Source organism: Cibotium barometz, chromosome 6, assembly GCF_041138505.1.
Source record: "Cibotium barometz isolate CiBa-2024 chromosome 6, ASM4113850v1, whole genome shotgun sequence".
Lineage (NCBI taxonomy): Eukaryota > Viridiplantae > Streptophyta > Polypodiopsida > Cyatheales > Cibotiaceae > Cibotium > Cibotium barometz.
Genome location: NC_141051.1, coordinates 45,488,022 through 45,632,200, shown reverse-complemented (window position 1 = coordinate 45,632,200; position 144,179 = coordinate 45,488,022). Strand labels below are relative to the sequence as shown.

General features: G+C 40.1%; 2 protein-coding genes across 2 annotated transcripts; both read left to right on the top strand.

Annotated features, from left to right (window-relative positions):
* Nucleotides 1-92,512: 92,512 nt before the first annotated feature.
* Nucleotides 92,513-95,290, top strand: LOC147637794 (actin-1-like). Its single transcript, XM_086799048.1, has 2 exons — nt 92,513-92,570; nt 94,977-95,290. The coding sequence occupies exons 1-2, from the start codon at nt 92,513-92,515 to the stop codon at nt 95,288-95,290; spliced, it is 372 nt and encodes a 123-aa protein (XP_086655174.1).
* Nucleotides 95,291-136,358: 41,068 nt separating this feature from the next.
* Nucleotides 136,359-137,969, top strand: LOC147637793 (uncharacterized). The gene is made up of 3 exons (XM_086798944.1): nt 136,359-137,052; nt 137,291-137,431; nt 137,549-137,969. The coding sequence occupies exons 1-3, from the start codon at nt 136,409-136,411 to the stop codon at nt 137,754-137,756; spliced, it is 993 nt and encodes a 330-aa protein (XP_086655070.1). The 5' UTR covers nt 136,359-136,408; the 3' UTR covers nt 137,757-137,969.
* Nucleotides 137,970-144,179: the final 6,210 nt, after the last annotated feature.

The following is a 144,179-nucleotide window of genomic DNA, read 5'->3' as shown; positions in this document are numbered from 1 at the left end:
CAAGTTCGTATGGCCGTTCTCCGATGAGGTTGCGGATCCTCAACTTCAAACTATTCGAATCTGGGTTCTCGAAAAAGATGCACGAGCATGCCAAATGGCAGAAATTTCTAACCGTGGCCCAACCGCGCCGAAGAGGCATGAAATTCGAATTGCGCATGGACAAATGTGTGGCAAGCAACCCGGATCTTTCTTGTTGTGCTTAGATGGGATTCAGACTCATTTCGGATCCGAAACTCTGTTATGTCGATTTTGCACTATCTTCGCCACCGCCGGGACCCAACTTTGATGCACTGGGAGAATTGATTGTGATGTCCAAATCCATGCACGGAGTGATGTGGACATATTGCAACTTCCCTAGCACAAGTCCGTGTGGTCCATTCTCTAATGGGATCCCGGATCCTCAACTTCTAACCGTCCGAATCCGGGTTCTCAAAAAAGATGCACGAGCGTGCCAAATGGTGGAAATTTCCAACCGTGGCCCAAACGACGCTGAAGAGGCATGAAAATCAAATCATGCATGGAAAAATGTGTGGCAAGCAACCCGAATCTTTCTTGTTGTGTTCAGATGCGATTCGGACTCATTTCGGATCCGAAACTCTGTTATGGTGATTTTGCACTATCTTCGCCGGGACCCAACTTTGAAGCGCTGGGAGAAGTGATTGCGATGCCCAAATCCATGCACGGAGTGATGTGGACATAGAGAAACTTCCCTAGCACAAGTCCATGTGGGCTGTTCTCTGATGGGGTCCCGGATCCTCAACTTCTAACCGTCCGAATCCGGGTTCTCGAAAACCAAGGAGATAAACAAGTGTGTTGAATGGTGCTGGGACCCAACTTTGACGTGCTGGGAGAACTGATTGCGATGCCCAAATCCGTGCACGGAGTGATGTGGACATTGACGAGACCGGCACCCTTCACGTACCTTGGGCCAACATCTACCTTGGAACTTTTTGTGTGAGCCTTTATGTATCATTTTGAGAATCATGGATTTTGACTAAGCAGCAATGGAGACTCTTTCTCTCTTTGTTTTTTTCTTTGTGTTTTGTTCCTTTTTCTTGTTTCTTTTTTTTGGTTTCTCTGTTAGGTCATTTCCCCATTAACACCTTGGCGACCCACGATAGAGAAACCCATAACCCCTTTGGGAGATGAAGCTCTACTTTCTCCAAAATCTTAAGTAGATTATCCTCCCCATAGCTTCCTTCTCCATTGCTTCTTGCACCGGTAGCTCTGCTTCTGCATCCAATGTGTTTGTGGCCTCATTTAGTAGAAATTACTTGAGATCGCTCTCTCTGGCTATTGCTATCCTTGCTTTTGGCCACCTGATAAATACACCCTCTCACCCACTATACTCTCATTGCCTGACAGATTTGATATGAACCTATGACCATTTGCTAGCTCTATAAATTGGTTGTACTTTACCAAAATCATAGGCTGGCCGGCTGGACGGAAGGTACTACCCAATAAGATGGTTAGTCGGGTTCAGTGCGCTCTGTTCTTGGTGGTGTCCTTGATGCATTCCTTAGTATTAGTGAAGGCAACATAAGTGGGGATAGTGCAGCTGGCCCATGATACCACACTCTGACATAGGAGTAGGTAGTCCTCATGGCATTACCAAGATGAGGAGGTGCTACACCAGTGCTTGACCACCTCACATGCTCGTGAATCGGCTATGTCTACAAAGCCTTCCCGACCAACGAGTAAGCACCACTTCTCAATCCTAGATCACCCAAGGTCAACCATACCAAGGGCAAAGTTTGTTGATGCTATCTACAAACCATATGATAGGAAAAGTTTCAAAGATGATGTGGCTGCCATGTTCATATTCACTTGAGAAAATCTTTTCCTTGAGAGTATTAAGGCTTTGAGAGACATAGCCTAGCCTTTTTCATCAAGTGCCAGTCTCTATTCATGCCTCTTCATTGAAAACTCATGATGTTCCAGATGCATTCCTTCACAAGGACTAAGCATACCATGCAAGACCTGATCCTCACAAATCTTCTTGAAGCATAGAAGGATGTTCTAATCGGCAATTGGATTAACGAGCACAAGGAGTGTCCCATCACAACTATTTTCATCCGCTTCCTTGCAAGGTCGTTCATTTGGCACTATGAGGAGTTCATCATAGCAGGAATCCTACCACTGGGAACATTCTGGCAAATCCACACTGGGCACTAATTACCAATCCAAACATGCTTTGATTTTTATGACCAAACTCTGCACAAACACGTGAAGATGGGCCCCTCCCACATGCTTGCAAAGTTTCGTTCCCATGGGAGCATGTTTGGGTACGATGGTATGGGGAAGGCCCGGATTTTCCATGGCCTCTTAAGCACCAAGAGACTTGAAAAATCCACACTGGCTGATTATTACCAATTCAAACATGCTCTGATTGTGACCAAACTTTTCAAGCATGTGGGGGTGGGTCTCCCCACATGCTTGCAAAGTTTGGTCCCCATCCGAGCATGTTTGGATTGGTAATTAGTGGCTAGTGTGGATTTTTCAAGTCTCTTGATGCTTAAGAGGCCATGGAAAATCCGGGCCTTCCCCATACCATCATACCCAAACATGCTCCAATAGGGACCAAACTTTGCAAACATGTGGGGGGGTCCTACCCCCACATGCTTGCAAAGTTTGGTCACAAAATTAGAGCATGTTTGAATTGGTAATTAGTGACCAGTGTGGATTTTCAAGTCTCCTGGTGCTTAAGAGGCCATGCAAAATCCAAGCCTTCCCCATACTATCGTACCCAAACTTGCTCCGATGCGAACCAAACTTTACAAGCATGTGTGAGGGGCCCACCCCCACATGTTTGCAGAGTTTGGTCAAAATTGGAGCATGTTTGAATTGGTAATTAGCGCCCAGTGGGGATTTTTCAAGTCTCTTGGTGCTTAAGAGGCCATGGAAAATCTGGGCCTTCCCTATACCATCGTACCCAAACATGCTCGGATGGGGACCAAACTTTGCAAGCATGTGGGGGAGACCCACCCCCACATGCTTGCAAAGTTTGGTCATAATTGGAGCATGTTTGGAGTGGTAACTAAGTGTCTCCTCACCCTTCTCATGCTTCATTCTTTCAATATTATTATCATTTTTCTATTGATACCATATTTCAAGACAATACTTCAACAATCGATGTAATTATAGTGTCCCATTACTTACCATTCAAGTTCATAAGGGCGTCCACCCCCCGTTTCCCCACAAAGGTGAAGGATAAGTTCCATGTACTCCATGTGGTAGGCATTCACCTTTACATCTCAAAAGTTGGAAGGAGGAATCTTATAAAAAGAGATGTTCTTCTTCTTTCATGGCTGGGGCCATGACTTGACCTTCAGCTCTCTTGCTCCATGTGAGCAACATATTTTAATGTATTGTTGACAAATCTTTTGTGCTTTTGATGTTTATCTTGTGTAAATTGTGTCATTTTTTAAATTATGCAATGCAAATCTATGCGGGAGGTATTGTAGGATCCCATATTTACAATGATGTAATCACCCATGTGTGCCCAATACATAATGCATATAGCATGCAGTTCTTATGCACATTCCCAAATGCAATAGTGGCTATGAATAACTTGAATTTGAGTGTGATTTGCAGGCATTAACGAAAGGGAAAGTGCAAGATGATGATTTTTAGAGTTATATAAACACCCAAATATAATTTTTAAACTCTGTATGATCCAAAATGATGAGATTTTTAACTAATTAATGACCAAATTACTTGGATCAATTTTTTGCTCACAATGCACAAAATAGAGCGACTTGATGAAGCTCAATTGGGCTCCGAATGAGGGATCTTTTGTGATTTTATGGTACACAAGGCTGTAGCAAGTCCCCAACGGCACTAATGAACCACCAATGCTTCCAATTGATGGAGATTAGACCCAATTAATTTATGTATCTCTACTCACTGTGTAGAAAATTAGTGTGCTTGGAGCACTCAATTGATCAATTTGCACTTATCCAACTTCAAGGGGCTCTTGGGGAAAGATTTAGAAGTGAGTTAGCATTACCTTAAGCACCATAAACTCAAGATTAGGAATAATAATTAGTGCTTAATCTCAAATTTATCACAACTACTTTTTGTGAGTACCAAGAACTGACCACATAGGCATGTTTGCAGCATTGGAAAACCCTCGGGAACTCTCTTGAGGTCTAATTTGGTTACAACAACATGTATTTGATGTTTGAAGTGATTTTCACAAGCTTTGGGGAAAACTCAAAATGCGTCGACCTGGGCGTGATGCAAACTTCGTGAGCTGGAGATGGAGGTTGCCCTGACCTGATGATGAGCCCCCTCAAAGGACTTGATGAATGGCGAAGGGGTTTAAGAGCATTGATTGCTTCTTCAAAGGGGTTTACAAGCAACTATGGTGAAATGAAGGCAATAGTGATTAAATCACTAAATGATGGATTAAGATATGCTAAAGCAAGGATGGGCATGGATATTTGGCTCTGATACCAAGTTAAAATTTACATGGATACCATCACTAATGCAATCAAATGAGCTATGGTGGGTCAAATATTAACCACTTGATAATGGCATAAGTGAGGATTCATACGAGATTAAAGAGCAATTAAAGATGGTGATTAGAAGCACAATGTGGACAAGAGATTGACACAATAACCAACTAGATCTTCATTAGCACAAGCTCAATTTATACAATTTTGTCCATGATCTGCTCCTTGATTTGTGCCACCTCCCCTGGGGGGAAACCTCATCCTTGATTCTCTCCACCTCTTCACTTTTCTCAGAATATCTCCACACATCCTAGATCTTCTCATGCTACCCTTTATTCTCTCCTAGTAGATTCCATTCACCCTTTTCACTGCTACCCACACATTTACAGACTCTCTTTTATAGCTTCAAGTGCTAAGGGCTTGTTCCCGCGCCATTCACTTGTATATTTCAACACCAATACCCCTCATCTCTCGGAGTAACCCTAACATACAACCCCCCTGCCTATGCAAGTACCATATCAAGCAGGCACTCTCCCAACCTATCTGTTGTACCTCCCACCCGTGTTGGTTCCACAAACACCCCAAGTCTATTAATACCCACCCTCGGTAGTTTTTGGGCAACTCCTCCAGTATCTCTGGCCATTAACAACACGTATGGGGTTCAGCCTAACCAAAGGTTTGTCAATCAATGTCCTCTCCTGAAAACCCTACCCAGCCTCTTATATGCTAGCGTTGTGGGGGGAGTGGCCACATGCAAGCTCAATACACTATACCACAGGGCTTGCCCCCATCCCTCCATTGCCTAGAGAGCAGAGACCACTACACCCAGGATTGTCCTAGAACCCCACTGGGTAACATGGTGGACACAGTGATATCATCGCCCAAGGCTGATACTCAAATAGTCGCATTACCAAGGTTGACACTCCAATAGTGGCGATCACCACCCTGTCGTCCCAAGGAGCCCCAAAGTCACAAACTCCTCTTCCTCTACTGCAGTCTACCCATCCATTCTGGACCAAGCTTATAAGGAGGCCATGGAGGAATTCATTCAAACACCACCCAGAAGAAGGAAGTGGCACCTACCTTGGTCATTCCCCAACCACCACACCTTCAAAGGCGGATGAGGAGTCTACCCAAGGTTAGTAATTTAAGTTGGGAGGAAAAGCTGGCAAGAGAAAAGGTGGAAATCACCCTTCCTCAATTATGTGGTTTGAGCCAGGAAGTAGGAGAGTAACTGATAGGCTAAGTCCTGGATCTGAAGGCAACTAGGGGTGAAGCCACATTTAGTAGTAGTGGGCGCAACAGCCTAGGAGGCAACAAGCAAGGGTATGCCTTTCTATCCCAGGAGTGTCCAATCATCGAAGCCCAAGGGTAATAGTCTTCGTGGGAGGAACTCAAATTACAGGGGCCATTGTGAATGGTAGTTTTGGTGTTAACATCATGCCTGAAGCTACTAGGAAAGTCTTGGGTCTTTGAATTACCGAGCCATCTCCCTTCGTCATTCCAGTGGAAGACGAGAGAGAAGTGATGCCCATGGGACTAGTCAGGCAAGTTCTAATCAATTTTAAGGGATTAGTATGTGAAATGATTTTTGTGATGTTTTACCTCCCACCATCTCATGAGGCCTACAACTTTCTCACTAGAAGGCCTTGGTTGAGGGCAAATCAGGTGATCCATGATTGGGGTCGACACAACTTGCATATCCCTAGCCTGGAGGGGATAGTGACCTTGCCCTTGTAAAAAGGCCCCTACGAGAATGCAAGAGGCACTACCCTGCATGACATTATTCCCATTCGTGAGAGGAGAAAAGAACCCAATGACAAGGTAGAGCAGGAGAAATGGCAAGGATTACGAGTGGATGAGGCCTGGGATCCATTTAGCTCAGAGGGAGAGGCGACATAACTTTTATGGAATTGGTTAAGTTTCAATGAGGGGTTCTAGTGCAATATGGTGCACATATTGGAGTTGGACCCAAACCCCATTCAAGAGGTGTCCCAAGAAAAAGAGCTCTCAAAAGAAGCAGCAGTATGGGATTGGATAGAATCTTTGCTCACTCTAGCCTCCTCCTCTACAAACAACAGTGTCTCAAAAGAAGAGATAGAGGTCATAGGTCTAGGGGAACCTAAGTTTTCTTGACAACCTCGCAAGAAGGTCTCTCAAGAAGAGTCATGAGAGGCACCTATAACCCCTCCTAGACACACCCACAATGAGAGGCGGTCATAGCACCTCAAGACTATTAGGGAGGAAGCCTTGCCAATAGAAGAGATACCCGTCGGCTGGATGGAGGAACACATTGGTGATTTCCCTCTGGAAATCACCCCAGCCCATGACCCCTTATCTCTCCATCAAGCAACAGTCTGCACCGCTCCTCTTCCACCCACCACTTACCAGGAGGAGGTGAGAGAGCTGAAAGTGGGCACATCAGAGGAGCCATCACTACAAGACAATGCTGCCATACACGCGTTTCATACACGTGATAAATTACGAGCGCGTGTATGGTCGCGCATGTATTTGAATAGAATCGGGCACGTGTATTTTGGCATTTAAATTCGCGTGTATATCTGCGTTTATCAGCGCGTGTATAAGTGCATTTATATACACGCAATAATACACGCATCAATACACGCTGCCATACACGCATCAATACACGGTTGGTAAAAAAACTGAATTCCTTTACAAAATTAAAAACTATTTTCTTTAAACCATCTCATAGTACATTACAGTATATATCATTACACAATCCCACTACATGCATTTACAACAATGAAATATATTCAAAAATAAATCATGAGATGATAATTAAAAGACAACACATAGTACATTACAGTATATATCATTACACAATCCCACTACATGCATTTACAACAATGAAATATATTCAAAAATAAATCATGAGATGATAATTAAAAGACAACACATACAATAGAAATGTCATCAATTTAGAACGATGCAGTGACGGATTGGTTAGGGTTCGATCTCATCTTCAATAAGATCCATCCTTGCCAAACGATCAACATCAATATCCATTTGATCAATTTGTAAGGCTACGATTAAATTTATTCCACTATCGATATTCTGTACTCCATTGATAATGGTATCGATGTCCTGATCATCCTCAACAACATCACCATCATCCTCAATGATGGTAGGGTCATTCTCATGATCATGAGAAATGGCACGCTCATCCTCATTATCATGATCATTTCTTATTTCTTGATCATCGATCACAACATCTTCATTGGCATGTTTGACATCATCTTCACTGCGGCTTGTTACATCCTCCATATGCTCCATATCAGTGAATGTATTATACATCACTTTGGAACGTGGTGCAATAGGGATGACATACCACCATTTAATGTCATGCACCATTGGTAGATAGATAACTTACTCAAATACACATACTACAGTAATTAATTAGCATATCAAAAGTCAAGGGGTACGCGAGCTTAGATATATATGTACATGAAACACATTAGTAAAAAAATGCATACCTGCTCACATTGTTGTGGCAATACGAACCTATCTTTCTTTGTTTGCCAAAACTTTGTAGAGTCAATAGTTACATAGCCACTTGCATGGCGTTTTATCGTTGCATCAGGCCCTTTTTCCACCACGTTCATTTGCCATTTGACATCCAAAACATACACAAAGAAGCGACAAAAGTCAAGCCTAAATATGTCTTGGATTGTGCCACAATAATCATCCATTTTTCCATTAGCTCCCTCAAAGCTACTAATGACATCGCAATCTTGTGTATTCCTCTTTTCATCAATTCTTTGTGTTCGAAAATGCTTGCCTTCACACCATATAGCATTGAACATAGTGCACTGGACCATATCATCCTTAAAAAGATTCCGCACCATATCATCAAACACTTCCTCTTCCACAACTTCGTGGGGTGCAGGGCTATTGTCATCCCTTTCCCACTCATCTTTGACAATAGATCCCGAAGCTCTAGCATCATCTTGTCAACGCTTTGCGTGCTCTCGTCGCGCGTAGGGCACCATGTTAGGGTGTGGTACTGCATCCTGCTTCAATTAGAGTTTTTATATTACAACTCTATTAATTTAATTTGGATACCATGAGTCATTTGAATACCATCAATTTACATCTACTCACCTCTAAACCTGTTTGATTCCATTCTCCATACATGGAGATGTGATTCAAGGTAATTCGACGTGCTCGTACAATGCATCCTTGACATCGATTACACATACATTTGATCCATTGTCCCAACCACACATCGCGACGATTACGATGCCACATTATCTCATCTTCCCCAGAACTGCTTGAGGAGGTTGATGACATCCTATGTACAAACCAGAAAACACAAAATCATAATATGTTTTTAATGAAAGTATAAAAATCGCGCGTATTAACGCGGCTATTTCCTAAAAATTGTGTGTATTAACGCGGCTATTTCCTAAAAATCACGTGTATTAATGTGGGTAATTCCTGCAAAACGCGTGTATAAACGCAGCTAAATTATCATACACGTGTTTATAAACACGACAATCTGTTTAAACTAAAAATAGCCCGCCTTTCCCAAATAAAGATTTTGAACTAACATATCTGTTCTCTTTCGTTTTCGCCTCTTCCAACAGAAACGAAACCTAAGTGCAAGGAGGGAGTAGAGAAGGAGCACACACGGGAGGAAATCGAGCAAGAAAGAAGACTCGCTTTTTCAGAGGTGAGTCAGTTTGTCCTTTGCCTTGTCTCTTTCCTCAGATTTGTTTATGCTATTTTCTCTTTGCTTTTTGGGTTTGTCTCCGTCCTTTTGCTTTTGTGGTTGCGATTTTGGGTGAACGATTCTGAGAGGGGCGACAGTGGGCCTTTTATAAGGACACATTGTCGGAGGTCGGTCGTTTTCAAAATTTTTTCTCACGCACACCCTCCCAACAAGCACCATCACGTCAGGGCTCACAGCCACCATCACGTGCTCCCTCAGAGCCACCGTCACGTCAGGGCTCACAGCCACCGTCACGTAGACAATCCCCTAGTCGTGATTCCACCCGCAGCAGTAGGAAGAGTGGGAGTGGAGTATGCGGCAGGTGCTTTGGTGGGGGAGGTGGGGGAGGTGGGGGAGGTAGTAGGGCACGCGGTGAGAGAGGAGATAGAGGGAGAAGAGTTAGAGGAGAAAGTTCGGAAGAGGAGGAGATGAGAGAGGTGGAGGGAGTGATCTGCTATGATGTGACAGCAGATAGGGGCGGGATAGTGATGGATGCGAGGGGGAGGGAGGTAATGGAGTACATGCGTGGGGTAGTATCAAACTTGTATAGAAATTATTTTATTAAATTTAAAGATCAAAATAGCCAATTAGTTGGGGAGGTGATAGAGGCTGTACATAGTCGGTACCCCAATCTCCCACATGCTACATTCTCGGATGTATGGGGAAGGACGCGAATAAGGGAGATCTTAAGTAATAAAAGATCTCACCTTAAAAAACTCACGTACGATCATGGGCTAAATGTAGCTGCGACGGCGGGTGGCTATCCTGCTGAGAAACCTGCCACCACTGCCCACAAACGCGAGTGGAAGGAGGCAAAGAAACGAGCAGAGGGTGGCGTGAAGAGCAGGCAGCATGTGGAGGCATGACGGATCCAGACGGAGACCATTGGATCTTCGCATTTCGGATCTGGCGGCATCGAGTCATGGGAGGCAGAGTTCGTAAGTATCTTGCCACTTTATTTGATTGTTTACTTAATTCATTGATTCTATGATTTTTTTAATCTTACAAATTGTGTTGATTATGATACAACGATCGGTACGGGGAGGAAGCCCACAACCCACGATACTGCGTATGCTCGCCGGCATAGCAGACGTGACACGTGGGCCATCTTCAGAGCCGAGGGACGTATTACGGACGCACAGTTTGAGATGGCCATGAGACCATACGGTTGACAGGTACTTGAAAACTCTAAACGAATGATTTTGGTTTATTGAATTACATATATATATACTTATATACTATATATTACTTGAACAGGCACAAGTTGGTGATGATTCACCTGCCGCCACTGCTCTGCAGAGGGTGGACGTGAGCACTACTCATCGGACATTCCGACCGATGTGAGCTCATCTGAGCATGGAGGGAGCACCGAGTCATCATCTGGGTCTGAGTAGTACTCAGACTTATAGTATCACATTCCATATTGAGGATGTGGTTGTATATAGTTTTTTGTAAACTGAAGCCATGGGCTACTTCGAGATATGTACTCCCTTGTATATATGTGTGAAATTTTGATAGTAATATTGAATCGTGAATCGATAGTATTACCGATTTTACACGCATGTCTCTGGCCGCGATGATACACGCGCTGATACACGAGCCCGCTACTTTTTTTCACAAGTCATTTTAGCGGCTAGGAGCGCGGGTATGAGCCCGATCCCTTGTAGTGCATGCCCCATCTTAGTGGCAACATGGGTCTAGGAGGACCCTTCCACTCTTTAGAGAATCATCAACTTTTTCAAAAAACACCAAGAGGTGTTTACATGGACTTACAAGGATCTTCTAGGGATAGACCCAGCCATTTGCACTCATAGAATTCCACTACAAGAAGGAAGTCAGCCAGTTAGGAAGGGCATCTACCACATGAATAAAAAATATTCTGAAGTAGTGAAGAAAGAGATGGACAAGATGGAAGAGGCATGTATCATCGTTCCCATTGAGCACTCCGAGTGGCTATAACCTATAGTGGTGATTCCAAAAAAGAAGACCAACAAGATCAAGATCTGTGTAGACTTCAAATCCCTCAATCAGTGCACAAGCAAGGATGGGTTTCCCTTGCCCTTCATATAGAAGGTTTTGGAAGATGTGGCTAGCAAGGTGCTCTATTCCTTCATGGATGGGTTCAATGGCTACAACCTGGTAGTGATCGATGAGAAGAATCAACTCAAGACAGTAGGTTTTGGAAGATGTGGCTGGCCAGGTGCTCTATTCCTTCAATGGCTATAACTAGGTAGTGATCGATGACAAGAATCAACTCAAGACAGTAGGTTTTGGAAGATGTGGCTGGCCAGGTGCTCTATTCCTTCAATGGCTACAACTAGGTAGTGATCGATGACAAGAATCAACTCAAGACTGCATTTGTCACATAGTGGGGAACATATGCCTACAAGATGATGCCCTTTGGTCTCTGCAATGCCCCAGCCTCCTTCCAGAGGACCTCCACCAAGATTTTCCAAGAATATTTGAATGATTTCGTACGCATCATTTTGGATGACTTCTCTAACTTCAATGGGGAAAAAGTCATGCTTAAGGTGGTGGTTCTCGAGAAACACATGTCTCAACTCACTTTGGTGTTCATAAAGTGCAAGGTATCCAGTCTTTTCCCTTAACCCCTTTCGAGTGCCACTTCCTTATGGGTCATGGTGCCTTGCTGGGTCACATTATCTCAATCGATGGTCTTTCTCTAGATCCCAACAAGATTATTGTTATTCCCAAACTAGGTCCTATGTACAATCCTAAAGGTGTGTAGGAATTTCTCATGCATATAGGCTACCAATGCCGGTTCATCTGCATGTATGCAAATATTTGTTTTCCACTCAACCGCTTGCTCCACTTGGATGTTCCCTTCAATTTGGGCCCTAATCAAGAGAGATCCTTCACTTTTCTCAGGCACATGCTGGTGCATGCTTCAGTACTCATCACCCCAAATTGGGAATTGATCTTCCATGTGCACATGGATGCCAGTGCAATAGCAGTAGGAGTAGTGCTAGCGTAGCCAGAAGTATAACTAAAGATGGATAGGACTATTCACTATGTAAGGCATGAACCTCAATTGGGCCAAGAGATACTACTCCACCACAGAGTGGGAGGGTTTAGCCATAGTATACTCGTTTCAAAAATTCATGCATTATTTATTAGGGAATACTTTTGTGTTGATCATCAAGGACCATCAAGCCCTGAAATATTTGTTGAATAAATCCCAGGTGGCCGGCAAGATCTGGATATGGATCCTTATCTTTCAAGAATTTGAGTTTGAGATTATGGTCCCTGCCCAGGGAAGGACCATGTCATGTCCGATCATCTATCCAGAATCCCAACTGGGGAGCCAACCTCTGAAGATGGGATTTGTGATGATCTCCTAGATAGCATGTTGTTTTTCCGAGATGGATACCACTCCTACTTGAGCACAGCTAGGTTTCCCCAGAATGTCGATGCCAGGGCAAAGAGAAGGCTACTACTTAAGAGTAGGCCTTATCACCTCATTGCAGGACATTTGTACAAGAGGGGAACTCTGATTTTATATTCACGTGATCACAAATTTTTTTTTGTTAATAACATGTGTTAACATGTTATTAACATGTTCACATGTTAACATGTTCTCAAAAAAGCCGGTGGCAAGCAACCTGGTAACCGGAAAAAATCCCACCGGGCTTTTGCTCTACCCGGCGGGCCCGCCGGGATAAAGCAAAACCCGGCGGGTCCCTGCGGGGTCGTCATATAGCCCGGCGGGGTACAATTTCCTATATATATGGGCCCGGGGGGCCCTTTGGGATTTCATTGTTGACAGCATACACAGGTAATGAAACTTGTGTGTGTGTGTGTATGTGGGTGTGTTCGTGCGGGCAGCCGCCCACTATCGCAATGCGCGGCAGGATATGGGTGGTCCGCCACACGAGGGATGTGTGTGTGGGTGAGTTCGTGCGGGCAGTCGTCCATTGTCGCAATGCGCGGCAGGATTTGGGTGGCCCGCCACACGACTGGTGTGTGTGTAAGGCCATTCTTCGGAATGGTGCTTACCTTGGGGCACTTAGTCGGTAACGCGGCTAGTCTGTGTCCTATGGTAAGTATGGCACGCCGTAGCGGTACTAGTCGGTAATGCGGCAAGCATAGTATCGTTATGGCGATGTCACCTTCCCTTCCCTTCCCTTTGTCAAATGCGGACATATGGTCGGTAACGTGGCCAGTGTATGTTCGTATCCTATTGGTATTCCCATAGAATCGGGCGGCATTTTGTCGTTAACGCCGCAAGTTGGTGTCGTCCGCTAGTGCATAAATTATTTTTTGCATATTGCGTCATTTGATCGTTAACGCGGTCGAAAAAGTGTCGTAAATTTGCTTGCGTATTTTGGCATATGATCGTTAAGGCGGTCGAATAAATGTCGTAAATTTGTTTGATTTGACTTGTATTGTTTTTATTGTGTTTGATCCATGCGATACTTGGTTGCTAACGCGGCATGAGTATTTCATGGATCAAAGTTTACATCATATTGTCTAAATGTTTTATTTTATAATATCGTGATTCGTAACTCGAAAAATATGAATATCTCTCTCTTCTTATCCCCCTCTCTCTCTCATGATACACTTCACAACTCTTTCTCTATCTCTCTCATGATTCACTTCACAACACGATAGATGTGTAGATAATGATTTTTTTTTATTTCTCTTAAAATATACATAATTCTTAATAATTTCTTTTTTCTCCCTCTATTTACTTAAAAATTAAAACAATACATTATTTTCCTCTTTAGGAACTCACAAAAACATTAAAAATGTCATCTAATGTTTCTTCTCTCTATCTGTCACAACTCTCTCTTCCTCTCCTCTCTCTCTCTCTCTCTCTCTCTCTTGATACACTTCACAATTCTCTCTCTCTCTCTCGCAATGATACACTTCACAACTCTCTCTCTCTCTCTCTCATGATACACTTCACATCTCTCTCTCTCTATCACGATAGGTGTGTAGATGAGGAGTGCTTTGGGATTACAAAACATTATTTTTCCCTCTTTTCCCAAGGTAGGGAGAGATCCTCTTGAGCACCACCCAAGGAGGAGGACACCCAAGCAGCAGATAAGGGGAGCACTGAGCAGGAGAGGGGGTGCGCTTTGGTAGGAAACACTCTCTCGCACATATACATTCTCTTGTAGGACATACATTGTATTACATTCTCTGTTGAAGCAAGTTCTCTCTTGTATCATTCTTGTCTAGAGTTGGTATATAGTGTTACGCTCTTGTGGTATTTGGTCTATCTCTATGTGTGAGCAAGGTGAGTCGTCAGTGGTGTGTGTGGTGTGAGTTAGAGGCCTATAGGGATATTGCAGTGCTAGGTGGTGGTCGGAGAGCACGGTAGACAATGTAGAGCATAGATCTTGCATGTCTAGCTATTGAGGTCGACTCATCCTTGTTGGTAGGTATACTTACCTGAGAGGATCCACGCTCCCTTTTCCCAAACCCTAGTGTTTGTGTCAATGGTTCTCGAGTAGCGAGTACTGGCGAAGTCATCCACAAGGCTTGTATGTGTTGAAAACCTACAAAATCAACCCAAATCATGAAATAAAAGTATTAATAGCAAACCCTAATCTTAAAAGCCCTAAAACTTATAAACCCTATAAACATGTAAAAGCATAAAAGAAGAAGCATACAAGAAAGAGATCTCTTATGAGGCTTGTATGTGTGAAAACCTAGAAAATCAAACCAAGTTAAGAAAAAAAGTATTAAGAAAAATCAGGTTCTCTTACCTTAGGAGGATTTAATGGAGAGCTATTAATTAGGGAAAAAGAAGAAGGGAAAATACTCGTAATGGTTAAGTTTAAATAAAGGGAAAAAGAAGAAAAGAAAAACTTAAAAGACAGGAAAGAGAAGGGAAACACTCACAAGAAATCTTTCATGGAAAGCTTGTTTGCATAGGAGATAAAGGAGAAGAGTAGACATGCCTTGCTTGAGATTGAGGAAGATAGGGTAGGAGAGGTAGAAGTGATAGATTAGACATAGAGTACCAAGTTTATTGCATTCAAAAGATAAAAACTACGCGGTGGCAAAAGAAGCGGCAAAAGCAAGATATTTTTACACTATAGCAATGTTTCTTCGCTACTATAAATGCTAGTGAGTAGCATTCTTTTGTTACTAAGCAAGGAAATTTCGCTATAAAAAGTGTTGTTTAGCAGAGAAAGCGCTCCTCAATAGCAGAAAATTACTCCTCAGCAACGTTAAAACCCCTTCCCTTCCAAAAATGGTGTACAAATATGCTGCTAAAAAATGCTGATGTGCTCTCGATGTGTTGTAGTGAGTGGCAAAGGAAAAGAGGTGGTTGTGGAAGAGCCATCACAAAAGAAGATTCATTCTAAATGCAATTAAGCTCGACGTCTTGATTTTCTTTAATGATCTTATCACTTTATATATGCATAAATGTCTATGTATTTCATTTTTAATGATAAGGAGTATTCTATTTTTTAATGTCATTGATTTTATTTCTTTATGCATGCACATCAATAAACTACGCATCCATATACTTGCATATGCCTATGTATTCACATACGATTATGAGCTTACGCATATACATACATAGCCTCAAAAGTGCATATATACATAAGCATACACTTTTGCACATTTAGCATATATATGCATAGCCTTAAAAGTTCACATATACCTAAGCGTAAGCTTTGCACATTTAGCATATATATGCATAGCCTTAAAAGTTCACATATACCTAAGCTTACGCTTTGTACATTTAGCATATATATGCATAACATTATGTACATATGCACATATTAAGGTATGTATCATAGTTTCTAAGAATGAAAAGGAAAATGTTAGAAGTTGAAGGAATGAAAAGAAGGATCCTTAGGAAGAAGCAGGAGGGAATGGCATCTCTACATGTTTTAATATACACACCATGTTAAAACATCCTAGTAAACAAGAGATATGTCTAAACAAATAGTAAGAATTAAGAGAGTTTATATAAATATGTACATAAGATTATGCTTATGCATATGCATAAGATTTTGTACATATGCACATATGAGGGTATGTATCATATTTGGTAGGAACATGAACAGAAACATAGATAGTTGAAGGAACCAGAAGGAATATCATTGGGAAGAAACAATAGCAAGGAATGGCATGCCTACATGTTTGGATATACGAACTATGCTAAAAAAATCCTAGAAAACAAGAGATATACAAACTATGCTAAAAAAGCCTAGAAAACAAGAGATATACAAACTATGCTAAAAAAAGCCTAGAAAACAAGAGATATACAAACTATGTTTGGATATACAAACTATGCCTTAAAAGCCTAGAAAACAAGACATATGTCTAAGAAAATGGTAAATATTAAGAGAGTTTATGTAAAAGATAATAATTTTTTGGTCACATGCATTGAAAACCTATTCCACAAAGGGGAATATTGAGGAAAAAAGTAATGGAGAAATTTAAATAATGTGAGCATGGAACAAAGTTTCACCATTTCATGGATAATAATACTTTAATTTTTCGAGAAAGATCCCACTTTTTTCTTGGATACACATGTACAAGTCATACACCTGAATGCATGCACACACACACACACATAGATTGATTGATATATACCAATTTTTTTGTCATCTAGGAGTACATTGAATGGATGCATAGAGATGATTGGGATATTTGTGGATGGAAGAAATGATAGTCATGAAATTTATATAGTATTGGTACATGGGTTTAGATGAGTAGGTCAAAAAGAAGCATCATTATGTTAAAGTTATATACATATTGACACCCTTATAGTTAATTCTTGGGGATACATGTAAGATACATAGTACACCATGGCATGGGACTACTAGAAAGACAAGAAAACATCCTCCTCAACTCGCGGGGGGGGGGGGGGGGGGGAGAGGGAGGGAGGGAGGGTTCACCTAAAAATATGTAAGTAGAGCACATGAGTTCAATTGATGGGGTTTTTGAATTCAAACTTTTAAGGTAATTTTATACAAATACATTTCCAAAAGGGGTTTTTTTAATTGATGTTAAAAAAAAAAATCATAAGTCCGTAAAGAAAAAGGGGTCATTTTATTCATGAAAAAATCACGTAAGGGGTTTTCTTAATACCCCTTGAATGCATGCAATACATAGGTCTTTTTATTTAGTAGTGCACCCCCTGAGCTCCTTAACTTTAGTAACTCCATATATAATATGTAGAAAAGCATGGAGCATAGGTGAAACTAAGCATGATGAGGATATTATTCCATAAGGAGAGATTCAAGGGCATAAGAATTAATTGAGTGCACATTAGAACTGTAACATGCCCATCTTCAATAATAATATACGACCATTTGGTAGATGAATTTATGGTCTTTTTTTAGATGTAAAAATCATTAATTTTGTTAACAGCGCTATTTTCACTTTAAATCTTAAAATTTTGAGTCCAAATTTAGAATCTGGGTGAAATTTTATCCTAATATATGATTTTACAGCACTTAAAACAGACACCGGATCAAGCCTCTATGTAAAATTTTAGTTATTTTCAATTTGAATACAGTAAACTTTAGACCTTAGTAAATGCATGACCGGGTGTCTGATTGACGATGGTCTACACCCCCATGACCAAGGAAACACCTTAGACATTTTGGTCAAAAAAACAATTTCACAGCTGTTGTGTGCACCGAAAAGATGTCGTTCCCATACCTAGGCACTCGTTCAATGACCGTGTAGGGAACGAAAGGCCGACTTCCCTAATGTACGGTCCCCATTGGCCGTCACGTGGACACCCGTGCGGTCACTGACCTAGAAGGTACATGCATACCTCATCTTTTGCCCATGTATAGGCACCATCCCTTTCCCCAAACTCATGCAGCCACATACTAGCATACTTTCACCGTACACCGTCCTTTGCACCCCGCTTTGCTCTCCCTTTCCCTACACCCATACCCCATATGAATCCCTATATAAACCCCCCAGCAACCCCATGGTCGACACCCCAAGACCGTGTGCTACCCGTCCCAACATTCTGTGTAGAAACTACACCTGACAGTCCATACCCAACACTTTGTGTGGGACTGTACCCGACAACCACTTCATAATGGCATAACTGAGGATTAATACGAGATTAAAGAGCAATTAAAGATGGTGATTAGAAGCACAATGTGGACAAGAGATTGACATAATACCCAACTAGATCTTCATTAGCACAAGCTCAATTTATACAATTTTGTCCATGATCTGCTCCTTAATTTGTGCCACCTCCCCTACATCTGGGGGGGACACCTCATCCTTGATTCTCTCCACCTCTTCACTTTTCCCAGAATATCTCCACACATCCTAGATCTTCTCATGCTACCCTTTATTCTCTCCCAGTAGATTCTGTTCACCCTTTTCACTGCTACTACCCACTCATTTATAGACTCTCTTTTACAGCCTCTTGCTAAGGGCTTGTTCTCGCACACACACCCATTCACTTGTATATTTCAACACCTCCCCTCAAGTTAATAATCCTAGCACACTTGGACCCTATACCAAGTTTCCCACTTACTTGGTAGCTCGCGAGATGAGTGCCTCAAGTCCCTAACTCATAGTCCTTGACACACTCTCTCTCTATGTGTCCAAGGCTTCTACAAGTGCCCGTGACCTTGACTTAAAGGGTTCACACATACATGTACCACATGGCCTACATCAGCGGTGGCTCATAGGTGGTTTTACTTTGTTGGGACAGGTTACATTGGGTTGTAGGGTTTCTATCTCTCTTCCTTACACATTTTCACATAGCTCCTCACTTCTTGGAGCCTCACATCTTCTCTTGTCTTCAGTCTTCTTGTTGTGCCAGCTTCTCGTCACACATCCATGTCTTCCTAATGCTTTGTCTAGCTCTTCTTCCTGGTGTTGATCCTCCTCTTGAAAAGTGAAAGATCCTTGTCCCCTCTGTGCAATCCCTCTACGCAATGAATTCACGGGTGCTAGCAGCGGAAGTAGCACTTCTTGCACAAAGTAGAGCCTCTCACTCAGGGCCTTGCCCCCACAGATATCCGGACAAGAGACTAATCCCTTGGTTTATTCTAAAACCAAACCCGAAAAAACTTCCCTCGCCTAGAAAGCACAGGCGATTCCTCCAGGATATTTTTATTCTAACGTAGTCAAGAGCCTTAACTAACCAAACTGATCCAACCAAACTAGTAAGTCACATAAGTCAATATTAGATAAAATGGGAAAAATCCCTCAAAATGGGAATGTATTTAAAAGATTTGTTTTGGCCATAACTTGAACATGCAAACTCCAAATTTGTTGGACAAAGTAGATCTAGATTCTACTTTTCAATCTCAAATCAAGGAAAAGACTTGCACTTCGATAATAGATACCAAGGCTTTTTTCCTCGTCAAGAGGAACAGCTGTTGATTCTTTTCCATAGAACAAGGACTATCCGGGATTTACTTCATCTATCGAAACATAACAGAATTGAGTCTCATTTTAGGGATCCATCAGTCCAGTCTAACCCCATCTAGTCCCGTGGGTTAGCCAACTGCCTAACCACTGTAGTGATAGGATCCATCAGTCTAGTCTAACCCCATCCAGCCCCATGGGTTAGTAGCCAACCGCCCAACCACTGTAGTGATAGGATCCATTTAGGAATTTGGTTATGTTTTGTCCCAGGTACTAGGGAAAATAGTTCCTAGGCTCCCTAGCCGGTGCTTCAAGCAAACTTCAAGATAGTCACACCACTTACACACCCAATATGAAATTGCCTGTTTCACATATTTAGCTATCTTTGTAAATAATCTTTTAATGAAACCATAGTATCATTTATCATCATAATCCTCCAAAATATCCAGGTTGAGTTCTAATTTCCAATCATTCTTTCATCCGTGTACCTATGGCATCATTTGTAACCAGAACGCTCCCACCTTTTCACTCAGGGGCCTTTTTCAATAGTTCCTAGCTCATAGTGCTCGAAAATATATTCACTTATAAAAATCCAGATGGACTCTCCACCAAAGATCAGCAAGATCAACCAACAGATCCATATAAAAGAGCCATGGACTCATCCGTTGAGGACCAGCAAGGACAATCAACCAGATCCATGGCCGAGTTTAGAAAACAACTCTATCTCCTTGTTCCATTTTCTTCCTTGACGCACGTGTGGGTATCTTCGGCGACCCAAAGCTCAAGCATCGTATGGTCAGCACCCCTGTAGGCTCCTTTTCGCAGAGATCACCTAGCGTTTCACTCATAGGCCGCTTCCTTGGTCCCTCATCCACCGTACTAGAAGCTTACCATTTAAATCAAACCAAGGCTGGTCAAGACCTCGATCGGCCTTGCTACTACATGAGACGTCCTCCCTTGACTCTCCGCCATCAACTATTGCAACTTTATCACTTAGGTCTCCCCCCACGACCTCATTTACAAGATGGTCTAAATGCTTTCCCAACGTTCTTGACATAAAACAGTCATTTAAAAAGACATCATAAATATAGTTTCTAACTAACTCTCATCTTTCCACATTGTTCCACATCATTTCTCATTATTCCACATTCTTCTACATCAATTCACATTGCTTAATCAACATCCAATCATATGTATTCCCATCGTCCTTCATCCATTCTCATCCAGTCACATCATATTTCATCTCATCCAGTCACATCATATTTCATCTCATCACATCTATCCTCATCACATCTCATCCATTCTCATCTAGTCACATCATATTTCATCTCATCACATCTATCCTCATCACATCTCATCCATTCTCATCTAGTCACATCATATTTCATCTCATCACATCTATCCTCATCACATCTCATCCATTCTCATTTAGTCACATCATATTTCATCTCATCATATCTATCCTCATCACATCTCATCCATTCACATCTACCCATATCCATATCACATCACATCACATCCATTCACATTTCATCTCATCCATTCACATCTATCCCGATTCACATCACATCCATTCACATCACATCTCATCCATTCACATCACATCACATCCATTCACAACACATCTCATCCATTCACATCACATCCATTCACATCACATCTCATCCATTCACATCTATCCCGATTCACATCACATCTCATTCATTCACATCTATCCCGATTCACATATCATCACATCTCAATATCATATCATCACATTCACATCCACATCCTTTTACATCACATCGCATCCCATCCACGTCTCACATTAGGAAAAAACGGAGCTCATTTTGGGGCCCTGTAAGAAATTCACTATTTTTCGATTTATTTCTCTCCTAAAAGACCTCAAAAACAATAAAATATGGAAACGTGGCTCAGAACTGACAGTAAGGACTACCGAACTGTCAGTTCAGAAAAGAATAAGATAATCTTTTGTCTAACTAACACGATTTTGCATTACATATCTCCTTAGTTTCTTTTTGTTTCCCGAAGATTCTGCATCTCTTTTGACGACGTGTGCAGGCCTCTCATAAAGAATCCATCACTGAACTTAATGATTGTATGGATACTGCCACACTCCCACGATTCATGTTACAAAAAGACTATGAGATTGACAAGCAAACTTTTCAACCTCAGAAGCACAAAAAATGGCCGATACTAGTGAGTCACAATCTCAGAAGAAGCGATTACACCATCTTCACATCGACTTAGAAGAACAATATGCTCCAGCAGCACAAAAAAGACGAAAGGATACGGTGCTGAATGCTTAACAACGGGAAAATATGAGAAGAGAAGGGCTCCAACATATTGACTTATGGTGTGATGGAAGCATATATCCAAAATGTCTAGTAAAAAACTCTACACCTCCATTTGTCAATCCAACCACACTACTGAGGTTTGCGGGCGATGAACAAAATGGACTTCTTGGTTATATTTCAATACAGTCTGCATTTGCAGAAACATATAAAACAATGTATCTACAAGAAAAGGGGGCCAAGATTCAAGAGATAGCTATTCGTGCAAAATTGGAGTAGCAGTTGCAGAATGAAATTGAGAAGCACTCAAAGAGTAAAAAAGAGTTGACAAGATCAAGAAGGAAGAGAACCGTGCTTAGAGATAGACAACGAAGTAGTAAGATTAAAAACATTACAAATTTGAAGGCTGGGACTGGTGGATGCCAGCGAAGAATTCAGGAAGCAAGGCTAGTTTGTAATTTTTTATTTTTTATACTCAAAAATGCTCTCAAATGACTATATCTATTTTGTCCATTAACATAAAACAGGATTGGAAGTGTTGAATAATATAGGCATATTGTGTTGTTACTATAGGAAACTATTGGAGCCTGCAAAAGAAAATATGGATCCCAACCTTCTTCTAATTAAACAAATGAAAGGATTGCTTTCTTGTGGTGTAGCAAAAGGTTTGATTGAAGAAAAAAAATACAAAACAATCAAACGCAATGTTGTAGAGGACTTTATATCCAATAATCAAGTTGATGGTACTACAATCCAAGAGGCTCTTGATGTTAGTGGAGTTAGCAGGAAGGGATATAGTTCAATTTTCCATGCGATATCCTCAACTTTGAGGGATCAAAGGATTAAACGAGTTTTACTGCCAAATCTAGCAACCGTGTGGAAGATAAGAGGTCATTTGAATGAAAGTATAGATGAGTTTATTGGACAATATATCCATATTGAAGAAATATTTCATGGTGGTAAAGGAACCACTATGTATGACCCTTGGAACAATATATTTGTAGATTTACAACAACTTCAAAGAAGAATGATCGAGTTTTATGGAATAACATTTGAAGAGTGCAAAGGCATTTTGAAATTTGTTATCAAACTAGATGAGTGTGAGGTTGTAAAGGAAAAGAAAATGGAAAGGATTACTATTACATTGATGAATGGAGCACTTGATACATCATTGACTGAAGCGAGTTCGAAGTATTTTAGTGTACAGTCAGAGAAACACATATGGTGGTTAGACTCGTTCCAGGTATGATCATTTTTTGTTTTGTACTTGATTTTAGTCAATGTTTTCAAATCTTTTATAGTAAGACTTTTGTTTTGTAGAATCACAGGTGAAGACAGAAGACCATGAAACACTAGATTGGGTGTTCCACCACACGGAAATACCAAGAATAATTAAAAGACAAGTGCAAGGAGAGAATCTCCATGTTGCAGGAAAAGGTGATTTTCAAGTAGAGTGGCACATGGCGGGGGATCTTAAAACACTTAAGTGCATGTATAACATTAGTAAAGGAGGTAACTCAAAGTCTCCTTGTCTTTACTGCAAAGAATCAGCTCAAGTAATGGATTCCAAATGGTGGAAGAGAGCACCTAATAGAGATAAAGTTGACCCTGACTTCAAGGCCATTCTTGACATTCCACTATATAATGTTCACATATGCACATTGCATGCTCTATGTCGAATTATTGAGAAATTGGTATTTTTGTATATTGGATTTGCTTGGAAACTCCGTCCTGAAAGAAATAGAAAGGATGCTCTTCATGCATTGGAAAAAGTGTTATCCGATATAGGTCTGCATGGAGGTGATATTCATATCACAAAGGATTTTAAAAATTCTACCAATGGCAAGGAGGTACCAATCAAGCCCTCTATTGGTGGTGCTAAGGCAAGAAGATTCTTGTCTCGACCCAAACACAGTAGTAGTAAGCAAGTAAGGCAAGGTAGAACAGTTTCAAGGATTAATTATGGATTGTGGAAGCAAGTCCATAATGCCGTGAAAGATCATGGGGCAGATGGGGAAGCACGAAATGTGAAGGCAGAGGTGTGGAGGTCTCTTGATCAACTCTTCATGTTCTGTGACAATGTAACATGGACAAAGAGTGATTACAAGAACTTTGAAGAGGCAATTAAACATTTTGGGAAGTCAATGAAAGACGCGTGGACAGCCTGCAATATAACTCACTACATGGTAAAGTGATGTCTTCTTCTTTTACTTAAGTGTGATCCTCTTTTCTTTTATAACTTACTATGCATTCTTATGTCTCTGTGAAAATAGCATATCATCTACAACCACCTTCCCTATTTTGTCAAAAAGTATGGATGCCCCCAGCAATTTGGTCTACCCAAGGCATGGAGAAGTCTCACTACATGGCACGTAATGCATTTTTCAGACACACACAACACTATGGAGGGAGTCAAAAGGCAAATAGTCTGAAGGAAGTCTTCCAATGGTTTTACCGAGGCATTCTACAAAGGCTGCATGCTAAAAGAAAAGTTGCTAGTTCCAAAGTCAAGCTTGCTTTTATCCTAGCCCAAAAGCAAAGACGAAGACAAACTTTGGACAATTCAATGGCAGCAGAGAGACATAGACAATGGAGGGATTCGAGGATATTTAGAAACCATAAATGGACAAGTAAACATGAATAGTAGTTTGTAACTTATTGGTGTTATGTCCACATGTTTTCAAACTCAATCAATAGATTTTTATTCTATGGAACAAGTGACTTGGTGTTATGCCTATATGTTTTGAGACTCCATCAAAAGTATTTCTTTTGTGAAACATGTGATCTATATTAACAAGCATCAATACATCCATGAGCTACACATAAAAAATTCAATCAATACTACTTAATTATGCTACACACTATTGATCCTTACTAATAAGGTATTGAATGAGTGTCAAACGCTTTTAGAAGCTACTGAGTGTGGGAAGAGTACTGAAGTGTCGTATGGTGATGGGACAAATACAAAAGGGTACTAATCGTCCGTAGTACAGACAAGGAACTAATGAGGATCAAAGACTTTGTACAAATCAGTTCAACTTCTGCTTTGCCATGCTCCAGCCAAACTGTTCCGAAACCTATTTTTTAGGCAGTCTTTAATGCCAAAATCTGCTTGCCTATTCCTATTTATTAAGGCGCAAATTCCCTCCACTTGGTCCTGCTTAGGCCCCCATGACACCATGAAGACCCTCACAATGGCTTTGTTTCCTAACTTTGCACCATCACCTTGAACCTTCATGTTCAGAATGTGTCTTGCTGAACTGCGAAGAGCCAGTCTTCTTAGACATCATCCCAACAAGCTCTGCTTGGATGGCTAGGTCCCAAGTTTTACCTGCTTGAACTTCGTCTCAGGCCGAACCTTTTGTTTTGCACCCACTTTGCCCTTTGGCTAGATTTGAGTGCTTTCCACATCCAAGTTGCCTTCGAACTTTAGTGAGCCAGCTGCCACTGCCCCACCCAATTGCATGCACACTGCCACTTGCACATCCAGCTGTTTCCATATTCTGGTAACCTGGTCCAAGACTCCTTCGAACTTTAGTGGTAACCTGGTCCAAGACTCCTTCGAACTTTAGTGAGCTAGCTGCCACTCTGCCCCACCCCACTGCATGCACACTGCCACTTGCACATCTAGCTGTTTCCATCTTCTGATGACCTTGGAGAGCCAAATGACTCAGGTCCACTTGCCCAATTCCAATTGTACAAGTTCACGCCCTCACCCAGAGTGCTATGTGTGCGGCACTACGGTTCCATGTCCTGTGCTTGAGTGCTCGCAAGTAGTCACCTTCATCAAACTTGCTTTCCAAAGCCATTCAACTCGTGAGCCGTACAACTCGAGTCCACTTATTTGAGTCCAGTTATACTCGTTTGCTCCTTCATACTTTATAGAGGGCTATCTGCCTGGCACCACGGTCCTTAGGCTACAATCAAGAGCTCCCAACCAAGTAGTCCCCTTCTTCAAACAACTTGTTTTCCCAAGTCACACAACTTTGTGCCCTTGCAGCCCTTGTCGTCCTAATTTGGCACGTTCTCGCAAGCTTCGCCCTCCCCGGATTGCTCCAATTTGGGCTGTCATGAGCCCCAAAGTTCTTGTGGCACCTTAGAACCCATGGGAGAAGTTGGTGGTGAATCTGACATGTGCCGCTTGACGGCCTGCACGTTGGACCATTGAACGGCCCTCTTCTCTTTATTGGAGTCAAAGAACCCAAGGATCTTGGTGCCGTTGCGGACTTACCCTCACCCAGGTTTGGTTTTATTGTGTTTCTTTATTCGGACAGCGCGTGCACCACTTCCGGCTACACCGCCACATGGGGACCCTTCTAGGCTCGGAATTGCTTCGGTTGCCTAGGGCTCTTGGTGCCGTCGCGCGGCCTTACCTCCACCTAGGCAAGTCTTCAGAGTCGCGCGTGACACGTGCACCTCGACGGGATACACAGCCACAAGGGGGACCACTCTCGATCGGAAGCCCACGGCTCGGGTGCCTCTTCTTAGGACTTACCCTCACCCAGACGGATCTTCGGTGTTACGGTTGGGGTCATGGGTCTATTGGTGCCGTCATGTGGCCTTACCCTCACTCGCATGCCTGATGTGTGCCACCGTCATTAGATCTTCCAGGTTGGTTACCGTACGGTGGTCTTTGTGAAGGTTCATTGTTTGGCTCTTGGAAACCAGAAAGGGGTATTGATGCCTTCTTTCTCACCCTGCTTTGGCACTGCGAAGGAGTGCAAGCTTGGCTTTGTTGCCTCGCCCGAGTTGATCCTGGGTTGATCTGGAAAAGGCTTTGGCTCCTTCGGCCTAACCCTCGCTCTCTATGCTTCGGAGAAGTTGGGGCTTCTGCTTTGCTGCATCTGCCCAAGACATAATCCTTTTTGATCTAGAAGGGCATCGGCTCCTCCTGCCTAGCTTGCTTGCATCATGATGAGAGGGGAGTGGCTCCATTGCCACAAGGCACGCCATGGCCTTAGCGGACGCCTTTGCCGCTTGCGTTTTTCCTAAAAGATTGGGTTGGTGGCTTGCTTTCTGTTCTGCCTTCCTGGGCACCACACCAACACGACATCCCATTCCGCTACATCTAGTTTCTTAGCATAAGCAGACCCGCTACATCTAGTTTCTTAGCATAAGCAGACCCGATCCCATTCCCGGCACTGTCTCTACATGTGTGGTCCCTTTGCTTTCTTTCTTTGCTTGACCCTTGAGTGGCTACCAGCCCGCGGTTGCCATCTGAAGGCATTGTCGGTCCGTGAAGTGCCACCCTGACCTATTGCCAGCCTCGCCATTTTCTTCAAAGCATCACCTTCCCTTGGTGTGGTAACTCTTAAAGATCTCCAAGCCCATTGTTCTTTGTTTCGGAAGTGCTGATGGCCCCACAAGGATCCAGTTTGCTTGCTTTTATGCTTAGCTCATGTGCCAACATCTTCTATTGGTGGCCAGGACCACACCTCGCTTCGAACCCAATTATCCACTTGCCCCTAGGCATGTCAGCCAACTTTGGAATTTCTTCGACCGGACCGCACGGTTGCGATCCCCTCAAAAAACTGATCATTTTTCATATATAGCACGTCCCCAAATTCCATCGTCCAGGCCCCCGTCGAGAGCTGCATTGTTTCGGGGCACCCCGCGCGGCGGCAGCTCGGGGTCCCGGTGGGTTCGGCTGACCACGCCATCCTCTGCCTCTTGCATCTTGCCGCTCAAGATCGGTAATGGTCACCATGGGAAAATTCCTTCATCTTGAGGCTCAAATCTCAGTCGGCAACTTTTGTGTCGTTTTCAGCTCGTGGCCGTCACTTGGACTCAACCCGACTTGCTGTTTTTGCCGTTTTTGACATTTTTGCCATTTTTTTCCAACCTGGAATCACACGCCCCTCATAGGCTTCCAAAACGAACTTTGCTTTGATACCAAGTGTCACCAGACCGACGGAAACGGTCCCACGATGCCTTTGCCGCATGCGGCTTTCCACGGTTCATGCTTCATGACTCGGCTCCATCAGCCCGTCTCGCGCGTTTTCCTTGCGGGTCTCACCGATCACTTGCGTACATGCCCGGTTTGGCTCCCTCGGCCTCGTCTTGGGTCTTGCCTTCCATCCATGATCCGTTGGCCCAACGGTCGCGTCGGCACCATCGGCTCGTCAGCACGGCACGGCTCGCCGGTCCGCCGTTTTTCCATCATTTTTGGTCCCATCGGCGTTTTCAATCCAATCACCGCCAAGGTGGGGAGGGCAACCCCCGGGGCACTCGGCACCCATGGAACCTCGCTGGCACCCGAGAAGGCCTAATGTGCCTACCCGATCCGTGTGAGTGCGTTCCTAGAGGGTGCCTACCATGGGTCCGTGCTTTGCCTTTCCTTGCACCTCCTCCCCATATAGATGCAATATATTCGGGGCGGTGGGCTAGCATACCCCCTGGGCACCAAGTCCCTTTGGATAGAAATCCCACCTCACAGTGGTGGGGTCGTGAGGGGGCGCTAGTGGTGTCGGTCGCGCAGGTGAGAGGGTTCATAGGGCTGAAGCAATGAGGGGAGTGAAGGGTGTAAGCTAGGGGGGGTTGGTCGTTGGGGTGGGCTTGGTCACGGAGGGGTAAAAAGTAGAGCTAGGGGAAAAAAGCGGAGCTGGGGGGTGGTCGGTGGGGTGAGGGAGAGAGAGAGAGGGGGGGGTGGTGGGGGAGTGTGTGGTCGGTGAGGTGAGGGAGAGAGAGAGTTATCGATGGGGAGTGAAGGGAGGGGGTGGTCGTTGGAGAGTGAAGGGAGGGCGTGGTTAATGAGGCGGGAGGGGGGCTTGGTCGGTGAGGGAAAAAAAGGGGGTGGTTGGTGGGGTGAGAGAGAGAGAGAGAGAGAGAGAGAGAGAGAGGTGTAGCAGGTTTTTTTAAAGGTTGGTTTTTTTTAATAATAGAAAAAATAAAACTGAGAGTTTTTGTTTTGGAAAGGAAAAAACACGATTGTTTGGGAAAAATAAAATAGAATACATACTAAGGGAGGGTTTTTTTGTTTGTTTGTTTTTTGTTTTTTTTGGGTGTGATCGGGGAGAAGGGGAGGTTGGGTTGGTTAGTGAAGAAGGCCAAGGGGAGAAATGAGAGGGAAGGGGGTTGGGTGATCTGCGGAGATTGAGACCACCCTCTAACCAACTAGAGAAAAAGAAAAATGCAAAGAAAACCAATAAAGTGGTAAAAGAAAAAAAAATATATAATATGTACAACCCGTGTCATCCCCACGAGCACATTTTGGCCTGTCACACCTGAAGGAGGCCAATACTTCTTCACCCTAGAGTCGTTTGCCAATGGAAGGGAGGCACCTTGGAAAGTTTCTAATTCACTCCACCCATGGGCAAGATCTCCACCACCCGAAAGGGACCCTACCAAGCATACACCAACTTTTGAGCCTTTTTTAAATATTTATAATTGTAGACCAGAGCCAAGTCACATTCACAAAATTGAGGAAGTCTCAAGTGTCAATCATGCCACACTTTACGTCGAAGTTGCTCCACCTATGTGGCCATCCGAGCAAGTTGACAGGTCTCTTCCAAGACTTGGAGCTGCTCCTATTGGTGGGCAAGACATGCGGGGTGATAGGTAGGAGAACTAGGTTGCCCCACTCTCTCGATGAGCTTGCATAAAATTTAAAAAGTAATATGGCCTCAAGCCCAAAAGCAAGTTAAAATGGAGTGTGCAAGGTGGTTGCCTTGTAATTAAGCTTGTAATTAAGCTGTGCGATAGGCCCACAATACACCCAAAAGGGCTTGATCCCATTGGTGAGAGTGCTCCTTGTTGCTACCCATAACAGGGAATTGCACAAGACCTTGTTGGTGCTCTCCACTTACCCACCATTAGCCTTGGAGTAGGATTCACAAGACCTTCGGTGGAAGATTTGATAACATGCCAGCAGGGTATCTTTTATTTCATTCACAAAATGTTTTCTTTTAACACTGATGATTTCTGTGGGACACCCAAATTTGGTGATGATGCTCTCATACAGGAACGTGGCCACTGTGAGAGCGGTGTTATCCTGAGTGGCTTTGGCCTCGGCTCATTTTGGTTGCATAGTCAGTGGCCACCAAAATGTACTCGCACTTGGTGGGGTCGGACTTTGGGGTGATGGGGCCCACAAAATCAATGCCCCACTTCTTGAAGGGCTCCTAGGGTGGGGAAACATGGAGAGGCGAGTAGTCCCTACTATCGGGTTTGGTTCCAAACCTTTGACATATGTCGCATTGTTGCACCCACTTTTGGCACTCAGAGAACATGGAGTGTCACCATAGACCAGACTACATGATCTTCCGAGTGGTGACATGGCCAGGCCAGTAACCTTCACTTGGTCTCTAGAATGCACATCCTCCATGATGATGAGGGGAACCTCATGAGGGTTGACACATCTCCTCAACACTTCATCCTTTCCCCTCTTGTACAAATGTCCTGCAATGAGGTGATAAGGCCTACTCTTAAGTAGTAGCCTCCTCTTTGCCCTGGCATCGACATTCGTCGGGGCAAACCTAACTATGCTTAACAACATCACAATGTCCTTATACCAAGTAGGGGTGGTATCCATTGGAGAAACATGCTATCTAGGAGATCATCATCACAAATCCCATCTTCAAAGGTTGGCTCCCTAGTTGGGATTCTGGATAGATGATCGGGCATGACATGGTCCTTCCTTGGACCATAATCTCAAACTCAAATTCTTGAAAGAGAAGGATCCATATCCAGATCTTGTCAGCCACCTAAAATTTATTCAACAAATCTTTCAGGGCTTGATGGTCCTTGATCACCACCACAAAAGTATTCCCTAATAAATTATGCATGAATTTTTGAAACGAGTATACTATGGTCAAACCCTCCCACTCTGTGGTGGAGTAGTATCTCTTGGCCCAAGTGAGTTCATGCCTTGCATAGTGAATAGGCCTATCCATCTTTAGTTATACATCTGGCTACACTAGCACTGCTCCTACTGCTAATGCACTGGCATCCGTGTGCACATGGAAGATCAATTCCCAATTTGGGGTGATGAATACTAGAGCATGCACCAGCATGTGCTTGAGAAAAGTGAAGGATCTCTCTTGATTAGGGCCCAAATTGAAGGGAACATCCAAGTGGGGAGCAAGTGGTTGAGTGGAAAACAAATATTTGCATACATGCAGAGATGAACTAGCATTGGTAGCCTGTATGCCTGAGAAATTCCTACACACCTTTAGGATTGTACAGAGGGCCTAGTCTAAGAATAACAATAATCTTGTTGGGATCTAGAGAAAGACCATCGACTGAGATGATGTGACCCAGCAAGGCACCATGACCCACAAGGAAGTGGAACTCGAACGGGTTAAGGGCGGAGACCGAATACCTTGCACTTCATGAACACCAAAGTGAGTTGAGACATGTGTTCCTCTAGAACCACCACCTTAAGCATGCATTTTTCCCCACTGAAGTTAGAGAAGTCATCCAAAACGATGCGTAAGAAATCATTCAAATATTCTTGGAAAATCTTGGTGGGGGTCCTCTGGAAGGAGCCTAGGGCATTGCAAAGACCAAAGGGCATCATCTTGTAGGCATATGTTCCCCACTATGTGACAAATGCTGTCTTGAGTTGATTCTTGTCATCGATCACTACCTAGTTGTAGCCATTAAACCCATCCATGAAGGAATAGAGCACCTGGCCAGCCACATCTTCCAAAACCTACTATCTTGAGTTGATTCTTCTCATTGATCACTACATGGTTGTAGCCATTGAACCCATCCATGAAGGAATAGAGCACCTGGCCAGCCACATCTTCCAAAACTTTCTATATGAAGGGCAAGGGAAACCCATCCTTACTTGTGCACTGATTAAGGGGTCTGAAGTCTACACAGATCGTGATTTTGTTGGTCTTCTTTTTTGGAATCACCACTATAGGTTACAACCACTCGAAGTGCTCAAAGGGAACGATGATACATGCCTCTTCCATCTTGTCCATCTCTTTCTTTACTACTTCAGAATAATTTCGATTCATGCGATAGCCGTTCCCAACTGGCCGACTGCCTTCTTGTAGTGGAATTCTATGAGTGCAAATGGCTAGGTCTATCCTTAGAAGATCCTTGTAAGTCCATGTAAACACCTCTTGGTGTTTTTTGAAAAAGTTCATGATTCTTTGAAGAGTGGAAGGGTCCTCCTAGACCCACGTTGCCACTAAGATGGGGCATGGCTCCTCTGATGTGCCCAATTTCAGCTCTCTCACCTCCTTCTGGTAAGTGGTGGGTGGAAGAGGAGCGGCACGGAGTGTTGCTTGATGGAGAGATAAGGGGTCATGGGATGGGTTGATTTCCAGAGGGAAATCACCAATGTGTTCCTCGGTCCCAGCCGGCAGGTATCTCTTCTATTGGCAAGGCTTCCTCCCTAGTAGTCCTGAGGTGCTATGACCGCCTCTCATTGTGGGTGTCTAGGAGGGGTTATAGGTGCCTCTCATGACTCCTCTTGAGAGACCTTCTTGTGAGGTTGTCGAGAAAACTTAGGTTCCCCTAGACCTATGACCTCTATCTCTTCTTGTTGAGACACTGTTGTGTAGAGGAGGAGCCTAGAGTGAGCAAAGATTCTATCCAATCCCATACTGCTGCTTCTTTTGAGAGCTCTTTTTCTTGGGACACCTCTTGAATGGGGTTTGGGTCCAACTCCATTATGTCCACCATATTGCACTAGAACCCCTCATTGAAACTTAACCAATTCCATAAAGGTTTTGTCGCGTCTCCCTCTTAGCTAAATGGATCCCATGCCTCATCCACTGGTAATACTTGCCATTTCTCCTTCTCTTCCTTGTCATTGGGTCCTTCCTCCCAAATGGGAATAATGTCATGTAGGGTAGTCCCTCTTGCATTCTCATAGGGGCCTTTTTACAAGGGCAAGGTCACTGTCCCCTCCGGGCTAGGGATATGCTAGTTGTCTCGACCCCAATCATGGATCACCTAATCTGCCCTCAACCAAGGCCTTCTAGTGAGAAAGTTGTAGGCCTCGTTGTAAAAATTACAGCAATGTGATGAGCTATGGTGGATCAAATCCTAGAATCAACATCATTAACAAAGGATGATAATTAAGACGTGATTAGTGAGTACTTAACTAATAGCTTAATGTATTTATAAGTCACTTGGAAATCTACTTAACCACAGTAGGAATAATTACGTTAATTCAGCCAGTTTTACAGGTGAGTCTACATCTTGTTGGCTGGCCACTTGTGGTGGTAGTCAAGAAGCTTGCAGGATACAAGAACCAAATCATTGATAAATGGGCCAATGAATACCGAACCTTAGATTGGAAGGAGATTCGTGAGCTCACGTGGAGAGGACAACCAGGAGAGATAGCCTTTCTTGGTGAAACTGTTGCTCCTCCACTACGAGAGTTCACTAGAGAAGGACCATCAACATCAAAGTGGACCACTGCAAGTAGTCCAACTCTAGCACCAAGATATTATTCTACACCAAAAGTACGACCACAGATCGCACCACAACAACATTTCTCTCACTATGACAATCGGAGGGTAGGGGAGCCAACTCGGCCTCGAGTCCCATAAATGCACCTCCTGAAATGCGGGTAACAAGATCTTTGGAGGGGGTTGGTGAGGCAGGTAATAGGGGACCCACACCAATTTGGGATGCAAGTGGACCATCTTACCAAAGAGAGGAACAGTTCCCACTGAAAGTGAGAGGCCGTAGGCCCGATGATGAGTATTCATCAAGACGAGTAAGGCCATCAACTCTTCAGAAACTAGTAAAGAAGTACGAAGGGTCGAGAGATCCATATGACCATGTAGCAACATTTAGGCAAGCAGTTCGAGCTGAAGTGACTGACAAGCATACGCAAATTGAAGGATTTGGGCTCACTCTTGAGGGAAAGGCCCTTGCTTGGTTTCAAGCACTAGAGGCTTCAGACAAATCTTCTTGGAAGAGAGATTCATTGCTGCTTTTTCCTTGATGGGGATTCAGCATGACATAGTAGCAAACATCTACTCTTTCAAGCAAGGCGAGACTGAGATTGTTAGAGACTGTGTAAATAGGATGAAGCAGTACATTAATCGTTGCCCAAAAGATGAGAAGCCCACCTAGAGTTAATTAATTTCTCTCTTCTTAAAAGGACTCAAAAATTCAACATTGCACACACATCTCTATGCAAAGAAGCATACAAATTTCAATGAGTGTTTCCATGATGCTATGGATTTCACAAATAACTTCAAATTCCAAGATGGTACTGGCCCTGAGGTGCAACCTAGAGATCAGTGGGGTGATGACCAAAGTTCAGGGTCTAGCACTAGTAAATCTAGACCACATAGCTAACCTAGTACTAAGGAGATTGGGACAAACCTATCGCCCACCCATGCAGCCACAACAACAACAGCGAATGAGGAGTGTACTACCTATAGGTCCTCATCTTTGTGGAGCATGTGGTGGTAACCTTAAAACCGAAGAATGTAATACCTTTTCTCCTCTAGTCACAAACCAACCCACAAAGAAGTGGTGCCAGGCCTGTGCTTGAAATTTTACCCACACCACACAGGAATGTACTCGCATTGCAAGAATGAGCAGCAAAGGGGTGCAGTGGCTCCACAAATGCATCAACACTATACTAATTTTGAACGTAAGCCACCAATGGCACAAGAGCAAGCACGACCTGTACTTGGAGCTCAACCTCCTGCTCCTAGGACTTCTCCTGTGAGGTTTGTTGACTACGACAATTCAACTATGTGTAGAGACTTGGTAAACCCAAGCTATATGGAGGAGGAATATTCATCATATTCATCCAAGGAAAATCTCTTTGAAAGTCCTGCATATCCAAGCCAAGCACTGGAGCCTCAACCGGGGGAACAAAATTCTTCGATGTTGCTAGGCGGCTACCAACCTAGGACTCCAGGCCCCTCAGGTCAATGGCAGCAAAGGAAAGTAGAAGCCAAACTAATGGGCCCCTGTTTATGAGTGCGGAGAACCCCATTGGGCTCGTGATTGTCCACATCGCCCAAGGCAAGCAGCTCGATCCAATACAACAATACCACAGTTTCCACCAATTGAAAGATATTGTCTAGGGTGTTGTGTAGAACAATTTTCAAAGGATTGTTTGCACATGAGGAAGGTACCTCTCAACCAAAGGTCTCACTCAACTTTGTAGGGGTAGTTCCATCACCACCTTCATTAGAGAATGAGGATGTCGTGCCACTTAGAGTCATGACTAGATCACAGACACAAAATGCCGAAATGCAGACTGATGAGACACCTCAAACTAGGGATACAAAGGCAAATCTAGTGGAAAAGACCCTATATTCCAATAGAAAAAGGACCTTTAGGAGGAAAAAGGACCGCAACAAGGAAACTAAGAGTGCATCCACTAGTTCTCAAGAAGTCTCTAAACAAAACATGAAGGATCAAGCTTTTACATCCCAAGAAGTGCATGAGGAGAATCAACCTCAACGTGGGCCTAGTGCTAAACAAGATGCTAGTACAACCGAGGATAGTTCAGGGGGTTCTGTTTTTGTGGATAAGGTGAACGAGACTCTAGATGCCATCATTGATGCTCATAGAAGTCACATTGCAGCTTTATGTGAGCTACCCACCAAGAAGCTTCAAGAATACCCAAACCCTCGTGAGAGGAGAAGACCAATCTAGCTGTACATCAGCAACTCATTGGGGAAGCTCAATCAATACTTGAGGGCCCACCTCTACCTATCCCTCGGGGCCCCAACTCTCTTAAGCCAACGTTAGAAACCATACCAAAAGTGTCATCAAGCTGGGAAATGAAAAGTGAGATGATCTCACAAGCTCATAGCGAGAAGTCTGCACCAATTGACACCCCATTGAAAGAAGGCATTCTACCACCACCTAGTCTTGCCTTCCAATGCAATGATGAAGTTATTGATGCTAACGAGGACATGGCAAATGAGATGTGGGAAGCAGTTCATGAGAAAGTTAATGAGAATATATCCTCTATTATTTCACCTCCATTCTCTGAAGTGGATTTTACCAGGGGCACAGAAAACAACTTTAGACGCCCAAGCACCCAGGAGGAAGTTCAAACAATTGTTTCTCCTAGAAGTAAGCATACAATGAAAACCTTACCATCTTATTTGGGAGAATATGAGAAATGTTCTCAAACCTTGAGGATACCCTCCATGCATAGAAGGTTGACAAAGGAGATGGATATGGGTATCATGCAAGCTATTTTGTCAGCACTAGTGGCTTGTACCTTACCTTTGCTTGATTTGATAAAGCTTCAACCTGAGTTGTGGAATGATATTGCCACATGTTTGTCAGAGCAAGTATTGCTACAAAAGGGTCACCATCAATGTACTATACACCCTGAGACAAAGCATGTTATGCCAGTTCCTATCAACAAAGTAGGAAAATTTTGTGACGACGATCAAGGAAATGCTACCCTCCCATTAGAAGTGTGAAAAGTAGCTTCAACTGCAATACTTGATAGTGGTGCAGGAGTGGGCATTGTGACAAGGTCCATTTGGGAAAAGTGGGGCAAACCAGCTATTAGGAGTACAAGGATGCGCTTGCAGCAGGCAGCTAGCAGATGGAAGCTTAGAACATCCCATTGGGCTGCTAGAGAACATATTGGTCACCACATGTGGGATTGAATATGAGCACACATTTGCAGTAGTGGATTTTGGAAAGCATGCAAACTATGAAGTGATATTGGGTAGACCATTCATGCGACAATTTCAAATGATTCAAGATTGGGGATACAATTATTTGTACCTTCGACATGATTCTGTCATCACAAGGGTCAACCTAAAGAATCACTCATATCGTGATGTAACACGGTCTCCAATAGATGAGTTTGATTCTCCTTCATCTGAGGGCTCAAGAGTTACATTGTCAGATGGGTGAGAAGATCTGTGGATGTGTGGAGCCTCATGTAAGGATTTCAACATTGAGAGACTTAAGGGTAATCGAAGTGTATCAGATGAGGCATACATTCCACAACCCTTCCCTGAGCACTTAATTGATCCCCTAGAATGGAGTCATGTCCTTGCAACATTATCGACATGTGCTTTACCTAAGCCAATTCAATTTTGTGACTCAGATGGATATGACATTATTCCTATACGAATGGTACAACCACGTGACCTTCTAGATGATTTGTACTATGGGGATGCATCCACAATAGCAATACATGTAGAGGAAGTCTCAGTGGAGGATTTAACACTCGAATCTGCTAATGATGCTGATAAGGAAGACGGATGGGGCTCTGATTTTGATGATGATGTGATAATCCTCGAGGAAGAGTTAGGAAAGGCACGCCTACTCTTGAGAGGAAGGGAGGTTCAAATAGAGATCCCTCGAAGCCAACCCAAACATAAATGTTGTAAGAGCCATAAGAGAATCCGTAAACAAGATGAGAGGGAATGACGTGAGAGAATACAAAAAGAAAACGAGGAATTTAAGAATGAACACTCTCGATCACCACCTCACTTCTCAGGAAAGAATGGATATCTATACTATGTCCAAGCACAAGATAGTATCAAAGACCAAGTAAAACGATCAGATCGATTCCAACCAAGAGAAAAGCTAAAAACTGTTAGCAAAAATCACAAAAAAACAAAGAGACCAAAACAAAAACTCAAGTCTCAAACCGATTCCAAAAGAGAGTGTCGGAAGTGCAAAGATAACGGTTGAACAAAAAACTCTGATGCAAGATTGCAAAAGAGAGCTCAAAACCGCATGGTCTTCGATTAGTGATGACTCAAGTGGACAAGAACAAGGTCTCAATGTTCACCCCAACTTCACACAGTACACTCTTCAAGATCGGAAGATTGTTCTTCAACAGCCCATGCAATTGCTATCCTTCCCACCTCTTAAGAAGGACATACCCAAAACCAAAGGTAAGGCATTAACACTACAATTAAAGCTCTTTGGTAGATCAGTGTTTGAATAGTCTCACTTTTACTAATGTGGTTCCTTCTGCCATTACAGGATTGTGTTCTTTTTAAGATGATCTTATCTACATTGTTTTTTATAGGGATTGTAATGATGGATATGAGTGTATAAAGTTTGAAGTCTCTAAATTTCATTGTTCTGTGCCCAGATACCTCCTGATGGATACTTGGCGAGATACATGTCCACCATGCATTGACCCTGATAGTACTCAACCTAAACATCGCGGGGGTTATAGTGCTCCTTCTTTTCAAACTCATTCTAGGTACTTTTATGCTCCCTTAGGTGAAAATTGCTGTGGGCATCACTTTGTCACTTTATTCTATCTCAACAGCATCATCCATTTCCACATTGTCAAGAGTGTGCACGACTCGTATTAGGCGAAGCTTCACACATTTGCTGGCTATGCCGCTCTTACTTTTGACGATATGGCATGGGCTTACTGAAACAAATTGTGGGAATTACACCCCAATGCCATAACCTTCTTGATGTGAGAGTACCAGAACGAGGACCAAATCAACGTAGATTATCTGAGCACAACAATGGAGGGATACATGCATTAATGACTTGCAACCACCTATCTTGCAAGCCCTTCTTCCCCCAGCCTCAACATGTCAATTTTGGATCACTATGAGCACCTATATTGAGCAATTCGGAATTGTTTGCTTAACCTTCCCATAGAACCAATGCCATATTTTAGCGAGGGAAGCACTCCTTCCTCTACCACCTTCTCCAGAGGCCGGCTTTTGTACAGGGTTGTCCTTGCATCCTGAAGTGATTGATACCATCTTTCCAGTAGAAGTAGACACGGATCCACCGCCAGTGCAAGGGTAAGCTCATCAACTCCACAATAAGATTAACAAGCCACAGCACTTTTCTCCCACTGGGTTTTTTCCCTCGGCTATATTCGGTGATTGGCACCAATAACAAATTTTATTCTTTTCTTTTCTTCTTTGTTAATAAGACATTTTGCAGAGATCTCAGCTAAACAAGAGCATACACACACGCCCCAATAGTCCACCTATAGTGCACACAAATTAGAAAGGGGGGAGACATGCAATGCCTACAAAGAGCAACGAGAAGCAATCTGCACAACATCAGCAATGCATCAATGCAAACGCACAACATCAACAAGCACTACAACAGGTGTATTCAAATCATAATCTTTTGTTCTTTATGTGCTTTTCACTTTTGCATATATTGTTTGCATGTTCGCACACAATTGGCTGGTTTAAGTTTTAAATTAGTTGTTACTATGTGGCGAGTGATTTCTAGATTCTTAGAGGACTTAGTAGAAGGTATTTCTATTTGAAGACAGTGTAAGATATATGCCAACAGAGTATGCCAAGTTCTTATGCTCTAGAAGTATATTAGTTATCCCTAGTGGTAGCTATCTCTTAGGTATGGACTAGGTGCTACGATTAATAAAAAATTTACGAAACACAAATGCCCTAAAAAATATATAGAAGTGACTTGAGACATGACGTGTCTACGGCCATGTGAGATGCTTGGTAGGACCTTGGGTTGTTTTAGCACCTTGGGGCCGATGCCTTGGTTTCCATGGGGTGAACACGGTCATCTAAAAGATTAAGAAGAAGACCTACAAGGACTCTATCGCCTTGATAGATGCTGGTAGGAATCTTGGGTACATTATGGGCCCTCGAGACCGATGCCCTCATCTTCATGGGATACTCCTTATGACAAAAAGAAAGAAAAGGGTCTGTCACCCTTGAGATACTTAGCGGCCTTTAGATTCTCTTGGCAGAGGTCTCGGCCATTGCTTAGGTCTCATTGGGATGGAATCTTCCTCTTTATCAAGCTAAAAATAATAATTCTCTTTAATCTTCTGCTCTTTACTCTCTCTTTTTTTAAAGAAAAAAGAAAAAAAGAAAGAAAGGTCCAATCACCATGGCTTATATTTAGGAGTAGGGTTGCCACTTAGGAATAACTTAAACACTTTGGGACATTGAGACTGTGGTTATAACCTGCGGTGTACAAACACACTTGCCTTTGCATAGCACTATCTACACTTAATCTCACTTTGACTAGTCTTTACTCGCTTCTTTTAGCACTCTTTAAAACTCTAATCGGCCTTTCACTTGCATGCTCACGTGTGAGATTGTCATTTCTGGTTTTTTTTCAATAAAAGGCTTTACTTGTCTTCCATTGTTTTTTGCAGCTTTTGTTTCTACCGCGCCCGAGGACGTGCGCGATTTAGGAAGGGGGGAATGTTCCACGGGAACACTCACGGGAACATGGATAATGGAAGGAGGCCGGAAGTAATTAATGCAAGAGAGCGGGATTGTAGCCATGGGAACATAAAGACGCACATAATTTTTCCATATTTTTGTGCCAAAGTGCAATGTAAATCATTTTAGGCCAATGTGGGTTCTAAATGAGAGTTCTAAGTGTCTTAAGCAAGGCTCACTTATGGGGTTGTCTGCCCATGTGTGAAAGGGGCCTAGGATTAGAGTTAGTTACATCTTTATAAAAGAGATGTTAGCTAAAGAAAGGGGACATTTTTGCCATTCTCATAAGCTATTGAGTGAAGCTCTTGAGCTCTCAAGCTATGGAAACTCTCTAACTCTCTCTCTGTTGTACTCTAATGAGCATCAAGCTCCCATGAGTATAGCTCCACTTCATTCTCTTAATCTATTTTAGCATCATTGAAGTAGATTAATCTATGACTAGTTGAATGCTTCTTTCTTTCTCTTGAGTATGCTGCATGCCTGTAGTGTGTGTGTGTGTAGTCTCCATTGATGCAAGCTCTTGCCCACTTCACTGGCAATGAGTTATTTATGGATAGACTCTCTTCTATGAGCTTGTGGGTTTGTGAATGTTACATTCTATGCTTGCTTAAGCTTTTGGGTTAGTAGATGCACGCTTATGGATTTGTAGGCATTAGGGAAAGCTAAGATTTAATCAATGTTTGAATGAGATTAAGATATTGCCATGCATTGCTTGTTCTCTTGATTAGTGTAGTGGATTTAAGGGATTGAGAGATTGATTGAGGTGTTGAATGGTTGAATCGTCAAGTGGTGGTTTGTGTATGTGAGCTCTCCCTCATGGGATAAGCCTTCATGCACTAATCGGGTCGAGTCCTCGGATTGACATTGTGTTTCTTAACACATTTGTTGATCGGTAGTACCCTATGTATTGCACGGTAGAGAGAACCGCTCTACACTCCATGGGATTCTAGTCCTTCATGTGTTGATAGGATACATCTTAGTGATCGTGGGTGTATGTGTGATTTGGTCACAAATAATTCTCTCTTATCATTAAGTGGTATTTTTGGTGAGAGACGCATTATTGCATTTGTTGCATTTGGGGTTGATTCATCACTTCATTAGGGTGGCACATTGGAGTGAAGAAGAAGGTATCAAATCTATCCACACGTGTGTGTAAGTCTCTATTTGAGCACAACATTCTATGTGAGTCTTGATTTGTGAAAAACCGTAATCATTACCTTAATTATCGCTCTCATCCTCCTAATGAGTGTCACATTGAGATATTAAGCAGGGATCATCTCTTAGTGGGACACACCACTATGGGTGTGAACAAACAATAGAAGAAGGAACTCTATATGTGAGAGAAGACCAAATATTGAATTGAGAGGGAAGGAGCAACAACCAACTTGAAGATAAGAGTGAAGCTAGGTTGCAAACTTCTTTCAAGGCCATCATCAACAATCTTTATCTCTTGATCAACATCATTAAACTCAATGGAGTACAACATTGATGCTAGAGCAACATTATAATCAAGGTACTCTTTGCTATTTTTTTTAGTGAAAACAATAGTGTGAAAGTAGAACTATTTGCAGGCTTCAATTTCCTTCTTGTAGGCATACTTTGCCACCATTGTGCTATGTCTTTAGTATCCCACCTCAGGGCATCAAGCTGTGAGTCTTAAACTTGCCAATATTGCATTAAACCAAATGCCTACTATTGAAAGGCGGGGGTCACAAAGCTCCTGTGTTGCTAAGAAGAGAAGGTGATTTGGAGGCTCTCACTAGCCTCATGTTGCAAATAATCATATGCATTCGGTGAGGGGTTGTGTATCCCTACTTGTGGCAAGTTGGCTCAACAGAAAAAAGCCCAAGATCGGTGCCTTTGAGAGTACACAGTTGCAATTCGAGCAACCGGGGTCAAAAGGCGCTCATTGCAGAGAACCAGGTGCCATCCCCTCTTAAATAAGCCCTAATTGGTGGCTAAATTTCAGCCATTGACTACATCAACCTCTGGCGTAGCTCTCAACACAATAGCACAATAAGAAGAAGCTCGATTTGCTCCACAATTCAAGGAGAAATTGCTCCTCCACCACCTCTGTTGTTTTTCCTCCTTCATTTTAGGAAAAGTGAAGGATAAACAAAGGTTTTTGACTCTTGTGGTTAAAATCATTTTAATTTTCCAACCTTAGTGGTTCTAAGGATTCTTAAAACCTTGATCTCTTTGTGAGACTTGAAAAGTTTCATTGCATTTCTTGGTGAATTTATGGCACTCATGTTGTATAATGCTCTAGCGCACTATAAAGAGCACCTCTCATCTTGCATGTATTAAAATGAAAGGATTAAAGGGTGTGGTGTGCTAGCCAAATGTCAAGATAGTTACACATTAAAACTAAAGCTCAAATTGAATTAGCCAAATATTCAAAGAAAAGTTTCAAGATCAAGGCAAATTACCTAGGGTGGGCAAAGTTTATGTGTACACATCTTCACTTAGTTGGTGAAGGGATACTTGAGTAGAGCATTTTTGGGTGAAGGACAAGCTCCATTATAAATTAGCTATAAAGGACTTCCCTATTTGTGTAACACTATGTGTATGTGTGTGAAGTTGAGTACCATGGAAATATGGTGGAAAAGATGTTTGATAAAATAGATAAATTTGATGGATCCAAGTATCATACTTGGTGCATCAAAAATGCAAATGTGTATCATAGAAAAAGACATGGGGAGTGGTTAATGGCACTGAGAAGAGGCCAAACAGAGATGCGGATCTCATTACTAAGTGGACTAATTTAGACTCCAAAGCATTATCTCTCATCATTTGTGGGCTAGGTGATAGCCAAATCCACAAGTGAGCTCAGCAAAGACTTCCAATGAAGCATGGCTTAGGCTCAAGTCCATCTTTGGGCAACAAACCAATGCAGCTTCTAGGTTCTTCTTAAGGAAGAAATTTTACACGATGGCAAAGGATAACAAAGCCAGTGTTGCTTCTCATGTAAATGAAACTCGATGTATGATTGATCAAGGCAATGGTGCAAGTGTTACCATTGATGAAGAGGAGGCCATCTATGTGTTTCTCTCCAGCATGCCTCCTTGTTATGAGTAATGTGTTGAGAGATAGCAAATCAAACCAATCATACTCTGCAAATCATTGGGTTGTTGTTGTCCAAAATTTTGATTTCCTTGTCGGCCACCACCTTGGCCTTGACCACGACCTCTACCTCTACACCTGTGCGTGAATTGGAGTATAAGGCCAGTTCTGATGTGTTCTTTCTTTGTGAATAAGAGTCCTCACCTAGAGACTTTCCTTCTATGATCAGCATAGACACCAAGTCTTGAAAATTGGCAATATTCTCTCTGACTACAATGGAGGTCTTGAATAGCTTATACTCTTTACCAAGCGCATTCAAAAATAGACACTCACCAAATCATCATCTTGCACCAATAAATTGATAGACCGAAGGGATTCAACAATGCCCTTGATCTTTAAAACATACTCATTGATAGTAGACATCCTTTTCTTTTCCACAGTATGCAGCTAGTGTTTTAGTTGCAATTTCCTTGCCTTTGTGTTGGTCATGTTTTGGATTAGAGAGAGAAAATTTCTAGAGAGAGATAATCTAAAATTGAGATATCTTTGGATATAAAAATCCTCCTAGTGTCTAAATTGGATTCCCGTGAAAGAGAAGTTCAAAATGAACTTTCCAATGTGGTATAATGGACCTTTGCCTAAGGATCTACATTTTCAGAAATTTTTAGACTATGGTCCAATTAAGGTTCCAATTGGCCAACTGGATTAATCCAAGTGTTGGGATGAGATAAATCCAAGAGAATAAAAGAAAATACCCAAAAATGAGTAAATTCTCACATCAGATGAAGAGTTGACTGAGTACAAGGTTTATTAGTTAAAAATTATGAGGTATTACTAAAAAAAATTAGAATAATGATGCATTTTTGACACCTTGGTAAGGAAAGGGGGACTCTTGAGGTAGGCACCTCTTTCACATGTGTGGAAGGGTTTTTAATTCAAAAACATTGTGATATTTTTATCTCTCCTCTCTCCTAGATCAAACCAAATAAAAAAGGAAGCCAAACTGGTCCAAATCTTGTCCAAATTGAGTCAAACTGAACTTGGAAAATTCTAGAACCCAGTTGGACTTGGTCAGTGGCCTCCCTCACCTATAAATAGACCCTCAGTCATTTTTAATGAAATATTGGAGCTATACCATGCTAGTATTATATTAAAATAGTTATATTTTCTATTATCCCTTAAATTTTACTCTCTCTTAGGAGCCTGGAGCTCTCTCTCTCTACAACAACTCTTAGAGTTCCTCTTCTCCTCTTGTGGACCAATTGATTGGTTGGGGGCTTCACTACAATTAGAGAATCAAGCCAAACTTGGAGGTGAAATCAATTTTATGGTTTTTTCCTATTTTCTCAATCACTTTCTTCTTTTCAACCCCTCTCAAGATTGATAATCTTTCTAAATGATTGTTTTAATTCAAATCAAGCTTTCCCTTAAAGTCCTAATGTTTAATTAAGAGAAAGTTAATCTTTATGCTTATTTGTAATGCTTTCTTTAAGTAAATCTCTCTCTCTAAAAGAATAGCCATCTTTATGGCTAAATCCCTTGAAAAAGGATGCTTCTCAATGATAGTCTCTTAATTCAAAGCTAAACTCTAGGCTTGATAAGCTAGAGATTAAGAAAATTATATTTTCAAGATTTTTTGCTATTAGAATAATGGTAAATTCTTTTAAATTGTTTATGAGTAGTTGAGAACTACTCTAATTCATTCTAAATTAGAAATGGATTATCCTTACAATGTGGGAAAAGAGGAATGTTGAAATTAGCTTAATCTAATGGAATAATCATAGTTATGTTTAATTTTATGTTAAAATTATGATTTAAATTCATAGTTATTTTAAGCATAAAAAAGAAACTACTATCATATTTTCATTACAAGCTTTTATTCTCTTAGAGTTTATTTTTGAGAATTATCATCAGTAAAATAGCATATAAGCTATGGTAAAATTTTCACAAAAGAATACATATTTTATTTTTATGCATAATACTAAAAGAGGACTTCCTACCATACTCTAGGATTAGACATCCTATGCAAAAAGAATGATTTTCATCATATTCATGAGAAATATATTTTTGTAATTATGCATAATTAATTGATTATGGTAAAAGAGGATTTTTTGGTAAATTTATTTTTATACAAAAAGAGGAATTTCCATGATATTTGAGATCCAAGAAATTAAATGGTAAAAGAGAAATTTTTGGCATAGTTCAAATTATGAGTATTCATCTAGAAGAAGCAAAATTTTGAGCATTATTAATTTTATTCAAAAATATGGATAGAATTGATTTTTGTAAATCCCATGAATCTTTTACTCGAAAAGAAGAATATTGAATAGATTTTACTTGAGAAATTTGAGAAAGAATATGAAAATATCCATTGAGAAAACTTGGATAACTCTTACTCAGAAAAATGAATCTGGAATCCCTGGGAGGATCAAGGGGATCCAATGAGTAAATGGAAGTTTAGAATTAATTCTCATTAATGAAGCTTAAGGAATAAAAATACAACTACTATTCAATTCGGATAAAGTTTATTTTTCCTTTTTAAACCTTCAACAACACTCTCATACGTAGATTCAATGGGATCGAAAAAAAGTACGTTTAACTAGGCCAAGCAATTGGTAGAAACTTAGAAAAGTCCTATCAGTATCAAAAGTAGAAAACAGTACTAAAAAGTGGATGTGATAAGATGTGATGAGATGTGAGTGGATGTGACGAGATGTCAGTGGATGTGATGAGATGTGACGAGATGTGGATGAGATGTGATGTGATGTAAATGGATGTCATGTAAATGGCTGTGAATGCGATGAGATGTGATGTCATGTAAATGGCTGTGGATGTGAATGTGATGAGATGTGATGATATGTGAAAGAATATGATGTGATGTAAATGGACGAGAATGAGATGTGATGTGTCAGATGTGCATGTGAATGAATGGATGGATGTGGATAGATGTGAATGTGAATGAACGGATGGATGTGGATAGATGTGAATGTGAATGAATGAATGGATGTTGATGAATGTGATGAACTGTAGCTGCTGTGAATGGATGTGGTGTGATATGGATAGATGTGGATGGAATGAATGAGATGTGATATGGATAGATGTGGATGTGATGTAAAGTGGGTGGAATGAATGTGATGTGATGTAGATGGATGTGAACGAGGTGTGATAAGATGAGGATGGTTGTGACAAGATGTGAATGAATGTGGGATGTGAATGGGTGTGATGGATATGAATGGGTGTGATGGATGTGAGTGGATGTGGTGAGATGTGAATGTGATCTAATGAGATGTGAATGGATGTGATGTGATGTGGATATGGTTAGATATGAATGGATGAGATATTATGTGGATAGATGAGATTTGATGTGATATGGACTTGGGTAGATGTGAATGGATGTGAAGATGTAAATAGATGTGAACGTGATGTGATGATATGTGAATATGATGTGGATATGAATGAATGTAGATGGATGTGATATGGATATGAATGAATGTAGATGGATGTGATATGATATGAATGGATGAGATGTGATGTGGATATGTTGTGAAGTGATGTGATGAGGATAGATGTGGATATATGTGATGAGATGTGATTGGATGAGAATGGATATATGTGATTGGATTAGACATATGTGATGAGATGTGATTGGATGAGATGTGATTGGATGAGAATGGATATATGTGATGAGATGTGATTGGATCAGAATGGATGAAGACGATGGGAATACATATGACTGGATGTGGACTAAGCAATGTGAATTGATGTAGAAGACTGTGGAATAACGAGAAATGATGTGGAACAATGTGAAAAGATGAGAGTTCATTAGAAACCTGTTTTTAAATGACTTTTTTTTTGTCAAGAATGTTGGGGAAGCATTTTGACCATCTTGTGGATGAGGTCATGGAGACCTAAGTGATAAAGTTGCAAAAGGATGATGGAGAATCTATGGAGGACGTCTCACGTAGCAAGGTCGGCCGAGGTCTTGACCAACCTCGGTTCGATTTAAATGGTGAGCTTCCGTACGGTGGATGAGGGACCAAGGAAGTGGCCTATGAGTGAAGTGCTGATCCAAGTGCAAGTCTCTTCCTTGATCTGACCATGAGACTTACAGGTTCGGTTGGATCAGTTTGGTTAGTGAAGACCTTGACTACATTAGAATAAAATATCTCGAAGGAATCGCCTATGTCTGGGCGAGGGAAGTTTTTTCGAGTTTGGTTTTGGAAGAACCGAGGGATTAGTCTCTTGTTCGGATATCCGTGGGGGTGAGGCCCCGAGTGAGAGGCTCTTCCCTACACAAGAAGTGATACTTTCACTGCTAGCACCCTAGAATTTGTATTGTGAAGGAGGCAGGGATCTTTTAGCTAGTATTAGAGTGAATTGGCTTTAAAGTCGATCAACCAAGAAGCAAGAAATGTCAAAAATTTATGAAATACTAGTAAAAGATTGTAATTGTATGATGAAATTCATACAAATTGATATTCAAAATGAAGATTCATAAATTGGAAATTGGGTCTTCATCAAATGGAAGTATCGCAATTGTGTGGAATCCCTGACTTGCTTGAGGCCTAGATATGACCATATTTACCTTGCTGCAAGAACCGTGACTACCCGTATATACCGTGGGTATATATGCAGCTCTTTACTGACAATATATATGAGTAAATCTAAGACCTTGAAGTTATAAACAAAAATGCTATCTAGAGGATGAATTCGAATACTGGTTGATATGTTTTTTTTTCGAATTCTGGTTGAGAATTGATGAATTGATTTGGATTTTGATCGAAGGATGATGATTTTTGAATTCTGGTTGAAAGAAGATAAGCTGAACAAAGTCACAAATGAGGATGAATGGGAAGACGAATACGAGTGATAATATTAGTAACTGGAAGATGATCATGACTTCACCAAATCACTATGAGATTAGTGGATTGTGCGACAGATTGCTGCTATTTGATCTTTGACCCAGTGGATCTAATTAAGGAATGACAAATTGAGAACTTGCATAACTGAAATTTCCGTGGAAAATGTTCAGATGGAATTTTCGGTCTGATGGACCATTATTGTGTTAAGAATATGAATGAATTATTCTCTGGTCTGTATGTTCTACTTATAGAAGGGATCTTAATCCTAGGATTCTCTAGGGGGCTCACCAAACTATAAAGAACCCCAGAATCAGTTAGATCTAAAGTTAGATTTGAATTATAAATAAAGTGGTCTTTTCACCTCAGCGTCTTGGTTAATTTGGGGAAAAAAGAGACTTAACAAGAATTTTCGTATTGATAGGTTCATGGACCAGGGTTGTCATGGTGGGAATGTTAACTCCCAACTTGATGAGGAAGAGCTCAAATACTTCGATGTCACCGAGTACAATGAGAAGAGTAAAATAGCTCTTGAAAGACTGAAGATAGTAGCAACAATTAGAGTGGCATGGAGAAACCACTACGAGAAAAAACGTCTGGATCGAAACACCCAGACATGGAATGATCTCAAGATTTACCTAAGGAAGAGATTCTGTCCTCCCGACTTTTTGGAAACCAAGATGAATGAATTCTTAGAGTTAACCCAAGGGAGCAGAACTATTGAAGTGTATCATTAAGCATTTGCTCTCCTCCTCAAGTTCTCGCCACCACTGGATGAAGAACAGCTCATGGCCAGGTTCATTCGAGGACTAAATGAACCTTTGAATATCCTAGTGAAGAATGCCAAGCCAGTTTCCATGGTCGAAGTAGTATAGATAGCAAAGGATTTCGCCAAGGCCTTTGATGTCAAGGTCCCGCCCCAAAACCAGCACCATCATCTTTCAAAAGATTTCTAGCTTTAGAGAGTGATTCCAACTTTCCACCGCCTAAGACACAACAAGGTCAATCTCAGGACGACATGGGAAGTTCCATAATGGAAGAAAGGTCCTTTTCCCGAAACTCAATCCCCTAGAATTCAACTTTAGAAGTTCCATCCTTGAACAAAGAAGTGAAATGCTATGGCTGTTAAGAATTTGGACATCGTAATATATGGATTGCCCAACTCCATTTGGATCAAGGTTTGTGGGGTAGGGACATGAGGAATCAAGATTCCAGATTCCAGCTCTTTCCTTTCAAAGTAATCAGGTTCCTTTCCGTCAAAATCAGGGAAATCCTAGAGGTAGAACCTCTAACCAACCCTCAGTTTCAATTAAAGTAATGCAAGACCTCCGCCTCAGATTCCGCCTCAGAATAGGGAAAGTCAAAGAGAGATGTTCCGAAATCAGCCATCCACTTCCAAGGCAGTAACGCTAGAAGTAATTGAAGAGGAAGAAGATGAAAGATATTATACTCCACCTACGAGATGAGGACATCTCGCATTTTTAAGTGGGGTAGGATATAAGATTCCTCCCTCCAGCTTTTGAGGTGTAAAGGTATAAGAACCTCCCCTTCTGTTCTTGTAATTATTCCCCTCTCTGAAATAGAAGAAAGATCTTGTTTTACCCTATTTTGGACTAGAGAGAGAGAAAATGTCTAGAGAGAGATAATCCAAAATTGAGATATCTTTGGATATAAAAATCCTCCTAGTGTCTTCATTTGATTCCCCTGAAACAGAAGTTTAGAATTATCTTTCCAATGTCCATTAGGAATTAATTAAAAATGGTATAAGGGACATTTGCCTAAGGGTCTATATTTTCAGAAATTTTTGGATTATGGTCCAATTAAGGTTCCAATGGGCCAACTCAATTAATCCAAGTGTTACAATGAGATAAATCCATGAGAATAAAAGAAAATATCCAAAAATGAGTAAATGCTCACATAAGATGAAGAGTTGATTGAGTACAAGGTTTATTCGTTAAAAATTATAAGATATTACTAAAAAAATGAGATATTTTGGAATAATGATGCATTTTTGACACCTTGGTAAGGAAAAGGGGACTCTTGAGATAGGCACCACTTTCACGTGTAGAAGGATTTTTAATTCAAAAAATTATGATATTTTAATCTCTCCTCTCTCCTAAATCAAACCAAATCAAAAAGGGAGCCAAACTAGTCCAAATCAAAAAGGGAGCCAAACTAGTCCAAATCTTGTCCAAATTGAGTCAAACTGAACCTGGAAAATTTTCGAGCCTAGTTGGACTTGGTTAGTGGTCTCCCTCACCTATAAATAGACCCTTAGTCATTTGTAATGGAATATTGGAGCTATACCATGCCAGTATTATATTAAAATAATCATATTTTCTATTATCCCTTAAATTTTTCTCTCTCTTGGGAGCTTGGAGCTCTCTCTCTCTCTACAACTCTTGGAGTTGCAATTCTCCTCTTGGTGGACCAATTGATTGGTCGGGGCCTTATTGCAATTGGAGAATCAAGCCAAACTTGGAGGTAAAATCAAATTTTATGGTTTTTTCTAATTTTCTCTATAACTTTCTTCTTCTCAACCCCTCTCAAGCTTGAGAAGCCTTCGAAATGATTTTTTTAATTCAAACCAAGCTTTCCCTTAAAGTCTTAATGTTTAACTAAGAGAAAGTTAATCTTTATGCTTATTTGTAATGCTTTCTTCAAGTAAATCTCTCTCTCTAAAAGAATAGCAATCTTTATGGCTAAATCCCTTAAAAAAGGATGCTTCTCAATGATAGTCTCTTAATTCAAAGCTAAACTCTAGGCTTGATAAGATAGAGATTAAGAAAATTATATTTTCATGATTTTTTGCTATTAAAATAATGCTAAATTATTTTAGATTGTTTATGAGTAGTTGAAAACTACTCTAATTCACTTTAAATGAGAAATGGATTACCCTAACAATGTGGGAAAAGAGGAATGTTGAAATTAGCTTAATCTAGTGAGATAATCATAGTTATGTTTAATTTTATGGTTAAAATTATGATTTAAATTCATAGTTTGATTTTAAGCATAAAAGAGGAACTACTTTTGTATTTTCATTACAAGCTTTTATTCTTTTAGAAATATTTTTTGAGAATTATCAGTAATAGCAGAGCGAAGCTATGGTAAAATTTTAAAAAAGAATACATATCTTATTTCTATGCATAATACTAAAATAGGACTTCCTACCATACTCTAGGATTAGACATCCTATGCAAAAAGAATGATTTTCATCATATTCATGAGAAATAAATTTTTGTAATTATGCATAATTAATTGATTATGGTAAAAGAGAAATTTTTGGTAAATTTATTTCTATACAAAAAGAGGAATTCCCATGATATTTGAGATCCAAGTAATTAAATGGTAAAAGAGAAATTTTTGGCATAATTCAAATTATGAGTATTTATCAAAAGTAAAATTTTGAGCATTATTAATTCTATTGGGAAATATGGGTAGAATTGATTTTTGTAAATCCCATGAATCTTTTACTCGAAAAGAAGAATATTTAATATATTTTACTTGAGAAATTTGAGAAAGAATATGAAAATATCCATTGAGAAAACTTGGATAACTCTTACTTAGAAAAGAGGATCTGGAATCCTTGTGGGAGGATGAAGGATCCAATGAGTAAATGGAAGTTTAGATATAATTCTCATTAATGAAGCTTAAGGAATGAAAATACAATACTTAAATGCTCTTTCTGAGTTTTTACTATTCAATTATGATAAGGTTTATTTTTCCTTTTTAAACCTTCAACAACACTCTGATATGTAGATTCAATGGGATCGAGAAAAAGTACCCTTAACTAGGCCATGCAATTGGCAGAAACTTAGAAAAGTCCTATCAGTATATCGAAAGTAGAAAACCGTACGAAAAAGTGGATGTGATAAGATGTGATGAGATGTGAGTGAATGTGATGAGATGTGGATGAAATTGTTGAAAATACAAGTGAATAGGGTGTGTGCGGGAACAAGCCCTTGGTTAGAGGCTGTAAAAGAGAATGAGTAAATGTGAAAGAACCTGTGAAAAGGTGAGAAGAATCTACTAGGAGAGAATAAAGGGTAGCATGAGAAGATTTAGGAGTGTGGAGATATTCTGGGAGATATTCAGGGAAAAGAGAAGAGGTGGAGAGAATCAGGCAAAAGGTGGAGATATTCTGGGAGTGAATCATGGAGAAATCAATGGGATTAGATGCTTGATGTAAACTCTATAAATCCACATCTTTGGAAAAATCAAGTAGGTTCCGGGCATATTCCACATTACATTGTAGAGGGTATCATCAAAAATTAGTGTGTTATTTCCATCCAGGTCATGAAAAATTCTCCATGCTACATCTAAGTTTTTGTGGTATACAAATCGATATCCAATAAGAAGATCCGTCTTTTGACATGCTGCATGCCCTGCTACGACCTTAAACTTTTGATGGTGCCGAGGAAAGCACAACTCAAGAATGCATCGAGTTCTTTGTAGTCTATTAGTACTCCAGATCCATACCTCAAACCATTGCATACAAAAATCGAGGAAAGTGAATGCATCTTTGCGAATCAAATGCCAAACACTTGTATTCTCTTCCACAAGATGCATATGTTTGGCCCAGTCTGGACATACATCACCATGTTGCATCTCAATGGTCTTAAGTAAAACACCATTGAGTTCAAGTATCAATACTCTTCTTTGTTTCCTTATTGTATCTGGGAGTGGTGGAACTCTTTTGCCTCTAGGTACATAAGTCACCAATGATTGGTGCCACCTCAATAGTAAGTTTTCTGTACACTTGAAATCAAAGCTATATGCTTCAACATATCCTGTTGAAAAAAAAATGTTTGGTTAATGTACATTCAAAATTTTGAATAATATATTATGTGCCAACAACATAAATTCATCCATGATATGGATGGTCTTAAACCTTCATAGACAAATGCTCCAATACCTCATTAGTTCAACCAAAAAAAAAAAAGAGCGAGTATATTGTCAATGCTAAATTTCATCAAATTTATTGAATATGATGTATAAAAGATTTTCACTATTGAGATAATTGAGTCTATCCAAATTAAATTATTATGATATTCATAGCCTTACACCTTGACAAGGCAATATATTCAATAAAAAACAAACACATCTTTATTGCAATCGAATTGCAAATATTGACAAAAGAGATAATCAAATGACAGTTAGTTTGAAGGCATTTGATTTCTTGATACAATAGTGTAAAGATTTGGCTCGTACAATCCAAAAATTAAACCCATCTAAGCACATTGTTTTGGCCAAAGCCTAAGTCTATCTTATGGGCTTTTAGGTACAAAATGGCTCCAAACATTCTGCACCCAACAAGTCTTGATATTTGTGCAGATCCCATACTTCAAACTGCACGTTTAGACCTCAGAAATGGTTTCCTTCGACCTGTAGCAACAACTAGTTTGGGTTAGGTTGGAATCTGATTATACTGTCACTCAATGTTTAATGAAACCAGATATTATCCTACCCATAAGCTCAAGTAAGCCTTTTGTAGCCTTGATATGTATGCTTTTGCTGCAACTCCACTTATGAGATGACCACGATCATATCCCAAGCGAGTAGCATAAGCAATAGCGTGTTGATCACTCAAAATCCTTCTTTTGTAACACACTTTTAACAAGCTTAGCTGGTCTTTGGATAGTAATGGTACTCTAGCTTTGGATGCCAACATTGCTAGATCCTTGCTTATAGATTCTACTTCTCTTTTTTCCCCTCTTGATTGGACATACTTTAGCTTATCAGCATATAATGGTAAGTGTGAAGATGCAGAAGATGAGTTTTCCACTTCTTCTCGCAAAAATAGGGAGGTGAATTGGAGCCATTCTTCCAGTACATCTTGAAAATCGATAAATAAATTATGGCCATGTGTGATAGGAGATTGACCTAGCCGATTAAGCAAAATAATAGACCTAATGTCATTTGTATTATTTAGATTTAAAAGGTAGGGTAGAAGGTCATTGCACAGTACGTAGTCGTGCCCTCCTTGAAAACTTTCAGGGAAGAGACAGTTGTCTTTTGGATTAACACATCCCTTGAAAGGGCTATCATCAATAAGCAATGTATTCTTCTTATTGCAAATATCTTGGAACTGATTCCAAACCTTGAGTAAAGGTTTAAACATAGCCTCAACAGTAGGCTTATCTGGCCTATACACTTTTCGAAGATTATGGATATAACATTCTTCTTGTCCCCACACCATAAAGAAATGATATTTCTTATGTGCATACTGTTCAAGAGTGTTTACATAGGCACAAACATTCTTGTGTAGCATGGTGGACCAAATACCAACATGAAAGTACTGGCAAATCTCATCCAAAAATTCAAAACACCCGGGGCGAATAACAACTGTGGTGCGACCAATATCAATTCGAATACAATTTGTTTGTGGATGCCTCTTCTCTTCCTTGTTGAGTAAAACTCCATTAAGATCAAGTATAAGTGCATGTTTCTTTATGGTGATTGCACGAGGAATATTTTCTACATACAATACAGAAGAATGATAACACTTTAATGTGTTTACATACTTAACAATATTAAAACAAGTGATCCTATATTATCAATGAGAGCTAATTACAACAAAACATCCACAAGTTTACTTTCGTTTCATGCTCCCATACTCATCTATGATGATGGCTCCTAGACTTGATTGCATTTCCCTATTGATTGGTGAAGATTGAAATACTAATCTATCTCCATCTCTCTCAAAAGAATATAAACTTCCTAGAGGCCTACTCTTTTGTGTATCGGAACGTAGCTCCTCAACACGTTGCTCTATTTCTTGCGTACTTAACTTGTGATTGTTAGAAGTAGCTATACCTGCAAAAAAGTATGTTTCTCGCTGAGAAACATACTTTTTAACACACAAAATTGCTGAATAAATCATCTTAAATAACATCCTATTGAAAAAGATATACCTTTAGGTTTCATTAGGAACTCAATGGAGTCTTCTTGTGCCCTTTAATTTGCCATGAGGTTATGGAAACGTTTAACTTTTTGACAAATAGGAGCCCGCCATGTAAGCAAAAACCAATGGTTTGTAAGAGAGGTGTAAGAGTGGTCAAAGGGTGCACTTTTTCCCCCAAAAAGGGGAGGGGGCAATTTTACAATTTTCGGACCTCCATAACTTCTACATACAAGCTCCGATTTGAGCGGAGATTATAGATCCGTGATCTACGCATCAAGAGCTTTCCATAGATATGTTACATGATATGGTTTTATCCGCTAGATTTTAAATTTCATTTTCCCCCCAAAATTCAAATTCGAATAAAGTAGCCGTTTTGAAGCTTCTAATTAGAAAACGTTTCTTCTTAAGAGAAAAGGTTTGACTCCCTTAAACTGCCAAATAAAAGGGCCCAAGAAGACTCCATTGAGTTCCTAATGCTTGGCACCCTCTGCCACCAACAGAGTCCTTGATTTCAACTATTCTCTCTTTATTCGTAGCATATGTAGCCTCATCCATTTCTTCAACACCCTCTGCCCCCACAGAGTCCTTGATTTCAACTATTTTTCCTTTATTTGTAGCATATGTAGCCTCATCCATTTGTTCAACAATCTCTTCTTGTCTCTCCTTGGTTGCAGAAGTCTCTTGAAGCTCTTCATTAACTTTATCTTTATTCTCACTAACCTCAACATTAACTTGCAAATTAGGAATGTCCTTAGTCTCTTTAGTCCTATCACTTGAAGGCCTTGAAGATGTTTGCAAAGCTGAATCATCAATGTGATCTACCTCCACCATGTTGTCTTCATTATTTCTAGCATTTAAATCATGAGAGTTGATCTCTCTATCCTTTTTCCCTTAGGTTTGTCAACAAACAAGTCTAATGTCCAAATTGAGTTAGATTGAACTTGGAAAATTCTAGAACCTAGTTGGACTTGGTTAGTGGCCTCCCTCACCTATAAATAAACCCTCATTCCTTTGTATTTATATATTGGATCTATACCATGCCAGTATTATATTAAAATAATGATATTTCTATTATCTCTTAAATCTTCCTCTTTCTTGGGAGCTTGGAGCTTCTCTCTCTCTCCAGCAACTCTTGAAGTTGCTCTTCTCGTCTTGGTGGACCAATTGGTTGGTCAGGGGCTTCACTGCTTAACAAAGAATCAAGCCAAACTTGGAGTTAAAATTGATTCTCAATGACTTTCTTCTTCTCAACCCCTTTCAATCTTGAGAAGCTTTCAAAATGATTCTTTTAATTCAAATCAAGCTTTCCCTAAGAGTCTTAATGTTTAATTAAGAGAAAATTAATCTTTATGCTTATTTGTAATGCTTTCCTTAAGTAAATCTCTCTCTCAAAAAGAATAGTCATCTCTATGGCTAATTCTTTAACAAAAGAATGTTTCTCAAAGATAATCTCTTATTTCAAAGCTAAACTCTAGGCTTGATGAGCTTGAAATTGAGAAAATGATATTTTCATGATTTTGTGCTATTAGAGTAATGGTTATTTCTTTTAGATTATTTATGAGTAGTTAAAAACTACTTTAATTCATTATAAATGAGAAATGGATTATCCTAAGAAATTGAAAAAAGAGGAATGTTGAAATCAGCTTAATTTAGTGGGATAATCATAGTTATGTTTATAAATATGGTTAAAATTATGATTTGAATACATGGTTTGATTTTAAGCATAAAAGAAGAACTACTATCATATTTTCATTACAAGCTTTTATTCTTTTAGGAAAAAATGAGAATTATCAATAATAGTAGAAGTTGTGGCAAAAACTTTAAAAAATAATACATATCTTATTTTTATGCATAATGCTAAAAGAGGACTGCCTACCATTTTCTAGGATTAGACATCCTATGCAAAAAGAATGATTTTCATCATATTCATGGGAAATAAGTTTTTTGTACTTATGCATAATTAATTGATTATGAGAAAAGAGTAATTTTTGGTAAATTTATTTTTATGCAAAAAGAAAAATTCCCATGATATTTGATATCCAAACAATTAAATGTTAAAAGAGGAAGTTTTAGCATAAATTATGAGTATTTATCAAAAGTGGAATTTTGAGTATTATTATTTTTATTGACAAATATGAGTAGAATTGATTTTTGTAGATCCCATGAATCTTTTATTCAAAAAGAAGAATATACAATATATCTTAACTAAGAAATTTGAGAAAGAATGTGAAAATGTCCATCGAAAAAAACTTGGATAATTCTTATTCTTCAGAAAAGTGAATCTGGGATCCCTGACAGGATCAAGAATCCAATTAGTAAATGGAAGTTTAGAATTAGTTCTGTTTAATGAAGCTTAAGTAATGAAAATACAATATGTAAATGTTCTTTCTGAGTTTTTACTATAAAATTATGATAAAGTTTATTTTTCATTTTTAAACCTTCAACAACACTTTGATACTTAGATTAAATGGGATCCAAAAAAAGTACCCTTAACTAGACCAAGCAATTGGCAGAAACTTAGAAAAGTCCTATTAGTATTAAAAAGTAGAGAAACTGTACTAAAAGTGGATGGATGTGAATGTGAATGAATGGGTGAATGTGGATGGATTTGAATGTGAATGAATGGATGGATGTGGATAGATGTGAATGTGAATGTGGATAGATGTGAATGTGAATGAATGGATGTGATGTGGATAGATGTGAATGTGAATGAATGGATGTGATGTGGATAAATGTGAATGTGAATGAATGGATGGATGTGCATAGATGTGAATATGAATGAATGAATGGATGTGGATAGATGTGAATAGGAATGAACGTGATGTGATGTGGATAGATGTGGATGGGATGTAAAAGTCTAGTGTTTCATGGTCTTCTGTCTTCACCTGTGATTATACAAAACAAAAGTCTTACTATAAAAGATTTGAAAACATTGACTAAAATCAAGTACGGAACAAAAAATGATCATACCTGGAACGAGCCTAACCACCATATGTGTTTCTCTGACTGCACACTAAAATACTTCAAACTCGCTTCAGTCAATGATGTATCAAGTGCTCCATTCATCAATGTAATAGTAATCCTTTCCATTTTCTTTTCCTTTACAACCTCACACTCATCCAGTTTGATAACAAATTTCAAAATGCCTTTGCACTCTTCAAATGTTATTCCATAAAACTCGATCATTCTTCTTTGAAGTTGTTGTAGATCTACAAATATATTGTTCCAAGGGTCATACACAGTGGTTCCTTTACCACCATGAAATATTTCTTCAATATGGATATATTGTCCAATAAACTCATCTATACTTTCATTCAAATGACCTCTTATCTTCCACACGGTTGTTGGATTTGGCAGTAAAACTCGTTTAATCCTTTGATCTCTCAAAGTTGAGGATATCGCATGGAAAATCGAACTATATCCCTTCCTACTAACTCCACTAACATCAAGAGCCTCTTGGATTGTAGTACCATCAACTTGATTATTGGATATAAAGTCCTCTATAACATTGCGTTTGATTGTTTTGTATTTTTTTTCTTCAATCAAACCTTTTGCTACACCACAATAAAGCAATCCTTTCATTTGTTTAATTGGAAGAAGGTTGGGATCCATATTTTCTTTTGCAGGCTCCAGTAGTTTCCTATAGTAACAACACAATATGCCTATATTATTCAACACTTCCAATCCTGTTTTGCGTTAATGGACAAAATAGATATAGTCATTTAAGAGCATTTTTTAGTATAAAAAATAAAAAATTACAAACTAGCCTTGCTTCCTGAATTCTTCGCTGGCATCCACGAGTCCCAGCCTTCAAATTTGCAATGTTTTTAATCTTCCTACTTCGTTGTCTATCTCCAAGCACGGTTCTCTTCCTTCTTGATCTTGTCAACTCTTTTTTACTCTTTGAATGCTCCTCAATTTCATTCTGCAACTGCTGCTCCAATTTTGCACGAATAGCTATCTCTTGAATCCTGGCCCCCTTTTCTTGTAGATACATTGTTTTATATGTTTCTGCAAATGCAGACTGTGCTGAAATATAACCAAGAAGTCCATTTTGTCCATCGCCCCGCAAACCTCAGTAGTGTGGTTGGATTGACAAATGGAGGTGTAGAGTTTTTTACTAGACATTTTGGATATATGCTTCCATCACACCATAAGTCAATATGTTGGAGCCCTTCTCTTCTCATATTTTCCCGTTGTTAAGCATTCAGCACCGTATCCTTTCGTCTTTTTTGTGCTGGAGCATATTGTTCTTCTAAGTCGATGTGAAGATGGTGTAATCGCTTCTTTTGAGATTGTGACTCACTAGTATCGGCCATTTTTTGTGCTTCTGAGGTTGCAAAGTTTGCTTGTCAATCTCATAGTCTTTTTGTAACATGAATCGTGGAAGTGTGGCAGTATCCATGCAATCATTAAGTTCAGTGATGGATTCTTTATGAGAGGCCTGCACACATCGTCAAAAGAGATGCAGAATCTTCGAGAAACAAAAAGAAACTAAGGAGATATTTAATGCAAAATCGTGTTAGTTAGACAAAAGATTATCTTATTCTTTTCTGAACTGACAGTTCGGTAGTCCTTACTGACAATTCTGAGCCACGTTTCCATGTTTTATTGTTTTTGAGGTCTTTTAGGAGAGAAATAAATCGAAAAATAGTGAATTTCTTACAGGGCCCCAAAATGAGCTCCGTTTTTTCCTAATGTGAGGTGTGGATGGGATGCGATGTCATGCAAATGGATGTGGATGTGAATGTGATGATATGATATTAAGATGTGATGATATGTGAATCGGGATAGATATGAATGAATGAGATGTGAATTGGGATAGATGTGAATGGATGAGATGTGATGTGAATGGATGTGATGTGAATGGATGAGATGTGATGTGAATGGATGTGATGTGATGTGCATGGATGAGATGTGATGTGAATGGATGAGATGTGATGTGAATGGATGTGATGTGAATCGGGATAGATGTGAATGGATGAGATGCAATGTGAATGGATGTGATGTGATGTGATATGGATATGGGTAGATGTGAATGGATGAGATGTGATGAGGATAGATGTGATGAGATGAAATATGATGTGACTAGATGAGAATGGATGAGATGTGATGAGGATAGATGTGATGAGATGAAATATGATGTGACTGGATGAGATGAAATATGATGTGACTGGATGAGAATGGATGGACGATGGGAATACATATGATTGGATGTTGATTAAGCAATGTGAATTGATGTAGAAGAATGTGGAATAATGAGAAATGATGTGGAACAATGTGGAAAGATGAGAGTTAGTTAGAAACTATATTTATGACGTCTTTTTAAATGACTGTTTTATGTCAAGAACGTTGGGGAAGCATTTAGACCATCTTGTAAATGAGGTCGTGGGGGGAGACCTAAGTGATAAAGTTGCAACAATTGATGGCGGAGAGTCAAGGGAGGACGTCTCATGTAGTAGCAAGGCCGATCGAGGTCTTGACCAGTCTTGGTTCGATTTAAATGGTAAGCTTCTAGTACAGTGGATGAGGGACCAAGGAAGCGGCCTATGAGTGAAGCGCTAGGTGACCTCTGCGAAAAGGAGCCTACAGGGGTGCTGACCATACGATGCTTGAGCTTTGGGTCGCCGAAGATACCCACACGTGCATTGAGGAAGAAAATGGAACAAGGAGATAGAGTTGTTTTCTAAACTCGGCCATGGATCTGGTTGATTGTCCTTGGATGAGTCCATGGCTCTTTTATATGGATCTGTTGGTTGATCTTGCTGATCTTCGGTGGAGAGTCCATATGGATTTTTATAAGTGAATATATTTTCAAGCACTATGAGCTAGGAACTATTGAAAAAGGCCCTTGAGTGAAAAGGTGGGAGCGTTCTGGTTACAAATGATGCCATAGGTACACCGATGAAAGAATGATTGGAAATTAGAATTCAACCTGGATATTTTGGAGGATTATGATGATAAATGATACTATGGTTTCATTAAAAGATTATTTACAAAGATAGCTAAATATGTGAAATAGGCAATTTCATATTGGGTGTGTAAGTGGTGTGACTATCTTGAAGTTTGCTTGAAGCACCGGCTAGGGAGCCTAGGAACTATTTTCCCTAGTACCTAGGACAAAACATAACCAAATTCCTAAATGGATCCTATCACTACAGTGGTTGGGCGGTTGGCTACTAACCCATGGTGCTGGATGGGGTTAAACTGGACTGATGGATCCTATCATTACAGTGGTTAGGCAGTTGGCTAACCCACGGGACTGGATGGGGTTAGACTGGACTGATGGATCCCTAAAATGAGACTCAATTCTGTTATGTTTCGATAGATGAAGTAAATCCCGGATAGTCCTTGTTCTATGGAAAAGAATCAACAGCTGTTCCTCTTGACGAGGAAAAAAGCCTTGGTCTCTATTATCGAAGTGCAAGTCTTTTCCTTGATCTGAGCTTGAAAAGTAGAATCTAGATCTACTTTGTCCAACAAATTTGGAGTTTGCATGTTCAAGTTATGGCCAAAACAAATTTTTTAAATACATTCCCATTTTGAGGGATTTTTCCCATTTTATCTAATATTGACTTAAATTCATGTGAGCTCCACTCAATCTCTAGAGGCACCTCAGGCTCTTGATCTCTATCATCAAAGGCGTCGAGTCCCAAGTCAATAGCTGATGTAAAATCAATAGGCCTGCCAGTCCGCTCTTGATCTCTATCATCGAAGACGTCGAGTCCCAAGCAATAGCTGATGTAAAATCAATAGGCCTGCCAGTCCGAGCATCTACTCGAACGAGGCCTGGGTGAAGATCATCAATGCCCAAAACTCTGTATGTCACTAGGTCGACGCGTGCACGGCAAGAGGGGCATGCTGAGAACCGTACTAGCTCCTGGGTGATGCAAGACAAATGGAAAAAATGTCCACATCCCAGGGCATATCCACCAGTAGTATCAATGTCCTCGATACATAAAGCGCAACACGCATCACGTAGGAAGGGTGGTGCATCCTGAGGGAGAGGTTGTCGAAAAACCTCTGTAAATAGGCCGTGGATATAAAGGTAGGTAAGGCACTGTCACGTCCGAGGATCTGCGAAACTCTCGAACATGCAGCATCAACTGCTCTGCCCTATGCTGGGCAATCCGCTCCATAATCTGGTGATGCTCTACCTCAGCTCTAGAGCTCTCTACCTCGGTCCGAGCCTATGCAAAAAAGTAAAGCATAAAAATAATTGATTAGTCTCTCTCATTAGGTATTACTTAAAGAAATTTATAACTTAGGACCTTAATTATAACTATTTTACGTGCAAGAGAAACCTACCTGCTGGATGTCAGACTCTCTCAGATGCTGTGCCTCTGCAGTAGCTGTCTCTACTATCTGTAATGCAGCTCTAAGGCGGTCAATCTCTGCTCTCGCCTCTACCAACTCCTGAGTGAGTCTCTCAATGGTAGGTGTGGGACCCTACGTGACACAATCAACCATGCCGCTCATGTAAAAATATAGAAAAGTACATATAAACATGTAAATAAATGACTAAAAAAACTTAAGAAGTAATAAATATATAAATACCTCGACATCTATTGTCGGTATCGATCGTGAGAATAGGTGCACCATGTGTTGGATGCTCTCCGTGGTACTCCGTACGTCGATGCCAACCTGGGTGCCAAGAGCCTCTACTGTCGACATAGGCACAAATGAAGGATCTGTAGTAGGAGCTACACGAAGGGCTGGTGGAGGCCGCCTACCCTAGTCCTGGAGACGACCTCGGCTAGCACCACCACCCGGCCGATGGCTAGTGTAATCCACCTCCCGGCCAATGGTTAGTGTAATCCGCCTCCTCCCCTAAGAAAAACTCCGCATATAATTGCTTTGCGAAGTATATGGGAATCTGGCGGTTGTTCGGTATCCTCCCATATGCGGCAACATATCGACTATAGATATGTGCCGCCATACGAGGATGCGAACACCGCGAAATAGTAAGGGGCTTGCCCGCCCCCCCAGGCCTCATCCCAGGACTATCGAGGAAAAGATCTAAGTAGGCCCCATCCCTAATCGGAGCAAGATCACAGACCTGACGATATGTCAGGCCATGTGACACAGCAGTAGTGCGATGGTGGGCTATCCACTCATCTACATGAACAATATCATGAAGGCTACGAAGGGACGAAAGCATCGCCTCCAAGTCTGCCACGATATGTAATGTAGACGGTGTGTCTCTAGCACTCCTGCCGCTAACCCACGGTCTATCTCCGCGGGATGAGGTCCACAATAGATGAGCGGACCTCCTCGTGGCCCTCCTCGTGTTACTCCATGCTAAAACCTAAGCCTAACACAAAGGTCCAATGTGAAGGGTCCAATGTGAAGGGTCTAATGTGAAGGGTCTAATTCTTAGTGCTAAGTAGCACTAATGAAGCTATAAAACAATGCTAATGGGCCCACTAATGCTAATCCAAATCAAGAGAGCAAGGAGAGTGAAAATGACTTCTGACAATGAGGCCAAAAAAAAAGTTTTTCGGTTTTATAACCTCGATCGAGGTTCGGTTAATCATGCAATTTAGGGTTTGTAAGATTAATGCTCTGGATTTTAGGGTTAGTGAAACATACGGCCAAGATACACACTTAATTTTAGGGTTGGTGAAGGATCGACGGCTGAGATTTGATATTACTATCTCATTCGAGCTATATTGATGGCTATGATTTAAAGTCATTACCATGACCAAGGTATGTCGACGGTCGAGATTCATTATATACCTCAATCGAGATATTTAAACGACTGAGATCGCATCTTCCAACGTACCTAAATGGACGGTAGAGATTGCATCTCTGTAACTCGAACGAGATATTTGGACGGTGGAGATTGCATCTACGTATCTCGATGGTGGAGATTGTATCTCTGTATCTCGAACGAGGTATTTGGACGATGGAGATTGGATCTCAATATCTCGTTTGAGATACGTGGACGGTGGAGATTGTATCCCTTTACCTCGAACAATGAATGGTCACGATTTGATTTTAATTTTGTTGAAATGTAGAGAGAAAGAGGCGAGACAAGAGACACATCATGTACGCTCCCAAAGACTGATTCATATTGAGGACAAGATACATATATATAGGTGAGACCAAGTTAGGTAGAGTGAGCCATATATAGAGCTCCAACACCCCCACTCAAACAAGGGTCTCTAGCTATGGATGAAAAAACCCTTGGGGAGTACAAGGGAAAAACCCAAGCCCCTATACAAATGTGAAAATATGAACCAGAAGTAATGATGTGAAAGTGCATTGTGCATCTATGTACAAATATACAAAACGACCAAGAGGTCATAGTGAGCAATTGTGGAATGTGCAAAGTGCATGGTGTCTAGAAGATTACAACGATATTATAAAAAAACCCACCCCCCCTCCTTTGGGCACCCTTCGTGTGGATAGGAAAGAACTATCAAAGTCAGGGGCACATCGTCGTGCCCATGCAATCTTCCATTCCTATTTCAAAGACCTCACGTCTTCATCAATCACAGGCATGTGTGCTTGATGCTTTGATTGATCTGCCCAACATGGCCAACTGCAGGGCGCTTTCCGACATTGGAGGTCGAAGAGAGAGGAGAGCTGGCATGGCGGTGCTACAAAGTGTTCGTCATTCCTATATAGTTAACAAGAAGAGGAACTCTGCGGATGCTTTGGCTGCTCGACGGGCTATTGTGGCAGCCATAAGTAGCTCCCAAATGAAGGGTAAGGTTAGTGCCACATCTCGCATCCTTTCCATAGCACCACATGCACTTAGAGTTGGGTCTATTAGGCGACAAAGTTTAGATGCCAATGAGGTTGGTGCTATGTGGGCGAGTAGTGGTCGTGTAGCTAAGCATGATCGCCTACTAGATGAAACCACTAGAACCTTGATAGAAAGTTTTTGGGAGGAGAATTGTCGTGCATCGCCAGTTTTCAAGAAAGCTTTGCGTAAGAGAGTGACAAGAGGAGTGTTCATTGAGCACGGTGCTTGCTTTCTTGAAATGACCCAAACTGAGTTGTATTCTCAGTTTGTGGCTTCGTATCCAGAGCTTAAAATTGGGCAAAGGTCATTTGAGGGGTGTAAGCCTTGGTTTGTGAGGTACTCACGTCAGCGTGACACATGTTGTTGTCGCTACCATGTTGAGTTCAAACTTTTTTATGATGTGTTCCGTTCTCTTAGTGGGCATAGAGAGTTGCCTCGTAGTCCACGTGATTTCATCCACTCTCTTTTGTGTGCACGCACGGAGGATGCCCAGTTCCATAGGATGCCTTGTGTGGAGAGCAATTGCACATCATGTGGTTCACTTGCACATCTACAGATGGTAGATCTTGATGCAAGTGACCAAGAGATAGTGGCATGGCAACGTTATGAGTATGTGACACACCAGCTCCAGAGTGGTGGACAGTCTAGGAAGTTGCAGCTCGTGGACAAACATACACCACGTTGTCACTTCACAGCCACATTTAGGGAGCAGATCTACCCCTACATACGGCACAGTCATTGTGCCAAGTGGCAGGATCGTCAGTTCCGAGCATGCCTAGCAAAGTTTCCTATTGGTGTGGTCGTCTCTGTGATTGATTTTGCAGAGAACTACACTTTCACACCTTTTCAGGAGATACAATCTGAGTATTACTTCTCAGAGCAGGTAATGGTTATATTTTGTAATATTTGTTTTATGTTTGAGCTACATTACTTAATTGATTTTTTGTGTCCTAAACGTATGTATTGCTTACCTCACCAGGTTGCTATTTTGGTCCACATTAGCTATCGACATGCAGAGGCTCATGTAGATGGGATAGCGAGTACCCCCGAGACCCGTGTCATTATTCGAGAGTATCATTTCTATATCAGTGACGATCTTTCACATGATGCACATTTTGTGCAACACTGTTTTCGTCTCCATGATGATTTTTTAGGAGATTGTGGGATCAGACATGTCCAGCGATGGGTTTGGTCGGATGGTTGTGGCGCACAGTTCAAGTCATCACGTCAATTCTATTGGCTCTACAGGTAGTACTTATGGCTTTCTTACATTTACAATTAAACTAAATTCACTAGAACATCTTAAAGAAAACAATAACTAAGACTATCTTTTATGGATTTATAGGTGGCATATGCAGTCTAGTATCCCAGTGATTTGGTCATTCTTTGAGACTGGTCATGGGAAGGGAGAGCATGATGGTGCGGGCGCGTGTGTGAAACGTGCCTTGAGGTGTCATCAGCTGCGACAGGATGCTCAGCGGTTCAGAGATGCGGGCCATGTAGTCGAGTGGTGCTCCCAACATTTGTGTGGGAGTGCAGCATCATCGTACCCCAAACGTGATGCTCGGATTGTCAGGAGATTTTTTTGGCATGTGGATGGTGGCATGATTGACCGTAGAGCCTCCCATGATTGTGACACAGTACCTGGCACCTTGGGCTTACATTCCATCAGGAGCACGTGCATGGCGGCCTCCACGATTTACACACGACGGTTTGCATGCTTCTGTGGAGCATGTATGGATGGCGATTGGTCACATTGTGCCTCGAGAGGATGGGCAGATGCATGGATACAGACATTCCTCTCCCGAGCATCCTTCACATCCAGTGGTTTTTGATGAGCACACAGGTCCTGCGTTCATGGTCAGTTATGATGACCTGACAGATTTGATACAGGAGGGTGATGTATTTGCTGTTATTGCCAGTGAGGGAAATAGCGAGGGAGTAGACTACTATCTGATGAGTTGCGCTAGGCCAAAGTGCATGCTTGACCAGGATACAGTGGATGATCATGGGTTTTCTTATGACGCCCATAGCATGATTGTGGCAGGCCGGTTCTACCAGCAGATTCGACTTCATCGGGGGAGTCTTGAGTTCCAGCAGTGGAAGTGGGAGTTAGAGGCATTTCAGTTCTCTCATCTAGTGATTGCTACCAGGCTCACTTTTGTTCGAGTACAGAGCCAAAAACACAGTTCTCACCCTCGTTTTCGGCTTCGAGTGGATGACCATGAGAGCATTCTAGAGCAGTTGAGAGCTAGAGAGGATGCTGCTGACTAGATCTCTTTCTTGATAGTGACTAAACTCAGACTAGCTGGGTTAGCTCACTTACATTGTACTTAGATTTTTGGGCAGTGACTAACCTCATACTAGCTGGGGTAGCTCATTTTCATTCTGATGTACTTATTTGATGTTTATATCATTATGAGTTTTCTCATTAGTGAGTATCATTACATTTTAGTTGATGTTCTTGATTTTATTATATTTTTTAACACTTTGGCTATCATATTGTTTGTTGAAAATCTCCATGCCATCAAACCCAAACATGCTCTGATGGGGACCAAACTTTGCAAGCATGGGGAGGGGACCCACCCCCACATGCTTGCAAAGTTTGGTCACAATCAGAGCATGTTTGGATTGGTAATTAGCACCCAGTCCGGATTTTTCAAGTCTCTTGGTGCTCAAGAGGCCATGGAAAATCCAGGCCTTCCCCATACCATCGCACCCAAACATGCTCCGATGGGGACCAAACTTTGCAAGCATGGGGGGGGCCCACCCCCACATGCTTGCAAAGTTTGGTCACAATCAGAGCATGTTTGGATTGGTAATAGCGCCCAGTCCGGATTTTTCAAGTCTCTTGGTGCTTAAGAGGCCATGGAAAATCCGGGCCTTCCCCATACCATCGTACCCAAACAAGCTCTGATTGTGACCAAACTTTGCAAGCATGTGGGGGGGACCCACCCCCACATGCTTGCAAAGTTTGGTCCCCATCGGAGCATGTTTGGGTACGATGGTATGGGGAAGGCCCGGATTTTCCATGGCCTCTTAAGCACCAAGAGACTTGAAAAACCCGCACTGGGCGCTAATTACCAATCCAAACATGCTCTGATTGTGACCAAACTTTGCAAGCATGTGGAGAGGACCCACCCCCACATGCTTGCAAAGTTTGGTCCCCATCGGAGCATGTTTGGGTACGATGGTATGGGGAAGGCCCGGATTTTCCATGGCCTCTTAAGCACCAAGACACTTCAAAAACCTGCACTGGGCGCCAATTACCAATCCAAACATGCTCTGATTGTGACCAAACTTTGCAAGCATGTGCGGGGGACCCACCCCCACATGCTTGCAAAGTCTGGTCCCTATCGGAGCATGTTTGGGTATGATGGTATGGGGAAGGCCCGGATTTTCCATGGCCTCTTAAGCACCAAGATACTTGAAAAACCCGCACACTGGGCACTAATTACCAATCCAAACATGCTCTGATTGTGACCAAACTTTGCAAGCATGTGGGGGGGACCCACCCCCACATGCTTGCAAAGTTTGGTCCCTATCAGAGCATGTTTGGGTACGATGGTATGGGGAAGGCCCGGATTTTCCATGGCCTCTTAAGCACCAAGAGACTTGAAAAATCCGGACTGGGCGCTAATTACCAATCCAAACATGCTCTGATTGTGACCAAACTTTGCAAGCATGTGGGGGGGACCCACCCCCACATGCTTGCAAAGTTTGGTCCCCATCGGAGCATGTTTGGGTACGATGGTATGGGGAAGGCCCGGATTTTCCATGGCCTCTTAAGCACCAAGAGACTTGAAAAACCCGCACTGGGCGCTAATTACCAATCCAAACATGCTCTGATTGTGACCAAACTTTGCAAGCATGTGGGGGTGCGTGCCCCCCCCATGCTTGCAAAGTTTGGTCCCTATCGGAGCATGTTTGGGTACGATGGTATGGGGAAGGCCCAGATTTTCCATGGCCTCTTAAGCACCAAGAGACTTGAAAAACCCGGACTGGGCGCTAATTACCAATCCAAACATGCTCTGATTGTGACCAAACTTTGCAAGCATGTGGGGGGGACCCACTCCCACATGCTTGCAAAGTTTGGTCCCCATTGGAGCATGTTTGGGTACGATGGTATGGGGAAGGCCCGGATTTTCCATGGCCTCTTAAGCACCAAGAGACTTGAAAAACCCGCACTGGGCGCTAATTACCAATCCAAACATGCTCTGATTGTGACCAAACTTTGCAAGCATGTGGGGGAGACCCACCCCCACATGCTTGCAAAGTTTTGTCCCCATCGGAGCATGCTTGGGTACGATGGTATGGGGAAGGCCCGAATTTTCCATGGCCTCTTAAGCACCAAGAGACTTGAAAAACCCGCACTGGGCGCTAATTACCAATCCAAACATGCTCTGATTGTGACCAAACTTTGCAAGCATGTGGGGGGGACCCACCCCCACAGGCTTGCAAAGTTTGGTCCCCATCGGAGTATGTTTGGGTACGATGGTATGGGGAAGGCCTGGATTTTCCATGGCCTCTTAAGCACCAAGAGACTTGATAAATCCGGACTGGGCGCTAATCACCAATCCAAACATGCTCTGATTGTGACCAAACTTTGCAAGCATGTGGGGGGGACCCACCCCCACATGCTTGCAAAGTTTGGTCCCCATCGGAGCATGTTTGGGTACGATGGTATGGGGAAGGCCCGGATTTTCCATGGCCTCTTAAGCACCAAGAGACTTGAAAAATCCGGACTGGGCGCTAATCACCAATCCAAACATGCTCTGATTGTGACCAAACTTTGCAAGCATGTGGCGGTGGCCCCGCCCCACATGCTTGCAAAGTTTGGTCCCTATCGGAGCATGTTTGGGTACGATGGTATGGGGAAGGCCCAGATTTTCCATGGCCTCTTAAGCACCAAGAGACTTGAAAAACCCGCATTGGGTGCTAATTACCAATCCAAACATGCTCTGATTGTGACCAAACTTTGCAAGCATGTGGGGGGGACCCACCCCCACATGCTTGCAAAGTTTGGTCCCCATCGGAGCATGTTTGGGTACGATGGTATGGGGAAGGCCCGGATTTTCCATGGCCTCTTAAGCACCAAGAGACTTGAAAAATCCGGACTGGGCGCTAATTACCAATCCAAACATGCTCTGATGGGGACCAAACTTTGCAAGCATGTGGGGGTGGACCCACCCCCACATGCTTGCAAAGTTTGGTCCCCATCGGAGCATGTTTGGGTACGATGGTATGGGGAAGGCCCGGATTTTCCATGGCCTCTTAAGCACCAAGAGACTTCAAAAACCCGCACTGGATGCTAATTACCAATCCAAACATGCTCTGATTGTGACCAAACTTTGCAAGCATGTGGGGGTGGGTGCCGCCCCCATGCTTGCAATGTTTGGTCCCCATCAGAGCATGTTTGGGTACGATGGCATGGAGATTTTGAACAAACAATATGATAGCCAAAGTGTTAAAAAATATAATAAAATCAAGAACATCAACTAAAATGTAATGATACTCAATAATGAAAAAACTCATAATGATATAAACATCAAATAAGTACATCAGAATGAAAATGAGCTACCCCAGCTAGTCTGAGGTTAGTCACTGCCCAAAAATCTAAGTACAATGTAAGTGAGCTAACCCAGCTAGTCTGAGTTTAGTCACTATCAACAGCAACCCAATCAAAATCGTCATCTCTAACTGCCGGTCAACGTGCGCGTCGAGGCTGCTGTGCACGTCGAGGAGGCTGTGCCGGCTGTGGGGGTCGTCGAATGTCTGCGGGGAGGTCTGCCTCAAAGGCAGGATCGTGAGCTGGTGCCGGTGTACTCGGGAGCTCACGAGTCCCAAAAGCTGCTATGGCCCTCTCTCTCTCTCTATGTCGTGCTAATGCAAGACGCCTCTGTTTGTAAACCCAAAATCTATAATCTGCAATGGTACGTGTCTGCCACTCTGCTCGTGTAAGCTCCTCTGCTGTAAGGACACGCTGCTCATGAGAAGCAGCACTGCTACTAGCACCATCACCCGAGGTGCCACTAGGGCCAGCACCACCCACGCGCTCATATGCTGTGACCTGGCTCTCATGTAGGACTCTTTGCAAACTCATGTGAGCTCCACTCTATCTGAGGAGGCACCTCAGGCTCCTGGGCTCTATCGTCGAAGGCGTCGAGTCCCAAGTCCATAGCTGATGTAAAGTCGACAGGCCTGCCAGTCTTGGCATCTACTCGAACGAGGCCTGGGTGAAGATCATCGATGCCCAATACCCTGTACATCGCTAGGTCGACGCGTGCACGGTAGGAGGGGCATGCTGAGAACCGGACTAGCTCCTGGGTGATGCAAGACAAGTGGAAAATATGTCCACATCCCAGGGCATATCCACCTGTACTATCAATGTCCTTGATACATAAAGAGCAGCACGCATCACGTAGGAAGGGTGGTGCATCCTGCGGGAGAGGTCGTCGAAAAACCTCTGTGAGACAGGCCGTGGATATAAAGGTAGGTAAGGCACTGTCACGTCGGAGGATCTACGAAACTCTCGAACATGCAACATCAGCTGCTCTGCCCTGTACTAGGCAATCTGCTCCATAATCTGATGATGATGTGCCTCAGCTCTGGAGCTCTCTACCTCGGTCCGAGCCTACGCAAAAAAGTAAAGCATTAAAATAATTGATTAGTCTCTCATTAGGTATTACTTAAAGAAATTTAGGACCTTAATTATAACTCTTTTACGTGCAAGAGAAACCTACCTGCTGGATGTCGGACTCTCTCAGATGCTGTGCCTCTGCAGTAGTAGCTGCCTCTGCCATCTGTAATGCAGCTCTGAGGCGGTCAATCTCCGCTCTCGCCTCTACCAACTCCTGAGTGAGCCTCTCAGTGGTAGGTGTGGGAACCTACGTGACACAATCAACCATGCTGCTCATGTAAAAATATAGAAAAGTATATATAAACATGTAGATAAATGACCAAAAAAACTTAAGACGTAATATATATGTAAATACCTTGACATCTGTCTTCGATATAGATCGTGAGAACAGGCGCACCACGTGCTGGATGCTCTCCGTGGTACTCCGTACGTCAATGCCGACCTGGGTGCCAAGAGTCTCTACTATCGACAATGGCACAAATGAAGGATCTGTGGTAGGTGCTACACGAAGGGCTGGTGGAGGCCGCCTACCCTGGTCCTGGAGATGGCCTCGGCCAGCACCACCACCCGGACGATGGCTGGTGTAATCCACCTCCTCCCCTAAGACAAACTCCGCATATAACTGCTTTGCGAAGTATATGGGAATCTGGTGGTTGTTCGGCATCCTCCCATATGCGGCAACATATCGACTATAGATATGTGCCGCCATACGAGGATGCGAACACCGCGAAATAGTGAGGGGCTTGCCCGTCCCAGGCCTCATCCCACGACTATCGAGGAAAAGATCTAGGTAGGCTCCATCCCTAATAGGAGCAAGATCACAGGCCATGTGACACAGGAGCAGTGCAATGGTGGACTATCCACTCATCTACATAAACAATATCGTGAAGGCTACGAAGGGACGCAAGCATCGCCTCCAAGTCTGCCATGATATGTAATGTAGACGGAGTGTCTCTAGCACTCCTACGGATAGCCGCTAACTCGCGGTCTATCTCCGCGATGAGGTCTGCAATAGATGAGCGGCCCTCCTCGTGGCCCTCCTCGTGTGACTCCATGCTAAAACCTAAGCCAAATGTGAAGGGTCCAATGTGAAGGGTCTAATGTGAAGGGTCTAATGCTTAGTGCTAAGTAGCACTAATGAAGCTATAAAACAATGCTAATGGGCTCACTAATGCTAATCCAAATCAAGAGAGCAAGGAGAGTGAAAACGACTTGTGAGAATGAGGCAAAAAAAAAAGTTTTCCGATTTTATAACCTCGATCGAGGTTCGGTAACATCATGCAAATTAGGGTTTGCAAGATTAACGCTCTGGATATTAGGGTTAGTGCAACATACGGCCAAGATACACACCTAATTTTAGGGTTGGGGAAGGATCGACGGCTGAGATTTGATATTACTATCTCGTTTGAGGTACATGGACGGCCAGGATTTAAAGGCATTACCATGACAAGGTATCTCGACGGTCAAGATTCATTATATACCTCGATCGAGATATTTAAACGGCCGAGATCGCATCTTCCAACGTACGTGAATGGACGGTATAGATTGCGTTTATGTATCTCGATCGAGATAATTGGACGGTGGATATTGCATCTACGTATCTCGATCGAGATATTTGGACGGTGCAGATTGTATCTCTGTATCTCGATCGAGATATTTGGACGGCTGAGATTTGATCTCAGTATCTCGATCGAGATATGGGGACGGTGGAGATTGTATCCCATTACCTCGAACAATGAATGGTCGCGATTTGATGTTAATTTCTCGTTCGAGATACGTGGACGATGGAGATGTGCTAGTCAAATATGCCTAGGGGGATACAGCGTGGCCCTGATGTGGATCCGAGTGGCATAGATATCTCGATCGAGATAATGTGGTGGCGGTGACATGTATTGGTGACATGGATGACGCCTGGAAACCCGGACCTGCTAGCGTGGCATTAGTTGGCATCTCGATCGAGATATGTCGATTTAGGCTCGGGAGGCACGTGTCGTCTTTTAATTCGCGGCACTATCACGATCGAGGTACTCTGCCCGAGATGCATGGATGTCCCAATTTTAGAGAGAGTGAACGAAAGTGAGTACCCTCATCTTGCAACCACCCTTACGTATTGTATTTTCATTACTTAAGCTTCATTAAACAGAACTAATTCTAAACTTCCATTTACTAATTGGATCCTTGATCCTGTCAGGGATCCCAGATTCACTTTTCTGAAGAATAAGAATTATCCAAGTTTTTTTCGATGGACATTTTCACATTCTTTCTCAAATTTCTTAGTTAAGATATATTTTATATTCTGCTTTTTGAATAAAAGATTCATGGGATCTACAAAAATCAATTCTACTCGTATTTGTCAATAAAAATAATAATACTCAAAATTCCACTTTTGATAAATACTCATAATTTATGCTAAAACTTCCTCTTTTAACATTTAATTGTTTGGATATCAAATATCATGGGAATTTTTCTTTTTGCATAAAAATAAATTTACCAAAAATTACTCTTTTTTCATAATCAATTAATTATGCATAAGTACAAAAAACTTATTTCCCATGAATATGATGAAAATCATTCTTTTTGCATAGGATGATGTCTAATCCTAGAAAATGGTAGGTAGTCCTCTTTTAGCATTATGCATAAAAATAAGATATGTATTATTTTCTAAAGTTTTTGCCACAACTTCACTACTATTATTGATAATTCTCATTTTTTCCTAAAAGAATAAAAGCTTATAATGAAAATATGATAGTAGTTCTTCTTTTATGCTTAAAATCAAACCATGTATTCAAATCATAATTTTAACCATAATTATAAACATAACTATGATTATCCCACTAAATTAAGCTGATTTCAACATTCCTCTTTTTTCAATTTCTTAGGATAATCCATTTCTCATTTATAATGAATTAAAGTAGTTTTTAACTACTCATAAATAATCTAACAGAAATAACCATTACTCTAATAGCACAAAATCATGAAAATATCATTTTCTCAATTTCAAGCTCATCAAGCCTAGAGTTTAGCTTTGAAATAAGAGATCATCTTTGAGAAACATTATTTTGTTAAAGAATTAGCCATAGAGATGACTATTCTTTTTGAGAGAGAGATTTACTTAAGGAAAGCATTACAAATAAGCATAAAGATTAATTTTCTCTTAATTAAACATTAAGACTCTTAGGGAAAGCTTGATTTGAATTAAAAGAATCATTTTGAAAGCTTCTCAAGATTGAAAGGGGTTGAGAAGAAGAAAGTCATTGAGAATCAATTTTAACTCCAAGTTTGGCTTGATTCTTTGTTAAGCAGTGAAGCCCCTGACCAACCAATTGGTCCACCAAGACGAGAAGAGCAACTTCAAGAGTTGTTGGAGAGAGAGAGAAGCTCCAAGCTCCCAAGAAAGAGAAAAATTTAAGAGATAATAGAAATATCATTATTTTAATATAATACTGGCATGGTATAGATCCAATATGTAAATACAAAGGAATGAGGGTTTATTTATAGGTGAGGGAGGCCACTAACCAAGTCTAACTAGGTTCTAGAATTTTCCAGGTTCAGTCTGACTCAATTTGGACATTAGACTTGTTTGTTGACAAACCTAAGGGAAAAAGGATAAGGTATGATATGAAAACAGGTAAAATTCTGGAGATTAGAGAAAAGATGGAAATAGAGAGGGGATCTGATTCACTTCAAATGATAGCTATGAAGATTATTCTATTGGTTCATCTAAAATAGATGGGCAGTAAGAATTGGACTAGACTTTGTTAGCATTAGAGATAGAAATTTGCAGTGTATAGAAGAGATAGAAATTTGCAGTGTACAGAAGACTAACCATTCAACAGAGTCAAAGTGTGCTCAAGCTGTGAAGCCAAATGTTCCAAAAGATGAATTGATGAATATGCTAGCAAATTTTTGACCAAGGAGGAAAAAGATAAACATGAAGAACTTTTGGACAGATATCCCAAGTTGTTTGCTAAGGATTATACTCAGACGAGGGGTACCACTAGTGTTCATGAAATCAAGTTGAAGGAAGGTGATAAACTAATAGTTCAAAAGCTAAGAAGATTAGGAACAATACAGAGAGAGATTTTGGAGATAGAGATTACCAAACTAGCTATAGGCTGGTTTTGTCTATCCAATAGATGATGCTGAGTGGGTGCCTCCTATTGTAATTTTTCCTAAAAAGGGGAATAGATGGAGAATCTTTGTAGATTACAAACCACTGAAAGCATCTACCAAGAGACATCACTACCCTTTTTCCTTTCAAGATTAGATTTTGGATTAGGTACCAGGGCATGAAAGGTACTCAGTTATGTGATGGATTTAGTGGATACTCTCAAATAAGAATAGCTCTTTCAAAACCAGAAGAAGACCAGCTTTATTAATCCATGGGGACTATTCTGTTATAGGGTCATGCCTTTTGGTTTGCTTAATGCCTATGCTAGCTTTTAGAGTTGGGTGGACAAGATCCTTGTCCCATATTTGGGAACTTTTGTGAGAATATTCGTGGATGATTTGTGTGTATATAGTGACAGGCTGCTACATGTAGAGAAGCATGATGTTGTCTTTACACATCTTGATGATGATGGAGCTCAGTTGAACCCAACCAAATTCAGAATAGCAAGGGATAGAGTAGTGCTTTTGGGACATGAAGTCAGTGACAATGGCAGAGCCTCAGACCCATCAAAGGTAGAGAGTTTGCTTCAGATGGAAAGCCCCAAGTCAACTAAAGAATTGATGAGCTTTGTTCAAAAGCTTACATATCTATCCATATATTTTAGTATGCTAGATGAGTTTGTTTACCTTTTGCAAAGGGCAAGTCTCTGCAAGATTCTTTCAAGTGGAGTTAGGTAGAAGAGGATTCTTTTGAAATACTTAAGGATAAGCTATCTACATTGCCAACAATTCCCCAGATTGGAGCCAACCCTTTTATCCCACTATCAATGTTGGGAAGCTTGCAGTAGGGACAATGTTGATGCAAAAAGGAACCAAGCAATCAAATATGAGACCAGGTGTTTACATCAGCAAGGCAAAGGGTGAGGTTGAGAAGGCCTAGTGAGGTTGAGCTGCTGGTTTGAACTGCTGGTTTGAACACTTGTATATGCTACAAAGAGGTTAATGTCCTACTTGATTTATAGACCTTTTGTTGTTGTGTTGCTTACCTCTTGTAATCTTTTACCTCATGTGATGAAGTATCCTGGGGATAACTCAAAGGTACAAAAGTGGATCATGGCATTGTAGGAGTTTGATATGAGATTTATTAAGAAAAATAATGTGAGGGTCCATAGCAGATATGTTAACCTACAAAGAGGTAGAGGTGAAGCCCAAAACTATTAAGGATATTAGAAGGCATGTGGTTCTTGTTTATATGTTGTATGAAGAATTGTAATATGTAGATGAGAGTCTATACATTGATGGGGATTTTAAAAGAAGTCTAGGTAAAGGGGGTGCTGGGTTTGTCTTTGTGAGCAAACAAGGTAACGTGCTACGGTATCGTAGTTAGGAGATTCAAGTTAAAAGAAATAATGAGGTTGAGTATTCAAGCCTGAGTTTGGGTCTTGAGGAGTGCAAATAGAGGAAGGTTAGAAGACTGGTTACAAAGGGGGAGTCTCTACTTGTTATAAGCAAGTATAAAGAAATTAGAAAGTTAACAAAGATGAGAGAAAGACCTTTTTTTTCAAGGTGAGAAAGCTCTTAAATTGTTTCTAGGCCTTTCAGATATGGCATGTATCCACCAGGGAAGACAACATAAGATCCCATAAGTTAGCAAAGTAGGTTTTCTCCATGTTGTGATAGTCCAAGAACCACTATATCAAGGTAGAGAAACCCTCTATGAGAAAGCTCTTAAATTGTTTCTAGGCCTTTCAGATATGGCATGTATCCAGGGAAAACATAAGATCCCATGAGTTAGCAAAGTAGGTTTTCTCCATGTTGTGATAGTCCAAGAACCACTATATCAAGGTAGAGAAACCCTCTATGAGAAAGCTCTTAAATTGTTTCTAGGCCTTTCAGATATGGCATGTATCCAGGGAAAACATAAGATCCCATGAGTTAGCAAAGTAGGTTTTCTCCATGTTGTGATAGTCCAAGAACCACTATATCAAGGTAGAGAAACCCTCTATGAAGAAGAGCACATCCATTTGATAGGTTTTTCCATAAGAAAGTTGGATGCTTCAAAGAGGAAGGCAGTTGTCACAGAAGAGCTTATGTATTGATTGGAGAAACATTTTATTGTAGAGGAAATGATGTTGTTTTGAGAAGAGTTTTATAACAAGTGAGATTCTCAATTGTCTGAAATCTTGTCATGAAGAGGGTTATGGTTTGGCCACTATGGGGTTGACATTATAAAGAGAAAGGTATTGACATCAAAGCATATGTGGCCAAGCATGAATATAGAGACATCCAATATTGGTGTAGGAGCTATCATGAATGTCAAGATTTTTAGAAGAATATTCTAGTTCGTGATCCCATACATCACATTATGAGCTATGGGGATTTTGAGAAGTGAGGAATAGATGTTATAGGGCCTCTTCTAGGAACTAGAAGTAGAAAGTTTTACATTATCACTCTACAGTGGACTATTTGACAAGGTGGCCAGATGCTAGGAGAACCAGCAATGCTACTGCATAGTAGGTTTGCAGGTTTGTGTATGAAATGATTTGTTGTAGGTTTGGTGTTACTTTGGAACTAGTCAACGATCAAGGGAGAGAATACAGAGCAGATTTAGTCAAAGACCTAACCCAAAAATCAGGAATTAAGCACAAGTTTACCACACCATACCATCCCTAGTGCAATGGGTTGGTAGAAATCTTTAATGGAGTTCTACAGAGTAGAGGTTATTCAAACTAGTGGAGGAAGATCACCCCAGTGATTGGGACATGTACCTAGATAGAGTAATATGGGAACGATGTTTTTTTTCGCGAGCAATTACAGGCGAGTAGTCTTGCAAAACTAGGGAGCGGTCGAAATCATAACACATGGGTACCTCTTGTTCCCTACTCTCTTTCACTCTCTCTCCCTCTTTCACACAGAATTCACATGTACACTCTCTTTGCAAGATATCAATAAAAGTCATTTCCATACAGGAGACATTGAATACAAATTCCATGGAAAACACCAATAAGTGTGCTTGGTTGAATCGTAACACATAGAACATTTCTCTCTCTCTTTCACTCACTCACTCACTCTGTCTATCTCTCTCTCTCTCTCAATATTGACATATTTACACACCTACACATTTCACACTTTTGCAAGATATTTCACATGTAACACATAGGAAATCTCTCTCTCTCTCTCTCTCTCTCTCTCTCTCTCTCTCTCTCTCTCTCTCTCTCTCTCTCTCTCGATATTGACACATTTACACACCAACACATTTAAAACTTTTGCAATTGATAAAAGTCACTTCCATACATGAGATAGTGAATAAAAAATCCATGGAAAACAACAATAAATATTTTTTTGGCAACCAATTACATGGCCATCTCTATGACTCATATTCCATGTGAGGCACCAGCACTACTCGAAGTCTCATGATCTTGCTGGTTTATGTTGGGTCATGGAGGTCCCCCCCAATTCAGATATTGATATGGGTTGGTTATTTTTTGCTGAGGTATACCATAAGGGTATGGCATCATTGGCTAGTGTCATTTCTACTTCTGGTGGTGGTGGATAATAAGCAAGTTGTTGAGCTGCATTGCTAGCTCCAGGTGGTGGTGGATAGTAAGACAGTTGTCGATATGTAGAAGTAGCACGATGTAGTACATATGAAGCATGTCCTCGAAACCTCTCGGGTTGTCCACACCAAGGTTCCTTCAACGAAATTTGAGGTTGCGAGCTTTCTTGAATAATTTTCTTGGATTCTTTACCTTGAAACCACGTTGAACCCAGATCTATGGGCACATCTTGCAAATGAGCCAACTCTTGATTATAGCACAGCCAATCATTTTCTATGCTTATACAATGTCGGTGAAGCTCCTTGCATGCTTTAGTCATAACACAAGTCCCTGCAAAAAGCAATCCTGTACTAGTTCCCCTTTCATTTATGAAGGTACCAAGGAGCCACCTGCCAAAATGAAGAAACACTTAAGATCAATTTCTTACATTGTATTGAATCATTACCAATAAAAAACACGTAGTGTTTATTCTATACCTTACAGTCTCACAACGGGTTGCTCAGTTGCACCCCGTAGTGGTTGATTATCTGTCCCCCTAATATGAGTGGCACAAGGTGAGTGTAGTGTGTAAACCCAAAGTTCGTATAGCAAATGCATCCTTATCGTTCTCACTGTTATATATTTTGGAGGTTAGATGCTTGGTGGGTGTCGAACAAATACCCCAACAATCAACATTATTACCTGCACACTCATGACATATGCCTCATTTGTTTGAATAATAATTTAGAGTTTTCTTTTATTTTCCCAAAGTTCGTATAGCAAATGCATCATTATCGTTCACTGTCATATATTTTGGAGGTCAGACACTTGGTGGGTGTCGTACAAATACCCCAACAATCAACATTATTACCTGCACACTCATGACATACGCCTCGTTTGTTTGAATAATAATTTAGAGTTTTGTTTTATTTTCCCAATACTAGAAGAAAATAAAAATGTGGTTCATACCTCTTCAAAGTCTATCTCATCAGAGTGATGGTAGCTCTCTTGTAACTCAAGATATAAAGTGCATTGTAGAGTAAGATCATGTGCTCTGGCTGTCTCCACTACATCACCAAAATGATCATTGAAGAAAGTGCTTACAAAGGTTCCCTCCTCTCTTAAGAACTCATTGCCAAGAACACGTAGCCTCAACAAGCTCTTTATTCCAAATGTTCTAGTGAGGGACTAGTAGAGTGTCCTTGTCTATAGGCAACCTTGTGGGAAATCTGCCCACATCATTGAGCATCCTCCCAAAGATGAGGGATGGCTTCCTATATTTACGTACTTGTTCAAACCCCCAACAAACTTTTCCAACCAAGTTTAACGCATGGGAGCCAAGTTAATATTAAAACCCAGTTGGAACTACAAATACTTATGTTCAAAATACAAGTTAGGGTTTTCATGCACTTACTCTGAGATGTTTCTCCCAATTATATTGTCGGCTATATTAGTGATGTTTCCCAAAATAGCCATGTGCTTCGGTGATATATTTTGAAACACTTGTATACAAAAAACCTAAACATGGTTACAGAATTACACACATGCTTTAAAGGAAATGATTACAACAGCTATAAAAGAAGGTTAGTGTCCATTACTACTTGGAGGACTATCTAAAGTATTTGTGTCATTGTCTTCGTCCTCCTCATCTTCCGTGTTATCGTCCTCCTCTAAATCCTCACCATCCTTGGTGACGGTCCTGAATCTAACCATATATTAATCGTGCTATTTATACATAGAAATACACTCAAATCAACCTTCTCAAATAACAAATAAGCACGCATGCCATATCCAAGATTCTTATCACAATCATGTAATCTCAAACAAACATTCACATAATATAAATCTCTATCAATTAAAGCATAGCATCTTAATCAATCAACCATGTATGTGTCTATCTTAAAGATTCTATCATCATCACCATGCTCGACAACATGGTTAGTCATATTGACCGAAATCCATTCAATCTAGGGCTTTCTCTGATGCCCGTCCACCTAACCTCCACACTAGACATTGCGGCCATCCTAGTAGGTATGCCTCTTTCTGACTCTCGTCCTCTCTAGGTTCTACCACATGGCTCCTAGAGGGCATAAATCGTGTTCTCTATCCGGTGTTCCTTGTCTAAGGATGGTTGGCCCCAATCTCAAAATTGCATGTTGAGCCTCATCATACACATGCATATCAATCAATCATATGCGTGTATATCAATCATTTATACCAAAATAAAGCAATCATAACTCATACCTATCATCTCACACCCATATCTAGTTCATAATCTTTCAAGGCATGCATATTCAAATCAATCACAATCAATTTCAAGTATAAAACAAGCTTTTAATCCAAACAGCCTTTAACTTCTCTTTATCTTTTAAGTCACATGGGAATCCTTCTTTTAAACATAATGAATTAGCATATTCTAGTGAGCGAGTTCATTGTTGGAATTAGGGTTGCAGGAATGCACACACAACTTCAAGAAGATGAGGAAGCTTGAGCACAACACTGTAGTGTATTATGAGTGCCAAAAATGAAAGATAACAAGCCCTAGAAGATAATGGGCGTATATACAATGCACGGGGGAAAAAACCTCCTAGTGAGGGAAAAAGTGCCCCGGCGGTCCTAAGTGTGTTCACACACATCACTACTATAATATGGTAACAAATCCCCCCTGGAGTGATGCGGTGAACAAGAGCTAGCACTCATGTATAGGGAAGTGTCTAGCTATGTGGACGAATCCACAAAAGGGAGTAAGCCCAAAGCTTTGCGAAAAGCTTCGAACTTCTCACGAGGCAGAGCCTTTGTGAAAAGGTCTGCAAGGTTATCCTGTGTTGGCACATAAGCCAAACTGATCTCTCCTGCAGAGAGTCTCTCCCTGACATAATGGTAGTGCACCTCAATGTGCTTCGTAGGAGCATGGAACACTGGGTTCCGCGCAACTGCCAATGCGCTCTGACTGTCAGTGAAGATGGTGGTGGCAGATGGCTGCCCAACACCCAAATCAGCCATAAGGCGTCTGAGCCACACACACTCAACCGTAGCTGTGAAAGCTGCCCTGTACTCAGCTTCACAACTAGAAGTGGCCACAGTAGGCTGCTTCTTGCTCAACCATGATATGCATGAGCTTCCAAGCATGAAGCAAAAACCACTCGTGGACACGCGTGTGTCATAACAACCAGCCCAGTCAGAATCTGAAAAAACATGTAAATCTGGCGGCAATGATCCCCCCTTGGGATAAAACAACCCAAGATGCCGAGTACCACTCAAATAGCGAAAGATACGCTTCACTGCCTGCCAATGCTTAATGCCTGGGCTATGCATAAATCTGCTCACCTGTGAGACTGCAAACTGAATGTCTGGCCTCGTAATGCATACATAAATGAGGCAACCAACAGCTGTCTGATAGAGTGTGACATCAAAGTGATCTCCAGCATCATGAAGACTCAACTTCAAACCTGTCTCCATTGGAGTAGCAATAGGCTTGCAGTCTTCAAGGCCAAATCTCCGCAACAATGTTTCAATATACTTTGTCTGACACAAAGCAATACCTCCATCACACTGCTTAAATTGTATCCCCAAATAATGATGCAAATGCCCCAAATCTGACATCTCAAAAGAGGCATTCAAATCAGCCTTAAAATCAGCAATATGACTCTCATTTGGTCCTGTGAGCAGCATGTCATCGACATAGAGAGCAATGATTAGATGTACACCATCCACACGTTTAACATACAAAGTGCTTTCTGTTGGACTATTCTGAAACCCATGTGCAGTCAAATATGCATGTATTTTTTCATACCAAGCTCGTGGAGCTTGCTTTAAACCATATAAAGCCTTTTTTAACCTGCACACTTTGTTTTCCTGCCCTCTTTGAATAAAACCACGAGGCTGCGATACATACACCTCCTCATGCAAATCTCCATTTAAGAACGCAGTCTTTATGTCCAGCTGATGTACATTCCAACCATTATGAGCTGCTAATGCACAGATGCTACGAACAGTGGTCATACGACATGTGGGAGCAAAAGTCTCATCAAAATCAATGCCCTTCTCTTGAGCATAACCTTTTGCAACAAGCCTAGCCTTATGGCGATCCACTGTGCCATCAGGCTTACGCTTCAATTTGTATACCCACTTAGTGCCAATGGCCTTCTTGCCAGGGGGCAAGTCACATAAAGACCATGTACCATTCTTCATAATAGCATCGTATTCTGCTTGCATAGCAGCCATCCAATTTTCTGAACTTTGTGCCTCATCAAATGAAACAGGCTCACTTTCATCGCACATACTAGAAATAGCCAATGCATAACAATCTGACGCATAAGAGGCACCATGAGAGCCAGAACGAGTGCGACTAGACAAAGGGGCATCCAACTTGCTGTCACGCAAAGTCTGCACCAGCCATCTAGGCATATTCCTAGAGCCCTCAATCTCTTGTCTCTCATCCTCAAGTGCATCATGCACATCTGCATCAGATATAGGCTGATCTGTGCCATCATTTAAAACCTGCATAGGCTGAAAAACTGCCTCATGAGGTATTGCATTTGACTGTGCACCACTGAAAAGAGGCAACAATGTATCATAGACATCACGTGAGCTGATATCTGTCTCCTTAGTACATGAAACCAAGGGCTGAACTGCATCTTCCACAAATACAACATCACGGCTAACCAAAATGCGCTTTGTCTGTGGATGATACAAACGATAGCCTTTGCTCTCAGCACTATATCCAACAAAAATACATTTGACAGCTTTGTCATCCAATTTTCTGCGATGTTGCACAGGCACTAATGCATATGCCAAGCAACCAAAAACACGTAAATGGCCAACAGATGGCTTGCGGCCATGCCAAGCCTCATATGGAGTGACAACCTGTAATGCTTTGGTGGGACACCTGTTTAGTACATAAGTGGCACACATGACAGCCTCAAGCCAAAAACCATGTGGTAGACTTTGACTCTTAACCATACATCTTGCCATTTCCATGAGAGACCTGTTTTTTCTCTCAGCCACACCATTTTGCTGTGGTGTATACGGCACTGTACATTGGTGTTTTATCCCACGCTCAGCCAGAAATGCATTAAATTCTGAAGACATATACTCCCCCCCTCGATCTGAACGGAGGGTGCCCATCTTACTTTCTGACACATTTTCAGCCATAACCAAAAACTGTTTGAAGCACAAAAACACTTCGGACTTTGCCTTCAAAGGATATACCCATGCATGCCTGGTAAAATCATCAATGAAAGTCACGAAGTAAAGGTAGTTTCCAAATGATGGAGTTTGCATGGGACCACAAACATCACTGTGAACAAGCTGCAATCTGCGTTCAGCTCTCACTGATCCATCTTTGGGAAAGGAAGCACGCTGCATTTTACCCAATATGCAGCCCTCACAAACATGCTTGACAGGTGCCTCAAGCTTAGGCAAAGAAGACACCATTTCAGATTTCTGCAGGCGCAGCAAACTTGCAAAATTCAGATGACCAAAACGTGCATGCCACAGTTTTGCATTTGAAATAGCCTGCGTATCCATAATAGCACATGCTGAATCCTCTACACATTTGCCATCCATATTGAGCTTATACAGCCCTCGACATAGTGAACCAGATGCTACAATGATGTCACCACAAGAGAGATCATGAACAGTACATCTGTCATCCACAAATTTTACAACCAAACCTGTTTTGGCAAATGCGGAGACTGACAGCAGATTCTTTTTGATCCCTGGCACATACAATGCATCAAAAAGTGTAAAGGTGTTGCCATTTGCAACATTCAGCACAATCTGTCCAACTCCTTCAACGGGATAAGAGGAGTTATTGGCACAAGTGACAGTATTCCCTGTGGGAGCAGACTCAAGGAAAGTGAATAAACTGCGCTGCGAGGTGATATGCTTAGTGGCACCACTGTCAAAGTACCATACATCTGAATCTACTGCAGACATACATGTGTCATGCAAAGATGGGTCATAACTGCACTGCGCATTGAATGCCCATTCTGTATCTAGCACAACATTAGCAGATTCATTGTTAGAAGGAGAGGCATCTGCAACAGCCATACCAGCCTCTTTCTTCTTAGCCTCTTTCGCAGCCAGCTTAGGACACGCTTTGATGACATGATCATTTCCCTTACAGTACTTGCAAAATGTCTTCTGTTTGTCACCCTTCTTCTCATCTTTGTCTTCCTTCTTTGGTTGCGCAACATTTGCAGATTTCTGCTTACTAGAAGAAAAGCCAGCTTTACCTTTCCCGCTTCTCTGACTAGCAACGAAAGCTTGATCTGCGACACGCATAATATTCCTGTTTTGCCTTGACTGGTCTTCTTGCAGCAAAACAGAAACTAACTCCTCAAATGATAAGGCATTGGGATTGCCTTTCATCATCAAGCGAAGAGTGGAAGCAAAACCCTGATAAGAATCTGGTAGACCATTCAAAACAGTCTGCACAAGTGAACTGTCTGACAGGATTTCATCTGCAGAAATGAGCTGCTCTTTGAAATCCTTGATCTTTGTCAAAAAGCTATCCATAGAATCACCTTCGTTCATATGCTCACTCTCCAACTGTTTTCGGAGATAAGCAACACGAGCCTCATTTCTTGCCTGATACAATGTGGCAAGTACATCCCAAGCATCCTTAGAAGTCCTGCAGGAGCGAATATGTGGGATAATGGTACGTTTGACAGACAGCGCAATCAAGGCATGAGCCTGCGCATCTCTACCATCCCAACGAATCTGCTCTGCTGAAAGTGGTGGTTCTCGAACAGCTGCTACAGCACTTGTGCCTGCACCATCATCAACAGTACCTGTTTCTGATGTGTTTGCAGCATTCCCAGCCACAATAGGACGTGCATCAATACCCTGCACAATGTTCCATAACCCCTTTGCTACCAATACATGTCGCATCATATATGCCCACAATGGATAGTTGGTGCCATCCAACTTATCCTCAGCAGCCAACATGCGGAATACATCATTGTTGTCAGCCATGGCCAATGACTGTACTAGTAGATGTAAATGCTGTCTGTAAGAGGTAAACCTGTATAAAATCGACCTGTGCTATATAGCACAGCCCAAAACAGACGAATGGGCACCTGTCCTGCAGATTTTAATCTTGACAGAAAATCTGCAAAGTAGGACGATTTTGCCTGCGCAGTACTTGGAATGCAAAAACGGAGGGCGAAATGACGTCAGATCAAAATTCTGAAACGAACAAGCCCTACGGGCTTGCCCACGGCATATACTAACCTGCAGACGCTCGTGAAACCTCGTTGCAATCGGAGGAGATGAAGCGGCAGGTGCCGGTGATGCTGCCCGGGAGGAGGAAGCCTGCTCTGATACCAATTGTTGGAATTAGGGTTGCAGGAATGCACACACAACTTCAAGAAGATGAGGAAGCTTGAGCACAACACTGTAGTGTATTATGAGTGCCAAAAATGAAAGATAACAAGCCCTAGAAGATAATGGGCGTATATACAATGCACGGGGGAAAAAACCTCCTAGTGAGGGAAAAAGTGCCCCGGCGGTCCTAAGTGTGTTCACACACATCACTACTATAATATGGTAACATTCATATCTAGTCACTACTACAACTAAGTCTTAACTATGCTTATGCGTTAGTCCATCCGGTGTATATAGATAAGATAGTCAATCTTGATAGCAATTTCTAAGGCAAAGCCTAGTAACTGGTCTCTTTGGGAGAGTAATATCTTCCAATCTATTTGGAATTAGAGAAAAGTCAAAACTACAGAGTTTTAGGACTTCTAATGCGCTATAAAGCACGTCTCAGTGATGGTTCTCTAAAAATGAGTTCTAAGGTCATTCAAAATAGCCAAAGTTTTGTTTTCAGCATGAAACTGTAAAAAACAGCCAAGTGTCCCACTTCGCACTTGAATACCTAACAAACGGAAGGAATTTTGGCTTTCTAGAGTCTCATACACTCTTGTAGAGTTTCTTGTCGTCTAAAACTTTCATGTTGACACCAAAATCTGATTCTAAACATAGGGAAAGATAAACTCTTTGCAAAATAACCCCTCATGAAGGTTTTACCTAAAATCTTGTCCATAAACTAGTCAAATATTGTATTTTCTAAATCTTTTTCTCTCCCCAAAAGTGTTTATTCTATGAGTATTTAGACTAAGGCGATCATTTTTAATTAATTAATTCAACCATTAAGCGTTCCATACCTCAACTCAGATTCTCTCATATACATGCTTATCGATTTATTTATTTAAAGAATTTAAAGCAAAATAGTAAAAAGAGTGTTTGTCTACTTCCCTGATATATTTTCAGATGTCTTGATTGATTCGGAATCCATGTCTACTCTCCAAAAGTTGTGGAAGAGCTGCTTGTAGATTTGGTAATCCTCTCAGATCTGTTGTTAGGGCTGCAATCTGCAATAGGTATAACTTCGCGCATAGTTATCCGATATACTGGATACTTAAATTTACCAGAATGCATGCAATCTACAACCCAAATAGGTCAACTCAAAAAATAGGTCACGTTTTACTTTTTTTATCAAATTTCGATGTGCATGTCCATCTACACACTTAAAGGCTTCCTTGAGTATACTAACTAATTGAAAACTTAATCTTGAATTTTCACTTAATTTTAACACTTAGAATCTTTACTGCTGAAAAACCACCGAAAACCTGCTGGAATTCATTACTGAAATTTGTAGCATCCAAAACTTAGGATTATTCTTTAATTATAACCTGGTTAATATCGAAGGTATGTTACATTGTCTCCCTGCCCGTTAAGAAATCGTCGTCCTCGATGATAAAAGTATCTTATCCTCAATCATTAGACCTTAAGAAATAGTCTTTCTTACTCAGCTATTATACTTGATAGAGTACTTGAGAAGTTGTATGCTTTTGACTTTCAGGAAAACTATAAATTTCCATATGTATGCATCTTGGGATTTCTTCAAGTAGCCTTGGAAAGAACGACTTGATAACTTGCTTGTCTAAGATCTTAACTTGATATAATAAGCTATTAACTTGATTTTTCATTTCTTAGCTATCTCTTGGATAAAATCAACATACTCGGTAATCACTGTATCTATTAGAATCTCAATACTATAGCATTCTTATCTCTCAATAGTGTGCTCTCTTCCATTCATATCTCTGATAGATCTTATCTTGGATAAACGATTTTATATGTTAAGCTAGTTATGTATATGCTAGAGTTTAGTAGTTCTCTTAAACTCGTCTTAACTCCATAAAATTTAATTCCAAATAAGAAACTAGATAGATCTTAAAGCATTACACAAAGTATCTTGATTTTGTAAATCAATCACTATCCATGTCATAAACAAGCCTTTTTGGAATCACAACTTAATAAACAATAATAAATCTGATGAAAAACATTATCGTCGTATTGTTTTAAACTTGAAGGTAATCAATCAATTTACAAACTCTTATTTTCACTTTGCTTGTAGTTTTAGACCTAGTCAAATTTCTTCAACAAGAGAGTGATCCTCTATTCTTTCTTCAATTAAGGAGCTTAGAAAGTGAAACACTTTCAAACTTTATGAGCAAATGTGGTTACATAATCTTTATATTGATGGACTTGCAACCTCCACAATAGATATAGATTTTCCCAACCTACACTTATTAACTTCAGAATGATAACTTACCAAATAGTATACTACATGAAATCCTCTAGTCACAATCTTGATAGGAATATTAATAATTAAATCTTGATTTTTTGCCTTACCTGTAGAACATCAGCATTGACATGTGCATATTCTTCAATCTCCTCGGCCACAGTTGTAGAACTTTTCCTCTCGCTCCACAAGCGTTGTCATTACTTGAAAATCCAGGTATATTCTCTTGTAAATTTTGTCTTGTTTTTCGATCTCTTGTAGTTCATCTCTCACACATCTCACGTGATTCTAGCTTGTTTTTGCACTCATTAGTTTTATGACTCTTTTCTAAACAACAGAAACATAGGCCCTCATGCCAGTGATGCCTTTTCTATCATCTCTGGAAACAAATATGTGACCCATCTGCATTCTATTATTTTGCATAAAAATTACCTTCTCATCATAAAATGGATTTGCGAGCCATCTTGTGAATGTACAAGAAAATTGCAAAAAGCAATAAACTTCTGACTATATCACAGAAAAAAAAATCGGTCACCCAAGACCTTTAACATCCACAATTAAGTGCGGAGTGCCCAACCTATGCCCTTATACCAACTGTGACGGTCCTAAATCTAGCCATATCTTAATCGTACAATTTATATATAGCAATACAATCAAATCAACCTTCTCAACAAATAACAAACAAGCATGCATGCCATATCGGACTCTTATCACACAATCATGTAATCTCAAACAAACATTCACATAATATAAATCTCGAGCAATTAAAGCATAGCATCTCAATTAATCAACCACGTATGTGTCTATCTCAAAGATTATGCCAGCATCACCATGCTTGACAACATGGTTAGTCATAAAACGACCAAAATCTAGCCAATCTAGGGCTTTCTTTGATGCTCATCCACCCAACCTCCACACTGGACATCGCCGCTATCTTGGGTATGCCTCTTTCTGACTCTCATCCTCTCTGGGTTCTACCACATGGTTCCTAGAGGGCATAAATCTCATTCTCTGTCCGACGTTCCCTGTCTAAGGATGGTCGACCTGAATCTCAAAATCTCATGTCGAGCCTCATCATACACATGCATGTCAATCAATCATACGCGTGCATGTCAATCATTTATCTCAAAACAAAGCAATCATAACTCATACATATCATCTCACACTCATCTTTAGTCCACAATCTTTCAAGGGATGCATATTCAAATCAATCACAATCAATTTCAAGTAAAAAATAAGCTTTTAATTTAAACAGTTTTTAACTTCTCTTTATCTTTTAAGTCACATGGGAATCCTTGTTTTTAACATAATGAATTATCATGTTCTAGCGAGTGAGGTAATCTCTAGTCACTACAGCTAAGTCTTACATATGCTTATACGTTAGTCCATCCGGTCTATATAGATAAGATAGTCAATCTTGATAGCAATTTCTAAGGCAAAGTCTAATAGCTGGTCTCTTTGGGAGAGTAATATCTTCCAATCTATTTGGAATTAGAGAAAAGTCAAATTTAGAAAGTTTTAGGACTTCTATTGCGCTATAAAGCACGTCTTAGTGATGTTTCTCTAAAAATGAGTTCTAAGGTCTCTTTGAGAGCATTCAAAACAACGGAAGTTGTGTTTTCAGCATGAAATTGTCAAAAACAGCCAAGTGTCCCACTTTGCACTCAAATAACTCAAAAATGAAAAGAATTTTGGCTTTCTAGAGTCTCATACACTCTTGTAGAGTTTCTTGCCATCTTAACTTTCATGTTTATACCAAAATCTGATTCTAAACATAGGGAAAGATAAAATCTTTGCAAAATAACCCCTCAAGAAGGTTAAACCTAAAATCTAGTCATAAACTAGTTAAATATTCTATTTTCTAATTCTTTATCTCCAAAAGTGTTTATTCTATAAGTCTTTAGACTAAGGCGATCATTTTTAATTAATAAATTCAACCGTTAAGCATTCCATACCTCAACTCAGATTATCTCTTATCCATGCTTATCGATTTATTTATTTAATCTCAAAGAATTTAAAGCAAAATAATAAAAAGAGTGTTTGTGTACTTCCTTGATATATTTTCAGATGCCTTGATTGATTGGGAATCCATGTTTACTCTCCAAAAGTTGTGGAAGAGCTGCTTGTAGATTTGGCAAGCCTCTTAGATCTGTTGTCATGGCTGCAATCTACAGTAGGTATAACTTTGTGCAAAGTTATCTGATACTAGTCGTGTGGATAGTTAAAATTACCAGAATGCATGTAGTCTACAACCCATCGCGGGCGAAATCGCCAAAATCAGTTGTAGTTGAAAGTCAATTCCAAAACTAGGTCACGTTTTACTTTTTTATCAAATTTTGATTTTCATGTCCATGTACACACTTAAAGGCTTCCTTTGAGTATACTAACTAATTGAAAACTTAATCTTGAATTTTCACTTAATTTTAACACTGAATCTTTACTACTGAAAACCTGCTCGAATTCATTACTGAAATCTGTAGCATCCAAAACTTAGGATTATCTTTGATTATATCTTGGTTAATATTGAAGGTATGCTACAATCCTCCTCATCTTTCCTTAGAACCTTTCTTTTCATTTACTTTCTTCCTTTTTGGGGATGAATTCTTTCCACATTTGACTTGCCACCCTTTTTTTTGGTGCCAAGACTAGTTGCACCTTTGCCTCGCCCACTTGCATCTTTTGCAACATTTGTAGGTGATGCTTCCCCACTCCTTGCTCTGGTTGCACCTTTCTTGCCATGGCCTATAGGTTGCTTAGATCCCTCAGGTCCAGACCGCTTAGGTTGATGTAGATCTACTTCACAAAATTACGTCAAACAAATGGTTGATGTAGATCTTGTCATGGAGCAAGGTATGAAATATATCACATGGAGCAATGCAAGGATAATACCTTTCCACAAGGCCTCCTCGTCGAGGGGGTATGTCCCATCAGCATAATCTAACCAAGGCCTCCTCGTCAAGGATAATACCTTTCCACAAGGCCTCCTCGTCAAGGATAATACCTTTCCACAAGGCCTCCTCGTCGAGGGGGTATGTCCCATCAACATAATCTAACCACCATGGGCACAAACTCCAAACCTCTTTTTTAGCAAGTTCTATCCAGATTTATGGATATATGCCATTATCCTCAACCTCACTTAACACCCATTAATCTACGAGATGATGAAGCTCAAGGAAAGAAACTATGTCCCTCATCAAAACCCACCACTTGGCAGTAAATAGGATAGTTTAGAACTTGTCTTACCAGCATACCTATACCTAGTGTACAAGCTCATGGAATGAAATATTATGTTCTAAGCATACCTATATATGGCACGTCTTGCTGCACATATGAGGTGTGGCTGAGCCGATGCTATGACCGAAGACCGCCGATGTTAAAGTATTTTTCTTTGCAATCACTCAAATAATCTTTCAAGGTCATTATTCCCTTTGATTCTCCTTTCGTGTGAACCTCCCGCATGACTGGCTTCTCTTCTTCTATTTTGCACTTCATATCAAGTGATGTGGTTATTAAGTGATGCCAATACATGTACTTGTGAAGAACATGTGGAATGCATGTTCTTCGCATGGTACATGTTCAGATTCATGGCTTTCTCTCCTTTAGCAATGATTTGAACCAACTTTCTTTTTCTACAAAAAGAGAGCAACCATGCATTACACTTTCAAACTTTACTTGAACCAGCTTGCTCTTTTTGCACAGTAGATGAAACTTACTCATTTGGAGGCAAGCTAGAGTTGTAGCTTCTTGATTGTGAGTTGCCAATCCTGGTACTTAAATATGACATCAAAGAAATCCTTTCCATTTGCAGGATTTGCAATGGCTGCGAATGTGTACCCCTTTTTCATGAAAATCATCTTTGTTTCCTTCAAGTAATTCTCGTACATCTCCTCCTCATCTTCTGTGTGTTCCCCTTCCTAGGCAATCCTCTCATTTTTGTTTGAATCATCTTTTGGAAATCATCTTGTTCTTATAAATAAAAAATGGAAAACCTTAAGAAAATCTGAGCTAAAGAAGTAATGTATTTGAATTAAATGTTAGAGGCATGCACAAATATTACCTGAAAAATAAATACATTTTTGTTGTTGATATATTTAATACTGACATGCTGATCAATGATGAGATAGATGAGAATTCTACTATTTACATTGATGTGCAGCCAGGTACCAATGAGCTTTGCTACCAAGTGCAAAGAACAGGTGGGTTTGTTCGTAAAAAATCTGACATCCTTATAAGTATTCTAGATGGTAAGCTTGATCCTCAATTAACCAAGAAGCTGAAAATTGAGGAGATTGAGGGCACCCACAAAATGGAATGGAAGATTAAATGCGAGGAAGAGAGCGAACATGAATCGACTATTGCATTTTTATTCGCTTGATGGCTAGCCATTAATTTAAGTAGCCTAATCTAAAGTACATGTATTTTGCAGTAAAGCCACTTGAGAAAACAATGTTTTGTGAAAACATAACTTGAAATTTCATCAATTTGTTAAAGTGGGTTCATGGATGTCTTAGATGGAGATGCTTTCATACTATGAATCTATGTTTATAAATGTATGTTTTATAGAATTTGTCACATGCAGAAGTCTTTCTACTTAATTATACTAGTGAACTATGCAATGATATTATATTGTGGTGCTTTAACTTGAGAATACTATTACAGAATTGTGATATGTACACCAGATCTTTGACTGTAATCTTTTCATGTCTCCTTCCTCCTTGTGGCACTCGGCTTGGTATTTGTACTGGAATGCCTTGGTCTCTTGTGAAGTGGAGAATGCTTGTCTTCCATAGATGTCTGGATGCAACCCCTAAATTGAGAGACGAGATGTGAAATTAGGAGGATACTTGTCCAACCATTGCATTCACCTAGTGCATTCAAAATTAGCCTAAAAAGGTGTGCAATCACCATTGGCCCCATTTGTCACACTAGTCAAATTGCCTTATGATGCCCTTTGTTGCTATCCTTAGCTACCTCACTTGTCTATCTTACACGGTTGTTGCTGACATATTAAATACTAACATACCCTCCCCCTGTATACATTGTTGGATGTAGCATCCCTTTTGAAATTGTTAACAACAACCTTTCCTCACATTTTCTTTAGGTAGTGATGATGGATATTGGGACTCAAAAAAATGTTTCTATGGAAGTCCACTCACTTTGATTAATATATGGAAGGTATTCTATATGCTTAAAAGAAAATTATTCTATATGGGGGGTAAAGATTACTTTCATGAGGCTTAAGATGTGCTTTACTAGCAATAATGGAGCATATCTTTTAGGATAGGTGTAACGGAGCAGATATTTCCTCATTCGCTCTAGGTGGTGGTGGATTTTGGGACTCAAAAAGTGTGTCTAGAGTACTTTAATGAAGCTTAAGATATGCTATACTAGCCTAAATAGTATGGCAAGTGTTGATAGAAGGTTATCTAGAATACCAAAATCTAAGAAATCATGTCATTCAATATGATGGAGTTTTGGGGTACTCTACACCAAGATCTGAACTTAAGGACTATTGGATAAAAGGGGTGAGAATAATAGTAGTAGAATCAAAGAGATATAGATCATGAAATATAGATGTTATAATAATGTTTGAGTTTCTTGAGTTTGTGTTGATTAAGGTTAGTGTGTGTGTGTGTGTGTGTGTGTTTGAGAATTGGATAAAGAGGAGGAACGACAAAATCATTTAAAAAAATAATAAAAAAGTAAAAATATTTTTTTGGTAAAAATCATTTTTTTCCCTTTTTTAACACTAAAGTTAAAATGATTAACACTAACCCTAACTCTAATACAAACGGTAACGTAAATGATTACTAAAGTTAAAATGATTAACCCTAACCCTAACCCTAATACAAACGGTAACGTAAATGATATTTAGTAATTATTTATTTAGGACCTCTTAACTAGTGATTGTCTCTCTCTCTTTCTTTCTCTCACACATGCACACATCCCTCTCTATCTCTCTCTTTCTTTCTCTCACACATGCACACATCCCTCTCTATCTCTCTCTCACAAACACATCTCTCACTCTATCTCTATTATGGAGGCTCTTCTTATTTTCCCAACAATGATACATGTGAGATGAGAGTCCCTTTGAGAAATGGCAAAGGCTTTGTGAACAAAGAATTTTTTATTCGAAAATGTTCATTGTTAGAGTTCAAGGGTTTAGAGGCAATCAGAATCACAACAAATAAAGAGACACGTTGTCGTGCCATGGCACGTCTATGGTGTGAAACCATGCATATGAGACTATCAAATGCAAATCCAGATGCATGGGATTAAGTGCTATGAGGAGTCATTATATGATGCCCATGTACATATATTCATATTGTAAATGAGGTTCAATAAGACGAGCTGAGGCTGAGTCAGGTCTCGAAGCTTCTGTACATAAGTGTGGTGTGAATTATGGAGCTTTATGCTTATGGTAGACCCTCTAGTAGGGAACACCCTTCTCGACATGTATGGAAATGTGAGAGCATGTATGATATAAGGTTTGGTTTTCAAGAATGCCCTTTTGAGATATCGTGTCTTGGGATACCATGATTCCTGTTCTTATTCGGAATGAGCAGATCAAGAAGGCTCTTGGTTTGCTGGAGATGATGCTCCTAGGGCAGTGTTTCCTAGTATTGTGGGTCGTTCTCGGCGCACTGGTGTTATGGTGGGTATGGGACAGAAAGATGCATATGTTGGTGATGAGGTTCAATCTAAGTGGGCAATATTGACCTTGAAATATCCTAATGAGCATGGTATCGTAACTAACTGGGATGACATGGAAAAGATTTGGGATCATATATTCTTCAATGAGCTTCGAGTTGCTCCTAAAGAGCATCCAGTCTTGCTCAATGAAGCTCCTCTCAATCCAAAGCTAATCGAGAGAAGATGACTCAAATCAAGTTTGATACATTCAATGTGCCAGCTATACGAATGTTGCTATCCTTACGTGGCAGCTTACGTGGAGATAACCGAATTTAAAGCTACATAAAAGGTGGCGCAATGTATTGGCAACGAAGGAAATTTCGATAAAATAGCTGCAAAAGGGATGCGCGCCCGATTTCCTTGCGGGAAAGAGAGAAAAACCAGAGAAGGGGGCGCATATGGACGGTGGGGTGTGCAGAAATTGAGAACCAGGGCGTCTTCTACCAGGGATTTTAAAATCAAATCTGTAGCTACTGTATAAAGCTTGTTGGAGTTAGAATTAAAGAGAAAATAGAGTACTATTAAAGGAGATGATTTTCGCATTATATGTACTATTTCCTTGCGCAGTCGGCAGTGAAGCAACCGTGAGGGGAATAGCGAAAAATCAAAGAAAAATTTGCTTTTTTTTTACTTTCAGATAAGTAAATTTTGTTTTTGTTTATTACCACTTACGATTTGGAAAATGGTATAACCTATGAAACCTTTAAGGTTTTAGAGAATGAGAAGGTTTTGGATTTGGAGGATCTTGGAGTAGGAAAGCATCGAAATACATTAAGATTCCTAGAATTTGGATTTTATTTCCTACTCGATTGGATTTTGGAATGCAAGTCATGGAGTTTTCTAAAATCACATGAGTATGTTATAGATATGCCATATGTCATCCTTTGTTTGTGAGTTGTTGGAATTTAAAAGCAGGTTTTCAGGAGATAAAGAGACACCTTGAAATGATGGAATTGGTGTCACTTGATGTATGTGATGTGAATGATCACATGTATGTGGGAATTTTTTGAAGGTGATGTTGTGCTTACATGTGATTGGATTGAGGCATTTGGAAAAAGGAAGTCAGGAAATCTATGCTTGAAACGACATGCTCTGGATACACAATTCATGTGCAATCATCAGGCTGAATTCGGGGATGTATTGAGGTGAATTGGCACATGTTTATGTTATCAAAAATGGAGATTTCTTATGCTCCTTGGAAAGTTATGTGTGTGAGTTTCCTTGTTGGGATTAGAAGCTACTCTCACAGCTAGACGTCTCGTACTTTCCCAGCGACACCGTCCATGTCACGACAACGTGTTGCCCTTGTTCCACTTCAAGATATAGAAGGCCAGGAGCTCTACCTTCTTAATCACCTCATATCTCTTACATATGAGGTATGTGTAAGCTCAAAATCTAATTCATCAATTGGTAACTCTAATTATGTGAATATTGAAAGTTCAACAAATTTTGATGATAGTGTGCTATAGAAGACATCTATACACCTAGTTACCCAACCATGAAGTACTTTCACCCTTGAAAGTAAAAAGTAATGTAGAGTTCTTATTTAACATGAGGAAGGAGAACACTTTGACAAAGCTGGTGAGACGTATACCACATGTGTTTAAGGTGAATGAGCTTCCTAGATTCTATGATGGGAATGTAATATTTGAATTTCCTACCACCATGGGTTCTACAGTAGGCATGGATGGCATGGATCATAAATAAGATGGCCACATGTGGACAAAGGCAGCTACATCAAATGTCAATTTTCTAGGGGTGTGTAAGATAAGCCATTGCATTGGTGAAATGCATTGTTTACACACCACATGCCCTTGGTATTTGAACAATGGCTTCCTTAATGACATTAGTTTCAAAGGGTGCATAAAGAAAACTTGTGAAGTTGATGTCCCAGCCATTAATGATGGAAATCTCAATTGTCACTATTGCAAAAAGCCAGCTACTTTGCAAGGCATCTTGTTCCTGCTATGTGTATTGTCATGCCTAGTGATGATAGTCTAACACAATTTCTAATACACATCGGAATTCATTCACATGGTGTACAAGGCAGAACATTAAAGACATTGCTTGATATGACTAAAGCAATGGTTTGAAGAGTAATTAAAGTAGATGCAGGTGCGGGTCCAAGGAAGGTGTAGATGTGTGTTGCCAAGGAGTTGGCGCTAACTTCATTAGTTCAAGAAGGAGATAAAGGACATGATCTTGGCAATAAAGAATTCGATAGTGTGCGAGAAGAACTCGGCCCACTAGTTGAGAACAAGTGGTGAGTTGAATTAGAGAAGAATTTGTCAAGGCCATGTATACAAGTGATTAAAATTTCCTTTCTTTTAGGTTTCGAAGGTCAATAGCTCATGCATGCCAAGGACCACCTAAGTCATCATTTGGCTATGATGACTTGCTATGTTTGAAGAAGGATTGCAATTATGACTTCTTGCATGGAAGCCGATTTCTAGGTCAAGGAAACGAAACTAAACGTTGTTTTGTTTTCAATATGTCTACTAAAGGACTAGCCTCAGGTGTCAAACTTGTCAATAGAATGAGGCATTCATGGAATGGTTATCTAAGAAGAGATTGGATCCAATTTGACCACATTAGATGTATCATGGATTGGGTGACAATGTCTTGTCATGTTTATGATCCAAGGTAGTAACAATGGCTTGTAGTCGCTAGAAATAATGGCTTTTGAAAGAAAATAGTTTTTTGTTATTATCTCTTTAGCATATTAACTTTTTATTTACAACCTGCAGCTTCTAACTATTGCAACTTGTGGGTGAAACATGAGGACAAGACTTCCCAATTATTATTTTGGGATTGTATAAATAATGTCATGGTGGCACACAGATTTAAAAAAGAAGACTTCTTTGGTCTCATGGGTGTGGCAGATGAAGCCCAAGCAAATTGGAATGACGTTAGAGAAGTCTACAATATGAAGGACAAGAAATGAAAGATCGAGAACGCTCATGTTTATTTCATTGGGCACAAAGCCTAAATATACATACCACAAAGTATATTATAAAGGCCTTCCAAGGTGTGCATAAGATCATGTGCAATAAGTGGCAGACCGAGTCAACAAAAAAGACTGCACTAGCTCAAGGGCGACTTATCTCATAATGGTGGCAAAGTGTAAATGTAAAAGATTCAGATATACCTGCCATGGATCTTTGGGTGAGTTGGTAGGAAGTGCGCATTGCACATTGGGGCAATGTAATGATTTCGGTATGTATAAGAACCATTGTCTTTAAAACCAGTGTCTTTATTGATGTTTCTAATATTTCTTTAACTATTGCATAGGTGGAGAAGAGCAACGATCACTCATGTACACCACGAACAAACTTGTCAGAGTCTAAACATAGAAGCTGGTTAGCCGGAGAGGGTTTCAAACAAAAAATAACACTCTACCATGCATGTGTATCAGACATGGCCAATGCTTTGTTACAAAGTGCAAAGCAAAATGCATACCTAATGGGCAAGCAAATCGAAGAAGGTCCAAGTCTTGAAAATCTAAATGAGAGGGCGAATATGTATACTCTAAGCCCAACACAAGTTCTAAGGACAGTAAAGGGTAACACTACAAGCACACCTATGTACAAGGCCCCAACTTCTTTAGCAGGTGATCGAGAATCAGCCTGACATAAGAGACAAAAATGTAATGTAATTGATATGGATGATGATGCTAGTAATAGACCTGAGTATAATGTGTGCATGAGAGATAGGAAGTCTATTGGACGTTGCAGGAAAATACCCTTCAGGATAGACAAGTAGACAGAGAGAAGAAGAAAGGGAAGCAAGAGGAGAAGCAAGGGGAGAAAGAGTGAGTGAAGTGTGTGAAGGAGCTACAGTGGAGAGACTATTTGTAGACAGAGGTTATTCTAGCTTTGGAAAGTTGTAGAATTGGAGTGCAGTGAAGTTAAGGTGGAATTGGGAAAAATAGAGTAGAGAAGGTGCAAAGCTCTAGATAATCAGACATGAGATGTGTCCTTAGTGATTTTTGAGAGGAAACTTTGTTAGAGACATGGTTTAGTTCAATTCATATTCAATTTCTTTTGCTGTCAATTAGTTGTGTGTTGATTTGTATCTCTTTGGGAAGGACGACCTATGGTTTGTAGTTGTAAACTCACTGTAGTTTGAGTTCAATGACATGAGTTAATAATCTGATAATTGGGAGAGTGATCCCTAGAGATTACGTATGAAGAATCCCGAAGTTTTCAGTGTGTTTTTCAAATATGTTTTGGATATATTGTCTTAGGGATTTTGAGACAGCCTATCTTAGTTTTCATGAAGAAATCCTAGTGTTCAAAGCTTGTATCTGTGTCGTGATTGATGAGAATTTGTGATATGGAGTTTGGTTTGAGTTATTTTTATTGTCTTTGTTGAGATAGAGCCATTGTTACTTCAGGTGTGTCTGACGTTCTGAGAGTGAGAGATGTCTCATAATTGAAGCAGTCATCTTATGTTGAGAAAATACAATTAGATAGGGTCAGAAGAGTGTCAGCTATAGGAAGATCTATGTCTAGGGGGTCAACTTATGAGGTAAAAGGGTCGTTTTGATCTTTTTGGATTCAAAGGAAGTTGTCTTAAGTAGAGTCTGACAGTCAAAAGCCAAACAAAATTTAGACAAGTTTGGGGGCAAATTGGTAGTTCTAGATCAACTATGAGTTCATTGTGATCATCTTGATGTCTTTAGAGTTGTATCTTTGTGTGGTTTGAGTGTTTAAAGGGTTTAGAGGACTCAAAGCTAAGAAATTCTGCTCCAGTTGAGTCAGTTGTTAGCAATCAGCCAGTCAAATCAATCAATAGTAAGTCAGTTGTGGGCATTAGAGAGTCTTTGCAGTATCTTCATTAAATTAGGGCAGCGTGAGGGCTAGGAGGATTCTGCAGACATAAAATAGAAATTTCCTAATCCAAGTAGGGCTTCCGAGTTGGTTGGTTATGTCTCTGAAAGTAGAATCGGTAACAATCAAGACCATTTGGACGAATGTCGACAAAAGGTTCACATAGCGTAAGGGGATGTTTAGCATAGTTCTAGGGTTGAGAGATGGATGCTAGCTAGATTAGGAGGTCAATATCAAGGAAGATGCATATTGAGGTCAGATTCTGCATCAGCCATCTGAGCCAGTTTACAAGCAGCTAGGGTAGTCTAGTGTCGGTAACACTTCAATAGAGGAGAGCTAACCGATTCTAAGGAGTTCTATCACTGGAGGACACTCTGGAGGTCAGGAGGACGTGTTTCTATCTAGAATTTGCTGTAGGCATTTGTTCTAAGTTATGATCAGAATTTGATCATTTCTAAGCTAGACCTATGAGACAAATTTTAGTCAGTTTTTTTGTTAGTAGGAGGTCATAAGAGGATCAGCCAAGATTTTGGTAAGCCCTTGGGGTAGTGGCTATAAGGTTAGCTAGTGTGGGATTGTAGAGGATCCAAGAGGAATAATCAATGATACAATAGAATATTGGGTCCAGTTTACTCCCACATAATAAAATATAATAATCAATTATATGACATAATATTGGGTCCAATTTACACCCACACGAGAGTGAGCCCATGCTCCCTCTTGCTATATTTAAATATATTGCTTGAAATAACTTCTGGGGCTCAAAATAGTGTTTTTTTACAAATATTTCAACTTCTTTAAAAATAGCTTACTTTATTCGACATGCAAGCTAATCTACTTCAAAATAGATGTCAACCCGAAACCAAATATTCACAAGGGAGATTTCACATGTCCTAATAAATATATATACATCATCAATAAATATGGATGATGCCTAAACTGAATGAATGGCACTTTTCACAAAATTAAACAATATTTGTCGACACTCAAAAATGATTATCTCAAAATATTCCTAGCCACCACTAGGTCACCTCCATTATATCCAATCCAATGATCGGTACTTATATCAATGATGTAAATAAATTGAACCAATACTCCCATGCATGTATGGATTCACTTGTCGAGATTTAGGAAGGCATCCCAATCTAAATCCATCTAGGAGAATTCATAAATAATGAAAAACATGGGAATTATATGAATATTCCATGAATTAACTACTCGTGGGGGGGGGAAAGAAGACATTGTCCTTAGTTGTCAGAAAATCATAAATAATCATCATGGGATAGTATAAATATAAGATGCAATCAAGGATGGATAGGTGGTGAGGGAAAGATCAGGTAGCCATTGAGAATCTTCAATGGGGTGGCCTTTATACTTGACTAAATATCAGTGATAAATATTACCTTTTCTTGTTATTATCAAAATTTGTAACAAAAAGGGTTATTAAAATAAAAATATATTCAACAACAACGTATTGCCTGAGTATTATGAATTATTTTGATGTTAAAATGATATGTAAATAAACAGTTGGAGTAAAAGATTTATCATCTTTAATGGGTGGTTCATGTGTGTTACAAAATAAAAGTGTGATTCTATAATTCTCAAAATACATGTACATGCATCATGACAAATATCTTTTCAAGGGGTAATTGAGATTGAAACAAACATAAGTGAGAAATAAATTGTTCATGGGCTACGGTGGTGTCGTCTTTGATTCTGTATCTAATAATGATTCCATGTTGTTCCATGGGTTGAAAAAACCGAGAAAATATGTGAGAGTTTCCAATGGGGATCATGACAAAACATGCTGCATGATCATTTTTCAGCTCTTTGACTATTTTATCTTTAGGTTTATTAGTTGAAGATGTGCAATAATGCCTCGAGTAAGTGTGCAATGTGTACAATGTGTGCATATATATAAGCGAGTTGCATACATTTTGCCAGGAGTTGTAGTAGTTTGAATAAATTTTTGGATTGTGACGGTGTGAGGGGATGGGTGTCATTGTGATGTGTACTAAATATTCTTCTCTTAATTTCCAAGGTCTCTTTGTCTTGTGGTTCTTCATCACTTGGCTTTGATACCATTGTTTGGGGAGGTTGATATGAACCCAATGAATTGATGGCACAAATACCAAATACCAAGTATAAAATAGAATAATCAATTACACATGACAAAGTATTGGGACCAATTCACCCCCACATAAGTGAGCTCACTCTTCCTCTTGGTGTATTTAAATATATTTCTTGAAATAACTTGTGAGGCTTAAAATAGTTTCCTTCTTCAAAAAAGTCTTCATCTTAAAAAAATAGCTTACTTTATTGGACATGTCAAAAATAGATGTGAATCTAAAACCATATAATATACACAAGCAAGCTTTTACATGCCCCAAATAAATATACACACATCATCAATAAATATGGATCGTGCACCCAAAATGAAGTAATGGATCTTGTTGTCTTAGAAACTCAAATAATATTCATCAACACTCAGAATCAATTATCTTAAAATATTATTGACCACCACCACTAGCATGTCTCCATTATCTAATCCAATGATTTGCACCTACATCAACTATGCTAATCAATTAATAAATTAATTGATTAAAAAAATAATTAAACATACAAAACTCATAACATCAAGACAATGAAATCAATACTCCCATGCATGTATAGATTCACCCATGTACGCATAAAGTAAGCTATGATTACCTAGGTTTATAAAGGCCAGTTATTGATATTCGTTTCAAGTATTTCTTCTTGTTGTTCAAAGAACGTGTCCCACCATTTTACATCTTTCTCTCCTGCATACTGCTTTGCCTTCTCGAGATTAGCGATCTTCTCTCTGGCCAGTTATAAAGGCCAGTTATTGATATTTGTTTCAAGTATTTCTTCTTGTTGTTCAAAGAACGTGTCCCACCATTTTACATCTTTCTCTCCTGCATACTGCTTTGCCTTCTCGATTAGCGATCTTCTCTCTACAATGCACCTTTGAAAGTCCATAGCATGACCTACCTTGCTTGCCTCTGTTTCTTCCTTTAAGCTTTCCAAGAGTGCCATTTTTGAAGCTTGCATAACAATGTCTCGAATAAATTTAAGAACTTTAAGGCCACCTGAAGGAAGCCACTTTGCATCAGTAGGAGAAAATCTTTTCATACAATAAAGTTTGTCTACTTTCTTCTACAGGTTTAATAAAAAAGGCATGCTAATAACTTAGATCATTCAACTGGTCCAAGCACCTACTTTTTTCTATCCTTGGCCCATTAACAAAAACTTGAAATCCATTGTCTCCTTCAAATGCTCTACCATTGGCTTTGGTGTGTATGCTTTCTCTTTAAGTGTCATCATGGTCGGAAAAGTAAATGCATTGTGGTGAGATAATTTTTTTGAAAACGTACAAAACATCTGATCAATGTGGTCATAAGTGTGACCCACAAGTAGAAAATTCACTTTCACTTTCTTAAACACCCCTAAGGAAACCAACATGCTTAGGTATCCAAGAACTATTGGATTCTTATTCTCTCTTGCAGTGTTACCTAGCTATAAATATAATATGCTTGGCAATGCACCTTCCCAATTAGATATCACACATGATGAATGATTGTGGTTAGATTTGGATCATTACGGATATTTGGATATGTGAAAAAAACCCTTGGGTGAACTTGAGTATTGTATACAAGGCAACCAACAAAATGCATTTGCACAAGCATGTCTTCTGTAATGTCCTTTTAGTAGGCAGCCTAGCAAAGTGAGGCAAGCAAATTTTTTTTTGGTCCATTCCATTAATAACAAGCCCACGATACTTTTTGGGAGATGCAAAACACTTTCCTCTGTAGTAGTCCATTGCCTTCGCTCTTCTCTGTGAATTCTCAAAGTATCCTTGACTATCCTTAGCTCATTTGGATCACTTGCAACCTTTCTTCTTGTTTTTAGCTTGCACACTCGGGGGGGTCACTTAGTATAAAAAATGAATCACGTGTGTTCAACAGAAGGAATTTAAAAAAAAATTTGACTTACAGATATTTATTCACAGAAGGATTTATTTCAGAGCATATGTATGTATTTACAGAAGGTACTTTTTTATTGATAAATTTGACCAAAGGTTGTAAAGATAAGAAAGGTATAGGTGTAGTGGTTTAAGCTGCAAGAGCATAATTTTCCACACAATGGATCCAGGTTCAAATCTTGGGAAGATTTTTTCCTGGATATAAAATTTGATTTTTATTTGGGTTGCAACGTGATGATTCTGAAATAAAAAGACATTTGATAATATTTGAATTTGCTTTTACTACACACGATTTATAGGTGCGCATTCAAAACAGGCGGGTAGTGTTGGCAGACACGCAGCTCTCTCTCTCTCTCTCAAGCACAAGAAAACTCAGGTACGTAGCTCTCTCTCTCTCTCTCTCTCTCTCTCTCTCTCTCTCTCTCAAGCACAAGTAAACTCAGGTTTGATTTTAACGATCAAACCTTCTCTTTTTCTTAAAAAAATGGCCAGGCACGTAGGTGATGCGGCCCACCATGAGCACCGCACAGTTTGATGGTCGGGTGAGGTGCTTGAGGCTGTTGCGTGGTTGATTAGGAGATACCGACGGGGTCACAACAGGCCAAAGAAGGTGGCCGTTGGCAGGCATCGCAGAACTACACACTAGCTGAGGAGCCAGCGAGGAGCAGCAGGTCTGTACGGCTTATGCTCTCTCTCTCTCTCTCTCTCTCTCTCTCTTGGCACATAGCCTAGCTATGTATCAATCAGACATATGCCTTATTGCAACTTCCCAGTTCACCTTCTATTTCTTTGGTGTTATACCTCTTGGGAAGAACTCAATGCATCTCCTACTATAAATTGTGCAACATTGTAGTTTCTTGGTCTCATGAGTCATTTTGGCCTCAAGTAGACGTTAAATGTAACAGGCGAAAGCTTACAAACAGGATTATACTTTGATAATGAATATTCAGTGCCTTAGTTCCTGACGATTGCACAATGTAGTGGAGATAAGAGTGCGAGAGAGAGAGAGAGAGAGAGAGAGAGAGAGAGAGAGAGAAAGAGAGAGAGAGAGAGAGAAGAACAATAAAGACAAGATACACCCGATGGGGTCCCAAATACCCCCTAAATGGCCCCCACCAAGGATTGGTGTATTTTCTTTATTGAATGATGAGAAAAAGACCGACTTCTTGATGATCTTTCTTGGCTATAAACATGCAGCCTAGCCTGAAGATGATCTGGTTCTGACCTTCAAGTTCCCTTGACTGGAGTTTTCCCTCTGGCTGTCCTGGCCCTTGGTGGATCTGAGCACTATGTGAAATATGAGATGAGTCAGGCCTTTTGCCAATCTATGCTTTTATAGGCACAAAAGGGCTAGTTGGTTTGCTCATATAACCCTGTCAGCTTGTTTATTTATCCTCCACGACCTGTTTTTCTCGGCGCTTTAATAGGCGCCTTTTCCAATATGCTGGCCGCCTATGTGCTGGCCCTCCATGGCCTGGCTAACTGGCTGTGAGGACCTCATCGGCTGGCCAACTGGCCGCCCAGTCCGACCGCCAGTCCATGCCTACTAGGGGCTGGCCGACTGGGCCCTTGCCTGAGGCTGGCCATCAAGGCCTATGCCCTCTAAGGGATGGCCACAATGCTTAGAGCTTCTTGTGGGCCAATGTCATGGCCCATGGGCTGTCCTAGGTAGCCCAAGTGTGGGGCAACATGGGTAACCCTTGCCCCCACGCTCTATGCAATTCTACATGCAACTACATATCAATGCCCATAACACCTGTCATCATTCCAGAGGGTGACTCACAATACAGATTGGCACTGCTTCATGTGTGGGACTTGCATAACTAACCCTGGACTAGCAGTACGGACTGGCATTGCTATTTCTGCCAATCTTCCGAGGTGTTTTGGCCTTTCCAAGGTGCCTTTGCAGAACCACGCATTGATGCTTGCCAAATCCAACTTGGCATTCCAACCTTATGAAGCTGGGGAAGATATCTTGCACTGCATTTTGAATGAAGCAAGCAGGTTGGATAAGCTCTTCTAATATGAGAGAGAGAGAGAGAGAGAGAGAGAGAGAGAAATGAAATGAAATGAAATGTTGTATTAAATGTCTTTAGAAGGCCAAAATGACCTATGAGACCAAAAAGATTACATCCCAATAGAATCTGATTCTCTGTCTGGAAAATAAATGAAATGAACAATATAAATTCTAAAATCTAGGCCTGCCATACATCAAGACCGGACCTTGATGAGGGTAAGAAGTTGCATGATGAGGCCCGGAGGAAAGGCTTCACTACCAACGTCTTTGTCTGTACTGCCCTTGTGAGCATGTATGGCAAATGCGGGGTGATTGTTGAAGGGGACCGGGGCGAAGCACGCACATAGGAGAGAGAGAGAGAGAGAGAGAGAGAGACACTATATGGTGGGGAGAGTACCAAAGTAGTCCAATAGTGGTACTGTGAGCCCTCCCCTTATTCACTATATGTAATGAATAAGTGTATACACATGTGGGCGCCCGGACACGGAAGACCGCCCGGACGGCACAGGGACCTTTAACCCCAACAACCTCCCACTTAAAGGCCAATGTGCCTTCAAGTGAGAACCCACTACCTACTAGCCTACAACTAGTATATACAAGATGGACGAGATACGACGGATCTCATCCCACACCTACAAGCTCACTGTGTCGTAGTGCATCCGGCTCTTCGAGCAGACCAATGCACGGTGGAAGCCATGCAGAGATATCACCCATCTCTGCATCCTGTCTGCGAGAGCTCATTCACTCATGCAGGTATGTAGCAATGACCTACATCTCTCCCCCATGCTGAATGTCCGTGGAGTCAGCCACCGCACGGCTCACAACTCCCACTGCAAATGCGCCCACGGCAAATGCAAGCTCGGGTCTCGACATGAGTATCTCATACATGAGACTCCCGAATGCTGATGCTACTCTGGCTATCTCGCATAGCCTCACCATGTCAGCCATAGCTGACGAATCAGGACTGGACTCTGCCACATATGAATGTGCTAGCTCCGGGGTACTGGCCAGTGTCCCCGTATAATCCAAGTGTCTTGGAGCCATGTCAGAAGCATCGTCATGCTCTGACTGTAGCATCTCGTCTAACATCAGCATGTCAAGAAATGACTGCACTACCGAAGCATCCTCGGCATCTAAACTAGTCATCTCCGCCATCACACATGATGACTCGCCCTGTGCATCCATAGAGGACAGATGCTCCACATGTCCATCAATAGACATCTCATGCACTGGCTCCTGTGTCACATCTCGTGACTGCTGCCCCTGTAGTGCATCTCTAGAGCAAGCACTGCTCTCAACATGTCCCACGCTGGACAAACCATGCACCTCAGGCTCTGTCTGCGCATCTGACAATCGCAGACCTCTCGCATGCATCTCACATGCTCCAGCATCCTGGAAGTGTACTCTCCTCGTCTCAACCTATCCACAAGGCAAGGGAGTCACACAGACTCTACCATCACGAGAGTACATGAAGTACAAAGGGAACTTTATGCCTGACATGGCACCTCTCGCTATCACAAGCGAAGCCCTATGTAGCTTCTAGGCATGCTCTGTATGCGTAAAAGCATACCCCTCGTCTCGTAACTGTGCCACAGACACTAAGCACTGTGTCATACTCGGCACATGTCTCACGTCGCGCAGCAGCAAACAACCACCAGTGGCAAATACGAGGTGTATATCTCCAACACCTGCAACATCACTATCCAGCATGTCCATCTCAGCACACCCATGTCTCCCAGCTGAATATGTGCTAAACCAATCCCTATGTGGGACAACATGGCACAAGGCATCCATATCCAACAAAAATCTCTGAGACAATATGCAAGGACTTGTAGTGACTGCACAAGAGGTATCCCGTACAACCTCTCTGCTAGAAACATCTGCCATCCGTGAATCAAGAAGCTGTCGCTTCTTCTGCTGTCTCATACGACGGAAGCATCCCTGTCTCATGTGGCCACGTCTGCCACAATGCCAACAGACCATGTCTCTACGAGATCGAGTCCGACTACCTCTCACACGATGTGTCTCAACAACAGCCATACATGTACCTCTACTCTCAGCTATACCATCTACACTGACTGCATCATGGTGGGCACTCTCCGAAGCCATGACTGTCCACAAGATGATCCGACAAGCTGAAAACCAAGTGCCAAATCCTCAAGGCACTGTAGCAATGGCAAACTGCAACACTGCTCGAAGGTACAGTACAAAACACTCTCCTATCTGAGAGTAGTGTGGCTGTCAAAAATTCTCCCACTCAAACAAGATCGTCCGAGTCTGGGAGAAACTGGATGCATAATACGCAATCCAACACTGCAAGATGCTCAGTTACACGCTAGCAACTAAGCATCAAACACACAAGCACGGATTTTGCCAAAAATCCGGCAGAGTCTCCCCTGTATGTAGAAGAAACCCCAAATCGTCTACGCGACGAACAAGATGCAAACACGCATCTAACAAGCCTCAAATGGCTACCAAACAAAGATATCACTTTGTTTACATGTACAGGATGTCACACTTTGTTTACATATGCAAGAGGCGTACACGGCATCCGACCACGTCACAAACCTGCCTCAAATGAGGATACAAAAGTGCATCAACAAACCTATCATGTCATCCACTGGGCGTACAACACGCATCCAAAACGGGCATCCAAGTGTGGATATCAACAAGAGGATTGCACACCTCTCAAACCATCATCCACACCAACATGCATACAAGTGGTAGAATCCGGGAGAACTCTCGACCGGAATCTCTCAACCACTAACCAAAGATTAACTGAGCATCCAGCTAATCAATATGGCATCTCCAAGAAGCATACAAGTGCTCACACAAGCACACACAATGCTTCAAACGGGCGTAAACTTATGGACTCAAATCAGCTCCAAAGTGCATACATGAGGCATCAACTGCCGCTCACACTCGACGTACACGAGGAGCATAAATGAATCGGTACAAGGTCTCAAAACCGGCATCCAAGCACGGGCATCAATGACATCTCACAAGCACATGTGGATGTCCACACCGAGGCACACTCGGTACCCAGAGACCTTTTCGAGCAACTCGTAAATGTAGCTCACGCAACAAGAGCTATATGAGGCTTCAACAACTGGCATACACTGGGCATACGATTATCTGACAAGGGCGTACAAGAGGATCAAGTACCTCTACAATGAGCATAAACCGGGCATCCAAGCAAGTATCCAAACAAGGGCATCAGATGAGGATCAAACACCTCTATCAAGAGGGCATTCAATGATGCAAAACCAGCATCATATTTTGCAAATGACCTACCTTATACACAAGACCTTATGGTCACTGGCTTGATTCACACCTTTTGTACAAGATGTCGAAGCTCACAGCATACAAAGTGCAAGCACCTTTCACTAGTTACAGATCCCGGTCACACCTGCACACGTTGCAAAGAAGCTATTGCCCGAATCTCGCCATACACACACAAAGGTCCTAGGTTGCTGGCTCTGCCCAGCCTATTCAGCAACTGTTGACCTGCCCATACTTTGTCACAGCCAAAAAACTGCACCTAACAGTGCTCTGCCTGCCTGCCAACAACAATGCCCACATGGCTCTTGCCCAATACTGCACTGACCTCCCTACGTGTCTTGCCAAGGCTGAAGATATCAAACCGGTCCAATCGCCTCAGGCCCTGCAACATCTTTTGCCTGCTTTCAACACACCTCGCGACTCTACCCTGTACACACACAGGACACCAAAATTTTTGACGCTTATGCAGGGTGGCGAATCAGACCCACACACGGCAACACAAGTCCCTATGCTTCTGCCCTGCTGATCGCCTATTGAGACCCTGCGCATCAATCTTCCAACACTTGGCAGCCTTCCTGCATTGACGGCAACTGATGCTTGGACTTCGTGGCAGCACAATAGGGACACACTACTCACCGCAACTGCCAACACTGACCTTATTGTGGCTGGTCAATTTGTTGCTCCTGGCATAGATGCTGCTCGCGATTTGCCCACACAGTACCTGATTTGTGGACAACACCTTGGCCACACAGCCAAGTAAAGAGCCTCTCAACAGGACACTGCTGTCCTGTACTCGCATACACACATGGAGTCCTGCACAACCCAATGTTGCATGCCACAATCTATTTTTTATGTGAGGTTGATGTTGCATGCCACAATCTATTTTTTATGTGAGGTTGATGTTGCATGCCACAATCATAGCTTAAAAACATACTTTGTGTCGCAGGCTAGATGGGATCTTTTTATAAGATTCAAGTGATCAATGATGATAATGAGGATGATTTAGGCCTTGTGAGGCTAAAGAATGATAAAGACGAGCCCACCTTTGCTTTGGTTCGTGAGCAGATAGAGGGCGATGAGCTTGTGATTGGATCCTTCGTCTTCATAGAGGAAAATTATATTATAAAGAAATGAGAAGAAGAGCGATGGACACTCAACAATAAGGTTCAAGTACGCATTAAGAGGAGTGCCAATAGCATGCATGAACTTCCTTCTCCAAGTAAGCGACAATGCTCAAATCAGATTGATAACAAGAAAGGTGACACTTTGAGTGGCTCCACTTCCAAGCTTACAAGCAAATTGTTAAGTGCAAGTGTTCTTGAGCAATGGGAACAAGAATGTATTAGAACAAAACTAAAGCTGAAACAGATGAAGGTTGAAAGGGATGATAGGTTTGAATTACATAGGTCAATGGGAAAGCTCTAGTTCGAATATGGTGTCATGAGTGCAACTCTTTGTATGGCGTAGGTTCAATAGAAGGGAAGTATGCTGCATATAATTGTCTTGCTAACTTTATGAGAACCCACATCTTGGAGAGCAAAAGACATGAAAAAAATTATATGGCATTTCGGGGGCTTGGAAAGGAGTCGATGCAACGTGTGCAGGCTGATGAAGAACAAGATGATAGGAAAGAAATAGAGGCTTCAATAGAGACTCTACGCTTTTTGATGGAGACCAATGAAGGTATTGTTCAACCTTCATAAAGTTACTTAAATTCATTAACTTTTTTATTGTTAACATGCTTGGATTGAAAAAAGAAGTTATGTAAACACTATGTTCATTGAAACCACTTGTTTGACTTTGTTATGTGTTGTATTTGCATGTAGGTTGGGACTTTGAAGTCGTTGCAGCCACACTACATGATTTTAAAGACAAAAGCTTTGTTCGCGTGAGGTGTAAGTATGATGACACATGGCTGCGTTTGTGTCCTCCAGGTCAGATCTGTGTACCATTCTCACAGAGCACTCAAAGTCAATCTTGCACACAAAGGCAGTCATGAAGGAGGAGTTGCAAACATCCAAGCCAGTTCTAAGTGGCTTACGTGGACGTCCTCGAAAGGGGAAGGAGCATGATCCAATGCAAACATCTCTCAGCAAGTTTGTGGTTTCTACAAAGTTCAAAAGATCAGCTCATGGTGATTCTTCTTCACTCTATAACAATGAAGAAAGTGGAAAATTTTCAATAGGTTTGAATTTTTTATGTTGGGGTTTATGGATTCACGAAATCAAAGTGAACAACAAGAATATTAGTGTGAAACCTTTGCTAGATGATCAGTGTGGTGGGAAGCTTTGGTTTGCAGAGCCTTTCACAAAGGCTATCCTAAATGATGGAACTTCAACCTTTCACATAGATGGTTGCTTTCGTCATATTAGTTGTCCACGTGTTTCCAATAATGGGCAGCCATTTGAAGCTTTCTCATGCAACAATTGCAAGGGTATACCTAAGCTTCATGATTTTAGGATGAGATTATATAGGGAGAAGACGGCGGAGAAGAAGAGAGGCACTAGAGGAACGGATTGCGGAAGAAGATTAGACTTTCTCACTAAACAAGAGCTTCGGCAAACAACTTTCATTGCTAAGAAGCATGCAAGAGATCTCACCCTCAAACTATGGTCAGCAAAGGCTCATATTGCTATCCTTTCGGTGCGACTACGAACTTTAAGGGAAGCAAGCATGGAGTCCCTAAACCGCAAGGATGTAAAGAGGTTTTGTAACAATATAGTAGAAGCCCATAGACTAGGTAAGTTTGGTGGAAAACCTGCTCTATGGGACTTCTTACAGGATGTGGCTACAAACATGTCGAGGCCAAAGGCAGGCAAGAGATATAGTGCAAATACTAAGGCTTTGTTTGAGGTTGCAAGGATGTGGGGTGGACCAAGGTTGCATGATTTTCTTGCTGCCAACCTCAATGGCCCTTCACTCTCAACGACAAAAAGAGGCCAAAGACTTGCCACACAATTTTTACCGAGCATACATGGCTATATCTTTGATGCCATTGCTGAAATATATCAAAACAAGAAAGAAAAACATGGAATCAAATCACAAATTCCTTTCATCTTGGTGGAGGATGAGACCGCCATAAAGAAACGGATAAGGTAAACATAGTATAATGCAAAAGTAGTTCTGATGAGACATGTTGAATCGTAGTGGCTCTTACATATTTTATGTTTTCAATCTTAATATTGTAGGTGGAACCCAAAAGATGACACGCTTGTTGGATTTGATGGATACAAGGTGGAGAGCCATGAGTGTGGAACGTCAAGCTTAATCAAAGTTGGAGCGGGAAAAACAGGCTATGACATAATTGTTAAAGCATTTGAGAATCATGTGATTGGTGGTTATGCAAGAGTTTTTGTGGCAAACCCACTTCATGAAGCACTTCCACGCTTAGTTTTGGTTGTTAATAGCACTTGTAATCGATTTGATGCATGTTTTGTTCGAAGACAATGGGCTGAGATTTTGAGCTTATGGGATGAGAAGCTCAAGTCTAAAGTAGGTCCGATTATTGGACACGCCTCAGATGGAGATAGTCACCGAAGAATGTTGATGCTGGCTGATTATGTTGATAAACATGCTACTAGATTCAAGATTGGATGGGATGGATGGCCTCTTTCCGCCAAATTGTCAAACGGAGATGTTTTAGGTATGCATGATTAGGACTTTGTACACAATGGAAAGAAGCTCGTCAATGTTCTTGATAAACCAAAGCGTCAGTTGGCTCTTGGTGATGTATGGGTTACCTTGAACCATGTTACCATTGTATATGATTCCTTTGTTGTTGACAAGCATATGCTCAGGGAAGGCGATATGAGGCGAGATGATCGTCAAAATTGGGCAGCAGCTCAAAGGATATGTAGCAGACAAGTGCAATGGTGTTTGGGAGAGTTGGCAAACAATGGGCAGCACAGAAAAGAGCGGAGTATGGTAGGGACACAAGCCTACCTTGAAATTTGTGGAGACTATATTGACATTTTCTTGTCTCCACACTTGAGCTTGGCAGGGAGAGTTCATTTAGCAGCCAAAGTGACTTTTTTCTTTCAGATTTGGAGATCTTGGATATTACAACATCCAACATATACACTATCAGCAAACTTCATTAGCAAGGAGACATTCTTGGATGTGCAAATCTCTTGCCATTTTGTGGTGTTGCTAATAAAGTATTTCAGAGACTTTCACCCAAGCTTGAAGTGCCCTCTATATCTCACCGGCACAGATGCGGTTGAAATCTTCTTCAGCAAAGTCGGAAGTATGGTTGGGCAAGAGCGTACTTATGACTTGATGGACATGCTTCACAGCATAGGCATTTTGAATAGGCTTGCCCATTTTGAATGCAAGGAGGATGGTGTGGCATTCATAAGAGCTCACAAGAAGCAGGAACATATATGGAGAGAGTTAAATCTTAACGAGGACTTGCAAGAAGCCAATTTAGGAGACTATGATTGTGTTTCAACTGATGAGAAGATCATTGCTACCTTGCAAAAAGGATTGCAAAGTCTCCAAGAATTATGTGAACGCTTACACATGAGACCAAAAGGTAAAGAGGACAAGAAATGGTGGGTGCAGCCTTGGTCCATTAGAGTGTTTGACACATATGCAAATTCAAATCTACAAGACTCTGATACAGATGAGGAATATCCTACTGAGGTGGGCCATGCATTAGATTCAGATGAGGATGCTTCTACAAGTGAAATAAGGCATGTAGTAGATTCCATTTTGGATGAGAAAGAAGAGGTGAACCCGGTTGTTGAAGTTGAAGACAATAAGTTTCTCTTCAAGTCTACATTGGTTAGCCAGCTCAATGGCAATCCAACTTTGTCAAAGGATAGACTTACCAGGGTCCGACAAGGTGTGTACTATGCCAAAGAAGAAAAAAAGTATATGGAGAAAAACGAGAATTTATTTGGCATTGGTTCAAATTGTGCTGTGTTCTTTCATGAACAAATAGTACAAGGGAAGATCACAAGGTCATGTAAGCCAAGCTCTTCAGGAGGCAAGAAGAAAGCCAAAAGTGTATGGTATCTGGGACGAGTTCAAAAGATGAGAAGAATGGTTAGTGGTGCATGTGTGGAATATAAGCGAGGATTTAGCCTTTCAGATAGGCCATCAGGGACGGAGGTTCAACTTGGTTGGTATCAAAAAGCAAAAGGAACTAGGTGCTTTACGTATGACCTAACCGACCTTGATATGATAAGCATTGATAGCGTCATCGCTCTCGCAAACCTTACATATGATTGTGGCAGCAACAGGTATGAACTTGATGAGAATGATTGGAAGGTCTTTAATGATTTTGTGAGGGATCACTAGGTACGCAGAAAGGATGCATCTGTTTTTTTTTTCTTTGTTTGATGAGACATACTTTGTATGAGTTCAAAAAATAATTCAAAATATGAAAATCTCATTGACTCAACATCTTCTTTGTCTCATGTAGGAATTTGAATTGGAGAATGAAATCTTCAGATTTTGAGAAGGTGACCATCGACAATGTGTATTTATCTTTTTGTACATCTATAAAAATCGGTACAGATTATACAAAATGTATAGCTATTAGATGTATTAGTTTTGCTAGATGTGTCCACAAGATTCTATCTTATTTTTTGCAAAAATAATTCTAGAGTGTATGAGATGTATAGGTCCCATATGTATGATTTGAGCAAGGATTTGAGCAAGATGTATCGACATGGTAATTTTGTTATAACCATGCTGCAAGTGGATGTTTCAGATAATATTTAAGAAAGTATTGTGGTTGTTTCAATGGATTTAGCATGAGGCTAACGGAGTCACTTTTGTTTGCATCTCGAAAGCTTATGAGTTGTTTGTCTCGAGATCTCTCCCTATACTTGATCAGAGGCTTTGAGTTTGCACAAGGGCTTTTTAGTGGCCAAGGATTTTCATGCCTTGATGTGGGACATTGCAGCCAGCAATGAGCAACAAATCAGCCCCACACTTTCTCGCCAAGGATTTTCATGCCTTGATGTGGGACATTGCAGCCAGCAATGAGCAGCAAATCAGCCCCACACTTTCTGACACATTTTACGAAGGCAACAGCTGGGTCATTTCATCTCTAGCTTGTGGTTGCCATTCAAGCCACTTTTGGGCTGCATTTGGACATGAGCTGGGGTCATTTTGATGTGGCCATTAGTGTTGGTCTTGAGAAGTTGGAATGAAAGTGTACATTTGATAATTTTCAGCCATTTACAGGTCATGAACATCATGGTTTCTCAACCAATTTGTTGTCCACAATTTATGTTTGATGCATGTTGACGCAATGTGCTCTGTAATCACTGTGATTTGTTAGCAGTAAATGGTTGATGTTGGAGTGGGAGATTGGTATAATCTCAGCTTGGAAATCTCAAGTCATTGTTGTCTTGGACCAGTGTTTGAGCAGTGTTGATACTTAGTGTTTGAGCAGGTGTTGACGCTGAGTGTTGGAGCATTGTGAATGTATTTTTGGTTGCATCTTATATGGGACTTGCATGGTCTCATTGAGTAGTGGACATTGGGGCTATGTATTGTAAATGCTTATGGCCCTTGATGACTCCTAAATGTTTGGCAAGCTGTGCTTATTGATTAGGAGTGATACTTCTTTGGTCATCTGTATGTAACATTTTGGATTCAAATGCTTTGAGGATCGTGTTGGTCATGTATGTTATGGTATGCTCCATGGATTGAGTAATCTTTTGGAGTTTTGAGACTTCAATTGGAGCTATACTCAAAAGTTTTTGTCTTGAGCTTATGCATTGTTTATGCTTGGCATTGTTTGCCAAGCATAAACAATGCATAAGAGTAATAGTAGTTTATGCTTATGCATTGTTTACTCTTAGCATTTGTTTTGCCTAGAGCTTGCTTGAGCTTTTGTTTTGGACATTGGGAAAGTACTTGGTGGATACATTTGGATCCACTGGGAGAGCTCTAGATTGAGCTAGTTGATTGAGAATATGCATTGAGAGTTTATGCAAGACAGGTCATGGGATTTGACTTGTGGTTCTAAACAACTCATGGTTAGTTGATCTATTGATATGCATAGAGCTACTCTCTTGCTATGCAATTTGGTATCATGGAGCTAGATACTGTGGGTTGTACTCTCATTTGTGGACATTAGAGCTATGACTTATACTCTTAGTAGCTTGTTCAAAATATCACAAATGAAGAGCTTACAATGTAGCGACTTTCATAGTTCCAAACAGTTGCATTTGTCACTTTCAAAACCCCCCAATACTTCTAGAGTGACTTAAAATGAATTACATATCTCTTACACAAGGGATTTTAAAATTATTCTATAAAAAAAAATTTATTGACAGCAAGGGAATTATATATTTTATCAAAAGTTACAGAAAGGGTTAAAAAAATGGCCAGTGTAGGTTACATAGGGATTTATAAAATAGGCCATGAACGCACGTGATATAGGCAATTTTGCTAAGTGACCCCCCCGAGGTGCATACACCTTCCAATTCTTCAAGCATTTTCCTCTGTCAAAGAACCATTGATACACCCTGTCATGATCTTCCATTTTCAGCAACCCCCTGGGTTCTTTATATATGGCATCGTTAATATATACTATTGCATTTCCTCCTTCATACCAGCTCACATAGTCTTGTGATGAAAACAACCATTCCTCACCTCTACTCCTCTCTAACACATCTGAATCCCACTCATAATCATATACTGAATTAACAAACATCTAATCATCAACTTCCATCTCATGGTCATCCAATTTGCAACCTACATCATTGGTTTCCAACTCTTCCTCTGGACAAATTGCCAAACTAAGACTATAGCCAAACCACTCATCCATTTGTTGAGCATCAACATGAGGTGTATCCACCATAAACTCATTTCCGTTCAGCCCATCAACATCAAACATAGCAACTTCATGCACTGTAGACTCATCATTGCCACTTCCCTGTAGTTTCTCTAGCTTCAAGACCATTGGTGATCCTTCAAGATTCTCCACATCTTGTAGAGGCATCTCTACCAAGTCTAAGCTTCCTAGACTGCCAGGCAAAGCATCTTGGTCCCCCTTGACCAACAACAATAACCTCACATGCATTCCCATTGCTGAACAAGTGACTCGTTCTCTTGGGCATGACAAGAAACACACACCTCATGATCAGCAACCGCACATGCAAAATCTATCATGTCATCATCCAAAATAGCATCTAACTCATCATTAGTCACACCATCACTCCCTTCCTGCACAACTGGTATGCAAGTATTTGTTATCTTCTCTAAGGAAGCCAATTCCAACAGATCATCCAATGCATTATCAAGAATACAGTTCAGCTCATCATCCAAATTCTCACAAGCTGTAATATCCAACTCATCACCCGGATCATCAATATGTACTTCATCCATAGTATCTTCATTAGTAACATTTTGATCATCACATTCTACCTTGACTGGATGAAGTAGAGGCACATACAAGTCATTACTCATTTCTGAATCAAAGAGATCATCCAAGTCATATCCATACTCAAACACATCGGGTTCCTCAGCATTAACATCACTTTCACAATCTACAGCATCATCAATAATCTTCTTAAACAACATATCAGGATTTCTCTGCCAAGAGTCAGAAGTACAATCAAAAAGCTCATAATCAGTTTGAGCCTGTTTAATAGTATGAGTTCCCATGGCAGATAGCACACTGGAGTCTTCATCACTTCCCTAATCATAGGCTAAATCATAACTGGTTGCACATGATCAATACTTCCATCCTCCTCCTTGTTGAAAAGGCGGTAGAGGGAGAGGAGACACACACACATGAGCAAACCCTAATGTATATTGCAAACCCTAACCATAGAGGGAAGCCATCTCCCTTCTCACACAATGCATAAAGCCATAATCCATAATACACACAACACACTATGAGTTGTGTCCACACACATCTAACCCTAGCTAATGTCCACACACTATTACTAGCTGGACGCGGTCATTTATGTCTCACACATGTTCCTACCTAACATGCCAACACATAGCATAGCTGGCTCATACTGACATCGAGCTTGAATCTCAACAGCCCCTCTCAAGCTCATGATGTACTGCCATAGATGAAGATGTAGAAAATCAACCTGTATGCATCCAAAATGAACTCTCACGCAGTCCGAGATACCCTGATTTGATGCGCCTTCCAAGGCTCCAAATTACAATGTAGTGGTGCAAGCAAGTATGGGCAACTTGCATTGACACCTAAAAAACCTCAATGTTGAATATCAACACCATCTGACATGTGTACAGATTAATTATTGAAAACCCCTTTCTCTGTTTTAGAAAAAAACCAAAAAAACCAGTAGTAATTTTGCTCTAAATTCTTCAATATTTGTCCAAATTGAGCAACCAGGCATTCATTAGCTTAGCAATGATGTCCACTAACTCCATGTAAGAGGAATTTGTCCAATTGTTTAAGACCAAGGATTAATTGCTCGATTAAAATCACTCTATTTCTCTGCAACCAGTGGACAGGCTTTTTAATTAGCTCATTCCCAGCTCAATTAGGCATAATTGATCAAACCAACCATGTAGCATTCTTCTCTAGTGTGTGTAGCAACCAATTGCTAAACCAATTTTGAAATATATCAAGCACCGGGGTTGATTTTGATCCTCCACTTTATAAAATAGTCAAAAACTGCCTTGTTTCTACTGTCCAAAATGCGCCGCCTGCTCCTAAGGGTTTTGGGAGTGCTTGAGTTGCTAATTGATGAGTTAAATAAGTGCCCAACACACTTAGGTATGTGTGCAACCAGTCAATGCCTTGATTTTTGCCAAAAACATGCTCCAAATGCATCAAATTTTGAGTTGCTTTTCTCTGTTTTGTGAGAGCTCAAAAACCAGTAAATTCCACTCATTCAAATGCTTCCAAATTGCTCCAAAATCACAGTTTGGCTTGCATATGAGTTGCCAATACATTCCTCCCTGTCAGATACATGTGTTTTTGCCAGATTTACATGTATTTCCACCATATATCAGTGCTTCCAAGCTTTAATGGAAAGCTTTCAAAAACCAGAATTTTTCTTTGCTTTGAGTTTCTCTAATTTGCTTTGTTTTTGCCTAAATCACCTGCAATCCGCTCAAGGATGTTTAGAAGACCTTACCCGATAGGCCAAGCTCTCAGATCTGATAATAATCGATGTGCTCCAAGCTTCACAGCATCAATGGCAAGCTTCACAGCTTTTCTTCACAGCTTCTTCTTCTCCCTCTTCTCTCACTCACTCATAAACCCTAATAGACAGCACAAGGCTCTGATACCAAGTTGAAAAAGTGGTAGAGGGAGAGGAGACACACACACAGGAGAAAACCCTAATGTATATTGCAAACCTTAACCATAGAGGGAAGCAATCTCCCTTATCACACAATGCATAAAGCCATAATCCATAATACACACAACACACTATGAGAAGGTTTTCCAAAGCCTGGTAAAATAAGAGTAGCTTGTATACTGCTCTTATTTAGTTGTCATAGCATCCCTATACAATGAGAATACCTCTGACCTTGTAAAACTACTTGTAAAACTATCAGATAAGTTAAACCTTCTTGTTGTCGGCATACATTCTGCATGATACTTAAAATAAGAATGAAGCCCTGTTAAAGCATTTTGCCCCATTGGAACTATGGATAATAAAGGATCTAATGGCTTCGGTTTGCCCCATTTTTTGGTCCTACACTTCACCCTCTCAAGCCGTATATTTCCAAGACTCAAAGCAACCTTAAAGGCTATCTTACATACCAAATCAAAGCCAAGGCTATACTCAAATTTTCCATGCAAACAAGGTATGAGCAAACCAGTAAGAAGTGCATCTTACTCTCCACTGCTCATGTCAAAATAGCGTGTTCGTAATGCCTTTAACTTTTGCAACCTAAACTTTGCTAGACATTCTTGCTTGCAATATTCTGTTTTAATTGCATCCCTTAATTGAATATCTGTAAACAAGAATTCTTTTTGCTTCAACCCATGGCAGGTCTTACCTCGATACATTGGAGATGATGTCAACTGCTCAATGGTATCCAAGGCATCATGTTCATCACTACCATCATTTGTTGCTTGTTGTGGTATGGAGGCTTTACTTGGAGAAGCAAAGTAAGGACTCCTTCTTGTGCTCGTAGCTTCATATGATGTAAAAGATAAGCCTTGTGATTTCCCATGGCTTGGAGTGTCCACTTCTCTATCTCTATTTTCAGTTTTTTTAACCCCAGGAGACAAGGAAGAGCATAAGAATGAGAGACTCTTTGAATGTGATGTAGTGGTAGGGGAAGAGCTCCCACTTACTTGTGTAAGGGAAATGACCAACGGAATGTCTCTCCTCATGTTTTTCTCCTTGGTTAACAAATGATAAATGATAACCTAATAGCCCATGTGGCCATCATATAGAAAGTCATTAAACTTAATACATAATTAAGGTGGCACTTGATTAAGAAACCCTAGAAGTAAAACACTAAATAACTACTATTTTTGGAACTGTGAGGCTACATAAGAAGTTGAGAGGCTCATTTGGTCACCTCGCATTGTGAGAGAGAGAGATATAAAGAAAGAGAGAGAGCACTATTTGGGCACAGAAGAAGCAAAGCAACACGGAGAGCAAATCGCACTTTTAAGTCCAACCATGGCAAGGTACACAAAATCTTGATCCTTAGAAAGATTTCATAAAGATTCCTTTTTCTTATTATTACTTAAAAGATTTATTTGTGGTAACATAACATTCTTAATATTTATTTGAACCTATAGGATGTTTTAACTTAGATGTTAAAAAAACTATTTGAGAATGTACTTATATCTATCGAGATGAACATAACAACAACTAGTTTGAAATAGATCTTAAAAGATAAATAAAGTTTCTAAAGTATTTTTCTTAAAAGAAAGTTCACACAAAGTATGGATACAAGAAATGACCAACCGAACATCTCTCCTCATGTCTTTCTCCTTGGTTCACAAATGATAAAGTCATTAAACTTAATACATAATTGAGGTGGCACTTGATTAAGAAACCCTAGAATTAAAACACTAAATAACTACTATTTTTGGAACTATGAGGCTACATATAAGAAGTTGAGAGGCTCATTTGGTCACCTCGCATTGTGTGAGAGAGAGATATAAAGAAAGAGAGAGAGCACTATTTGGGCACACAAGAAGTAGAGCAACAAGGAGAGCAAATCGCACTTTTAAGTCCAACCATGGCAAGGTACACAAAATCTTGATCCTTAGAAAGATTTTATCCTTTTTCTTCTTATTGCTTAAAAGCTTTATTTGTGGTAACATAACATTCTTAATATTTGTTTGAACCTATAGGATATTTTAACTGAGATGTTAGAAAAACTATTATAGAATATACTTATATCTATCGATGGACAAAATTTTAATAACAACAACTAGTTTGAAATAAATCTTAAAGTTTCTAAATTATTTTCTTAAAATAAAGTTCACACAAAGAGTGGACAGTGGACACAGGAAATGACCAACGGAATGTCTCTCCTCATGTCTTTCTCCTTGGTTAACAAATGATAAATGATAATCTTATAGCCCATGTGGCCATCATATAGAAAGTCATTTAACTTAATACATAATTAAGGTGGAACTTGATTAAGAAACCCTATAATTAAACACTAAATAACTACTATTTTGGAACTATGAGGCTACATAAGAAGTTGAGGCTCATTTGGTCACCTTGCATTGTGAAAGAGAGATCTAAAGAAAGAGAGAGAGCACTATTTGGGCACACAAGAAGCATTTAAGTAACAAGGAGAGAAAATTGCACTTTTAAGTCCAACCATGGCAAGGTACACAAAATATTGATCCTTAGAAAGATTCCATAAAGATTCTATTTTCTTCTTATTACTTAAAAGATTTATTTGTGATAACATAACATTCTTAATATTTCTATGAGCCTATAGGATGTTTTAACTTAAATATTAGAAAAACTATTATAGAATGTACTTATATCTATCGACGATAAACAATATTTTAATAACAACAACTAGTTTGAAATAAATCTTAAATGATAAATAAAGTTTCTAAAGTATTTTTCTTAACAGAAAGTTCACACAAAGAATGGACACAAGAAATGACCAACGGAATGTCTCTCCTCATGTCTTTCTCCTTGGTTAACAAATGATAAATGATAACCTAATAGCCCATGTGGCCATCATAGAAAGTCATTAAACTTAATACAAAATTAACTTGGCACTTGATTAAGAAACCCTAGAATTAAAATACTAAATAACTACTATTTTTGGAACTATGAGGCTGCATAAGAAGTTGAGAGGCTCATTTGGTCACCTCGCATTGTGAGAGAGAGATATATAAAGAAAGAGAGAGAGCACTATTTGGACACACAAGAAACAAAGTAACAAGGAGAGAAAATCGCACTTTTAAGTCCAACCATGGCAAGGTACACAAAATCTTGATCCTTAGAAAGATTCCATAAAGATTCTATTTTCTTCTTATTACTTAAAAGCTAAAATTGTGGTAACATAACATTCTTAATATTTGTTTGAGCCTATAGGATGTTTTAACTTAAATATTAGAAAAACTATTATAGAATGTACTTATATCTATCGACGATAAACAATATTTTAAGAACAATAACTAGTTTAAAATAAATCCTAAAAGATAAATAAAGTTTCTAAAGTATTTTTCTTAAAAGAAAGTTCACACAAAGAATGGACACAAGAAATGACCAACGAAATGTCTCTCCTCGTGTCTTTCTCCTTGGTTAACAAATGATAAATGATAACCTAATAGCCCATGTGGCCATCATATAGAAAGTCATTAAACTTAATACAAAATTAAGGTGGCACTTGATTAAGAAACCCTAGAATTAAACCCTTAAATAACTACTAGTTTTGGAACCACGAGGCTACAAAAGAAGTTGAGAGGCTCATTTGGTCATCTCGCATTGTGTGAGAGAGATATATAAAGAAAGAGAGAGAGAACTATTTGGGCACACAAGAAGAAAAGAAACAAGGAGAGCAAATCACACTTTTAAGTCCCAACCATGGAAAGGTACACAAAATCTTGATCCTTAGAAAGATTTCATAAAGATTTCTTTTTCTTCTTATTACTTAAAAGCTTTATTTGTGGTGGTAACATAACATTCTTAATATTTGTTTGAACCTATAGGATGTTTTAACTGAGATGTTAGAAAAACTATTATAGAATGTACTTATCTATTGATGGCACTTGATTAAGAAACCCTAGAATTAAAACACTAAATAACTACTATTTTTGGAACTATGAGGCTACGTACGAAGTTGAGAGGCTCATTTGGTCACCTTGCATTGTGAAAGAGAGAGATATAAAGAAAGAGAGAGAGCACTATTTGGGCACACAAGAAGCAAAGCAAGAAGGAAAGAAAATCGCACTTTTAAGTCCAACCATGGATAGGTACACAAAATCTTGATCCCTAGAAAGATTCCTTTTTCTTCTTATTACTTAAAAGCTTTATTTGTGGTAACATAACATTCTTAATATTTGTTTGAACCTATAGGATTTTTTAACTTAGATGTTAAAAAAACTATTATAGAATATACTTATATCTATCGATGAACAAAATTTTAATAACAACAACTAGTTTGAATTAGATCTTAAAAGATAAATAAAGTTTCTAAAGTATTTTTCTTAAAAGAAAGTTCACACAAAGTATGGATACAAGAAATGACCAACGGAACATCTCTCCTCATGTCTTTCTCCTTGGTTAACAAATGATAAATGATAACCTAATAGCCCATGTGGCCATCATATAGAAAGTCATTAAACTTAATACATAATTAAGGTGGCACTTGATTAAGAAACCCTAGAATTAAAACACTAAATAACTACTATTTTTGGAACTATGAGGCTACATATAAGAAGTTGAGAGGCTCATTTGGTCACCTCGCATTGTGTGAGAGAGAGAGATAAAGAAAGAGAGAGAGAACTATTTGGGCACACAAGAAGCAAAGTAACAAGGAGAGAAAATCACACTTTTCAGTCCAACCATGGAAAGGTATACAAAATCTTGATCCTTTTAGAAAAATTCCATAAAGATTTAATTTTCTTCCTATTACTTAAAAGCTTTATTTGTGGGGTAGCATAACATTCTTAATATTTGTTTGAGCCTATACGATGTTTTAACTTAGATGTTAGAAAAACTATTATAGAATGTACTTATATCTATCGATGATCAAAATTTTAATAACAACAACTAGTTTGAAATAAATCTTAAAAGATAAATAAAGTTTCTAAAGTACTTTTCTTAGAATAAAGTTCATGCAATGAATGGAGATAGGTTTAGTGTTTTTTATATATTAGGAGAGTAGCACATAATTTTTAAAAATTGTTTGTGTACACAAAGTTGATGCAGGCATAGAATCTTGATGCTGTCCACCATCTAGTTGATACACACAACATCAAGTTGACTTTGTTTGTGTATGCAAAGTTGATGCAATGTAGTATAAAAAAAATATTTTTGTATAAAAATTAATGCATTGCATCAGTTGATGTTTTGTATCAGGTTGATGCACAACATCAAGGTGGATTGGCAAAGTTGATGCAATGTATTAACTTTAAGAAGATGCATAACATCAAGGTTGCTTCACAAACTTGATGCAACGTATCAACTTTAAGATGATGCACAACATTAAGGTGACCTGGCAAAGTTGATGCAATGTATCAATTTTAAGAAGTTTTGTTTATTAATGCAAAGTTAATGCATTTCATCAACTTTCTTAAGAAAACAATGTATGCAAAGTTGATGCATTATATTAAATTTTCCATGCAAACTTGATGTTTTGTATTGAGTTGATACAGGACATCAAGTTTATGTACCCAAGTTGATGCAGTGTATCAACTTTAAGGAATTTTATTTGTGTGTACAAACATGTTGCATTCCATCAATTTTGCCACACAAACGTGATTTTGTGCATCAACGTGATGCACACTATCTAGTTTGTGTGGAAAAGTTGATGCAATGCATCAATTTTGTATACACAAAAAAAGTTTTTAAACGTGGATGCATTGCATCAATTTTTCCATATAGACTTGATGCTATGCATCACGTAGTTGGTGTGGAAAATTTGATGACATGCATTCACTTTTGAAAACTTTTTGGTGTATGCAAAATTGGTGCATTGCATCAACAACAAAGTTGATGCACCGTATCAACTTTTTCACACAAACTTGATGTTATGCATCGAGTTGATGCACAACATCAAAAGTTGATGTAGTGCATCAACTTTAAAAAACATTATGCAAAGTTTTATAGACTTTTTCATACAAACTTGATGTTATGCATGAGTTGATGCACAACATCAAGTATTTATGGAGAAGTTAATGCAATGCAAGAACTCTTTATTTTTTAGGGGATTCATATGAGATGATTTTTGATTAACCTAGCACAATGTTAGTTAGGTTACATGTATATGCGGTAAGTTATTTCTAAACCTAACCATAGAAGAGCTATATCTGGAGGCACTGTCACCTTGCGGAGGCACTCTCACCTCGCGGAGCTAGACCAACAACTTATAGGCACCTGATAGGGTGCATAGCTAGGGGGTGAAGGGGGGGAGGGGGGCATGCCCCCTTCTTAGGGAGTCCAAGGGGTGGGCCACTGCTGCCGTCGAAGGGCCGTTATAGTAAAACATCATTGGCTTTTTCCACTTATCCGAGAGTGTAATTAGTACTCATATAGTGACTGCGAGCCCAAAAAAGCATGCATAGTGGATGTGTGAGACAATTATTGTTTTAGGCTTTAAAAAACATAGTTTCTTACATAAAGTTGATCCACTACATCAACTTCTCTCTGCAAAATTGATGTCATGCATCGAGTTTACCATAAACTCAATGCATGACATTGAGTTTGTGTGGAGAAGTTGATGTGGTTCATCAACTTTGCTTCCATAAGCATGCCAAAAATAGGGAGCATGATTTAATAATTCAAAAATCTCTATTTTTTACTAGTAAAATCACCCTAAAAGCACTTCAGCCCAAAAAAACCATCGCTTTCTTCTTGGAAACTTTATCGCCTTTCGTATATCTTCTTGATATTCTGTTTTCTACACAATGGGCAATATCTTTGCTTGATTTTATGCTACGCCACTTCTCTATGTTTTCTACACCACACTATGAGTGAAATTTGTTGATGCAAATATGGTGGAGAGAATGAAGGCGACCTTCATCTAACGTGAGATCTTCTTCTCCATTCAAACTTTTTCAGTTTTTCTTTTATTTGACTCCATTATAATGCATCCAATTCCACATGAACTCAATGCAGTGCATCAAGTTTGCATGTAAATTGAAGGTTGAGAGCAAACTCAATCTTCTCCTAAAAGGATTTATCTCTACTGTGAATATCGATAATTATTCTTATTCCTTCTCCTCTGCCCTCAATGATCTGGCAACCATATCGATGTGCTGCATCAAAATCTAGGCCCACAGGTTCATCCCTTCTCATCTCTCCCTTACCACTTTACAACAATGTTAGTCCTCTTTCAATGTTATCTTGCTTGTTGAATTTTTTCTACAAAAATTAGTTTATTTCTTAATTCATTCTTAAATTCTTCTTTTTTAATCATATAGAAGTAGAATATTTTTTGTTGTACTTTTATTTCTTCTGATTTTCTTTTCTTGTCTTATAGAATCTTGTTTTGCTCTATTTCCTACATATTTTTGTTTTGATCTGCTTGTGATAGCCTTGTTGTTGCTCACTTTAATGGTTAGCTCCACCTTATTGATTTTTCTTTGATTTGATTGATTGAACCAACTAATAATTATTTTGCTACTAAATCTATTTCTTTTTATCTATAAAGTAGAGGTGACAAGATGAAGAAGTCCTCTAAGAGGCCCGCCCTTGAGGCTCTAGAATTTTATTCACCTCCTCAAATACAAGCTACAAAGAAGTCAAGAAAGGAACGTTCTAAAAAAACTACAAAGGAAGCCCAAGCTGCTACTTTACATGGGAAAAGATTCCTCTTCCAACAAGTGGAGGCTTCACAACAACATGAGAACAGAGATGGTGTTGCAGGTGTGTTAAGCATACCGACACAATGTTGGATGCTATTGCAGAGAGAGAAGTACAAACTCAAACTCGACTAGGTTTTGAGACCATTGCCACTTTTCCTCCCCGGGGTACTGTGACGACTGAAGCCTTCACCCAAAAGAGAATTATAGCTTCATAATCATCCTTTGTTGATGAAGATGAAGAAGAGAATTAGAAGGAGGATGAACCTATGTTTGTTCCAATGAGAGCTAGGACAAATACAACAACTTATTATGTACCCCCACGAAGAACTCATGGTTTTATAAATGCACTAAAAGATAGACCTCAACTCTCAATAGGTACATCAATTAAAACTCTTGCTTATCTTCAACATGAGTGGAGTCTTTTTGGGGTTAATGGTGGTCTTTTTGGGGTTAATGGTGGTCTTTTTTCATCATTGCTAGGCACTTTTTGGGGTTAATGGTGGTCTTTTTGGGGTTAATGGTGGTCTTTTTGGGGTTAATGGTGGTCTTTTTTCATCATTGCTAGGCACTCTAGCAAGAGTTATCTTTTCAGAGGTCAAAAGTCTTGTCGAAAAGTGTTAAAGGTGGATTATACAGAGGGGAAGAGAGAGATCATGTTGTTTCTTTTATTGTTGATGATACAAACAAAATTAGAGAGTTTCTAGTGAGCTAAAATAATCTTCAAGTGGGTCTTTGTAGAAATGTGCAAGTAACTTGTGCATTCGAAAAAAATGACAATTTGTTAGTGAGCTTAGGACCTTTCTTAACTCCGACTACTGCAACCTCTAATGTTGCTAGCTTAGAGGTCACCCCTCAAGAGCCTCCAAGGTCTTCTGCACTTGACTCTCATGGGAAAGGAGGGAAACAGAGAGAAGTTAAAAGGATTTCTATATTTACAAGTTCTCAAGATGAGAGAACATCACATAAAAACATCAATTTGTCAAGCGAGGAGGATTTTGGATCTTCAGATAACAACAAGGAGCTTGACATCATCACTCCTCGTGGTGATCTTGGCACAGGTGCACTCCCAACTCAACAAAATAAAATAAGGGAGATAATTAAACAAGAGAAACTTGTGCTCAATGGTAGGATTTAAAACTCGCCAATGGAAAAGATACATTGACCACTTGTTGATACACCATTTGGTAGAAGATTAATGGAGATTCTAGAGAACCTCACATAGTACATGTCAATAATCTTAAGAAGAAAATGAAGGTAAATCCCCATGCCACAGTGGCTCCATTTATTGTTTTGGTAGACCCCCAAATTGTCCCAATAAAAATAGCTTTAAAATGGCATAATGTGAGAATTATAACTACTATGTCATTGGGGGCTCACACTCTGCTGAAGCTAGGAGGGAACTATTAAAGGAAAATCCAAATAGTCCTTACTTTCGCACTGTCCATTGCAAAATATATGCTACTCTCACAGTTGAAGAGGAAAAACTTCTTGCATGGGATCATAATAATGATAATGACTACCGTGCAAAGATGTCCCAAGTTGAGAAAATCAGGTTTTTTCACATGAGTTTGAGGAAATCAGGTTTTTTCACCATGAGTTTGAGGAATATGTGGCAGGACACCAAAAGGTTGATCACATATTACGAAGACATTGTCTTTTGGAGGTTGGGATTCTTATGGAGAAAGAGGATCTGTCGTATGGACTCAGAAAGGATGATCCTGTATTTCAACTTGCTTTTCGTACAGGACATATTTGGGATCTTCAGAATAGAATCTTTTCAATGTGGGAGAATAAAGCTTTGAAAGGAAAGAAGACCTCTTAAGGGTTAAATGAATCTAGTGGCTTGGCTAAAAGTCATGTGGTAAGAAGGTGGAAATATCAATTGAAGACCTTGTAGAAGATATGAAGCTTAATCCATGGCGAGCACTTCAAGAAGTGAAGGATCAAACACTTCTAGTTTCTGCCTTATCATGTGTCATTTTGAAGGAGCTATCACTTGATGAAATGTCTTTGGAGCTACAAAAGTAAGTAAAGTTTTTAGTTATTCATATTTTATCTTCTTGATGTAAATGAAGTATTTATATTGTCTTTACATGTGTCTTACAACCATAAAGTTTATATGAAGATGCAAGAGGTCATGATAAAAAAATTAAACTGCACCACTTGGACGAGTACGTGCAGTGTATCCTGAGTCTAGCTCTCAGGCAGTTTTGAAAATTTTTTGTTGTCCTTCAGAGATTGGGTAATATTCTTTTGTTTTTGTATTAAAGATTCAAAAGTGATGGTATGCTAATATTGTTGTTATGTCTTAAGAAACCATCCACTAAATATTATATTCTTGTACATTAACTTTCTACTAAAAGTAGAAGCCTCCAACTAAAAAGGGCAAAAAGTCACTCTTTCAAGAAGAATCAGAGTGTCCACAAAACTTTCTTGCACACCTTGAAAGAGCTCGTCAAGAGAAAGCAAGACGTCTTCTACGAAATGTTACTCCAACTAAAGGAGTTGAAATAGAAGAGTTTTTTCTTCCAAGTGGATAGGAAAGTAAAGCAGCATCCTATAAAGTGATTTGTGGGGATGTAAATAATCTTCAAAATATCATTCCAAAGAAAGATTATAGTCTTGTTATTGCTGATATCCGATAAGGTTTCAATATGAGTGGTTCTACAAATGATGAGAGAGCATATACCTATCAAGAAATTCAAAAGATATTACAAAATTTTAAAGTGGTAACTACATCAAATATGTGGAGATTTGTGATCTTTCATAGCACTAGCCAAGCTGCATGAGTAACTGCAGCTCTAAGAAAAGAAACACATGGTCTAGAGTCTCTTGTAGTATGGTTTCAAGAACTTATGTTTTTAGTTTCTTTTAATTATTATTCAAACACTTTAAATTTATGTTTCAATAAATTCAATTGTAGGGTCAAAACAAATATAGATCATGTTCCAGGTTTTCGTTTTAAAAGTTCCTTTGAAATGATCACGGTTGGCTATTGGGATGACATTGAGCAAAGACGTGTTGAAGCACATGTCAATGAGTCTGGATGCTCCAATGTTCTTTCTTTTCCCGCAGCAACTAGAAAACTAAGGCATGTGACTAAGTCCAAAGCCTTGGTGAATCCCTACCAGAAGCCTCAACACGTGATTAATCGTTTGATCGACCTATTTTCTATGCCAGATGATTGGATACTTGACTTGTTTTGTGGAACTGGCATACACTTCTTTTTCCTTTAAAAAATAATATTTAAATATATAATTTCTTATTATTGATTGTATGTTAGTTCTTATATTCATTTTTTAAAAACACTGAGTACTAATATGACATGGGGAGTTAAGAGAAAGAGAAACTGCATTGTAGTTTAAAAGGATGAGATCTAAGCACCCTTTATTCCTATGCATGTAAAGGGTGCTATGGAACTACGAGATGAAGATCAAGAGGTGGGAGAAGTCTCCATTGATGCTAATGATAAGTTCCAATCAGCATGAAATGAACATATGCCTCTCCTCTCTCTGATGAGCCTGGGAAATTAGCATTTCTAATAGAAAATGAAAATCTTACTTTGATGCTCCCTGGTCCCCAAGGAGAAGAAAATGATCACCAATCCAATAAAGAAGAAGAGGAATATCCAGATCAAGTCTTAGCTATTTAGATTTTTAAGTCTACTACTTTAAATAATTTAGTTTATCATGACTCTCCTACTTTACATACTTTATAAACTTTATTGCTCTAGAAACCTTCAAGAAGTTTCATCTCATCTTTGTATGAAGAACTTTTATTTCATACTATTGCATAAGTTATAGTTTTTTTCTTCTCTTTTGATTTAAAACTAGTTGCATGCATATGTGGATAATATACTTTACTATTCAAATCACTTGTGAGCTTGAAACTCATTATATAATAAATGTTGCATGAATCTTTTTGTTGCTACTTATTTACTTTTTTTTATTTTTAAAAGATGTTTTGCACTCTTCTTTTATTTTTTAAAGTGTAATCATGCATATTGAATTGATCTAGTTATAAAAAATATCATTGAAGACTTTGATTTACCTCGTATGCATGAAACCGAAGCCTTAGAAAGTCTATATAGTTAACTAAATTCATTGCATGCACACATTTAATTTTAAATGTTTTTTAATGATTCGAACAATATTCAATAGCTCCCAAGTCTGCAACTTGTGGTCTTTAGGTGGCATAATACCCCTTCTTTTCTAATAAAGAGGAATTATGATGGCTTTATTGATTCTTATGCTTTGTGCTTTTATTTTCTTATGTTCTTTAGACATGTGTATCTTACACAACTTGAAGGAAATTTGCCTTGAGAGAGGAAGATTCAAACTACAAAAAACCTTGGCGTAACCCTTGAAATTGACATTTGTGTCGTGTTAGGCTACCAAAGTAGTGTTACTACCATAAAATTATTTTCTCAACCAATCAAAGTAAGGTCAATGTTTCCACCAACCTTGCTTTTGTTCTCGAATTGTGTTACACTAAATAAATGTATTCAGCTACGTACAAGAGTATAAGAGAGCTACCTTATAATTACACTAAAAAGTTACGTATACGAGTACAAGAGAGCTACCTTAGAATTACACTAAAAAGTTACCTATAAGAGTATAAGAGAGCTACCTTAGAATTACACTAAAATCCTAAACCTGTTGTTTTTAATTTTACTTGACTAGAATATATGTATTTAAACTAATCAAAATAAGGTGCTGGGCGGTGGAGATAGCCTGGAGGATGAGCTGGAATACGGGCAGCTATCTCGTCGAGGTACTGCTTACACGCACTAATATCATGCTTAATTTTCGTAGATGTGAAGTCTTGTTGACAAAAAATCATGCTGAGTACCTTCTTTTATAAAGTAACGAATTCTAGCCGCTCTGCATACAGTTAATCATGTCGTCTTTTTCTAGCTGCATTAGTGGTACTACTACGTGTGTCGTGACATCCCGATCTCTCCAGCCACGATTCCACCCAGGAGACTGTATATAAGAGTTTCTCATTGCCTCCCAAGCTTTATTCACATGATTTCTGTCTTAATACCACAAGCAGCTTTTGTAGAGGTTAGCCGATCAGTAGTTTAAGTATAATGGCTTCGGTTCTAGTACCCTGGGATGAACTTGGATATGTGAAAAAAACCCTTGGGTGAACTTGAGTATTCTAAACAAGGCAACCAACAAAATGCATTCGCACAAGTGTGTCTTCTGTAATGTCCTTAGGCAGCCTAGCAAAGTGAGGCAAGCAAGTTTTTTTTTGGTCCATTCCATTAATAACTAGCCCAAGATACTTTTTTGGAGATGCAAAACACTTTCCTCTATGGGCCATTGCCTTCCTTATTTCATTTTCTTGCTCTTCCTCTGTGAATTCTCAAAGCATCCTTGACTATCCTTAGCTCATCTGGATCACTTGCTACCGTTCTTCTTGTTTTTAGCTTTGCACACACAGAGTCCACACACCCATTCAAACTTTTTGTGAGATAGCCACATTGGCAAAGAAGGTTTTCCAAAGCCTGGTAAAATAAGAGTATCTTGTATACTGCTCTATTTAGTTGTCATAGCATCTCTATACAATGAGAATACTTGTGACCTTGTAAAATTGTCAGATAAGTTAAACCTTCTTGTTGTCGGCATACATTCTGCATGATACTTAAAATAAGAATGAAGCCCCGTTAAAGCATTTTACCCCGTTGCACCTATGGATAATAATAAAGGATCTAATGGCTTCGGTCTGCCCCATTTTTTGGTCCTACACTTCAACCTCTCAAATTATAAAAAGAAGTGAAGAATAAACAATATAATTACTTGCAAACTTGATTACAAACTAGTGGCATCTTTCCACCCATGTGCGTGAGGTAAGGAGCAGAGGAGTGGGCGGTGTTACCCGTCATGTGCTCTGGGTAAGGATATTTGATGGATATCTAGATAGAGTAGAGATGGAGGCTGTCTTGCTTTATAAGATTGCTGGAACAGAATAATCTCGATGATAAAGTAAGGCTACCAAGTTAGTCTATATATAGTACCAAGGTTTGGCATATGGACATAGGTTGGCTACTTGGTCCAAAATGACAAGCCAACCATATCATCTGATTGGGAGTGTCTAGACCCTCAAAGGAGCTTGGAACCCAAGAATAGGGTGTCCTTGGTTTGTTATCTTTTTGTAGTCACTTAGCCTGCATAAGCATACATCCCACTTAGTAGAGTGCCAAAATAGAGCACATTCTATCACCCACATAAACAACACCGAGGGTGGTGGAGCATTGAGAAAATGCTTTTCTAATAATATGTGCCTTTTTAAGCAATCATTTTTGTGAAACCTACCCCATTGCAAATTGATGGTGTTTGAATCATTTAGATTACATTTATAAAAATAAATCAATTTTCTTTAAACACCAATTAGATTACTAGTCCTTTGGGAAAAGCTAGGTTCATAAATGTCTAACCTACCCATCCATCACTTTAATTATTATATTTATCCCAAATAGCCTTAATGTAGACCTCTGCATCTAACTTCAATTATTTCATTAATGTTTTTAATGGTCCACATAGCTTTGTTATAAACATTAATCTCCATGCCTTATACATATTCCATGGCTTTTTTTCTACTTGGCATAGAATGTCCTCTTTACATAACTTCATTAAAATACAAGTGCTTAGTACAATAAGACATATTTCATTTATCAACTTCCACATTAAATGAGTTCTCTTTCTTTTACTAGCACATAGTTTGATGAGACATATTTTATTTATAGGCATCCATATTCCACTCATAGGCTTCAACATTGGATAAGTTCTTTTGCTTTTAATCATTTACATTTCAGCCAAATCATTTCACGGGATCTTTTCATCTGTCACAACTTCTTTCTCATTAGTAAGATCACTATACTTTATTAGAACTAAAATTATAAACGCAATAGTACACCCTCTTTTGGCCAATTTTTGAATGCTTGTCTTATAGCTGCCAAACCTGGCACTTCCTAGAAAAAATAATAGCATATTAGTTGTGCAAGCATTCATTAAGGTCACATCACATTCCTCCCTTCATCATTTCATGCTAGTGAGCTTTTAAGAATTGAAGGGATGTATGTGAGAAAGGTTTACTTTTGGAATCTATCAATACCTATCATTACTTTTATAAAAGCCATTTTGCGAAATTAGTCTTGGTCACTTCTCTTTTTTAGTTCTGCAAGATGGCATCATATGTGCCATTTTGGACTAAGTGTTTATCCTAAGTATCATTTTTGTTAGTTTAACCTTGATTCTTCATTCATAATGAGTGGTTTGGGAGGTGCAGATGTGGATGCACACAATTTTGAACCTACCACCCTTCCAAATATTTACCATTTTCAGGCTTGCAAGGGAAAACATCTCAGTTGGAAAGTGAAACAATGCATAGTTTGTTAACTTATTGTGTGACGGAGACCAAGATTTAAAGAGGCATTAGTCCAAGTCCTCGGAGCTACCTTGCATATAGTTAGAATTTGCTAATTGGTTATCGTAGAGACAAGGTGGAGAAGTGCACCACATGTTAGTGTAGAAAACACCTAATGTGTGGGTGTGGAAGCCCTCTTGCCCACCTACATGAATCACACAACAAGCACCTGAACCCCCCAATGACTTCAACCCAAGACATCTATTTTGGGATTCCCAAGCATGGAACACTAGGCTAAATCCTAGAGGACATAGCACCCTCATTCAATGGTGTAATTTGGAATCTCTTGCGAACCTTAAGTCGAACTTACATTTAGCATATTGAATTATTCACTTATACTACGTGCATCACCCCCTCAAGTTTTGAAATGATCATTGGAATTTACTATGCACTTGTATTAGGTGCATCATTCATCATGTTTGGAAATGATCATTGGATTGTATTATCTCCATTATAACATGCATAAGTTGTAGTTTTTTTCTTCTCTTTTGATTTAAAACTAGTTGTGTGCATATGTGGATAATATACTTTACTATTCAAATCACTTGTGAGCTTGAAACTCATTATATAATAGATGTTGCATGAATCTTTTTGTTGCTACTTATTTACTTTTTCTTATTTTTAAAAGATCTTTTGCACTCTTATTTTGTTTTTTAAAGTGTAATCATGCATATTGAATTGATCTAGTTATAAAAAATATCATTTAAGACTTTGATTTACCTCGTATGCATGAAATCGAAGATTTAGAAAGTCTATATAGTTAACTAAATTCATTGCATGCACACATTTTTGAAATGTTTTTTAATGATTCGAACAATATTCAATAGCTCCCAAGTTTGCAACTTGTGGTCTTTGCGATACTAATGACAAATGGAATCTAGACTTTCTTTTGGCTAAATGTTGGATTTTAATAGCAAATGTAGGTGGCATAATACCCCTTCTTTTCTTAAAGAGGAATTATGATGGCTTTATTTTTTCTTTTCCTTTGTGCTTTTATTTTCTTATGTTCTTTAGACATGTGTATCTTACGCAACTTGAAGGAAATTTGCCTTGAGAGGAAGATTCAAACTACAAAAAACCTTGGCGTAACCCTTGAAATTGACATTTGTGTCGTGTTAGGCTACCAAAGTAGTGCTACTACCATAAAATTATTTTCTCAACCAATCAAAGTAAGGTCAGTGTTTCCACCAACCTTGCTTTTGTTCTCGAATTGTGTGTTACACTAAATAAATGTATTCAGCTACGTATAAGAGTATGAGAGAGCTACCTTATAATTACACTAAAAAGTTACGTATACGAGTACAAGAGAGCTACCTTAGAATTACACTAAAAAGTTACCTATAAGAGTATAAGAGAGCTACCTTAGAATTACACTAAAATCCTAAACCTGTTGTCCTTAATTTTACTCGAGCAGAACATATGTATTTAAACTAGTCAAAATAAGGTGCTGGCCGGTGGAGATAGCCTGGAGGATGAGCTGGATTACGGGCAACTATCTCGTCGAGGTACTGCTTACACGCAGTAATATCATGCTTAATTTTCGTAGATGTGGTCTTGTTGACAAAAATTCATGCTGAGTACCTTCTTTTATAAAGTAACGAATTCTAGCCGCTCTGCATACAGTTAATCATGTCGTCTTTTTCTAGCTGCACTAGTGGTACTACTACGTGTATCCCGATCTCTCCAGCCACGATTCCACCCAGGAGACTGTATATAAGAGTTTCTCATTGCCTCCCAAGCTTTATTCACATGATTTCTGTCTTAATACCACAAGCAGCTTTTGTAGAGGTTAGCCGATCAGTAGTTTAAGTATAATGGCTTCGGTTCTAGTACCCTGGGAATCTACACACACTGACCTCTGCAGCGCATATGAATGGAAAAACTGCAGTTTCATGGACACAATGCTGGAGTGTGATGAGGGGATCAACTTTGATTATATCACCAGTACTGCAAAAGAAGAAGAACTAGAACAGAGCATAAGTGCTGATGATAAAGCATTTGCTATGGCACCTGCACATTCTTGCGATGTTGGGTTTGTTGATATGGTACCTGCGACCTTCTTGCAGGAGGACGGAGAAACTAGCTGCGATGAAAACTGCCCATGCTGGCAATATTCAGCCTCACCTGCACTAGAGCTTGATTCAACCATTGATTATATCATCAATGGTACTCGAGCACAACAAGAACAAGGTGCCATTACGACCACAATTCGTGATAATACAATAGCCCCTAATTCTGGCGCTCATGGACATGAAGAAATTGAAGGCGGCGTTGCAAGCATTCCTTGTTGGCAGCATCCACCCGCAGCAGCTAGTGTTAGTGATGGCGATCAAGAATTCAGTGAAACAGTCTGCAAATCTGGTTGGCCGATGATGAAAGACAAAGCCTCACGCCAAGAAGAGGATGCGGATGAGAAGGAGACATCAGCAGCCGTGATCTTAGCTTCAACCAGGAAACAGTGGGCCCCCTGATCTCTTTTTCTTTTTGTTTCGAGCGTGTAAAGCCCAATTTATTATTTATTTACTCCTTGGATTAATCAGTCAAGAGAGTAATTTTATTTTCTCTAATGTATAGACGACTATAGCAAAGACCACTGCAGGTTTAACTCGAGAGATTCTTTCATTTTTGGCCGCAATGGTTTAATTCAAGATCTCTCTTGTCATTTTTGACCTTGTTTGCCGATTGTCATTGTGTAGAAAACCAACAAAAAATGCGCTAAGGCGTGACCGCCAGCCGAGAATTGCAATAGTTCTCGAGAGTCAGTTCGAGCACGTACCGGATGGTTACAAATGGCGCAAATATGGACGTAAAGGAGTCAAGAACAGCCCATTTCCAAGGTTTGGAGCTATGTCTTTCCTACATATCGTGAGGTTTCGCTGACAAAGGAAGTCCTATCCTCATCGAACGGTATCATCTCTTAGTTTTGATCGCATATTTGATGTGGGTTCCTGCAGAAACTACTACCGGTGCACAAACAACGCATGCTCAGTCAAGAAGCGTGTAGAGCGATGTCTTCATAACCCTAGCATGCTCGTTCTCACCTACGAGGGCCAACACAATCACCATAGTGTTGCAGGAGTCCGCGGTGTGCATTTCGCTTGCTTTGCTCATCCTCGCTATCCCCAGCAATATATTGAGTCCACAACTCCGTCTTGTAAGTAGCATGCATGATGTTATGAGGTAGCGGGCGCCGGGCACGAAAGTAACAAGCCTAGGCTTATAAATATGTAAAGCAAGTCAATTGATAATAACGGTTCACCTATTCGAACGCGTCTCCTGCTCCAACCTGCCTCTGTGTACAACGACAATGGCGATCTCCTCCACAAACTGAGCATTTCTTATCTGGTTTATCAATTGATTAAATAAATACTGTGTTAATGATGTAGGGTCTGTTGTAATTGATCTCTTCCTAAAATCCACATGGTATCATGCCTTCTTTCCTGTTGGCCTGTGGTGTACTCTCTCACGCTTTCTCACCGATCTTGCTGCGCCTAGCCTTCTCCCGTAACGCCTCTATCTCCCGGACTCGCCCCTTGATTCTGATTCGATTGTCTGCGCAAATCCGATCAGTCTTCCTAACTAGCGTGCTGTAATATAGTCAGTGTTTCTCCTTATTAATTGCATGCTCCCTCTGACCGCTGCATGCAACCATGTACCCGCCCTCTGGCATCATGTACAGGTGGTGATCTCCTTTACAAGCTGAGCGTTTCTGATGTTGTTTATCAATTGATTAAATACTGCCTTCAATGCCTCATGCATTTCACCTCACAATGTCTGATGCATTCTGACCACATTTCAATCATTTTTAGCCTTAAACAACCCTAAAACGCATAGCTCCCAGAAAGAAAGGTCTAAAGCTCCTAACAATGAGATTACGTATTACATAGATAGATCAATCAACCCATTGATATTCTAATTTATTTCGACAAGGCAATGATCAAAGCATGGTCGAGATACATAACTAGAAATCCTACAATCCTTTTGTACAAAAATCTTGATACACATTCATGACATTCTCGATGGTCTTCAAACCATCGTTTCTTGGTCTGCTTATCTGAAAAAAGGAAAGAATTTTGCGAATATGTGGCAATGGAAAGATTGGAATATATCGACGCACGCCCAAAGTGGCCAAGCCCAAAGAAGCAATGGAAATGATTTGAAAACAATTATATGAAAAAAAATATCATTGAAAAATTCATTAGTGATAGGCTCATAAGAGCTAACAATTACTTTGGCAAACTTTAATATGTTCCATTGTTTCCACCAACATATCCCTTATCGCAAGTATGTAACAATATGTCATTTATCACCTAAATAACTACACACACCTTAACATACCAATCTTCATTTTGATAATCAAGGATCACCTACTTAAACTTTCTTTCTACTTTGCCATGTAACAATACACCAACAACGTAGTTCCTCTCCTCTCTCTTGAGGGGGAGAAATTTGTAGGTTCAAGATCGAGAAGAAGAACAACTTTTGTTGTCCAAGAGGCATACAACATCGACATCAACTTCCCTCATTTAAGAATGATAAAGACTAATATCATCACAAAGATAATCTCCAAGCTCAAGTCTCAATTACCAAAGCATATGCCATTTGCTACCCTCTACACATTTTCATAATCTTGTTCCTCACATTCATTGATGTAAAGATTATATATAGCATTCACATGCATACATAATCATCACATTAGAACACTTTCTCTCACTTTCCCTTATGAAGACATTTGCATTAAGGGGGAGTGTTGGAGTTAATGCCTATGTCCACTCATGTGTGAATGACCACCATGAAGTGGCGGCGGGCATGGAAGGACACAAGCCTAAGCTTATAGATATGTAAAACAAGTCAGATGATAATAGTGGTTTATCTATTCGAAAGCATCTACTGCTCCAACGTGCCTTTGTGTAGAACAACCATGGCAATCTCCTTTACAAATTGAGTATTTTTATCTTGTTTATGAATTGATTAAACATAGTGTTAATGATTAATCTTGTTTATGAATTGATTAAACATAGTGTTAATGATGTATAATAATCTTTTGTAATTGATATCTCTTCTCCTTCTCCTAGAATCCACACATGAACTACAAGCATAGTTCATATCATACTTTTTATGATTGGTGAAGCAAACATTTGCTAACGTATGGTAAAACAGTGTATGAAATTGATAGAAAATTTCAAAGATTAGCCCAAGTTTCTAAAGTTTTAGATTTATATATAAAAACATTCGCTAACCCATCTATATTTATGCTATTTTATTGGTGTTTTATTTTTTACCTTGATGACCGATCTTACATGTGTAATGTCAACCATGAGCAACAAATCCTAGGTGTACATAGAGCTAGTTTTGGTCCCGTAACTGTTAGTGGGTAGCCGATTATTGTAAAAAGAGAGCTCGTGTATATAAGTGACTTACGAAATATGAAAATGATACAATACCATTATCACAATTCAGTCTCCTTCTTCTTCCCTCTTACTCTCTTGTGGCTATGATGGTAATCTTGTGTGTTCATGCATGCTTTCTTGCTTAATTGTGAGTGTGTGCTCATAGGTGATGCTTCATTTCTCTCCTCTTCTTCTTAGTCTCTCTCCCTCCCTCACTTTTGCTGCACACATCAAGGCATTGAGATAGGAATTGATCTCTCCATAGATCCTTCTCTCATTTTTCCCTACCTAGCTTGTGGAAAGCTCCACTTGAGTGACACAAGTGTTGTGGAGTGAGCCCCTAGCAGCTTCACAATGAGAAGTTAACCCATTTAGGGTTGGCAAATTGCATGTTCTCGAACCAACCCTTGCATCATCTCTCTTATCTCCTCTTCTTCCTCTCTCATGCAAGGAGAATGATCATTTAGGTGAACATCTTTGGTGCTACTACCGAGGATAGCACTTAGCTTAGGGTCCTTCACAATCTCTTCCTTAGCTAGAGTCTTGTTTTGCCCAAAGGAAATGCAAATACAGCAGTTGTAGGAGTTTGGTATGAGTTGCTTGTTTGATGTTTATCATTTTGTTTTTCTCTGTACAATGGAGTTTCAATGGAGCACTGGGAGCACTGGGAGCAATAAGGGATTCAAAGGCTACACCAAAAGCAAAAGCTACAAGTTTCCTAATTTTTCTATTGATTCTATTAATTTTGGTTTTCTTCAAGTAGTTAAAAAGCTACATGTTCACTTAATCCCACCATTAAACCTAGATTAATAGGTTAAACTACCTATTCCTTGCAACATTAGGTAGCTTGGGTCTAGCCTAACCTATCCATAAAAAGAGAACCCTTAAAAATCATCACTAAGGGGGAGAAACTAGGAGAAAACCAAGAAACAGCGTGGCGCAATTGATTCTCAAGTTGTATCTGTGAGGAGTGAATGGCCGTTCACTTCACACAAAGGTACAACCATGCCCGTTCACATCCTATTAGAGAATATCTCTAAATCTATTTCATCAGTGAGAGTAAAGAGAATTAAAAGAGAATAAATGTGTAGTACATCTGAAATGGTTATGAGAATACTTGAAGGTCGATGTTAGAAGATACGTCCTTTCCATGGTGTTAAGATACCTAGCCCCACGGCCGTACCTTCTTGAAATCTTTTGGGCCTTTCAGCCACTCAATGGGACTCTTCTCTCATGCCTCGGGAGTCTATATTCCAACCCAAACCCAATATGCCCTGGGAAACATGCAATGCATTAGCAAGGAAACTCTCACTTATCTTTACTAGTTTGCTTGAATCGGGGACTCCTTGTAGTAGCTACGTCAATGGAAGCACACCGAAGTAGCCAAAGAAAGGCACCACCACCACACCTCAAGTGTAGCCACTCCTCTTTCTCACTCTCTCCCTCACACACACACTTACACAAGCATTGAAGGCAAGAGGTAGGCAAGGTTTGAGAGAAGAATAGAACAATATCTTTACTTGAGAGCATACAAACGTGCACGCAAAAATGCATACAAATGTATACTTGGACCATAATGTTCACACTTGGTTGCCCAATGTTAAAATGAGGTTCTAGCGCATCCAAGACTACCTTCACTAGTGCAAACACATTGTCCTAGCTAGTAACTCTAACCTTATTATACTATGGAGTGCCTTTTATATTCAAGCAGCGATCATACGTGTAAAATAATCCATTACAAGAGAAATATGAATTCTCTAGTGGGTAGGCTAGTCAAAGTATGTGGTGGCCGACCGTGGTGTCATAGAAGTCCTCGACTCAGAGTCACTTAATATGCCCCCCCTTCTTGAAGCAAGTGGTGAGCTCCAAAACCATCATATGTGAATCTTTCAATAGGCTTTTTGACCCCACCTTAATCAAGGCATCGTTCTTATGGTACTATTTCTAGTTTTCCAAAGACCTTCCAAGATTCTTCATGGATCACTAGATCTTCTTGATTATGTTTTTTTAAACTTTTTCATTTTTAAAAAAAAAGTTGTGCGCTTTGATATATTGTAACAATAATCCTTTTCACTTACACATTACCTAGAGAGCTGGAATATAGCTAAAGATGGTTTAATAAATGTAGAATGAAGCACTTGGCAAAATCCTTTGGCACACTTTATCTTTACATACAAAATCGTAAGACTAGGATGATTTAAAAGAAAGCATACTATAACAAAAAGGCAAAGTAGTCAAGTGCAATGCAATTATGCTCTTTAAGGGATCAATTGAAGTATAGAATTGCAAAAGAGAGATGCGTGAAGAGCTAGTTTTGAATACACCTATTTATTTTGAAGCTCGTGAAGTCATTGCTTATCATTTGCTCTTGATCTTTTCTTGATCTTGGTGAAAGACTTTGTTTCTACTTGTCTCATGTTGTAGAAGACCTGTGTAGGTGTCTACTAAATTGTAGAAGAATGTGTTGTTGCATTATGAGAAACCTGTAAAAATCCTTAAGAAAAGCTCTACACATGTTGATTAGCCAAGACTATTAAGTACACGGCTGCTTGTCATTGATTAGTGCTATCTTCTCTTACTATTGTTTTTTTAATATTTTTGTAATTATGAAATAAATAAATAATGTTCAAGCTATGTAAATAGTATTAATGTTGTACACGTTGGGCTAATACCAGTTTTATCATATTAAATTTTCCAACAAGCTCCCTCTCGATGTGAACATGGTGATGAGAAATGTCTAGGAGGGTTTGAAGAAAGATGAGACTCTCTCCTTGTGTCACCACCTCAAGTGTTTCCTTTACTCACTATGGTGTAAGCTTGATGTAACCATCCTTTCCAAGTTCTCTGTTGAGAAGTGTTAACCCATGGCGGACATTGCGACATACTATATTTTACGTCATTAATTTAAATATTCTGAGTCATGGGCCGGGCTTGTCGGCACCATATGTTAAGGATGAAGGGATTGGGTGATCGCCGATGAGAGGCGCACCTTGGATATCAGTAGGATAAGGGTTAGGGTCGGCCGGCCATGTATGGGCGCCCAAGTGTGAACGGCCAAGTCACCTATATGAGTCAAATGTAACCCTAAAATCCTCATTCTCATGTGTTGTGAATACAAGAGTGCTCTTGCCTTATCTCTTTGGTTTCCTTCTCCTGCGTTTGTGAGAGAGAGAGAGAGAGTGAGTGAGAGAGCGATCGAGCACTGTGTAGCGGCACGGCGGCGGCGGAGAGGCGGTAGAGCGGCGACGGCGGCTCCTCCTTCACGGCTGCGACGCGGGAATCCTTCAAGGCGGCAGTTAAGCGGTGAGTGACACACCTTTTGCATTCTGTTTTGAGCTTGCCTTCCTGGTTGTATGCTTGCAGCCATTCGTGGCTCGCATACGGTGTCCGGCAAGTCCCCAGCTCTACGACCTGTGCGGCAAAAGCGCACATTTTTGGCGCCGCTGCCGGGGAGTTGCCCCGCACCAAGCTCCAGTTTGCAGCTCGGCTACTGCGTGAAGTTTAATCTACACTGTAGGAAAGGCGTCTGTGTTGCTGTTGAGGTGTTTCTGTGGTTTTCAATCTCTGTTTCTGCAATTTGTCTTCTGTATTCCTGTTTCTTTTGTTATATTTTCGCTCCGCGTGTGGGCGTACGTTCTGTTATCTGGTTTCTGCGTGTGAGAGGGATTTCTGAATCCCCAGATCTGTGCTGTGTGTGCGAACTGCGCCGCGGCCAAGGTTGAACCGTAAGGAAACCCTAGAAAACTTATCCCACAAAAAAAACAGAAAATAAAAAATAAGAAAATTATAAAAAAGAAAAAAGAAAAAATTAAATTTTATTTTCAAAGAAAGAACCAAACGTGTGGAGAGGAAAGCTTTTCTAATTGGAGAAAAAAATTTTGAAAAGAAAGAACCCCAATCGACCCACGACCCACGACCCACGACCCCGGCCCCGGCCCCGGCCCCGGCCCCGGCCCCGGCCTCGGTCTTTTGATATATATATATAGGAGAGTGAGCCTCCATAGCTTTCTCTCAAGTGAGAGCTTATGGGAAGTCGTGCCCTATATGTAGCCCACTCCCCAAGGAGTAAAGTGAGCATGTGGGATAAAGCCCTCACCCTTTCCTCCACAAGCAAATAGGCTTTTGCCCCTTTCCCCCAAAGGAAACGGACTGTTTTGAGGACTACAAGAGCTCTGGATAGGCAAACACGGTGCTG

What these genes read in the sequence shown, in the direction of transcription:
- LOC147637794 (XM_086799048.1), top strand. Translation starts at nt 92,513, where the DNA reads ATGCTGATCAATGATGAGATAGATGAGAATTCTACTATTTACATTGAT. An exon ending in TTACATTGATGTGCAGCCAG is followed by an intron (nt 92,571 to 94,976) that starts GTACCAATGAGC and finishes CGGAATGAGCAG; the next exon opens with ATCAAGAAGGCTCTTGGTTT.
- LOC147637793 (XM_086798944.1), top strand. Translation starts at nt 136,409, where the DNA reads ATGGCTTCGGTTCTAGTACCCTGGGAATCTACACACACTGACCTCTGC. An exon ending in TTAGCTTCAACCAGGAAACA is followed by an intron (nt 137,053 to 137,290) that starts GTGGGCCCCCTG and finishes GTCATTGTGTAG; the next exon opens with AAAACCAACAAAAAATGCGC. An exon ending in AAGAACAGCCCATTTCCAAG is followed by an intron (nt 137,432 to 137,548) that starts GTTTGGAGCTAT and finishes GGGTTCCTGCAG; the next exon opens with AAACTACTACCGGTGCACAA.